The sequence below is a fragment of the Melitaea cinxia genome, chromosome 18, assembly GCF_905220565.1.
Source record: "Melitaea cinxia chromosome 18, ilMelCinx1.1, whole genome shotgun sequence".
Lineage (NCBI taxonomy): Eukaryota > Metazoa > Arthropoda > Insecta > Lepidoptera > Nymphalidae > Melitaea > Melitaea cinxia.
In genome coordinates, this window is record NC_059411.1 from 9,895,345 (window position 1) to 10,039,523 (window position 144,179).

At 33.4% G+C, this 144,179-nt stretch overlaps 8 protein-coding genes and 1 long non-coding RNA gene across 9 annotated transcripts in view; 4 read left to right on the top strand and 5 right to left on the bottom strand.

Moving 5' to 3' along the window:
* Positions 1-1,176: 1,176 nt before the first annotated feature.
* Positions 1,177-57,327, top strand: LOC123662253 (protein pellino). The gene is made up of 10 exons (XM_045597120.1): positions 1,177-1,567; positions 15,544-15,648; positions 28,346-28,577; positions 51,686-51,880; positions 51,965-52,144; positions 52,217-52,324; positions 52,405-52,561; positions 52,907-53,087; positions 55,717-55,864; positions 56,818-57,327. The coding sequence occupies exons 1-9, from the start codon at positions 1,554-1,556 to the stop codon at positions 55,841-55,843; spliced, it is 1,299 nt and encodes a 432-aa protein (XP_045453076.1). The 5' UTR covers positions 1,177-1,553; the 3' UTR covers positions 55,844-55,864; positions 56,818-57,327.
* A 3,308-nt stretch (positions 57,328-60,635) lies between these two features.
* Positions 60,636-65,349, bottom strand: LOC123662004 (dynein axonemal assembly factor 10). The gene is made up of 6 exons (XM_045596903.1): positions 64,953-65,349; positions 64,005-64,132; positions 62,982-63,199; positions 62,040-62,162; positions 61,367-61,479; positions 60,636-60,961 (listed from the first exon to the last, which is right to left on the bottom strand). The coding sequence occupies exons 1-6, from the start codon at positions 65,234-65,236 to the stop codon at positions 60,754-60,756; spliced, it is 1,074 nt and encodes a 357-aa protein (XP_045452859.1). The 5' UTR covers positions 65,237-65,349; the 3' UTR covers positions 60,636-60,753.
* A 2,194-nt stretch (positions 65,350-67,543) lies between these two features.
* Positions 67,544-74,731, top strand: LOC123662060 (CXXC-type zinc finger protein 1-like). The gene is made up of 10 exons (XM_045596948.1): positions 67,544-67,808; positions 67,896-68,017; positions 68,117-68,280; positions 68,960-69,083; positions 69,484-69,591; positions 71,186-71,378; positions 71,671-71,868; positions 72,600-72,806; positions 73,525-73,772; positions 74,557-74,731. The coding sequence occupies exons 1-10, from the start codon at positions 67,782-67,784 to the stop codon at positions 74,657-74,659; spliced, it is 1,494 nt and encodes a 497-aa protein (XP_045452904.1). The 5' UTR covers positions 67,544-67,781; the 3' UTR covers positions 74,660-74,731.
* A 6,686-nt stretch (positions 74,732-81,417) lies between these two features.
* LOC123662393 lies at positions 81,418-84,580 on the bottom strand. The gene is made up of 2 exons (XR_006744492.1): positions 84,517-84,580; positions 81,418-81,672 (listed from the first exon to the last, which is right to left on the bottom strand). It is a non-coding gene; the product is annotated as an uncharacterized LOC123662393 (long non-coding RNA).
* Positions 81,630-88,311, top strand: LOC123662392 (protein Fer3-like). The gene is made up of 4 exons (XM_045597236.1): positions 81,630-81,674; positions 83,738-83,831; positions 85,260-85,423; positions 87,746-88,311. The coding sequence occupies exons 1-4, from the start codon at positions 81,630-81,632 to the stop codon at positions 87,923-87,925; spliced, it is 483 nt and encodes a 160-aa protein (XP_045453192.1). The 3' UTR covers positions 87,926-88,311.
* A 2,518-nt stretch (positions 88,312-90,829) lies between these two features.
* On the bottom strand, positions 90,830-103,030 carry LOC123662391 (CLIP domain-containing serine protease 2-like). The gene is made up of 7 exons (XM_045597235.1): positions 102,874-103,030; positions 94,708-94,850; positions 94,168-94,378; positions 93,640-93,824; positions 93,291-93,396; positions 91,443-91,620; positions 90,830-91,177 (listed from the first exon to the last, which is right to left on the bottom strand). Exons 1-7 carry the CDS (start codon positions 102,935-102,937, stop codon positions 90,940-90,942), a joined length of 1,125 nt encoding a protein of 374 aa, XP_045453191.1. The 5' UTR covers positions 102,938-103,030; the 3' UTR covers positions 90,830-90,939.
* A 15,648-nt stretch (positions 103,031-118,678) lies between these two features.
* On the bottom strand, positions 118,679-125,420 carry LOC123662092 (melanization protease 1-like). The gene is made up of 7 exons (XM_045596980.1): positions 125,273-125,420; positions 122,349-122,488; positions 121,690-121,903; positions 119,631-119,812; positions 119,439-119,547; positions 119,175-119,352; positions 118,679-119,079 (listed from the first exon to the last, which is right to left on the bottom strand). The coding sequence occupies exons 1-7, from the start codon at positions 125,340-125,342 to the stop codon at positions 118,836-118,838; spliced, it is 1,137 nt and encodes a 378-aa protein (XP_045452936.1). The 5' UTR covers positions 125,343-125,420; the 3' UTR covers positions 118,679-118,835.
* Positions 125,421-131,292: 5,872 nt separating this feature from the next.
* LOC123662091 (CLIP domain-containing serine protease 2-like) lies at positions 131,293-138,531 on the top strand. Its single transcript, XM_045596979.1, has 7 exons — positions 131,293-131,457; positions 132,490-132,641; positions 134,343-134,568; positions 135,764-135,939; positions 136,014-136,119; positions 136,479-136,656; positions 138,097-138,531. Exons 1-7 carry the CDS (start codon positions 131,391-131,393, stop codon positions 138,332-138,334), a joined length of 1,143 nt encoding a protein of 380 aa, XP_045452935.1. The 5' UTR covers positions 131,293-131,390; the 3' UTR covers positions 138,335-138,531.
* Positions 138,532-141,515: 2,984 nt separating this feature from the next.
* The window catches only part of LOC123662178 (hemicentin-1-like), a 10,566-nt gene continuing 7,902 nt past the window's right edge, over positions 141,516-144,179 (bottom strand). The window contains exons 9-13 of the mRNA XM_045597062.1: positions 144,112-144,179; positions 143,679-144,017; positions 143,320-143,595; positions 142,278-142,454; positions 141,516-141,822 (exon numbers count right to left, since the gene is read on the bottom strand). The exon at positions 144,112-144,179 is cut by the window's right edge and continues 92 nt beyond it. Of these exons, the coding sequence (XP_045453018.1) occupies positions 141,656-141,822; positions 142,278-142,454; positions 143,320-143,595; positions 143,679-144,017; positions 144,112-144,179 (1,027 nt within the window). The 3' untranslated portion in view covers positions 141,516-141,655. The remainder of the gene's footprint in view (positions 141,823-142,277; positions 142,455-143,319; positions 143,596-143,678; positions 144,018-144,111) is intronic.

Sequence of the window (144,179 nt, forward strand, 5' to 3'; positions counted from 1 at the left end):
AAAAAATATTCAGATAAATACGCGTTATTAGAGATAACTCAAAAAATACTTGTCAGATCTCGATCAAATTTAAACGGGTTCACAGAGCAAGCACTAACTTTCAATTAAACCAAAGAGTCATCAATATCGGTAAACACAGTAAAAAATTATGAGGTAAAAAACGTAAAAAAAGAAAATCAGTCAAATTGAAAACCTCTTGAAGTCTGGTAATTACAAATGAAACGGCGACCGTGAAATCGTTATTTTATTTAAGGTAAAATTGCAATAAAGTATTAAATAAACGGGTAAAAATAATAAATTACTAATTTAAATTTTAATTTATTTTAATTATTAATAACTACTAAAGATATAGGTATTCATAAAGCGTAAATTGTTGACTGTGTGTAACATATTACGTACACAACATCTCTACCAGAATTGTATTAACAAGTAGTAAGTAATGATTTTAGATAACTTGCTGGTTAATTGATAACGACTAATCGACTAACACTATAAAAATTGCCTTAAGAATTACAACATGAATTAGCGCGTTTTTTTCATTTTATCAACAAAGGTGTGGTCAGTGTTAGTTACGTTTAGAGCGCTATTACGCTATATGATTTTTCTAAGCGTCACGTATCGCATTTAAGTTAATATTTTGGGATAAAATGTAAAATAAATGGCTGGCAAGGGGCTAGTACAATATTACATAACAGTTCTATAAACTTTTACATTATAACATCAAAACCATGTCATTCTGAAAAAAAAGTTACTAAAACTAAAAGTATTATAATTTTTTTATCGATTTACTCGTGCGATTTGTTCTTAAAAAAGAACAGTAAAAAATCATTGATGTAGTTTATAATTTATACTTAATAAAATGAAGCTGGTCCGAAGTGTAGTTATTTGCGATTTAGTGATACCACACCATTTTTTTTTAATTTTTGAACACTATTGCTGTTGAGTCAGATTATAGTTAAGATTGCCTGAAATGTGAATCCTGATAATTAAAAAAAAAAAATTAAAATTATTCCTAAAAATGATGCCGATATCAACAGTGGTTTGGTTGCACGCATACTCTTTGTTGTACGCTTCCACATTCACATTCACACAGCCACACTATGAATGTATTATTTTTATTTCTTATGTTGGTCAAATTGAAAGCCGCTAACTTAACAGCACTGGAAATGTATTATGCGAAGTTAGCGTCAATGTATTCTTCAACACAACTGCATTTTAGTTTGTGTTTACGGGTATAAGATTTCTAACATATTAAAAGAGTGTTGAACTTGCTTAATAATAATTATTACACGATTCATAGTAAAGTAGATGTGACTTAAACAAATACGAACCTCTAATATTATAATTCATGTCCTTAACAGTGAAGTGCGTGTTTTACAGGGTCGGTGGAATAATGAAGAGTTGTGTATTTATCGCCTTGTAGCGATGTGTGAATTGATTAAGTCGAATTGATGGTGTTTTTACATAATTCATGGTGTTTCCGATATTGCTAGTGTCGTTAGTAAAACAAAATTCGAAACATAGGGTCCACAAACGAGCAGACGGATTCTATCATGGTCGTAAAACGGTAAGTCGTTACAACGTGGTCTTCAATAAAAAAACAATATGTTTGCATGTTTACTAATTTTATTTCTTTGCTCTTGCTCATAAAAGTTTATTTAATTTCAAAATACGTCTTTCCTATCAGATTAAAACAACTTTATTCTTTAAATATTCGCCTTGTATTTTGACCGCACAGGAATTTGGCTGGAACTTAGAGGCTAGTAAAACATTTAATAATTTCGACCCGTTATTGTTTACAATCTATTTCAAATTAAATGTAATAATTTGTTATTATCTTCTTTGTTCTGTCAGTTCGTGTTAACTTCTTTAACAATAATTGTCAAATGTTTGGACAGATATGATTTTGTTTATGTTGTGTAGATTATCGATTTTGTGATAACCTAATTGAATTTTGTAACTTGGACATAATTAGTTCATAAAAATATTCTTTTCGGATATTATTTCATTGCTGAGTCAATTTCACAAAAGCTATGATATGAATTATATTAGTTGAAAAAAAAAAACAATATTAAGATTTATTCATTTTCGAACAAAAAATCATTTTCCTTAATTTTAACATGCATTTTTCATCATCTTTGTTAACTTCTTTATATCTAATGCCTTTGTATCTAAAGTTACAATATTTATATAGCTATAATCCACAATATATAGATATTTTTGACCAATGTAAGAACAACTCTATTTTTTTACTTTGTAAATATTTCATTATCAATCAAGGAAACAAAATGATGTATGGTTATGTTTTGTTATTTTTTATTCTTTACTGAAGTATGTTCTCAATAGTACCTATTAATTGAACAATTATAATTAACTCAGATAAGAAAATTAATGTAAATGTCTTTACTTGTTATTGTTATCTGTTTATAATAATATAAAAAAATAGGAATGATCATTCATTGTTTACATGTTAATATACATAGTAAACAGGTTTGGGGAAATACTGATTTATTTGTCAAATGTTTTTTTTAATGTTTTATTATAGTTGGAAATTCCATAACTTATAAAATAGTTATTTAAAAAAATATAAAATATTGCTTTTATTTATTTTTTAATAATTTAATTTATTTCAGTTATTTTTTGTAGTAGTTTCCTTTTTTACCTTGGGTGCATGAGTAAATTGATAGCTTCTTTCAGCAGAAAAATATTTAAGGGATGTTAGATTTGTGAAACAACAATATTTAAATTTCTAGTTAAGTTAATAATCTTATACTATTAAACGAGCAATTCTTGTATATATATATATATAATCTGAATCTCGGAAACGGCTCCAACGATTTCCATAAAATTTAGTATATAGGAGGTTTCGGGGGAGATAAATCCATCTAACTAGGATTCATTTTTAGAAAATGACGTTTTATCCCTGTTTTTAGGGAGTGAAAAAATAGCTACAATATCGTTAGAATACGAAGGTAAATTTCGCAACTGTCATTAAAGTTCTAATAGCTCGGTGGGAAATCGGCCAGTCGGGATCAATCGAGGAGATCATGGTTCAAATCCCAATGTCCCTGATCAATTATTTTTTTCCTTTTTTTTAATTGCACTCGTTATTTTAAAAAAAAATATTATTCATATTTTATAAATATGTAATTCGAATTTAAATATGAATTCCAAAAAACACGATTTACTAAAAATACCGAGCTAGGCTCGGTCACCCAGGTACTATTTATTTGTATGAAATAGATACATAGTCACATACTTACGTCAATACATGTATGTACTTGGTATACTATTTATAATTTGGTAAAATGGTTCATATTAAAGTGTGAGTAGGATATGCTCTATCTTAATTTTTTTGTAAATTGACACGAGTGAAAATTAAATTAGTACAGTTAGATTTAATTATATTAGGCCGCTGGACCGTCGATCTATGTAAGATTGCTAGTGTGGGCTGGATAAGGATTGTGGAAAACTGGTATGTTTGGAGCCAATTTTAGGAGGCCTATGTCCAGCACTGAACTGCAATAGGCTAAACTGAAATACCTTGAAGCACAATTTTTAGATTTATCTGTAATTTTAAAAAATTGCCTACAATAAACGAGTTTTCATTCAGCTGTGAAGAAATTTGGTCATCATATCAAATCAAAATACATAGGCTAAATTGTCGTTATAACTGTAAAATATGCATCAGTGGCAACTGTCACAGCATTCTAAGTTTGCTTTGTAGGCTTGATTTAGAGATACGGCTTACGATTTTAAGGGTAAGGATGATCCAATATTTTTATTATTCTGATTTCTGAACCCATTAACGTTAAAAGCCTAACAACCAAATTAAAAAGTGTTCAAGCGGTCCCAGCATTGCCACATGTTAGAAATTGAGTTAAACAACAGGTGTCAAAGGAAATATTATATTATAAAACTTAATAAGGGTTCGTAAAAAAAGATTTATTTGGTTATTTCGGTATATTAACACCCACACACATATTACACAGTATATAACAATTAAAGACGTACAAAATTTTGATAAAATTATTGTTACTTATAAAAAAGAATGACATTAACATTTTTTTATTTTCTGCTACTACTTCTACTACACACTAACTATACCATATCGTGGTTTACAGTGTAATTATGTCGACAGTAGTATTATATGTGTTACCTTTAGTAAAAATAAAATACTGATTTAATAAACCTTTCCATTAAAATTTATTTTAATAATGTGTTTATTTACAGTTTAATTAAGAAAAACATTATGTGAATTTTTCATTATTTAGAATATTAATCTATAATATTTGTAAGATTTTAAAAATTTTTCTTATTCATATTACTACATTTTGTAGAGACCTCTCTGTCAGCAACTACCAGCAATTCTTTTCGAGCGAGCGCGATCGGCCGATTTCCCCTGAGCTACTACATCTTTACCAGCAATTCTTGTATATATTATAATCTGAATATCGGAAATGGCTCCAACGATTTTCATGAAATTTAGAATGCAGAGAATGCAGGGCGCAATAAATCAATCAAGCTAGGATTCATTATTAAAAAAAATGTCTTTTTATAGGTGTTTTAAGGCAGTGAAAAACTGCTATAATATCATAAGAATACGATGATAAATTTCGCCAATATCTGTAAGGCTATAATAGCTCAGGTGGGAAATTGGACGTTCCAAAACCAGAAGACCCTGGTTCGAGTCTCGATGTCTCCAATTCGATAATTTTCTCCCCTTTTTTTCAAGTAAGAAACTTGATAGAAACTTTTGTGAGAAAAAATATTTTTGGGAACCATTTATTAACGCATCTTATTCATATCTAAGTATATTTAAAAAAAAACTACATTTTTTTATTATTATACCGGTAAGATCGTAAAATATTATTCATATTTCATCAGTATGTAATTCGTACTTAAATATAATTTCCAAGAATTAATAATATAAATAAATTTTCCAAAAAAAAAAAACTGAGCAAATTTTGGTCATCCAGGTACTGTTATTGAATCTTACATTGAAACTACAGTTGATGTTCAAAATAATATAACAGTCATTTTATATATTTACCAATGACCTAAATTTTAAAATAACTATTTCTCCCAGAGAATGATCCGAAATATTAGAAATATTAATTAGTTCCAAGCATATTAATGACTTGTTTACAGTAAGGTTCGTTAATAAACAACATTGTTAGCACTTAACGTGAGTGTACTATTTCTGGGTTACAGAAGTTCTATATTTAATTTAACCTTTACCATGAACAAAGGGCGTTGACGTTTGAGCAACCCTCTGGCTCTCTTTCATTTAACTTTCATAAGCGTTGGGATCCCCAACGTCTACAAAGCCAGTTCGCGAACTTTAGTAAACAAAAACTGAAGGTAAGTGAAATGATGTTCAAATCCAACGTATAATAAAAAAAAAACACTTTTCCATGCTTTATTTTTGTAATGGTTTGCGTTTCCACTGTAATCATAACGTCTATTAGGATTGGTTATTACATTTTTACGTATTAAGTAAATATCCGTTAAATTTGGTAATTTACATTAATATTATTTCGTAAGTAGTGGACTAATGGTATATTTTAGATACATAGGGATTATTAGCCAATGAACAATTACCTTTATTTTCTACTAGCTGCTAGATCACACCCCAAGTATGCTTTCAAAAAAATATTCAATGTACAGTTTTGACTTTCCTACCATTTTATTATAACTTATGCTATACTAAATGCTGATAAATTTACTAAAATAAAACTGCAATCAACATACGTTTTTGAAACGTATATACTGGGGTTACACCACTCGGCGTATTTTTGAATTGCTAGAAATTTTTCGGAATATGTTTCGATTTTATATACGTACTAGCTGTGCTCGCGACTTCGTCCGCGTGGAATTTAACAATAAAGTTATTGTGCAGTTCCCAGAGTTTAAATTTCTAAAATATAAGTAACCTAAGTTACTCCTTATTACATCAGCTATCTGCCAGTGAAAGTCCCGTCAAAATCGGTCCAGCCGTTTCAGAGATTAGCCAGAACAAACAGACATTAGCAGATAGCTGATGTAATAAGGAGTAACTTAGGCTACTTTTATTTTAGAAATTTGTTTATTTTGTAACTCTGGGAACTGAACAATATTTTTTTTTAATTCCCCGCGGACGAGGTCGCGGCCACAGCTCGTTTATATATAATGTACGAAGTGAAATTGTGATATAACCAACAAAATTTTACATTATAAGTTCTTTAACTTTATGTTAAACACATACGAACGCCTTTTAGTTATTGCTGCAACGTCATAATGCATTTAAAACACGTAAATACACGTAAAGGATAAAATAATGTGTGCTGTATTTAATTACTTCCCATACATTGTACACGAAAAGAAAAATTATTACTATTGTTTGACTAAGCAGATAATCACGACGGTTTTAAATATTATGACATACAGGGATACTACGGGCTTTTATAGAGGTTCGTGTTTTATGAGTAATCGTAAAACCCATGCGACTGTCTCGTCGAGATAATAAAAGGTGATTCAATATTAAACTGAAAAAAAAAATCTTATTTATGGCCGGTTTTAACTAATGTGGGTCACGTATATGTATGTATTAACGAATTGCGATGTCCGTAGATATATTTTTAACTTTCAACTGTTTGTTTAAAATAACTTTTATCTTTTCTTATTTTAGAATTTTAAATACGTCTTTTACTTTCGTATGCACTTGTATATGGAACGGCGTTTCTAAGCGAATTACTGTTAAAAAACTAAATATAAATCTTAGACGAATTTTGGCACAGTATATTAATAATATAAAAAAAATATATTTGAATCGAGCTCTTATTATCTATTAAAATCTTTATGGAAGTAAATGAAAAACTCGAGTAAATGCGACACCGGTTTTCGGGAAAGGAATGAGTGAGAAAGGGAAGTTATATTTTAAACCGTGTAGTATTATTTTATAATATTATTTAATGATCAAATTGAAAACGCTTATGAAATACAAACTTACACTATTAATTGAAACTACTTATGAGGTTTCCCTAATTTTAAATTTCTTAATTTTTATAGCGTCTTTATTAATGTATGCATACATTATAATGCATACGATAAAGACGCGATGTGATTAAGAAAGACAATATGTGATACAGTAAAGCTATTAATAAGCCTATAACGCTTACAACAGGCGAGACAGTCGGTAGGACATAAAGGCAGCGAAGTCATAATTTTAAAAATAAAATAACTTTGTCTAGATCCTAAGTGCCACTTTAGCGATAGATAAACAGACGTTCCTCCCTTTCCGTGTTATTCTGCACCTGCCTTTCCCGTGACACCACCTGCGCAGCAGATGTTCCGTCGACCGTACTGCTAAGCTATTATCCCTTTATTCGAGTCGGAACAAAGACATTCAGAGTTTTGTAAAGCGACGAAAGTACTTGTACATATAATTTTTAGAATTTACTGCCTCTTTAAAATTGATTTACTAATATAATTTTTAGAATTTACTACCTATACTAAAAATTAATTTACTAAATTTTAAAGAGTTAATGTTAAATTAGTAGAAAAAAAATTGAAATATTTATTTAAGAAATATGTAGAAAAAAACTGCTTTTTAAGTTTACAGATTTTTTTTAACTTCTCAACAACTGTACAAAACGCTTGACAGTAAGAAGTTGAAATAAATTATTCAAAATGATGAGCCGCCAAGTGTTCGAGCACGTGCTGCTATAACCCGACACAATGTAATGCCCAGTTTACGGAACGATTTGAGTAAAATCTTTGCGACATTTAACTTGGTAGATTAATCGAGTGGTCAACCCTGCGATGCAACGTACACGCACCGAATTACGAGTGACGGCAGTTTCAGGTTCGTTGAACTCTTTGGTTAACCTCATTGTGTTTAGAAAGAAATCCCTTATTTAGGTTACACAGTCATAATTTCTAAGTATATAATATAATAACCGGTAAACGGATAAAGTATATGTATTTTTATAATGGGAAAATTAATAACAGTCATTTACTAATTCTCCAAGGACTCAATATCAATATAACGACACAAATAAACTTAACAGTGTAAACATAAGGTAAATATTTAATCAAAATCGTGGTTTTGGGACTGGGGCATGGGGTTTTCGGATTTGAATAAAAAATAAAGGTAAGGTAAGGTAATAATTGAAAACAATAACAACCAAATGAGCCGAGTAGTAGATATCAACTAATTTGAAAAGTATCAAAAAAACGCGGGTATTTATTATAGATTAAAAATCATATTTACTGTGTTACCCTCTTTGTATGCCATGTATTAAGGACAAGGCTTCATATGCAATAGCGGTCGCGTGCAAAGGATGTGTTATATTAGATTCATACGAAATTACTTGTTCGTTGCAATGTATTCGTCATTGCACATGTAGAGCGTTAGATTATATAGATAAATGAAATTTTAAATATACATAAAATGTGTTTTCAATAGAAAAATATTAAAGAAAAAGGGCGGTTGTTTAAGAATGATTCCGTAAGTGTTTTTCCTACATTTTTTATGGTCTATGTCAATTAAGTATTCTCAGATTTTTTACTTAATAATAGTGTATATATATAACTGTTCGATTTAGATAAGGTATTATTTTGTTATCAGGTATTGTTTGGTTAAACACATGAGTTCACGTTATTTTTGGCGTAAACTTGTGGAGGCCTATGTCCAGCAGTGGACTGTATAGGCTGTAATGATGATTATTTTGTTATCATTTTAGTTTAGGTCAGTTTTAAATTTACTTTTTTAGTTTTTTTTTATTATTATTATTATAATGGCAGTCGTTCTCAACAACAATCTTATTAGTAATCCTAATTATGCCTATAGAAGCATAAAGTTAATGACGAGAGATTATTAACGTTTCTCGATAAGTTTAAAAGCAATAGTCGCTTCACATCAGATTCGCACTCATTCGGCGTTAATTTCCGGTATTCGAATAAAAAATTGGCTGTTCGAATAGTCATCGCCTCTTATCCGTTGTTGGCGCGTTTAACTAGCTTTTAAAAGGAGTAGATGATATTTCTTTTTGAATTATGATTAAAAATATATATTTTACAGAAGATTTAGTCGTTAGATTCATTAAGAAGTAAGTTAGATTTTTTCTAATAAAGAGGGTACGTAAAAGGTCATAAGAAGTCAACATGATATATTTTATTGTTAAAAATAATTCTGCGAATATGTGAACCCGTCTCGGTATTTTCATATGAAGCGTAAGTGTGGCTATGAGATAAGTTTATTTATAGCTTTAATTAAATAACACCAGTACCGGTACACAATCAATCTTAATAGCCGCAACGGATTTGATCGATTTAGCAGTTTCTAAATGGAGCAGAAATGAAAGTCCGTATTTAATGGAGGAGTTATAATAGCGTTGTAAAAAATATACCTAACGTTAAAACAAATAATATTGTTTATTCAGTACCTATGTATTATTTTGTATATATAAATAGAACAAAATTATAATTATATAATTGTTAAACATAATAATATTTGTAAAACCTATAATTACGTTTCATGATTTAATTATAAAAATGACAGCTCTTCAATATATAATTGTATTCCGTAATATATAGTTTTTGGGGGTAGTATTTTCAAATCCTCTTCTTATTGAGTGTATTGGTTCAAGCTTAGCGTGTACGTATGTTTAACATATTCACATGTTCGTTTTTTTCTTAGATTGCCTACCTTATGAAGAGACCCAATTCACCCATGAAATAAATATCATGATTATTAAAGCTTACCTTTGGGAGTATTTATTTAGTTAGTCGGTAAATCTAATATTGTTAAACGAGCAATTCTTGTATATAAACTGAATCTCTGAAATGGCTCCAACGATTTTCATGAAATTTAGTATGCAAGATATTTGAGACGCGATAAATCCATATTAGCTAGAATTCGTTTTTAGAAAATGTCGTTTTATCCCTATTTTTAGGCAAGGAAAAAATAGCTACAATATCTATAGAATACGAAGGTAAATTTCGTGATAGTCAATAAAGTTGTAATAGCTCAGGTGGGAAATAGGCTGGTCGGGGTCGACCGAAAAGACCACGGTTCAAATCCCACGTCTCCAGATCGATTATTTTTTCTTTTCCTTTCCTTTTTTTCTAATTGCACTCGTGATTTTTTATTTAAATAACCAGTTCATATTTTTTATTATTATGTCTGTAAAATCGGAAAATATTGTTCATATTTTGTCAATATGTAATGCGTATTTAAATATGATTTTCAAAAAACACGATTTACTAAAAATACCGAGCTAAGTTGGGTCATCCAGGTACTATTTTATAATTGAAACTAAAGTCTACCGACTTCTTTATTTTATTAAACACGATAAACAAATACAAACAATTAGTTCGATTTTGTTATCTTAATTGATGGAACATTAAATTGGTTTTAATAAATAACTAATGCTTAATGATGTTTGGAATTTTTATATAAATTTAATGTAATAATGTGTTTTTAATTATGTTGTATAATTTAATAGGTTTTTTTCTAAAATGGATTTTTCCGCAACCGCAACTATAATGTCCTTGGGCATCAATAGCTATCTAACATCAGTATATACTGTCCGTATTGTCCACTCGTTTACTCTCCTTATTATAAAAAAGTACGTCACTAAATTCGATTTCAAACATAAATATGCCACTGCGACGTAAAGGCTTGTACGTAAGGCTTCTATCCTATTCTATTTTTATTATACGTTTTATTTATTCATTATCTGCCTAAATACTCATTTTTTAATGCTAATATTTTTTTTTAAACTACATATCCTCAAAAATTCATTAAAACATTACACACACTACCATGTGTTTGACACACACACGCATATACACTATTTTGTTAATCTTTGTTGTCTTTGACAATAGAACCTTAATAATGTTCAAACTTATAATTTAAATTAATTATTGTCGAATTTCGACCACTAGGCTACCACTAGTTGTTATTAAGTTACGTAAATAAATCAATGAGCTTAAACTTCAGACGGGTTCGTGAACTTATCGCTTTTATTTAACCTGGATTTTAGAAATCCTAACCAATGGTTTGAAGCAAAGCGATTTAGATGGAAAGTGAGACCAGACCGACCGTCCAAGATCGTGACTGTGCGAGAGGAGAAAGTAAGAACAGGGGTTTAAGGTTATGCAACCGTTCATTGTTCGTCTTATATTTTTAACGTATTTATTAGTTCTTTACGTCACACTAATGTTTCATTCAATTTATAAGATACTCTTATTGCCTTGGCGTTCTACGTAAGTCGTACGAAATGATAAGCATTGTAATGTAAATTTTATCGACAATTTATTTGTGATCATTTTTAGCTTTATTACAGAGTATTGTATTTAAAGTGTCTTTAGGTTAAAAATTAATAAGATATCTAGAGTACAATGGACTTTATCAGTAATTGACAACGAAGCTTATATATATATATATATATATATATATATATATATATATATATATATAATAATAATAATAATAATATTTATTTAGATGAAGATTACATTATGAGAAAAATAAGTTATAAGTAATTTTTACACAAAGTTTTTTTACACAAAGTTTGACAACACGATTAGCGAAGGACTGGTGCTCAAAAAAGGTATAAAATACCTGTACTATAAGTCACCAGGTCCCCCCCCCCAAAGTTAAGAATACAGGATCATGTGTTCAACTTGTCCAAATGGAGGAATATCTTAAATTGTTATCTATAAACTGGACAATCTTCTTTGTATAGAGATTTAAGTTCAAAATAAATGCGTTGACTTTTGGAAAAAAGATAAAAATATGAGTTTATGATTTAAATGCTATTTATGTATCACATATTAAGAGAAGAACTTACCAAAGTTTCGTATCATAATTATAATTTATTAGGTTTTAATCATTGATCGGTCATTATCAACACTTTTACTTATACGTGACTTACCGCGATTGTTATTTTGAAAAACAGTTATAAATGTTTTAATTCTTGTTTTTCAAATAATAATAGCAAACTCGGTTCACATACCTCAAATTGAAATCATTTCATTGTGTGAGATTATGAGATGAGATTTTAAATTGAATTATGATGGACCGAAAGTAATCGAATTCTTTGAATGTTGTTAACATAAACAAAAATATCCCAATTACCAATGTTGACGTCGAAATTATTGTGCATCGAATAAAATTTTAATCGTATAATATGGTGGACCAAACAACCATTTTTTTTAAACATTAAACGACTGATGAGTCAAAGGAATTCCGCCGTGTAGGTGTGATGATACGTAAACTTCCGTTGTTCCCATAAAAGTTGGTAGGCTTTACGACAAACCGGATGTATGGTGTAGTATCGTCATGTGCTTAGTTTGATGATTGTACTATAAAAAGCGTCCTTATGACACGCTGATTCACACTTTTGAGTATACTTGGAAATATTACGTTGTAATAGTTTCTGGAAATCACTGTAGTACGTTTGAGATCAGATAGTTCATTCATGGATCGCATTATTTATTTAAAACTAGCGGACAGACTTCGTTCTGTCAAAAGTTAAGAGTATTTTTTTTAATTTTTTTTTTTTTATTAAAACCTTCCGTGGGCCTTAAGGAACATACAAAAAAAATTTTTAGCCGAATTGGTTGAGCCATTCTAGAGTTATGGCGCTTAACAACATCCATTTATATATATATATATATATATATATATATATATATATATATATATATATATATATATATATAGATGTACATGTTATATAGATGTATATCGACATTGATATATGAACGCGCAATTTATTCAACAGACAGTAAGCAATTTTGTTTATTCACTACAACTAGTGTTTTCCTTTACTTACAATTCGGTTATTACACCCGGAACATAGGTCTTGACTAGATTCCGTGATCTTTGTCTTAATATCTAGTAATCTAAATTAAATCGTAGCAGTAGACAAAGGCGAGACTAAAAGCGTAGCAATTAAGTCCAGACATGTAAATGCAGAAAATTGCTGTAGTCACGGCATACCTTGATCATAGGTTGCGTCATAGCTATTGTATAAACTATTAGATTAATTCGTATTACTATACTGAGGTCATTTTAACAATTCCAAAATAAATATATTAAAAAATGTCTTCGAAAATAAGGATTGGATCAGTACCTCGCTAGTAGATGTATTGTTTTTATTCCCTTCACATATTATGTCGTTAAAGTGATTCACTTTTCAAGTTAAAACTATTTGGAACGTCCCTGTAAAGGGCAACATCTCAAATGTACGAGAGCAATGAATATGAGTCGTAGCATCGTCGAGTTTTGACCCTCTGCCAAGATTCATGGCCGCTTGAATTACGCTTTTTATCCGACGCCGAGCTCGTTCTTAATCGAATTTCCAAGCTCTTACATTCTTTTGTTCTTTACAATAATAAAACATGCTAGCAAAGAGTAACATGGCCTAAGTTATTTGTGTCAATCTTCGCTTAAACGATGAGTAGATAAGTGGTAGTGTATGTATTTAGAGCCCAAGTGACCCAGTTAGGTATTGTGGACTGAGTGCATTCATAGACATACCGATAGCTTATCGTCTGCGATCGATAAACCGCTGAAAGTACGGCTATAAGTCGGTTTACCGCTCGACGACAAATTGCATTTGCGTATATTATAAGTTTTCTTGCAAGTGTTAATAGGTGTAAATTTAAATCCAATTTGTAAAGAGGGTGAACACACGACAGTAAATCATAGCGTAAAAGTTTATATGATTATACTAGCTGACCTGGCGAACTTCGTATCACCTTATTTTTTTCTGAAATATAATAATAACATAATATATCAAAATAAAATATAGCCTATCTTTTAAGTTGGATCGAACTGCACATGGTGTGCGAATTTTATTATAATCGGTTAAGTGGTTTAGGAGTCCATTGAGGACAAACATTGTGACACGAGATTTATATATATTAAGATTAATATTAGGAAATCGTTAATAGGAATAATCACGAATGACAAATTACATACTAATGTTAAGAATACTAAATCCACATGTGTAAATTTTAGCTTAATAGAACTTAAAAGTCACGATTATTGATCATTATATAGCCATGATAACTGGTTTTACAAATGATATCACAGTATGAGTGCGCAGTTTTAAACATAACATGTAAATTGTAATAATGTTTTGTACGGGCCATGACTGAAAGTATAGGAAGTAACATAAGACATCGTTAAGTAAAATTTATTATCTATATAAAGTCATTATAAAGCACCATAAAATAAAGCATTAAAAGTAGTGAAGTATAAATAATAATTATATCTAAGTAATGAACACAATGCCTGGTATGTGTAAAACTATCAAAATACCCAATGGACAAATTTTACAATAACATTAATAACGAAAGTTGACAACTTGGTCTCCAACATTTACCGTTTCCGAATAATACCGATTTTTTCCTATTAATAATATCATACTATTGTAATACTGAACTTCATATGTTTTATGATAAGTGTTTTTTTAAGTTACTATCTAACCAAACAATAACAACATTTTTGTCAGCAAAGCCTTTACATAAGCTACGCTACGGTGCATCTTCCGCGACCGGTTTCCCCGGCTAGTCATAATTTACCCCACTAATCTTGATACTTGACCCACAGCTGTCTTAAACCAGTTTTATGAAGATCATAGTTTGTCCGATCAAAATTTCTTTACAGCGGATGTCGGCATCGTGATAGTTGTGGGCGGTAAAAATTACCTTATCACTAATACGAGAACCTTTTACAGTGTACAATTTTAAGTTATTTAAATTCTTTTTTTGTTTGAATGAGTTTTGTTGCTTTTGTTTTGTGTCTATCGGATTTCTTAATTACTGTCTATTTTTTTTAATGCTTATTTTGGAACAGCTTTCTAATCTGTAAAAGTTGAGCTTTACATTTGCTGACATTTATTGTTATAATATACTTACTAGCTGACCCGGCAGACGTTGTCTTGCCGCTAATCGCTATTAAAAAATAGGGTTTGGTGGTAAACATCTCATTTTGAATGGTGAAAATTTAGGGTTGTATATATTTTTCAATGCCAAATCATAATAAACTAAAAATATAAAATTTTGTCAAAAATTAAAAAAAATATATATGGGGTGGCTGAGCCTTATCATTTAAGGGTATAAAAAATAGATATTGGCCAATTCTCAGATTTACCCAAAACGCACTCAAAATTTCATTAAAATCGGTCCAGCTCCAGCCGTTTCGGAGGAGTTTAGCAACAAACGCCGTGACACGAGAATTTTATATATTTGATTAGATGTTTTTAAACTGAGCCAAAAAGTAATAGTATTTTAAAACTTTTTTAATATGTAGGTTTACTTTACGTGGAATTAAATATGTTTATACAGAACTGAATACTTACTACAATAATAATACCGTAAAATTAGTTTATTTTCACGTTACCAGCTCGGATTTAAACTCTCAATCATCTATTGTTTAATCTACTGGGCCACTTTAATTTATTCTTATGGTTAGATATTTGAGCAGAAGTAATTTTTTTAAATATTGATGAAGTATTAAATAGTGATAATATTTTGTTGCAGTGCTGCGGACAGTGCGGATTCACCAATACTGGAGGAAGCCGGTGAGAGCGGCTCTGAACAAAAGCCGAAACCTCTCGTTAAATATGGCGAACTAGTTATTCTCGGGTGAGTAGAGCATAATATTATCCTGTTCGCTGTTTTTATTTAATTTGTATCCGTATGTATACATTTATAATTAGGTTTGTTATTTAAAAAAAACGACTAGAATTATGTCGATAAATAATAAATTGAGAACACATCATCAATTTATGGTAAGAAACATCAGGTTTTTTTGTGTATATCCCTCGTTCTTTATCACGGAAAATTCCAGATTCTATGGAAATATTATTTTTTGAAGATTTTGATCCAAATTTTATAGCACGATAAATATCTTTATTACTTGGGGTTACTCCCTATAATAAAAACTCACCGAGTTCAATTTATTACGTTGTTTATTTATTTTTTAATCAGTGCTTGTTATTTACATTGTAAAGATAAAAATATTTTTTGGAATTTTTGTATATTTGTATGTAATAATCGATGTGGCTAAATGGATACTTGTAGTTTATACACTCAGTCAAAACGTAGACTTATAAAACGTAGCTACGTTTCATATGAGTTGAAAATCAAATATCACAATAAAAATGTAGCCAAAACCGCGGGTGTTGGTGTATGTATAATTTTAGAATAATGTTTCGAAACATATCTGTAGAAATCTAATTAAACGTCGGACAGTGATTTAGGAGTATACTTGTTGCGAGGAACAAATGAACAGACAAACAAGTACTGAAACAATTTTTTTAAAACAATAAGACTCATTAATTTCAGTTATGTTCGTTTTACTTAAATATATTGTATGCTACGTACATTCGTCGATTATTTATTATAATCGTATGTATAACCTATGATTTATTACTGGTAAGTAACAACCTAACGCGTCTACTGGAGCTTTATATAGGTTCAGACAGTACACATATGATACAAAAAATTTATAATTATAAAATAATATCAAATATATTATACCAAAACTATCTGTAAATATTTAGTTCTTAAGTTGTGAATTGTAAATATATAAAAAAATTTGTATAAATAAAAATATCAAATTCTAGATATTATACTATTTTCAATTCGTTCTTTCTAGCATTATTTTGAGATCATACGAATAGATATGCGTAGTTAAAATGCTAATCACAACGTTTTAAATTTTTCATCGATATCGATCTTAGTGTTTTCAATCTCATGTCAGCGGTCGCTACCAAGGTTGCTAGCAGTTCGCATTCGCGTTAGTATTCAAACACGATGTTGTGTTTACGTTAACGTCACGTTTAGTACATATATGGTTTGGAAACAGTTAAGGAAGGACGAGATCGGAGAATTGTTTACAGTTCGCAGTACGTCCGTCCGACTTGACCTCGATTCGTTTTGACATATTATTTATGCGCGCATTAAACCCTGGTGCAATCACCTATTGATTGTAAAAAATACAAAAGTAAAAGAACATTCATTATACTTTTATATAAGGTCATCTATACATAAAATAATAATTAATATGTACTGTCTAAATGGATATAAATATACCTAAAATTATTAATAAGGTGAGACATTCTTGACTTGAATTTTGAATGATGTCAGTGTTGATTTGACATTTGTAAATTATTTTATAAAATTTTTGTTAATATAAGTATAATATAAATGGAAATAAATGTACAGATATTTTTAAGATTGTATAAATTAAGTTTTGGTTCTTATGGTTTCAGTTTATATAAATTTTGTTATAAGAAATAATATAATAAAGTCAATCGATCAATTCAAAAGATCGTAATATTTATTTCGCGTGACTTCGAGGTGTAAAATAATTTTAAAAGTAACGGTTTTAGAAATAGTTCTCAATATTTTTTATCACAATACCGTTATGTTTATGACGAAAATGTTTAGAGACGTCACCAGTCCGTATACATCATATAAACTGTTAAACGTTATCTATGTACTTAATACTACATAGATTAGTTTATTTAATCGAAATCACGTCGCTTATGTCAGTCGTAGTGAACCGATTTTTAACCAACATCCAGAAAAGGAGGAGTTCTCCATTCGACTATATTTTATTTTATGTATGTAACCTTAGAACTTTTTACTAGGTTACTGTGATTCATCATCATCATTTCAGCCTATACAGTCCACTGCTGGACATAGGCCTCCAAAAGTTGACGCCAAAAATGGCGTGAACTCATGTGTTTTGCCCATAGTCACCACGCTGGGCAGGCGGGTTGGTGACCGCAGGACTGGTTTTGTTGCAGCGAAGACGCTGCTGCCCTTCTTTGACCTGTGTATTTCAAAGACAGCAGTTGGATGGTTATCCCGCCATCGGTCGGCTTTGTAAGTTCCAAGGTGGTAGTGGAACTGTGTAATCCCTTAGTCGCCTCTTGCGACACCCACGGGAAGAGAGGGGGTGGCTATATTCTTTACTACCGTAGCCAAACAGCGTTGTGATTCCATTTGAATTTAATTGTGACATGACAAATACTTTTCAAGTTATATGTAATAATGCGTATTTACTTGTTATAATGAAACAGCCTTTTTCGGATTTTATTGCGGCTTATTAAGTTTTTTAGATGCTCGACGTTTCGCATACTTTACAACAACCATGGTTAAGGGAGGACTTAATAAACCGCGATATAATCTAAAAAAGTTATTTCATTACAATGAGTGAAATTCGCGTAAACATTAGAAAACAATAGGTATTTTTAACCGACTTCCAAAAAAGGAGGAGGTTCTCAATTCGACTGTATTTTTTTTTATGTATGTTACTTCAGAACTTTTGACTGGGTGGAGCGATTTCGACAAATTTTCTTGTAATCGAAAGGTGGTGTGTGTCATTTGGTCTCAATTAAATTTATTTGAGATCTAAAAATAACTTTTCGAGTTATATCTAACAATGCGTTTTTACTTGACGCTTTTTTCGTCGATTTACGTTGTATTATACCGCAAAACTTTCTACTGGATGTACCGATTTTGATAATTCTTTTTTTGTTGGAAAGGGGATATCCATAGTTTAGTACCATGATAAGGAAACTAGGATCTGATGATGGAATACCAGAAAAATCGAGGGAAACTCTCGAAAATCCGCAATAACTTTTTACTGGGTGTACCGATTTTGATAATTTTTAATTTAATCAAAAGCTGATGTTTATCATGTGGTCACATATAAATTTTATCGAGATCTGATAACTACTTTTTGAGTAACTCGTCGATGTAATTGAAGTCAGTTTTTTTTCGTTTGCGAGCAAACAATTATTGTACGTTTTCGTCGATCTACGTCAAATTAAACCGCATAACTTTTCAATGGGTGTACTTACTGATTTTGATGAATCTTTCTTTAATCAAAAGCTGATGCTTGTCATGTGGTTATATTTAAGATTGATCGAGATCTGATGACTACTTCTTGAGTAATCTTTGATAACGCGTATTTACTTGATTATTTTTTCGTCTACCTACGTTGTATTACTTGTCGATGTAGCTGAAGGGGTCTATTTCGTTTGCAAGCAAACACAAACGCAAACTGGTTGCTCCAAATTGTGAGCAGGGTATTTCCTGCTGTACCTAATTTCCATATATTGTGATACATGACAAAAAGTAAAAAAAAAGAAAAACAATAAAATTATTACAAATAGAGAAAGATGTACAAATAAGGCAGCCTAATCGCTAGAAGAGTAATCTCTTCAAGGCAACCTAACCGAAAATAATATAGGATAGGTAAAATAACAGTGCAGTACGAGATCAGCAACCATAAATAATAATTAAACCACGAGTAAGAAAGAGTATGTAAGTCATATGAAAACAGCTTTATGTAAATTTTTGTAGTCTGTATTTTACCATCCTTTTAAGTTATCGTCCTATCAAAGAGAGTCCTCGAAGAAGCAACGGCTTCTTTCATATTGAAGCATGAAAATGTTGTAATTTCACTGAATTGCTTCAAATTCTTCTGAAATACCCCTTATCTTGCATTTATATCTTCCTCCTCAAGTGCTCCCAAAGAGGTGAATTGTTTTTTTTTAAATATTTTAAATTATTAATGCTCCATTTATTTTGCATAATTAAACACATTTTTTTTTACTAGAGCCAGTTGATTTTTTTTTTTATTCATAATTTTAACGTGAATAGTAACATATATTTTTTAATTAACGGTAGAGTAAACTAATTGATTTTGAAATTTCTGAAATATCCTTCGTGACTATTTTAACTCGAAAATGATTTACAATGAAAGGCAATTGTGTAATTAACTACACAACCCTCACGAAACCAAGTTAAATTTAGAATTGTCATTAATTAGAGATAGTAAAAATATTATAATTATTATTTTGAACTTCAAACTGTAATACGTATATTAAAATTCTTTAATTTATTTTGCTCTTATCAGCCTTATTAAAATAATCTTAGGAAACCTGAAATAACGTAAACTTTACCCGTATCTACTTCGGTATTACCCAATATAAAATAAATTTATTTTACTGCTGCTGTTATTATTATTTTATTAATGAAATGATAAATAATCATAACTTATTTAAGATGAAAGAATTATCAATTATAATTATAAATATAATTAAAGAATTTTAGTAAATTATATAATATCAACGCGGATCACATAATTTTCTTCATAATAAATATTTTCAGCCTACGATAAGAACTTTCTTATTTATTGTCTACTAACCGTAGGGTACAGACCCTACGATTTCACCCGAGTAAAGTTGACACAGAAATATCCTATAGCCTTCCTCGGTAAATGAGCTAACACAAAAAAAAAAAAAAAAAAAAACAATTTTTCAATTGAATTTTGAAATTAGTGCGTTTAAACAAATTTTTCAGCATTATGATATTAAAATAGATGTTAAGAATAATATTACGTTAATTTATGTATAACATCTAAATTATCAATTATATAATTGATAATATTTTCTGAATTTAAAACGGAAATAGAATGTTAATTGTATAATTTTTTAAACGCGCTTAAAATACGTTATTGTTTTCGTGAGATGGAAAAAAGTATAAAATAGAAACAAAGCGCTATCATTAGTTATGTAATATGTAACACTAAAAGTACTCGCTGGCTAAAGAGGAAGTACAATGCTCCCGTTTCGTTCACCTAATATAAATACATTATCTAAAACTGGGGCAGTAAGATTTCTTACTCGTATACTAAAACTATTAACAATAACAAATGTTTTGATACATTATGAAATAATTTTAACACGCGGTTCACGCGACTCTATCCGTCTCCTTTCATTTACCGGTTTATTATTTATACATGTATCATCCCGTATTTTGTGCTGTGTGGCTACGGGTGCTGTGTGGCTACGGCACTAAATAATTTAGCCACCCCCTCTCTTCCCGTGGGTGTCGTAAGAGGCGACTAAGGGATAACAAGGTTCCACAACCACCTTGGAACTTAAGAAGCCGACCGATGGCGGGATAACCATCCAACTGCTGGCTTTGAAATACTTAGGCCGAAGACGGGCAGCAGCGTCTTCGGTGCGACAAAGCCAGTACTGCGGTCACCAACCCGCCTGGCCAGCGTGGTAACTATGGGCAAAACACATGAATGAGTTCACGTTATTTTTGGTGTGAACTTGTGGAGGCCTACGTCCAGCAGTGGACTGTATAGGCTGTAATGATGATCCCGTATTACATGCTCTTCCGGGTTTTAAATTACTTTCCTATTAAATATCATCATAATAAGCAGAACTGATTGTAATTAATATTTTATGTTAGTAGCTTTATAATAATATAATAGCACGTAATTATGTATTTGTTGTGAGAGACGAGAGAGTTAGTGTTTGACTGTTAGGAGCCTTTATTATCATGTTGAACTCGTCGACCAACATGTGTTCTAAAGTTAACAATCCGTAAGCAAAACTGATTGATTTACTCAATAAAGAAACCGGTTTTAACTCTCCAAGTATTGAGAAAAAATTTATGTGCAATAAGTTTAATGTGATTGTAACTAATTGTTTTATTAAGTACTTAGTAAATCAGATCGTAGCAGTAATTTTATTTCCCAAGTTCCGGTCTGCGCTATGTTAACCGTTCGTATACATACTGATTTTTGATATAACTTATTATCCTTACTTATACTTATTGTATTCGTGAGCATTCAACTATTTTACAGCAAACTGGATATTGGTTTGTAATGTTAAGAAAAAATTAAGTTAAAATTTATGAAGTATTTTACTAATACACGTTTTATATTATTTTATAGATCGATGTTTCCTATGCATAAAATCTAATCTAAATTAAGTTTTTTTTTTAGTAAAATGGTTTTGTGTTATTAAAACTATCTAACTATATTAAATAATACTGTTTTCAAGCAGTATTGTGTTCCTGTTGGTGAGTAAGGTGACCAGAGCTCCTGGGGGATTGGGGATTGGGTCGGCAACGCGCTTGCAATACTTCTGGTGTTGCAGGCGTCTATAAGCTACGGTAATCTCTTACCATCAGGTGAGCCGTACGCTTGTTTGCCGAACTAGTGATATATATAAAAAAAAAAAATAAGCTATAGTACTACGCCACACAATATATTTTTCAATTAAAAATATTGATATACCTTATTACTAAGTTCCGATTCTATGCATAGGTGCCATCGATAGATGTTGCTATAACTCTAAGCTAAGGACACTACGTTTGGACATAATTTTCTACTCAATTTTCAGAAAAGTGTATAACAAAGCTTATTATAGTATTTTATAAGGTAATTTCCTTACAATTAATGAAGTAATGAATTTAACTTCTCCGCGATGATGAACGTAATATCAATTTTCATTTAATTAAAGTTATTTGCATTTATCACAGTCTGATTTTTTTAACAAACGAGTACTGAGTATGCCTTTCGCACATTTCTGATATTGGCAGAGTGAGATGGGTCATTGTTAGGGGTGTGGCCAACGCCTATGTTCTTGTTTTGAATTTGTTAAGACCCGTTCATATTGAATATTTCAAAAATTTACTGCAGACAAATTTAAATTATTTTTACATATAAATAATTTTATAAATGAATAACAATAAAATAATGTTGGATATAATATAAATATATTATTCACAAGAACTTGTAAATAAAATAGAATTCTTGGATTCTTAAAAACTGTTGTCATCAATTCCTTCCGATGAACTTTCTGCAGACTGCAGATAAATTACTTCTACATAATTGTCGACTTCGTACATTTTTCGTTCGATTTCGGTTATCACACAATTGTCACATGACGACCATTTTTGCTATATGTACTCTTTAGCTACTCCTTATAACAAAAGAGTTCAAACTTCATCAATCTTATAACTTTTTGTTATTTGCTCCCACGTAGCCTTTCACTTGAGCCCAAACAAGCTCAATAGGGTTGAGCCCACAGTGGTAGGGAAGCAAACTATGAAGCAACGGTTTGTGGACTTGAGAACCTCCTCCTTTTTTGGAAGTCAGTTAAAAAATGCCATGTAATATTATACGTCTGTAACGTAGCTTATTATGGCACATTTCCTTTTCCTCCGGGCTTTGTTCTCTTATTTAATTCGCGTGCGTGACTACAACGTATTTTCCTCCAAAGATTTGTACCCTGATTAGAGTTTACTCTCTCTCGTTATATGGCTGAAATAATATCTCGTAATATCGTTTTATAACGTGAAATCTGTATTAAATTTGTTAAATCTTTGGTATTACTATGTTATTATTATTTTTATAAATAAATTTGAGAAAAATAATGGTGCATATATTTTAAACAGAAAGGAAACGGTTTCCGTGGAACGTAATTATCTTAAGCATTGTCTCTCCTATTTAAAAATTAAATTTTTATATTAGTCTATTATAGAGCAGTTAAAAAGTGTTTTTAAGGAAGGTTGTACTTTATACAACATCGCGATATGTATGGCTCAAAGAATTCGCAGAACAAGAGCAACCTACAAACGTATAATATGTCTACTAAATCATATCTTTATCAAGATATGAAAAATAAGTCTCGCTTAATCTTTCCATTACAACGAAACTGATTAATTATTAATTTGGAAAAGGGTCGTTGGCTCTTTTATATAATAAAGTATAAAGGAAGCTATGTTCGTTACGGAAGATATGCAAAGGAGTCAATGACATTTCATAACAATGCTACTTAAAATGATGATCGTAAGATAGTAAACTTTTCCTCATTGCATCTTTAAAAGATAACAACAAATAATTGGTTTTTGTTTTGTCACATACTAATAAAGCGAAGTGCTTTATTTATTAGTTTGTGTGGCAAAAGTAACGTGTGTTTGAGTAGTTGTGTTTTGACAAACTGTTATTTGTGGCCTGTATTTTTTTCATTGTAGGTCTTCCTAATAAACGTCGGAAAGTGTCCGTCGGCCTCGGTTGTGATCCTAGACACCTGATAGACATTGTTACTAATGGTAGGAAAATTTTATGCAAAATCCTGTGATTTTGATGTGATCGCTTTGCCCAGCAGTGGAACAGTAGTACATTTAAGCTTTATTTTGCACTAACCAGACTTGTGAATTTCTATTTAACCTCTGAAATTATAAAGTAATTTAGCGTTAAGTTCCGATAAACCGCAGCATATCCGAACAAAATTACTTAAAAGCAATGTAACCGTGACGGTAATATTGTGGTAAAAGCGTGAAATTGATTCTTCGTGGACTAGATTGATGAATCCTTTGCTTTTAATGATAACAGTATTGTCACCGCAGACGAAATATACACTGAAATACTGTAATAAAGGCTAGGTATACTATAAAATAAAAAATAAATTATGAGAGTTATTTGAACTGCAGTAAAAGTAAATGTCCAATCACTTCAGCCTATCGCAGTCCACTGCTGGACATAGGCTTCCATAAGTTCGCGCCAAAAATGGCGTGAACTCATGTGTGTTTCCTATAGTTACCACGCTGGGCAGGCGGGTTGGTGACCGCTGGGCTGGATTTGTCGCACCGAAGACACTGCTGCCCGTCATCAACCTGTGTATTTCAAAGCCAGCAGTTTGATGGTTATCTCGCCATCGGTCGGGTTTTTAAGTTCCAAGGTGGTGGTGTGAACTGTGTATCCCTTAGTCGCTTCTTACGACAGCCACGGGAAGAGAGGGGGTGGCTATATTCTTTACTACCGTAGCCACACAGCTAAATGTCCAAAATATACGTTGTTGAAGTGAGATCGGTCTGTAATTCTTCAACAGAGACTTATCGCATCTCTTAAAGAACAGCACCACCACATTCCTGGACTACGCCTCCGGCGTGGTACCTCGGTGGATGACGGCGTTCAAGAGTCTTGCCAGCGGCTTTAAGGAGCTCAGTGGTAACTCCGTCATCCCCCGGGGCCCTTCCGTTTTTAAGCTGCCCGAGCGCTGCACTAATCACATCCTCTTTGAAGTCCGGGATACACTCCGAATAATGGCGCAACAATAATGATCTACAATATATTAAAATTTATGGGCACTCATCAATCACGCTTGATTGAGTGAAAATGAACAATTTACAGTGAAACAACTTTTTCACATTTTATCGCGGCTTATTGAGTTTTTTAGATGCCCGACGTTTCGGATACTTTACAGCAACCATGGTCACGGGTCATGATCTTGGCTAATCAGGTAAACGCACGTACGCGTGTTTACCGTTCTAGTTATATTAAAAAAAAATCTCCCAGACCACTAAAAACGTCTGTATGGTCAATACAAGTGTATGTCATGTGCGTGGATCGAACCCGCAACAGCCGCCATCCAGCGTTGTGACCTTTGCCCTACCGCATCGTATGACCATGACAAGCACCACCTTTCGATCCCAAAAAGAATAATCAAAATCCCAGTAAGAAGTTATGAGGTAACACACTAAAACCCATAAAAAAATAGGTAGTGTGTTTTCTATATTTACTGTTGAGATTTTATTTGAACATAAATCTTAATTGCTTGCCTTTGATTATCCAATTAAATGCCTTGATTAAGATGACTGTTGTTTAATTGGAACTTTTACAATATCTAGGTTGTATAGACTAGAAACGGCAAAAATTTATATATATATAAAAATTTCGAATAGGGTAGTTTTTATCTCAATTGGACTTGGTAGGTGACGCTACTCGCTACTATCGGTATGTAAGCAATCAAATTTAGTAGCTGTTTTCCGGACAGGACAACGTCTGTCGGGACTGCTACTAATATATAATAATAGTACCTACAAAGATCGACTTTATTGCGTAATTCGCATAAAGCAATGTCTTTCAGGCAACCTTTGGCTGAAAATAATATAACGATTATATTAAACAGAATATAAAGATTATATTTCCGTTGTAGCAAACCTAGACGTAAATTTTGCACTGATTTGAAGAAGCGGTCGTATTTTTTTATTTTATTTGAATGAACTTGTTTTAACCCTATAAGTAATGTTGATCGATCGTAAGCTACTAGTGAGGTTTGCCGCGGGCCATGTACCTAATCCTTGCCACTGATTCAATTACACGAGAAAGATGTATATTAAGCCGCTAAAGGTGTATTTACCACTAAGACTAAAGTTAGTAGTTGTTGTTCTAATGACTAGTCGTTTACATATACATCACGATAAAGGAATGATAGAGTTTCTGTTGTTGATTTAAACGCTGTAGTCAACTCACTCGCAGATATTTATGTGAATAGTATATGTAGGTGAACATATGTGTGCATGTAATATTCTAAATTCATAATAAATAAAGGATTGCAATATAAATCGGAATTATCTCACTTTTTGGTTATATGTTTCATAAGAGGGTGTCTATATCAACTATATCTAATATATAAAATTCTTTTGTCGCCGTGTTTGTAGTTAAACTCCTTCAAAACGGCTTCACCCATTCTCATGAAATTTTGTGTGCATATTAATTAGGTCTGAGAATCGAACAACATCTATTTTTCATCCCCCCCTAGGTTATAAGGGAGGGGGGGATTAAAGGGGTTAATAACATATATGGCAAAACATCGTTTGCGGGGTCAGCTAGTATTGACATAATTTTTAATAATCGGATACGTTAATAATTGTTTACTTTTCAAGCTCACTAACTACGACAAATACTTAACGTGTGCTGATTTTAATTAAAGCAAAAACATGAGAAATTTCCTACATTTAACAGAACGTTCGGTTTTTTCCCATCGACAACGGATTCCTACAAAACGTGTTATGTCAACGGAGTTACGGCAGGTTACACAATAACGTGAAGGCTGCACTTGCTCGGCTTCTCATGCGACGAATAAATCGACATTGTACTATTTCTTTCGTAGCCAGTAACGTTTCGTTACGAAGATTGTTATAAAAACATATATACCAGACGGTACGGTGGGACCGTTGTTATGACAGTTAACCGAAATCGCGTGACATCGCTCGTCAATGAGCGTCTCGAATGCATTACACATCCGGTACATCAGATAATATCAATTTCGTTTCCAGGAAATATGTGAATTCGACGATAAGGTCCTGTTAAAGCATATGGGTAGATTGTCTCATTGAATTGTTTTCTCTTAAAATTTTGCTGCTTTATATTTTGTATGTAATTTGTTTTGTAATAGACATGAATATCGATAGTTGATTACAGGAAATGTATGACACGCTATACTTTTCATGAACTTGCTAATATCTTTGACGTTTCCTATGTACATTGATAATACATCTGTAATTTTCTGTAATTGTATAGCTTCCTACAATCGTATTAATTTTGACTATTATTAATATTATTATTATTATTATTATTACTATTATTATTTTTTTATGACACTAGGTCGGCAAACAAGCGTACGGCTCACCCGATGGTAAGCGATTACCGTAGCTTATAGACACCTGCAACACCAGAAGCATCGCAAGCGCGTTGCAGACCCAATCCCCAATTCCCCCAGGAGCTCTGGTCACCTTACTCACCAACAGGAAAACAATACTGCTTGAAAACAGTATTATTTTGCTGTGATCTTCTGTAAGGTCGAGGTACTACCCCAGTCGGGCTGCTCCATATTTTGAGCAGGAAATTCCTGCTGTGCCCTACCTCAGTATATGATTACGAATACAGTGTCATTGTTTGGATGAACCGGGCCGATGTTGTAGCTTTTTTATTTTTAAAAAAACAACTTTATTAATTATAATTGAATTTAATCCAGAATAAATGCTAATTATCTCGATAATTCCTCATTATCACAACTTACGCGGATGAAATTCCTAGGCGAAGCTAAGCAAATATTGTAATGAATTCTGAATTCCACTGGGGAAATGAGAACGTCACAAAATTTCATTTTAATGTAACAAATGGTAGAGCTATTTTAGTCCGTGTCATCGTTTAATGCATTAGTTTTCACGATTCGGTCCTTAATTAAATTACGTACGGTTTTGGGGGAGGTCGATAAAAGCATGCCCTTTACACGCACGATGGCGTTCGACTATTGATGGGATCGCATTAAGCTTATTTTATCCTATTTTGTATGGAGTAATTTGTTAATATAGTAATTTAGGTTATGCATATACTTTATAGGTGTCGATGTACGCTAGCTAGCTAGGATGAAAATAACATTTTGATGTAAATACAACATGATATTCACTCGTTATAAATGCTTTGTTTCTAGTCATTTTTGGTGTAAAAATAGCCTTAAAAATTCAACGATAATCTGACTATTGTTTTACATTTATCGAACTACAGAAGGATGTAAGTTCATTTTAAAGGGGTTCGAAAACACAACACACGCCCAAGCCCATACAAACATTTGATATGAGAATCGAACCCGCGACCGTTAGACCTCTGCGCAAACCTTTCACCGAGAAAATTTATTACAATGTTTTGTATAAATTAAATTTTCATTTCTAGGTACAATGGCTTTCTGCCAGCTGGGGAACGTGGACGTCGCCGGAGCAAGTTTGTGCTGTACCGGCGTCCCCAGGCGAACGGCGTACGTCGCTCGAAGCACTACGTAGTAAAGACACCCCACAGCAGCAAGGCGATACTCGATGCCAGCCAGCATTCTATTTCGTACACGCTTAGCAGAAGTCAAGCTGTCATCGTTGAATACACAGAAGACCCTGACACGGATATGTTCCAAGTAAGCCTTTAATATTAAAATATCAAAAAAGCGTGCGACTGGGGTTTACGCCTTAAGAAGTACGACTAACGTAATGTAAATACTGGTATACTGTTAAACCTATATCTTACATAAACAGCTAAAAGCGCTGTTACTCTCTTAGAGCCACTGAGTGTTAGTGTGGAATGTTTCACTCGATTTCACTCCTCAATTTTTTCATCACTTCTTAAGGAGTAAACGTCAAAACATGAAATTTTCTAATGTACTACGTTCAACATATATAATGCATGTGAAATCCCTCATGAAGTAGTGTGGAAATCTTGCAGTGTTTTTGAAATGTTATTCAAGCAAGCCGTTTAGATAAAGAGTGACATTACACGTATGTATTTTGAAACAGCAGAAGAGGTTCTTAAAGTCCCGTATTCCTTCGTATTCGACCGCTTATCTGCTAAACAGACGCCCCGTGTTTGCTCCATGGCGCGCTCAGACAATAGCTTGTGTGATCACAAACAATGGTTCTCTCGCAATAACTGGAGGGAGACCGCACTTTATTTGTGACACCTTTGCATACACATCGTACGACAACAGAAACGTACTATATAGTCTATTATTGTTGATATTTTTTTTGCTTAAATAAAAAGTTATTTTTATTTAACGTCGTAGTATCTACGACGTTTTATATACGTTGATTACGACATTAATTAATTTAAACATCGCTATCGTCTGACATTATTTTATCTCGGAAACTGTTTCGTAAATTGTTCTGTTTACGTTTACGAAACGCGGTGTTTATTCGTATCCCGGCGGCCATATCTAATCGGCGCACATGGGTTAGTGCCCCCCGGAGCGAGAACAATGCGTTGGTCCCCTGCACCGACGCGCCAGACAACGAACGTATCGAAACATCTCAAAGAGTAAACACACTATCAGCGATAACGATACAATTGACGTTTCGCCTTCTTTGTAATTATATTATATCAAATATATTGTCCAGATATAAATACTTATAGCGTTTTTGTTTTCACTGTTTATGAGAGCCCGTTGAATAGCCTGCAATTCCTATGGGATAGCGGAGTTCGTTGCCGCCGCGGTCGTCGCACCGCTCCACATCCTGTTCATTCGACGCCGTTTCATTGTTGTCGCGAACACGTTCACAAACCGCAATGGAAATACGTAAATTGATATTTCGTTGTTTCACGCCGTAGCTTACAGACGTTAATAGAACTACTGTATATTTTGTTTCATTCTGAATACAAAAAGCACATGTTTTAGCTTATCAAGATAAAAATATTTATGACTGAAATGTAGATCACAGCTACCACGCCCTATTTGAATCGTATCACTCATTCTGAAATTATATAAAATGCGACCGATTAGGGATTTCCCACTGTGAAGCGAGATGAGGTAAATATTTACGGCTATCTTCAGATAGGTACGTATCAAGTTAGAAAGAATCCGGTTTTACAACTATGTAAATATTTCATCGACATTGAGAGAATGTTTGTTGTCGGATGGCGTCCATCTGGTCGTGATGAATGGTTCGGCCCCGCCTCCGTATTTGCACGACACAGGAATATTTTAACAGTGACCCAGTGATTGTTTTTGATAAATGCACTACCATTGAGCTTATCTCTTCTAGGAATTATATTGATTTTGCTTAGTAGAGTATTATTCTTCTTTACCTTTACCTTTTTCAATTAACTCGTCAAACAAGTTAGCACATCTTCGCGAAGTTAGTGAGCTGTGACGTCACGAGCGATACGTTCCGCATGTCAGCTGGGGTGGGAGCGTGACGTCAAAGGGGAGAGACGCGAGACGGCCTGGCCAAGGACGTCGTCGTGCCGACCGCCGCGCAACAAGCCGACAATCGATACACTAACTCCATAACACTAAATGTATGCTGAGATCTTACAATCTATATAAATAAAAATTAATCACTAAATGTATCGCTAGCCTTGCTCGAGAACGGCGGGACCGATTATAGCTGATTTTTTTTTAAGTTTTCTAAATTTCTAAAGTTCTTATGGAATGATAAATTAAGAAAATTGTGCTGATAATTAGAAAATTTCGGAAAATATTTACGAATATTTTCAAGTTCAGTTGTTCACTGCGCTGGACAGAACGACTTCTGTCGGGTCAACTAGTATAGAATAGAATTGACAGTGTAATAGCTGACGTAAATATAATGACGATTTTATTTCGTCACAGTATACATGGCCATTACTAATTTTTTTACTTTTTTATTTGCACTGCGTGGAAATAAGTGATTCGAAACTCAGCATAAGCTCAGCCTAAATTCGAGAAACGAAATAAAATTAATATAAAACTTTTTTCATAATTTTTTTTTTTGTAACTGCGACTTTTAAATTATGTACATAATTGTGAATCTAAAAACTTTTAACTGTGGTTTCGTGCGCGTAGTTTTAGATTTGTCTAAAAAGGAAAGTAATATAAAATCTCGTATTAAAATAATACTACAAAGAATAAATTATTAATATTTTATTTACTTTAGTTTAAAGAAGTTCTATTGTTCACGTTACTAGCATTCGATCCTAATGTGCAAGAAATGAAATACTTTTCAAAAGTTTTACAGCGCGATATGTAATATGGTATTTTTAAATGTCAAGAGCACATATTATTCCAAGGCCGTCTGGTTGCAATATCGCTGATTTTCATGGGTTATGAGACCAAAGCCGTATAATCAGATGAATTTGTTTATCTCTTTTAAATAAGTAAAAAACATACGCTCGTCTATTCCTAAAGTAGTCCGACTTAGTTACTGTACCTTATAACACAGGCTGATATAGCTATTTTTTATGTGTACGTATAAATCTATACAAATAAATAAAATTGGAGGACACACACATTAAAAAACAGACGTTTGTAATATTAAAATTACCGCTTTTTACTAAATTCATATATATGTGTACACGGTACATATACCAAAATAATATTTTTTGTCTGTCTGTCTCTCTGTTTTTCCGGCTAGTCTCTGAAACGGCTGGGCCGATTTTGACGGAACTTTCATTGGCAGATAGCTGATGTAATAAGGAGTAACTTGGGCTACTTTTAGTTTAGATTTTTTTTTTATAACAATACAACAATAATGATTTTGTTAAATTTCACGCGGACGAAGTCGCGGGCACAGCTAGTGTATAAATGTTCGATCTTTTCTCCCAGTTTGTTTTGGATAATTTTACTCTATTGAAATAAAACAGCTGCTTAATGTATTAAGAGGAAGATTAGAGCCTAATCCCGTTCGTCGCTGGGTATTGGCGAATATATGGAAATATTTTCCAGAATTTCTTGCAAAACATACATATTCTTCAATGGCATCTTCATGCAGAGTAAATTTTTGGTTTAAACAAAAGTACTTGAATATTTAACGTTACTGTAAATCAAATACAAACATGTTTTGGTTTAAGTTATACATATCAAATCCGCTAGGCCAATTTCAGTTTGTTACGGCACGTGTTTTTTAATTTAGATAGTTAAAAATTGCTACGCTGCATGCATTGTTTAAAAGGCATCTGTTTTTTTTTGATACAGCCTTATTTATTACCAGAGTAAAACCTAAAATGTACGTTTTATAAAGTTTTACAGGATATGAAAAAATCTAGAACATGTTTTTTTTTATATGCTTTTCATACGATTTTATCGTTTATAAAATAACACAATATGTTAAACATGTTAGCGATGTAAATAATAAGACCTTTACATGCCATGATCGTTTCATATAAATTATTATAGTTAGGTATAGGATAAATTGAACAAACTGAGAACCTGTTTCACCTGTTACAAATAAAGCTATTTGACGGATGACGGTATCCGAAAGTTTGAAAGGTTTGATTAATTATTCTTTTTTACCATTATGTGATATTTATAAACGCCAAATAGGCCATAAACTAGAATATTCCAGCTGTCAAAGTCTATTTGTAACTTATTTGCATGATAAACTTTATCCGCAACTGGTTAAACCGGCCCTAAATGTAATAAAAAAATAGTTCAAAATTACGTGCATAAAGAAAATTCAACAATATTACAAGAAATGGCATTTAAAACAATAAAAACGCCAATAATATTTCTCCGTTGTATTTATTTTATGATCGACAAACGATTTATATCGATCATAAAAGTATATAGATAGACGTTTATGTATTTGCGATATGAAAAGATTGCGTAAAGACTTAGTTGTAGTCTGAGGTGTGCTTGGAGTAATTTATGTATATTAATTTCAATATTTTCAAAGTTTTAATTAATAGGTATCTACTGAAAAAAGCGCTGTTGAAGCGCTTTATGACGCTTACGCTGATACCAGGTACCATCGACGTATGGTGTTCGCTTTGGTTTTAGATAGAATTAAATATCTTTTTGCATACAAACATGGTTAGTCGCGTACTCGTTAGGCCACATAATGCTTTTGTTTTAAGGTAACAAACGACTATAGTTGTCGTCATTTTTTAAATAAATAAATAGTTATCTTGCTTCCAAACTCAAAGCGAAACCGAACCCATAACCTCGATATCAGAAAGCAAGATCACAGTCTAGTCAAAATTACCTTATATTTTCATACAAAAGCGCAGTCGTCACTACTCAGCATTCTGTGTGCAGTGTCTTAATTTAAGTCACTTTTTCTATTTAATAAAGTCGAAATGGTACTGGCGCACATCCAGAATTCTACTGGTGAAAGTAATTTTCGATATTTTGAAACATCGGACAGAAAAGCTAACATTGTGTCAATGTCGCTACTTACTTGATTCTATTGCGATCGGGTACAAGATTATGCGCATTTAAAACGGGGTCATTGTGCGGTTTATTTGACGTTTGCAGATAGCTGTCAATCAAGTGTTAGGCCCGATCCACATTACAGGGTCGATCTCAGTTCGATCTCGATTCGGTCAAACAAGAAACAATAGATTGATCGTTGTTAGGGTGTGATTTGATCGGAATTTAACTGTTAGGGATAGTATGACCACTCATTGTTTCTTGTTTAATAGTATTTTTCCGGATCGAGCTGATAGGACCGAGAACGAACCGAGATCAACACTAATGTGAATCGGGCCTTAGTGATGATATGAAGTTTGTATGGTATCGTTATTGGTGTATTTATTAGACACTTTATTGTTATAAAAATGTTTTTTTTTTTTAATATTATTTTAATTTTTGAAAATATATAATGTATTTGTATAAATATATAAATCGATTTATTTCTTCTTTTTTATATTATTTTCATGAAGATACACATACATTTTATTGATGAATTGATAGATTTCGTTTTTTATTTACACTATTATTCAATATAAAACAAAAAAACCGATATTTTATTGGCTTTAACAAAATGAAGTCAAATTTTAGGTTTCTATTTTCATGTTCCGACAAAGGAAATGGATCTATAAAAACTGTGACTAATTTACATGAAAAAGTATTGTGGTTGTAATATCAATAACGTGATTTTTGATATGTCCTTGAATTAAACTTGTATGTGTGATGGTGTCACGGTACACCCATACCGCAAGTATGACAGTCATACTATCCCACGGAAGAAGGCCTCATAACAGTTATTGCGAACGTTCACACGATATGTAATAATAGAATGTATTTAATTTTTTTACGATTTAAGTCCGGTTTCTATTTTCAAAAAGGATTCGTTTTGCTCACGATCTGTTTATTTTCGAACGTATCGTGAAGGTTTGTGAGCAATACAATTCGTTTTTTTAAAAGCATGGAACTTTTCATACTTCAAGAATAGCAAACAATCGTATGGGCCAATCGATGGTAAGCGGTTACTAGCCTTTAGCCTATGGACGTCTGCGACACCAGAAGCATCGCAAGCGAAATTCCGTCCCTACCCGCGACCCTCCTCGGGAGCTCTGGCGACCTTCATAGGAACACATAACTACTTGAGAGTGTATGTATTATATTTCTGCTATCTGTTATAAACTTAAACATTTCCCCAATCGGGCTGCTCCAAATTTCACCAAATCTCAGATCGGAACTTTCGATTTGATAATATTTGTCGAGTAACAAAACTGACTAGAAGCAATAACTACGACGAATTTTACTGAAGTCGAGCGATATTCCGTTTAGCGTACCTCCGCTGAATTGCTATTATTCCGCTATCTTTGATCTTGTCGTTTTCATCCTGTAAATTCTTATACATTTTAATATAACCGCCTGGTTGTTTTAGCTGTGAAAGAAACTCTTACATACATTTTTCATATCTGACTTTTCGTCATACATCTTAGATTGGATACGATGTTATGTTTGTATATGCATTTTATATTCCATTATTTGTTAATTTATCAAATATTATTGATTTAATTAACAACAATAATCACACCATAACGTTTCAACCCATCTCCTACATTGAAAAAATCTGGGATATTAATTATCTAACTAATTCAGTTTTATAATGTTTTATTCAGTTTGAGTAACACATGTCATCATTATTTATATACATCATATACATCATTTATTTTTCATTTTATACTTTCTATTATGATTGTAACTTAGAATATGTTTTCGTTCTTTGCTTTATAGAACAAAGCGCCACATACACCGCTATAGAACATCTTAATTAATGTTTCCTTTAAAGTAATATCAAGTTGACCTAATTAGTACAGCCTACAGCTAGAGAATTGATGACAGCTTTTTATATACACATGTTACATTATGTGTACGTTATATATTAATAAATATATAATATTTTTATATAAAATTGCTACTTTCTGGAAGTGCAAATAATTTTGATCATTTATTTTTCTGTTAAAAATGTTACGTAACTAATTATATGAGAACATTACTCATAGGCATGAAGCTGAGTGAGCTAATACCAATATTTAACGCTAGCGAAATCGGGAGCTTCACGTTTAGTATTTTATACGTACTTTAGAGAAAAATAGAACAGAAAAATGCAGTTGTATTAAACCCGCAATTAGATTTTTTCCACTGGATTCTGAATAGTCGATTTTCAGTCGTAGATATTCTAAATGCGTGCGATTATCTAACGACGAGATAAAATAGTGAGGGGTCGCAACTCGCAGTGTCGAGACGGTTCATCGGACCCCGAGTGTTGAAGGGGTGGAGTTCAGCTCGAGTGTTATTCCACGTCTAGACAAATTCAGCCATTAACTTTGCTAATAAAATATACAAATCGTAGATACATTTGTTAGGTTAGGCTTTATTACTTACTATGTATGTGTATATATTGTATATATTTATTTATATATTTATTTATATATTTATCTATATAGCGTTAATAGTCTATGTAGTTTATATGTAGTGTATGTATTTCCTAATATTCCTGCACTTGTTTGCCCCGCGTTCACATAATTTCTCACTACCATGGGTTGACTGGAAGAGATCTCTTGTAGAGATAAGTTCGCCCTTCCCAACTTCCTATATTATAATGACTATTGTAAAATTACTAAGTGCAATAAAGAATATACATTTTTTTGTGTACACGTGTATTTCTTGTCGTTTATTTTATGTGATATTATTGCTTTGTCTATGTTATTATCAATGCTTATTTTTGTGTAAGAAATTTGCATGATTTCTATAATAATTTGAAATAATATTTAAATTATAAACGTATTGAAATATAACAGCAATGAATAATCTCCGTTCGCAAGATTTTCCAACAAGGAAATCTACTATAAGCTATAACGTATTCTTAGCGCGGAGGCCATTATAACTGGACCGTTACCCGATGCATTTGACCTCTTTGTGACTTAACTCAATTTGCTACTCAATACCTCTTCACTCAGCTCTTTGTGATAAAGGAATTGATTAGTTTTAATCGACGTCATGATTGGCTGTACTATGTAGTCCCTATTGACCTTGTTGTAATGATATGCAAAGAATAGTCATTGTCTCGTCATAAAAGGCTATTTTCGCTGTTAAATTTTATTAAAAGAACCAAAATTTTATTGGATAGTAAGGTTATGGATACTTTATAACTATTACATAAATAATAAATACATATATTTAATATGATGATTAGTACTTATATTATGGTCTTCTTTTGCCTTTTTTACATATGTTCAGTTTCTGTTTTGCACGTCTAGAAATGTTCACTCTAGTATTTTACTACTACTACTAATAGGTTGGGTGGTAGAAAACGGTTTTAGCATTTTATGCTGCGCTATGCTAGACGTGCCTTGTCTATTACCGCGATGTTCGGCGACTGCGAGTCCTGGAAGGCGATGGTCTCCTTCTGCGAGACAGTAATGTCCCAGAAGGAGAATGACGAGCGGATAGAGGAGGCCGCCGACGAGGCCTCCGATCGCAGGCGACGAACGGGGATGCGTAGGAGGCGCTACTTAATGCGCCTCCAGTGACGCCCTTGTGTCCGTGTCGGGCCGGGATGGGAACCCGGTCCTGCTAGACACGGCGTCGTCGGGATTGCCATGCTGGATATCACCCATAAATGGGTTTCCCTGCGAGACCAAAAAAAAAAGGCGCGCCTTGTCTACAATTTAATAATGTTTTGTGCAATAGAGTATTAATAAATAAATATATTGGTTTTGTTAAAAAACATATTTAATAAATATAAAAATAAATTCGATAAAGTGTTCGAATATATTGCTCATTATGCTCTGTCTATCTCAAGCGATATATCTGAGAGACTCCAGATGATAAAAAAAATTATATTATGCATCAATTAAACAAACGTGTTTTATATAAACAATACACATTTACAAATATTGACACGCGATAATGGCTAATATTTAGTTTCTTATGTATCAAATAGTGATAACAATGGTATACAAATAAACCATAACAATTATCTGTTTGATATTCGCTTCATTCATCGGTTGAATAATAATGAACTTCAATAAGTTTATATACTAATACACAATTATATTTAACATATAAATACTCTTTTACGCCAAAACTAGTGAATTGATGTAATGAAACTTTATACGTAGATAGCTATACACAATAAAACGTAGGCTACTTTTTATCCCGACACTTTATATCGAAAATTACGCAGGTAAGACCGCGAGGCACAGCTAGTAATGAATAAATCAATAATACATTTTATTCCTTGAGATATTTTCGGCCACTGACAGTATAAAACAGATCGTTGAATTTGTTGACGATGCAATTTTGCGCCTCGGGAACTTCTCAAATTGGGTCGTTTTCACTTATCGGCCGTCATTATATCTACTGCTGGTATTAACATATTCTGATACTGTTTAGCAAAACTGGTACATGTAAAAAAAGTAACGGCTAAATTGCAGTTAATAAATTGGGTATCGCTATGAAATGTAATTATGAGTAATTTTATTAATAAATAACTATCCCGTAGCGTACAATATGTACAGGACTACGAGGTCCTTCAAGAACAAGAAAGAAATATTACACATGCACAACAAAAAAATCCCAACACACACATCGCAAAAGCACAAATGCTCACCTCTGCAGACATCTATATAGCTTACACAAATATTTAACATGTGTGCCTTTTGCCATGACCACTACGTCAACTTCATCTGAAGAATGTCAGCTTGTGGTTGACATTATATATTATGATTATTTAATATAATATTGTTGACTTTTATTTTGTGTCCTTGACTTATTACAATAAGTCTTTTCGAAACTAGTTATGTAAACATCAAACACGTACATTGTGTTTTGTTATTTACCAAAAATTAATATTTAAATTAAATAGCTTCAAGTTCGATATAATTCCCGTCCGCGGTTTCGACTGTAGTGACTACTATATGGTAATTCAGTGGTATTTCAGCATTCGTCTGGTGAAATTTTGGTGATGGTAATTTTTAAAATTTGTTTAGTAGTTTTTGAGTTTTCAAGCATGATGCAATACAAGTAAATTATTAAGTTTTTCTTGCATGTAATATTATTATATGCAATGCTGATACTAAATATACTACAGAATGTCTTTATTTATAGTGTGAAGCTAGCTTATAGCATGCTAATTAACATAATAACAACAACAGTCAAATATGTGTCGTTAGATTACACGTTGTTACAGAATATGTTGAAGAAATAAAGGTTCACTGCTCGTTCCCCGTAGGTGATAGCGTAATAATATGAATCCTTTATGTTGACTCGACTTCTTAATAATATTTGTGCCAAATTTGAAGTAAATCCATGCAGTACTTTTTGAGTTTATCCCGGACATACATACAGACAAACAGAGAAAAATTCTAAAAACCATATTTTTGGATTCGGTGTCGATTGTAGATTACACCCTAAGTATTCTTTTAAAAAAATATTCAATGTATAGTTTTGACTTTCCCACCATTACCATTTATTATTTCACAAAATAGCATCGAACGAGGAATTTGAATTAAACTCGTAAATATAAAGACGAGTTGGGACTTTCAATCGCCTATATTTATCTCGACATTTTTTTTAAGAAGTTTCGGGGCGATGTGCTATCTGCCTCCATCTTGTTCCTTTGTTACGCGGACAATGGACACGAGAATTGGGATAATGCTTCAAGGCGATGTACGTATACATGTGCATTCGGTAGTAAACAATCGGCTATTCATCAGAAGCGGCATTGATTGTAATCCTCATTTTTTACCCTCTAAGTAAAAAAAGACATTCACTAATGACTATATACTTACCATCTTCAAGGATTTTTCGTATTTCTTTTCTGTATTATATAAATTTGATAAGTTTTTATTATTTGTGTTGGAATTTTGTTAAGTTTGATTCAATTTAAGTGATTTATAACCAGTGTGCCACATAAGCGCCAAAACACCGTCGGTTTGAGGGCTAAATTCCCACTCGGGGTGGATTTGTAGAAATATATAAAGAAATATTTGTATATTTCTTTCCGGTTTGGATGTCTGTACTTGTGACTCTCCACACCGTGCCTCGGAGATCACGGTTAAGCTGTCGGTCCCGGTTGTTACCATATACACCTGATAGCGATAGTTACTTATAGTTATAGTAGGGAATATATTTGACAACCCTCAGTGGATCAGCGTTGTGGATTAAGCTCCAATCCTTTTCCTACATGGAATAAGAGGCCTATGCCCAGCAGTGGGATGTTACAGGCTAAATCTTAAGTGATTTACATTTCATTATGTAGGTAAGATAGCTCAATTAGAACCAGAAACTTTGGAAATTATAAAATTTTAAGAAAAAAGTCTAAAATTTAACCGTAAATCGTGACTGATTTCGACATATTTGATTTAGTCTGTATTATAAACTGTAATATTTCTTTGCATTATTTTTGTTGTATAGACATGTTATAATTTTCAAATTCTCGTTAAGTTACTATTAGAAGAAAATTATTCATTCTTATTATAGTTCAATTATTCATACAAGATTTAGCTTAGTACAGAAATTGTTGCGTTGGTTTTTCCCTTAATTTTTACTTTGTTGAACATAACGTTCATCGTTCAAACTAACATAACGGGAATTCCGATACTTATAATGATAGGTTAAGTACTGAAGACTGATGTGTGATTTTTTTAAATAAATTTTGTCATCGTTTTTTGAATTCATACCTACTAACTATTTTACAAAAAATGTGAGTAGTTTTGAGTGTCTAAATTTAATTTATATTAATTTAATAAAGAGGAAAAGTTTGCTTGTTTGTTAAATTGATTTTACGATAATCTAGTTCTAATTATTTTTTAATTTTTAACCGACTTCCAAAAAAGGAGGAGGTTCTCAATTCGACTGTATTTTTTTTTTTTTTTTTAATGTATGTTACATCAGAACTTTTGACTGGGTGGAGCGATTTCGACAAATTTTCTTTTAATCGAAAGGTGGTGTGTGCCAATTGGTCCCATTTAAATTTAATTGAGATCTAACAACTACTTTTCGAGCTATATCGAATAATGCGTTTTTACTTGACGCTTTTTTCGTCGACCTACGTTGTATTATACCGCATAACTTCCTACTGGATATATTGATTTTGATAATTCTTTTTTTGTTGGAAAGGAGATATCCCAAGTTTAGTACCGTGATAAGGAAACCAGGATCTGATGATGGGATCCCAGAGAAATTGATGGAAATTCTTGAAAATCCGCAATAACTTTTTAGTGGGTCTACCGATTTTGATAATTCTTTTTTTTTTTGGAAAGAAGATATCCCTAGTCTAGTACCCTGATAAGGAAACCAGGATCTGATGATGGGATCCCAGAGAAATCGAGGAAAACTCTTGAAAATCCGCAATAACTTTTTACTGGGTATACCAATTTTAATAATTTTTAATTTAATCGAAAGCTGATGTTTGTCCTGTGGTCACATATAAATTTTATTGAGATCTGATAACTACTTTTTGAGTAATCTTTGATAACGCGCAGTTACTTGAGTATTTTTTCGTCGATCTACGTTGTATTACTCGTCGGTGTAATTGAAGTCGGTTTTTTTTCGTTTGCGAGCAAACACAATTATATTTGAAATATTTTTTTTTTTATAAAACCCTTAAAAATATAATATGTAGATATAAAATAAAAAAATATTGTAATTTTATCAAGGAAAGTATGGTTTAAATTACGTCAAACAACGATTATTATATATACTCAACGATATAGTGGAATAACTATAATGGTAAATATTATTTTCTTCATAGGAGTAAGAAACCAGAGTAGTCTGCATGTATAACTTTTATCGTTTACAATCTGTGTGAGAGACATCTCAAAATTGTTGCATATAGTACTTTATTTTGTTGAATGACTCTTTGAAATGGGTAAGAACTTTAAAAGAATTTTTATAAAATGTTCTTCTAAAACACGTAAGTCTGAAAAGTATTATTTAGGCCATCATATATGGATTTTCCATCAGGTCAACAGTTATCTTAATAAATCCTATATGTATATCATTAATAGTCGTTGAAGAGGAATTTTCAATACGTATTTATCGTTTGAATAAAGTGGAATTCTGTTCAAAGTGCTTCTAGACTACGCGTCATATCTCACGTATGAACTCTTGCAACTATTATTTATCAGTAGACGCCACATTAATGTCATTAAATGTTGTCTGTGGAACAGAGAATGTTCTCGTTCAAATCGTATTTGTTGCATGCACCATATATAATACAAAATGCAGATTAAAATAATATTCTAATATGCATTATTTTTATCGTATCAATTTTTATCCTAAAAAAAAAAAACAATATGAAACGTGGTATAGCTGTGTGCTATTTAATTTGTAAGCTTCGGTATCAAAGAAAAAAAACATGTTTATTTTTTAATATTTGCATACGAATGTTCCACTTTTAAATTTTACAACAGCGCTATATTGTCCGATGTTGGGATTATTTGGATTATGTTGTAAAAGCGTATACATTGTCCCATAAAAGTCGACTATGACAATACTCTGATAAAACAGTTGAAATAACCTTATGTTTACTAGTGGCATATATTGTGTCTTGAAAAGTCCTCATTGTTGTTTCATTGTATGATGTATTCCTAAATTAAAATTTAGGTACTCATATTTACTATCTAGTAACGTCCTGTAAGTTTCCCACTGCTGGGCAAAGAGACCTTAATGTACAAATGAAAGTGCAACTGATGACACTACGAGTGCACCATATACCTCACAAAATTCTCCAGAGTAATGTAGGCTCCTCTCACACCCACTGGGATCAATTTTAAACAAATCTTTTCTTAATATAAAAAATGCACTTAGCAAATTTCATTATTTATTACACAATAATTTTATGGTGCAGTCCAAATTGCTTATTTATATTGCATGTCCCTAATATTTCTAGCGTTAATCGTGGAGTTATCAGCCAGTCACACATCCATCACATACCCTTAGTCACGTGCTGTATAAATTATTCGAAAGCAATCTTTCTATTCCCAACCGAGCCATTTCGACCCATCTCATTTTATCCCCGACTCATTAAGGGTTTAAAAGCTCTTGGTATTATGCAGAGCGGGATCAACAAAATAAGAGTATATTCACGCGTTCAACCTTTCGTTTAAATTATTGAATATTTATTCTCTGATTCGCTTAATTCATTACAGCCTATACAGTCCACTGCTGGACATAGGCCTCCACAAGTTTACGTCAAAAATAACGTGAACCCATGTGTTTTGCCCATAGTCACCACGCTGGGCAGGCGGGTTGGTGACCGCAGTACTGGCTTTGTCGCACCAAAGACGCTGCTGCCCGTCTTCGGCCTGTGTATTTCAAAGCCAGCAGTTGGATGGTTATGCCGCCATCGGTCGGCTTCTTAAGTTCCAAGATGGTTGTGGAACCTTGTTATCCCTTAGTCGCCTCTTACGACACCCACGGGAAGAGAGGGGGTGGCTAAATTCTTTAGTGCCGTAGCCACACAGCAACACACACTTAATTAACGTTGACCAAATTAGAAGTTTTCATTTTTGTAAGAAGTTTGTCTGATTTTTGGTTTCTGTATTTCTGTTGTGTGGTAAATATTTTTTTTGTGGTCGATTAATAATTAAAGAAAAAATGTTACAATGTAGTTTCTTCTCAGATTTTTTTTTAAATGTAAATCGGAAGATTAGTTATAGAAGCTCGAAATATATAATCTAGGTGCGCAGTGGTATGTACGCATCAACTTTGTAGATACAGTATTACTCGTAATATTAACTGCGTATGCATAGCAAATGGTACAGGTAAGTACGTTTTTTTTACTTACAAAAATACGAAATCTCTGCAATTGAACGAAGATTTTAATTTATATATATAATTGTATTCGAAGTCCTATAAAAGAGTTTTATGTCTCGTGTTGTTTGGATGATAACTGCCCCGTCACTGTCACACAAATCAATCTTACATGTTTAAAATTACTCATAGCCACGCGTAAGATGTTTTTGGCTTCATATCTGATGTGAAAATTAAAATATTTATTTAGACTTAGGCTCTGTTTCACAAGCTGTGGATAAAGCGTATCCTGTAAGCTACGAATAGACTTTAAAAGCAAGAGGTAGAATGGCCATAAACACCTGTTTCGCTACGATAAGGAAACAAGAACCTTTAGATTAACATTTACCAATAGTAATGTGTCACCAACCCGCCTGCCCAGCGTGGTGGCTATGGGCAAAACACATGAGTTTACGTTATTTTTGGCGTAAACTTGTGGAGGCCTATGTCCAGCAGTAGACTGTATAGGCTGTATAATGTGGCTGATATGGCTGATGAATGTGTAATAAATTCGTTTCTATAAACATAATATATCATAAACTTTTATCCGTTGGATACCGTCATCCGTCAAATAGCGTTATCCACAACCGGTGGTTTCACCGGTGACCTTTAATGCGTTACTCAAAACCCTAAGACGGTTTTCCGCACCCAAAGGATGCAAATTGTATTTTATGATTACGAATCCACTGTTTGTTCTTCTGTCACAGGACCTTCATATCATTTTTTTTAATACAAATTGTATTACTAAGCCCGCTATAACGATAGCTAAAATTTAGATCGAGTGATAGTAGGTATATGGAATATAGATAGATGCGGCTATCACTGAGCGTAAATGGAGGTATACTATTACTGAGCGTAACGCAATGAGTTCTCTTTTTTCGTGCATGCCGCCAGCATTCATCGATTCATAAGACGCTGTCACGTCAAAATAATAATGTAAAGCATGCAATAAAACTGTTTTTAGTGTTTTACCTCGATTTTAGAATAGGTATGTAGGTTTCGTGATAATTTGTAACAACCTCTAGCAGCCCTTGTCTGAGTTCGATTATTATTTCGATAGGCTTTTTTGTAAGATATTGTAGGGAATATATTATGTCTAAAAGTATATCTCGATCGATACTATTCGCTGCTGTTGGCTTGCGAAATATTTTGTTGTAATGGATACAAAGGATGTTCTATTTTGTAATTGTGTGGGACGAGCTACAAGGTATGATGAACACGTGTTAAATTGTAAATATTTGATTTATTGAACTCCTTTCTTGAGCGGTCTTCAAATTTTTCATGAAAATAAATTAATATAACTTAAGAAATAGATTTAAACAATCTTCCTATGTTACTCACATTTGTACATATTATTTTAATTTATGCCTGTAAAATAATTTACCATATTTATTTTTGAAATTATTTTTGAGTGAACCCAGTTCCAGAAACTAACAATTTGTTGATTTTTTATTATTTTTATAATAAAGCACTGTGAGCGTGAACGTGAGCTCTTCAATTTCCTTCAGGATATTCTATTTCAATTGAAATCGTTTTTAGGCCGGATAACGTAGGTACTGCCTGTCGTACCTTTTGGAGCCAGTAACCTTTCGGAGCTCGGTCTTTTCTAATAGTTTTATACATATATAATTATATATTTATATTGTTTTTATATAATTGGCTCGGAAATTTGAGTAGTCCAAAAAGTAATTCCTAGATGCGTATCGTTATTTCGTACTTCCGACATTAAACTTAGTAATATGCATGTGTGTATGAAATATGCGTGTATATACCTATATGGTATGCGTGAATATTATTATTGCCCCTCTTGTGTCCTGCGACGTACGTGTCTTGTGTCCTTACCGGTATTTACCGGTGTTTTACTTTTAAAAGTAGCTTGCTCTACCGTCGATTACTATCCATACATTATTTCTTGTTCGTCATGTCTGAAGGTCAGGCAGATTCAACAGTCTGGATCTAGTAAACACCGTGAGATAAACCGTGCAGAACCTTTGTAAACAAGTTTATTATCAAAAAGCAGCAGCTATAATCGAGAAATAAACGAAACAAAAAAAATGTTGCGCGTTCTATTATATATTAATTTTTTAAATATATTGTTTAATTGTATATTATTAATAGTCCAGTCAAGAAATAGGTAAAAAGACATTTATATAAAATGATATTTTTTATATTTTAAAACTACAGGTGATGACAAAACGGTATGAGAGTATAGTAAGGCGTCATGTAAGAGTTTCGTTAATAGATTAACGGACGTTTGAAGTAAGTACCGTTTTTATTCTTACTCAAAATGTCGTCGCCTACTACACCCACCCACGAGCATTGATTGGACAATTTGGCCTCTGAGGCTGAAATGTTTTTAAATTGTTACATTCTAATGAGCTATTTCTATTTTGAATTTTCTGTTCTCTCTTCACACGTGCAATTACGTTCAACGTTTGTATACAAAATAATAATTTTCGTTTTTAAAACATTACGAACTTCGTTTACTAATATTAGTATCAAAATAGACTCGTTATACAAGCAGCGCGCTTCATTGTTCTTAAAGATAACCATTCTAAACCTCTCGACCAATACAAACTCTTAATAGTTCAGTATTCTATTCAAAATTTTCTGCACGAAAGGTAACTTTAATAGCACGGGAGGTCCGCTTCGATTGGTCGAGCGTACAAAAAGAACCGTACCGTTATGTTCAGACGATTTTCGTGATTTCAACAGCATAGAGGAAGTTCGGTTAACTCAGTCCCAAGTTTTTGTAAACTGTAATGACTGTTACACGAACCGGCCGAATGGACGCAACAAACTGTAACCGAATTTATTAATCTATAGGTTTTTATATACTTCTACGAGTATGCTAATAATAGAGAAAAGATTGGATTTTATTTTGTTTGCAATGGATAAACTCAAAAACGAATTTTGAAAATTATTTTACCAGTAATGCTTCACATAGGCTATAGTTTAATACAACTAAAAAAAAATCATATAACCCTCGCAAGCGCAGCTGCAGCCCAAAAGTAAGTTATAAATGAGATAGGTAACCTAATATTTAATTTTCTTTCATGACTTTATTTTCATAAACATACATAGTTGCACTTCATGGTTTTACTTACATAAGTATTAATCATAAAAATATCACAGACCCTTACGTTTATAATATTTAACTTTATTGTACATATTTTTCTTGTAATATATTTCAAAGAAAATCGATCATTTGTATGACCGTTATAAAATGAAATAAACACCCAATAGTTATTTCGAGATATAGAATGTAAATAATATTCTACCATGTCGATGTTGTGTTCATTAAAAAATCAAAGCGTCTCAATATTTTTACGTACTAACTAACGATAAGACGGATTGTGTTCGTGAAACAAGATATCGCTCTAACAGAGACTGGAATGTGATATCGTTTAAAAGTAACGTCTGTCAAAGTTTACTTCGTTTTTAACAAAAGCAAATTAAAACTGTAACTTTATTTGTGTTATAACTTAAAGGTTCTTAGAAGAAACTAAAAATATAAACGTTTTTCATTGTTGTGTCCTTATTTTGAAATATCTCCTCAATAATTTTGGAAACAAATAGATGGAATTTTTAATGTTTTGGATTAGGAAAAGTCTTACTGATAAAGTTAATCTCCCTTACTATTCGGTATGTCAAACTTTAGATTTCCTAATTTGTAATATAGATATTATTACCAGGGGGTTTATAGGTTAAATTCGTATCGCATGCAAACTGACATTTTTTTACCATTAGATATAATGAATAATCAAGTATAATTTTTGTATACATAAGTATAGTTAAAAGGGTTTTGTCTAGAAAGTTTATGTAAGAAACATTGAATATATTGATCTGCGACTTGTATTGATTGGTCGGTAATCCCGATGAAGTCATGCTAACTGCCAACATGCGAAGTTACTTATGAGAAATACTCTTCAGTGGACGGTCTTTTACCCCTTTTTTTATAAATTCTTAATTAAACAAATTTGCTTCACTAACTATGGACTTGGTGCTACCACCATATCATCAACCACATAATCATCAAACATAATACTCAACCTTAAAACATTTTTTTAGAAATTAATATTATGTTATACTTTGTTTCCTTATTTTTAGTCAATTAATATCACCGGAAAAATTATAAACTTGATATTATATGTATGTCGTGGAAAACGATATTGTGTAAATTAAAAATATTCGATCACCTAACGAATATGATGACGGCTCTATCACTCTGCCATCGCTGACGCCGATATTAATTGCTGATATTTAAGTAAGAATTGATACTATAATAACTATTAAATGATTTTTTTTATTCAGTTTAATATTTATGCCATATAAGTTATAAAATATGTTAAATAAGTACGTCCATCAACAAGCCGACTTTCATTCAAAATAAAAGTAACGCTTAAAAAAGAAAGAAAGTTATTTTCTAAAACTATCACTAATTTCGGTTTTTTTTTTGCTTTGTGGACGCGAGCTCGTAATCTTTACACTTCTTAATCAATGTGAATTCTATAATGTTAATTGATTGTTTTTTTTAAGGTTTGCTCTGAGGAGTTCAGGAAACACACACTAGACCAGACTAATTATAAGACGACGATTCGTTTATTATATACATAATATATTTGTTGCTACTTTGGTCTCTTTCTCATTTCCGTTCAAGTTTATCAGGCTGAATAAATGCGTGTTTGTTATTCTTTCTCGCAAAAACTACTGAACTAACTGTCAAGAAACTCGGTACGTAAATAGCTAGTGATTCAGATGAACACTTAAGCAACTTATTCTCCGAATTTCTCAAGGGATTGGAAAAAAGTGCGGGTGAAACCGGCGGTGAAGCTAGTCTTATAATGCTGTGATGGTGGTAGGGCGGCGACCGTGACGCAAGCGTCGCGACGCCTCGTGTAGCCGTTACCCAATAACAGCAATGCGGCCTGGATCACGCTAATCTGCATTCTCATAATAGAATCAATTTATTCCCAAGACACCCTTCGAAAGGGCGGACATGTATTACATTCCTTGTATGGCTTTTCTTTGGTTTAGAATTTTTTTCTTGTATTGTTGGCCGTTAAACAATACATGTTGTGTCTTGTGGTTTTACCAGTGTTATTGCGGTAAATATTGGAATTTTGAGATAAAAATAAGACTGACTAAACTATTCATCCATATCCATATGGAGGTAGATGCAGTTTAATTTTCATCGCAGTCGGCTGAGTAGTTTTTGTCAAAAGCATATTTCGCTTTTGTTAATAGTAGGTAGTAGGTGACATAATTTTAGCAGAAACTTATAAATTTATTATTGTACCTATGTATGTTATATGATTTATGTCCAGAATTACACATTGAAAGAGAAACAATGAAAAAGTCTTCGTCAATTGTAATCCGCTTTTGAAGTTTAAATATCATCTGTAGAATCGGAACTATAACGAGATGAAGGATTATTGAACTAACTTTTTTATATAGTTATTCTTTATTACAAATAAATAAAAAAATAAAAGAAATAAAAATTATATTAGACTTTAATTTTTTTAACAATAATTAAATTTAATTTAATTAACAGATGAAAACAATTCTAGCTTGATCATCAACGGATGAGGTCGAATACTCTTGTCTCACAGACTATTTTCACTGAGAGCCGTCGTAGCACTAGAGTACGTTTTAACGACTGTTGCATTAAACTTAACTTTTTATGTAAAAAAAAAAAAAATAACATTAAAAACGAATTATTATAAAGTTCGTAGTTGTTTATGACCATTGTTTTTTGTTGTTTTTTTCCCTTGGATAGCCCGTGAGAGGCCATTACCCTTGTAATACTACTTTTTTATGAGAATTCCTAGAGTTGTATTTTAAGGCGCATTTTAATATATAGTCTAGTACAAATTTGGTTGTTTGATCATGCAAAATTTAAAATACTGTAATTTTATTATATTTATTTACTTAATACATACCTACATCATCGATACATCATAAAATCTGCTGCCCCACTTCTGGGGATAGAACTTTATTCGAGCTTCCTTGCCGAATATAGATCAACGATACCAACAGTTTTTTTTAATCATTTAATTAAATTTATTCTGTTTTTATCTCAGTATTTTACAAATGTACTATTTTATAATACTAAAGTTCTGACGTCTATATTGATTTGGCTTCCAATCAAGGAATTCGCTTTGTTGTTCTATTTTAGTATTACCGCGAGTAAAGAAAATATTTACGTTTAATAGCTGCTATCTTATGTTATTTTAATGGATTTTTATAGTTCTTAAATTACCTATCTTTAAAAATGTAATCCATACTAATAACCCAAATATCTGACTGTCTGTTACGCTTTAACATTTAAACCATTGAGTCAGTCCATTTAAGGTAAAATTGTAAAGTATGTGGATGAAGTTACATGAGAATAATGGTCGTAATTTTTTTTAATAATGTTTAGCATATACACATGCCTTTATATTGCGTGAAAAGCTAAAGCTCATTGAATAGAACATGTAAATCGATACCAGGCACTTGCAGGTACAAATTCGGATCGGTACTGCTGGGTTTGTTAAGTTTTATTTTTGAAATTCATCTCGTGCTCGGAAATGAACCGAAACTGAGGGAAAAAGTGGGCTAACTAATTATGAGCGGGTTAAGACTGACTTGGTCCTTGATGAGACTCATCTCCGCCATTAACAATACCGTACATTACCGTTAGATAATAATTAATCTACCATCATCTTTGACCATGTAGTTTTTTTCAAATATCACAAGTCACAATACGACATATCGTTACTCGTAATCACTACCACAAGGCTGGAGATCCTGTCCCATACCAAACAAAAGACTGTCACATCGCGGGAGTTGGAAATTGTTAATTTTGATAAGGACAAGCAAAAGAATTACGCAAGAACAATGATAATACGACCTCTAAGCCAGTTGGTGCGTTACGACCATGTTTCAAGGGTACCCTCGAGGTTACTTCCAAGTATTGAATGGAAACTATAAACCTTACTTTGTTCCCAATGATTGTCAAAATGATGTTAAAGTTTTTTAGACCCTTGTTTTTCTGTACGCTATGCGATACTGTCTTTAAATGTAGGGCGACTTCGATCTCTAGTTTTGTTGGTGATTCTGTTTTCTGCTAGACGTCCTCAATTTAATTTATGTTGAATTTTGTTATCTGTTCATAATTATAGAAAAAATATACGATGTCTATGTCAATCTGTAGTTATTTTAGAATTGTTAATTAGCTTTTACGATACAAGGGTATTTTTTTTTTTAAGTTTTAGATGTTCTTTTGTATAACTTACCAGATCGAAATTGTTTAATCACTTGAGTTTCAATAAATATCTCAATTGAGAGTGCAAGAGAAGTAAGAAACACCCAACCAACAGTTGAACCTTCTTTAATTGTATTTAACCTTTTTTAATGTTTGCGTGCCCTTGTAACTTTATAATGTTTGTTGTAATAACTGGAGCTATTTTTGTGTAATGAATATTTTGGATTTCATCATTCTGTGCTTGGTTATATCGATCACAATAAAAAGTCCAATTCACTTGGTTCAACCGTCCTTGAAATATGATCTTACAAAATTTAAGCAAATAACATTATTTTGTTTGATTTGATAATTTTAAATAACAGTCATAATATTTTTTGACGTAACAATGGTTGAACAGAGTTATTAAAAACATTTGACTGCCATCACAGATTTCATATAGGATAGAAAGGAGTTTCGAAAGTAGAAGTCCGACCGTAGCTCGAGTGTTTGTTTTTTTTTTTAATTTTCGTTTCTCGATTCAGACACTAGAGACAGAGATTTTGCTTTCAAAGGAGTTTATTAAAAATCTAATAAAGTGAACGAAGATTCGCATTTGAGTTCTGACGTTTTGGCCTAATTTAATAGATTAACGGATTGGTGGTAGGCACAGCTAGTATCTAATAAAAATCTTCCAGTTTAAAACTACTAGTTTTTCTTATATTAAAGTTTATTACGTGTAGTTGCTATTTTTTAAAAGCGATAAACAATGTAATTATATATCTATCAAATACTATAGCTTTATGTAAAACATTTACTTCGGAAAGAGTACCTTGAAAATTGTGGAAGAAATATAAAAATAAACGTTTCAACCTTGCAAGTTAATCAGAGCGATGCGGGCGTTCAGCAAATCTGCTATGATGTAATGTTAACATATACAATAATAACAAAAGACATTACGAATCAAAAACACATAAAAAGTGTAAAACTCTATATGTGAGTCTTGACAGGTTTCATTCTCTTGATCTTTGATTTTTTTTATCCCCCAGCCCCACTGATCAATCTCCTTCGTGTCTTCTCCATTCTACATTAAATGGTGGAATCAACCGTGCTAATTCTAGTAAGCGAAGTGGGCAATAAATAATGATATTGAAACCGGCCTCTTTCACTGGAGTTTCCTCGAAAGCTACACATTTAAAATAAAATTGAATTGTTACTAACCCTAGAATAAATTTATTTAGTAATATATTATTTTGAAATATTGTGACCATTCAGTATATGTTTTGCTTGTCCTCAGATTGGTAGATCGTCGGAGTCACCAATCGACTTCGTAGTCATGGACACGGTAGCAGGGGATAAAAGCGGAGACACAAAGGTCCTTCAAAGCACGATATCACGGTTCGCTTGCAGGATCATTGCTGATCGCAACGACGTGAACAACTGTCGCATTTACGCCGCTGGCTTTGACTCCTCTAGGAATATATTTTTAGGCGTAAGTTAATCATTAATAAGTATAAGACAATAAACTTTTGCTGAATTTTCATATCATAATTGGGTTCTTACACTTTTTTTGTAGGAGAAAGCAACAAAATGGACCGAGAATCACGAAATTGACGGTCTAACAACAAATGGTGTTCTCATAATGCATCCTAGAGGTGACTTTTGCGGCGGAAGCGCGACTTGCGGACCCTGGCGTGAAACTTCAGTTGGAGGCGCCGTGTTTTCATTACGAGAGAGCCGATCGGCACAACAGAAGGTATAAACAGACCTTCTGGAAAATTCTCTTTTGATTTCGAAAATATTTTTACTACTTCGCATTTTCCAATAGGGACTGCCATGTCAAGCGGAGACTAACGTGCTAAGTGATGGAACAATGATTGACTTATGCGGGGCGACACTCCTTTGGAGAAGCGCTGAAGGACTGAAGAATTCACCGGTACGATGGCCTCAACGAACTAAAATATTATATGCTATCGCCATTGAGGATCACTAACTAATCCAAAACTTTTTCCGTAGACGAAGCGTGACTTAGAAGCTTTAGTGGACGAATTAAATGCAGGACGGCCACAGTGTCCGGTAGGACTCAATACTCTCGTAATCCCACGGAAGCTGTCTTCCGCACATCAAGATCTAAACCAGCCCTACGTTTATCTTAACTGTGGTCACGTGCAAGGTGAGTTGTCAATCAGTTTTAAATTGCGCAGTAAGTTAATATATACATCATTAGCTAATTAAATATATATATTAATTGAATATGATTACATAAATATATTCATGATAAATACTTGAACAGAAAAAAAAACAAGTATTGTTAACATGACAATAACATTTCAAACTACTAGAAATTTCTTGTAAAAGTAATTAAAAAATTAGTTTGTAAACATACACATATGGTAGAATATATTTTTATTTATTTATAACGCCCTAATCTCGGGGCCAGCAACCGGGGGCACAGATAGATATTTATATGTATATTTAACTACAAAAAATATTAATGGGTAAATGATACGTTATCCAGGGGAGCACTCGTGGGGCGCGGAGGGTAGCGAGACGGGCGTCCGGCGCTGTCCCATGTGCCTGACGGCCGGCCCGGTGGTCCGCGTGTGCATGGGCATCGAACCCGCGTTCTACGTCGACTCCGGCCCGCCCACCTACGCGTTCAACCCGTGCGGACACATGGCTTCCGAACGCACTGTCAAGTTAGTACTACTGTGCCTTTTTCTTCTACTCTAGTATTACTTATAGATCTCTGTTCTATTTTTCCCCTTTTTAACCGACTTCAAAAAAGGAGGTGGTTACTCAATACGGCTAATATTATATATATATATATATATATATATATATATATATATATATATATATATATATATATATACGGACGCCGACGACAGCCGCCCCGCTGATGGCGCAACGGTTACAGCCATGGATTGTGCCTGTTGCGATGGCGGTTGTGGGTTCGATCCCCACACATGACAAACATTTGTATTGGCCATACAGGTGTTTGCCGTGGTCTGGGTGTTTGTGCAGTCCTTGTGGATCCGCACCGTGCCTCGGAGAGCACGTTAAGCCGTCGGTCCCGGTTGTTATCATGTACACCTGATAGCGATCGTTACTCATAGTAGCAAATATATCCGCCAACCGGCATTGGAGCAGCGTGGTGGATTAAGCTCTGATCCTTCTTCTACATGGGGAAAGAGGCCTATGCCCACTAGTGGGATATTACAGGCTGAAGCGTAATTTACAAAACATACGATCTTTATGTGTTTTAATCAGAAAAACGTTTTAAAGATTGAATATTTTGTTTCCTTTTTTTGGACTAATAACATTGGACCCAAAAATTGACAAGGCTATTTATTTTAAGTTATGTAAAAAATGCTAATGTTTCCTTAAACTACTTTCCTCTTTCTCCCGTGGTTTTAGATTTCCCCATACAGTACAGACTAAAAAAAACATGAATTTAAAAACGAGTTGATTGACTGATTCATCGCCGTAATGTCGGAACTGCTGATGCTCAACATATTTGTAGAATTGACTCTTTCAGTTACGTCGACACCTAAAGTATGGTCTTTATAAATTTGGCTCGTCATGGAGTGATCAGGATTTGGCGAAGTAATTAAAAAAAATTATCCAATTAAGTGCAAGTCGTTCAGAAGTTTAAGGTCTATGTCCAGCAGTGGACTGCAATAGGCTGAACTGAACTGAATAAATGAATTGTCAGAAGTTATGCTTGTACGCACATTTCGGTGATTTTTTAAAATATAGATTTATTATTATTATTCGCTTAAACCGAAAATAAAAATCATCATATCAAAAATTTCGCTCTAGCGGGTACATCGTTCCATAGCTTAATTGGCTAGAGCGTCGACACGGTCAGTCGGAGACGCGGGTTCGAATCCCGCTGGAGCGGTCAATTTTTGATATGATATTCAAAAATGTTTAGAATTCCTAATGTGTGGGTAACACAAAAATAAAATCGTACATATTATAGATTTATTATTTAACTGTTAAATTTATCACCAAGCGTGTAAAGTATGAGGACAAATTTTGTTTTTCATTAGCTAATTGCACTTGTGTGCAGACGGGGGTGTCGTTAGTTATTGTACAAGTATAATGGAGGATTATTCACGCAACGTAACTAAACAATTCTGTTGGTTTCACCAGCCTGCTTAGTTAATTTTTATACTAGTCTGATCATTTATTTGACATTTATTGCAACGATTCTACTACTGAGTTATAGCGCAACGCTTAAAGCAGTAAATTTTTCAGTAATAATTTGCAAGAACTATATAAAATGTGTCATTAGATTTTTTGTCTTTATTTGTGGAACAGACTTTGGTCGCTCGTTGACAGCCATCCCCATTGTATAACAAATCCATAACAAAATCGCTCTTTTCTTAATTTATTTAATTTTGTAACCATGTCATACATTTTAATCGCTTATTTAGATGTAGTATTAATTTTCAAATTTCAAAATCCCATGCATTAAAAAGTAACTCCAAATTTTTATTTTAATGCTTTGCTTTCAACTCTAACATTGTACTTAAACGCATTTAAGGCTTCATTCGAAGTCTCAAGTTAGTAACTGTTATTTGTCGATTATGAACTTATTGAAATCGGAGCAGCCGTTTAGGAGTAATACAGTAACAAACACACGTACAGAAATATTATATATATTAAGATTAATAATCTTAGCAGCCGATCCAGCAAACATTGTTCTGCCATTCGGATAGGTATAGTATTATCGCCTACAGCAGGGGTTCCCAAACTTGTTTTGCCTACTGCCCACTAAGAGAATAAATTATTTTATAGTGTCCCCTTTGAGCAATCTTTTAATGAATATTAGTTGATGTTCACAAGTTGTAGTCGAGAGTCCTTATATATTATATGTCAAATCGCCCCCCAAGCCTCTACACAACGCCACCATTTTTTTTCTAGGTCTCTTACCCCTTAGTAGTGCAGCGCCCACAAGGGGGCGTTATCGCCCACTTTGGGAAACACTGGCCTATGGGTATAAGAAATAGCCAAAACAAAAAAATCATAAAAATCCGGTCAAGATGTTCAAGGAGTTCGGTAACAAATACAATGACACGAGATTTATATATATAAGCAAAATAAACATGTCCTGTAGTTGAGACCGCGTCTTGGCAAACGCAGGGTGGGATGTCCTTCGGCCCGCCGGACCGACGATTAACGTAAGATTGCCGGTGTAGGCAGGATGAGGATTGCGGAAAACCGTGTAATATGACGCGAACTCGGGGAGGCCTATGTCCAGCGGTGGACTGCCATAGGCTTAACTATTAACTAATAAATACATGTACTACTCCACAGATACTGGGCGACGGTGGACATTCCGCACGGCACGAACGGCTTCCACGCCATCTGCCCGTTCTGCGCGGCGCCGCTGCAGGGCTCGCCCGGCTACGTGCGCCTCATATTCCAGGACAACCTCGACTGAATCCGTCGCGACCGCGCACTGGTGACTGCTTCATTTCTATACTGATGATGTCGTCCACACCGTATCCGGTGACGGCGACTCCTATAAATTACGCTGGTGGGCTCTAATATGGCTAGCGAAACCGAATTTAGATTTGAAGACTCGGTTGCAAGATGCACAGTATAGTTGGCCAGCCGAATCGTATGTGTAAATGTAGGAGGGTTTTGGCCTAGTCTTCCGTACTTGGCGTTTCGCATCAAGGTCTTCTAGACGCGCAGATTCAAAACGGTCGACACTTTTGTGAATGGTTCGACGCCATTCCGGTCTTTGACGTGCCAGACTCTCCCAACTCTCAGTTGGTATATGACAAGCCAACTTTCTATACTACAGAGGTGGTGAACGAGCGTACTGGCAGACTAACCTCAGATTAGACTTAGCCCTTTGGCGCAGTTTGTAGTGACCCTGCTTTCGGCTCCGATGGTTTTGGGTTCGATTCCCGCCCCGAGCCAGGGTGTGATATATCTATTTATATGTATGTTTATCAAAAAAAAAAGTAGCAATAACAGGTTTTAAAGGCGTACAAAATTGCTTCACGCTCGTACCCTCCAACCCTTCGAAATTGTCCAGCTACTGCGGAAATATTCTTAATAGCTACTCAAGTAACATATTGTATGAAACTTTTAACAAAATAAAAAAAAAATACGCTTTGAAAAATGACGGAAGTTAGTAGTCACTTTGTACACCTTTGCTACCTGGTATCTAGTGGTAGTGGGAATATAGTTACTAGGAGTCAAATTTTATATTTGGTCATTGCGTCTACCTGTGTTGAGAGCATGATCTGAGGAACGTTTTACTTTTATAAAATGGTGAAAGTCTGGCCCTCACGGACTCTTGAGCTATTAAAGCTTTGGGTTATCATATTAAAATATTAATGACTTAATTTTATTAACTCTTTCTGCATCGTCATAGTGGTAAATTTTTATTATATTTTTCAGGATCACAGATAAGCCGGAGCGTGGGGAAGCAGGAAACATCTACAACGTGATATAATTAACACATAACGTCGACACGTAGGCCTGTATAATGACATATTTTGTGTTAGTACGCTTTATTTAGCCTTCCTATAAAATTAATTCGATTTGAAAAATGCTCTTGCTTTGTTATAAAAACAAGCATAATGTGCCGTAAATATCAAATGAATAATTTATTTTTGCAGAAATACATAGCGTTGATTCAAAATGTTAAATAAGTTTTGATAAATGATTGCTAAGGGCGAGTTGCTTGTACACGTTACATTGTAAACCACGTTTATTTTAACATAAATTTAATCGTAACGAAAATTTTAAATAGAGGGTTTAATGCAATAGCTTTACACATAAGATATTTTATCGTTGAAATGGTTATAAATTAATGTCAGTTAATGGGAATGGTCCAAAAATTATTTTCTTCCTGGTCTTTCTAATTTTATCTGGGATTTTTTTTATTCATATTGCAGATTTTGTCAGTTTAAATTTAATTTATTTTAATTTTTTTTAAATTATTAAACTCGGAATAAAGTTAAACATAATAAATATAATATTAGAAATAAACGGTAAAATGTTACATATATAGCAAAGCATTCATTAGTCAATTTAAAAACTGGCTCTCGAGTATACATACACATTTATTATGTACTGTTTTCTACTTCTAACATTTATATTCATTTATTGACTCATAAAATAATTATAATATAAAAAATCACACATAGCTTAGTTAGCAACGCAATGAATAAAAATTGTTAGAAAATATGATTGAATTTTGTTACCTAATTGGCCTCATTTTATTTCTGTATTCTTCTCATTATTACAAAGTATCCAATCCCTGAGTTACGACGGCCATTACAAACATTTAAATCTTAGTAATATTGATAAAAATCATTTAGTAAATAGTATTTTTCATTGAGAAAAGTAACGTTAATGTGGCTGACCAACCTTTTCCATCGGTTACAATAATGGTTGTAGTTAAAAATTAACTAACAGTAACTTGAGTTAATTATGCTTGTATTTTCGGTTGAGTTTAACTAGAACCATTGTTTAACTATACTGTGTATCGAACAACTCGCCCGAAGTAAACAAAAAAAAAAAAAAATGTTGATTTCGAAGTCTTTTTTATTGTACGTTAAAATTGTGATTTATTATTAAGTACAGCACACGGTATGTTTCAATCATACATACATTTTGTATGTAAAAACATAGTCGTATTAATTTTTATAATGAAAGGCGTGTCTCCTATAGTAATTTAAGTCGAAATTGTATCAAATTTTAATAATTTCGGTCTACGAATAATATGTCTGATAAGTATTCAAATAGATTTGCTGTTTATGTTACTGAATATAAATACTTTTTAATAAAATAAGACAATGGATTGGCTATGTCTGCATATTTATTAAACGAATAAAGTGTTCGACTAATATTTGTTGGAGTCATGTAAAATAAATGAAAGGAATAAAATGACAAAAAAATATATTTACGCTTTGTAAATTGCTGCATTAATTTTATATTCGAATCGTTTCCATTAATGCTACCGATACTAAGTTTTATCGAATACAATGGATATATTTTCTATATCACAATTCATTTTCAAAGAAGATTTAATTGATTGTATAACATTTTGGGTCGATGTTACGAAGCAGCAATTTATATGTGTATAACATGATTTCGAATAAAATAATAATTGACTAAGGATAAATATAATGTGTAAATATTCGTCTGTTAATTAATTTATGTTGGGTTTTCGTAGCGTGTGGCTTCGTAGTTGTAAGCGAGCCTGTTAGTTGTAGCTGTTACGCCAGCTCGATTGTAATATGTTTCGATTTGTTGGCTTCATATCGATGTTACTGAGTACACGCGTATTATTAAGTTGTGTATCCACACTCATTTGCACTCATTACCTTATATGTGACGATAGTCAATGCGACTTTAACATTCAAATTTAGCAATTTAAATATATTATTTTTTCTCAACTGATACCTTTTTACCGTATAAAAGGAGTACTTAGTTGTTTCAAAACGATAAGTGATTTTAGCGAATTCCGTTCACTACGATCTCACAGTAGTTTCGACAGATAAGGTAAACTGTACGTTTGTTACTGTTCACGATCTATGCATCTATTCGCCTGTATCGGGAGAGTTGTAAAAATAATGTAAGTTTTATAGATGTAGTGAAATTAGCTTACGAAATTCGAGAAATTTAGTTTTTGTACAATTTGAATCCACTAGTTAGTGATTACACAACATGCCTTCGAGTCAAAGTAACGCAAGAAATGTATATGTCTGTTATAGTAAGAGTTCATATTATTAACTGTATGCAGAAATAAACGTAAACTTATTTAGAAGTAAAGAGTTTGAAATGAGATTTAATAACGTATTTGTAAAAAAATTGACCGACATACCTATTGATTTATTAGAGGGCTTTTAGAATTTATTGTAATATTTCTGCTTATGATTTTAGGAATACAAAAGTAATCTCTTTCTTTACTACAACATATATGAATATTTTTTTTCTCATTTGAGACAGTATAACCGTCAGACAAACGAAGGATTGTATGCTAAATTTCGAATACCCCGTAACTACAGATAATATATGCTTTGATATGTGTATTGTAAATTACGTTCCACTGCAGACGTGTTTCGGTATAATTAGCATTATTTTTTATTAGAATGACATGTTAAAGTATGCACTTCAAGATTGTAACACAAGTGTGTAATATGCCCATGCGGTGTATCGTTTCTTCAGAGCTATGTAAAGATACACTTTACGTTACAGTCTCGAGAGTCGTGCTAGAGTGTAGCGACGTTTGATCGATGATCTTGAGCAGTTTTAACTAATTTCGTCATAAAAGATTATACGAATCAAGTTAAGGAGCACGATGAATCAATTGTTCTAACGTTAGTCTAAATAAGAACTGAATGCTAGCCTTAATTTTATTTATAATAAGTGCTAGGTTAATAAAAACGCTCTTTTGAGTTAGAAAATTGACATGTTCTTTTATTTTTCAAATAAAAATATACACAAGACATTATCAGAAATTAAACCCTATTATCCTAATTTACTTTAAAATTTTCTTTTTCTCTTATTTCATATCTCAGGGAACATAAACCGATATAAATTAATCTAATTATTTTTTTTAAAGTTCATTTTAGTGTTTATTCTGTACAATCAACTTTAAAAATATCCTAAAGATGGCCTTAGCTCACATTTGTCTGTAGGACCGGTGACTAACAGATTTTTAACGAATCAATGCAAATACTCTGTAACTGACTTGGTGAAATTGCATTTTGGTTTATATTTAATTTGGTGTTTACAATCTTCACTTTTTTAATGACAGTTTGTATTTTTTTTTAACAACTTGTTGGTAACTCAACCCCACGGTCTTATATACAGGTAAGGAAGCTAAGCCCAATTTCAATGGTCAGAGATTAGTCACGATAATGTCATAACTTTTCGCTCGGGCCAAGACCGCTGTATGTCACTGCTATCGCTCAGTGGGGTCAACTGGTGGGGTGCGCACTGCTTACGCTGGTTGAGTGACGCTTCATTGTAATTGGTTATATTGAGTGACGTTTCATTATAATTGGTTATATTGAATGACGTTTCATTGTAATTGGTTATATTTTAAAACATAAATGCGTGACTTGTTGTAGAAAAAGAGACAGAATGCTATTTTGTCTTCGTTGCTCAGCACACCAAGCGATCGTCATGCCTCTGGAGGGCGTAAACCATTATGCCGACGTATCCCCACTGCTGTAGTTATACAACCTGTGTATAAGACCGTGCTCAATCCTCTATCTTTTTATATTGCTAATGACTACTTAAATTATGCATTGCTACAACGAAAAATAAATTCTTGCTTATTGACAGAACTTTGATTGCGTGTCTAAAAAATAAATAAATTCACTGTAAATTAAGTTTAGTTGTAACGAGGACCCTAACATATTGATCGTAGGCGGTGGCAATGGCAAGTCCCAGATGATCTCTGTTCCACTCTAGAGAGTTGATGGGTTGTGAACTAATCACCATACGTTGTAATCTCTTAAGCTTGCCGGGGACTCCTACTGCGACACCTTGGGAATCCACGTGACATCTCTGTTCTGGATATTCACTAAAATTTAAAATATGATTTAATATGTTTTGAGATAATTTGGGAATAGAAAAAACAATATATCTATCTAAGAAAAGTACATGGCAAGTTTAATTGCAATTAAATTTATAAATGTTTTTTTCCCTTATACCATACGACTAGGTCGGCAAAAAAGCTTCTACCATAGCTTAAAGATGCCTGCAACACTAGAAGCATCGCATCAGCCCGACTGGGGTAGACCTTACAGAAGATCACAGCTAAATAATACTGTTGTCAAGCATTGTTGTGTTCCTGTTGGTAACCAGAGCTCCTGGGCGGGATTGGCGATAGGGTCAGCAAGTGCCGCTACAAGGGCTCAACAAAGCATACCTTATAAAATATTCACATTTTTAATTTACACAATTGAATATTAATCTCATGACTTACTATTTCCATAATGAAACCTGTCCATTTCCTGCGCATGTTACAAATATATCACGATTTTGAGGAACATGGCGCGCAACCCAAATTGTACCACTTTTTGATGAATTCTCCAGCACCTGCGACGATGAAATAATTATAAATAAATAAATATGTTAAGAAAATATTTTTACCATACCTACAAACACAGTACCTAGATCTCGTCCTAAGGTATCTTATGGTTGTTTCAGGTAACAACCAACTGATAATATTTTTTTGTTATAAATAAGATATACAAATATGAATAAGTATATGTCAAACGCTCCATCACCCCCAGGTAGAGAGGATCACTGAGAACAGGCAACCTTTTGGCATTGTTTTGTATGTTTAATCCACTGGATCACTTTGTTTATATTAAATTAATTCATCAGTTCAGTCTAATACAGTCCACTGCTGGACATAGGCTTCCACAAGTTCGCACAAATGGAGCGAACTCATCTGTTTTGCCCATAGTCACCATGTTCGGCAGGCGGATTGGTGACCGCAGGGCTGGCTTTGTCGCACCAAAGACGCTGCTGCCCATCTTCAGGCTCAGTCGGTCTTTTTAGTTTCAAGGTGGTAGTGGAACTGTGTTATCCCTTAATGCCTTAACCACAAAGGATATAAATTTATTTAATAAAAGTAAAATATATTCTATTACCTGAGCAAATCCTTTTGAAGGATTTTGTGTTCTTAAATCAAAAACATGAAATTTGCCTTCTAATGTTGTTGCGACAAGTTTATTCATTGGTATATCCTTACGATCGAACTCGGTGGAACATACCTAGAACAACATATAATAAAAAATCAATTAGGAAGACATTTCGACACCTGATACGAAGAACATTGTATATTATTTTGTTAAGTTTTCAGGAGAGCGTATTACAATTTTATTACGTTAAAAATGTGGCCAGATGATGTATTATTTTCGTAACCTAAATTACGGTTTTTTTTAGCATAAATCTGAATTATCTTGAATTACAATGAAATTTTTTTCATATAAAAATTGTTCTAGTGGTTGAAAGTTTTTTTTTTATGTCACTAGGTCGGCAAACAAGCGTACGGCTTACCTGATGGTAAGCGATTACCGTAGCTTATAGACGCCTGCAACACCAGAAGCATCGCAAGCGCGTTGCCGACCCAATCCCCAATCCCCCCCAGGAGCTCTGGTCACCTTACTCACCAACAGGAACACAATACTGCTTGAAAACAGTATTATTTTGCTGTGATCTTACCTTACCTTTAGATACCTTTTTTCCCCTCAGTATTTTGATGGTATAATTAGAAAACATTGTTTCATTAGTTACAATGTTCTTCATTTCAGGTTTAACTTAATTTTAAAAATATATATGTAATCCTATCTTACAAAAATCTGCTATACGCTTTGGCGTAGCGGTTACAGCATTGGCTGTTCCGCTGACGGTCGCAAGTTCGATCCCTGGGTATTTGTGCTTGTATATTGTTTATTTCCAAACCACCAAAACACAACTAATTCTTACTGGGCACCGTTGAGTGTGAAACATCATAATTATTTACATGTAATCTTGAACAATGAATATTATATTTATTATTTAAAGGACATAAAGAAAAAATGTTTACGCACCCCATTTTTTAAATTACATTCCCATCTCAAAGACATAGTGCGTAGATCAAACATCTTCAGATCTCCATTATCATAGCCAGCCACTACTACTCTCTCGGCATCATTATAAGAGTTACCGAACGCTACAGACCAACAGTCACGTCTTGTTTCACCCTGGACTGGTTGCATATTAGCTACAGGTTTACCTTTCTGACGTGGATCCCATACTTTTACCGTACCTTTAACAAATTTTAAAATGTCTCAATAAATTTTAACAATAATATTTCTATTAACAATTGATAATATACATAACAAATGTTATTTACAGGATACTACATTTAAAGATATAATATATGTACAGAATAGTTATACACTAAAATACATATTTAAATTTTTTTAATATTATTGATAATATATAATTTATTTTATTGTATTAATTTAGCAATAATTGTCCTGTATAATTCAAGAAATAACAATTTTTTCTTTTAAATTCCATTTATTATCATTTCAATTTTGTTTAAATATTTTGTAATGTCCACTTTATAGCAAGTATTTCTTTTATATAATAAAGTAGCTCATTTTGTTATATTTTTCTACTACATATACTGCTTTATTTATTTTATGTTATGGTTGGTTGTTGTTTTAGTTACAATATTTTAGTATTATATGTACTATCGCATTAGGTAATAAGCCTGCAATATTTATGGAAATAAATAAATAAATACATGTATTCGAACTACAACATATATTTCAGACATTGGACAAAAAATAATCGAATATTCTACTAATATTAACTGAAGCTGTCACAGGATTGTTGATCTAAAGCAATTTGTTTAATTAATCTCCTTTAAGATAAGCATGATGCATGACTTTTAAACAAAAAGAATGGGTAATTTAGAGCCCATGGATGTTTTTTAATAACATTAGCACAACATGACTTTTAAGTCTAAATTATTTATTATTTATTTATCATTTAAAATATTTTAATATCATCACTAAAGAATATTAGTAATAAAAGCAAATGAAAATAGGCAAAGATTATACCATCTCTGCTTCCTGTGACTATTTCTGGTGCTCCACAGTTCAAGCTATTTCCCCCCATGCCATCAATGGAATTGATTATGTCTGTGTGTTCTTTTGTTATATAGACCTGGCAACTTTTTTCTAAATCCCTGAAAAGTTATATTATAATAAGGGTCGTTTATAAGCATATTTGAATAAGGATAAACATATAATTATGTCAATTTTCATGTAGATATAACTTGATTAAATGTTCGTTTACTGAGCATTATAAAGTATCGCGGAAAAGGACAGTATTCACCAGACATCAAGTAATATTCAGTGCAATGAAAATAAAACAGAATATGATAAGTCTACAGTTTAACGAAATAAATATAAGTTTAAATATACATTACTAGCTGTCCGGACAGACTTTGTTCTGTTAAAAGTTAATAGTAAAACATGTTTTTTTAATTTTTTTTTAGTATTAAAACCTTCCGTAGGCCGTGTGGAACATGCAAAAACATAAATTAGCCGAATTGATCAAGTCATTCTTGAGTTATGCGCTTAACAGCATTTATTTTTATTTATATAAGATTATAATAAACATCTTATAATATATGGACGTAAAAATATTTATGGATAAATTTTTTTATCTTATAATTTACACACACGGTCATCTGTTCCTATGTTAATCAACTTAATGCTTGTGTTACAGGTAACAGCCGACTATTATAGCTAAATATTTTTTTTTTTTATAAATATACATAGCACTAATACATATATAATTACACATATTACACCCAGACTCAGGCGGGAATCGAACCCACGACCCGTGGAACAGAAAGCACTACAACCTGCACCATCAGGCTAGTCACAAAGTGCGCCTCCGGGCTAGTCAATCAATACTAGAAGTAAAGTAAAATAGCTTGCAAGTTGTAATATGAAATATTAAATAAGTCATTATTTTAAAGAAGAGTTTAAAATACACACCATATTTCTAAAGTACCCTTAAAATCACCAGTAGAAAGCCTTCTCTCAATATCGCTACTGGCACCAAACGTACCACATTTAAATGAATTTGGTCTTTCAATATCCTTGACCTTATTCAGTTCTCCAGAGTTTATTTCGAAAATTTCTAACGTACCACTTCCTTTTGGCAGAGAGCCGATTACTACAAACTTAGCGGAACATGGAATCCATTTACAATCGAATAAGCAATGATTTATATTGTGTTCTATATGAGTTATAATTTGAGGAGTATCTTCACTATCCATCGTAGATATTGTAGTTTAGAAAATAGATACAATTGTATTTCTATTTCTAGCCTATAAGAACCTATAAGAAGTAAACAAGATTTGTTGTTATGGTAACAAGCAACTGTCAAGCAGACACTGCAGAGTATAATATATCCCACCAAAAACATTTTCATGTAAAATGTTGCCAAGACGAGATCATATGGCTCGCACTGTCAAAAAGTTATCAGATCTCATGTAGAGCCAAGCTTCTAACTCTACACGCCCTAACTCTACAAGCCCTAACTTCACAAACTCTACACCTTAGTCAAAATATGTGGCTTGGCCGTTTCGTTACTACCTGCTGCCGATGTTGTAGATGACGACTTTCCTGTCTCATTTATATAAATATATTTTCTCTTTTTATTTTTATTTGTATTATATGTATATCAATTATTCTTCTTCTTTTTATTTTTTCTTTAATAGAACTATTGTATGACAGAAAAGTAAAAAACAGTGAAAAAAATTTTCACCTTACGCCCACGTGACGGTAGCGAAACGGCCAAGCCACATATTTTGACTAAGGTGTAGAGTTTGTGAAGTTAGGGCTTGTAGAGTTAGGGCGTGTAGAGTTAGAAGCTTGGCTCTACATGAGATCTGATAACTTTTTGACAGTGCGAGCCATATGATCTCGTCTTGGCAACATTTTACATGAAAATGTTTTTGGTGGGATTTCACTTCTTTTTGTAAGTTGCTTATGACAATATTATAGCTGCATTTTACCTCCGACACATTTTATACCACAAATATCATCCAATCTACACCATATTCGGTTTAAGCACGCTGTTTTTGATTTTATGTTGAACTGATATGCAAACGGACCTCCGCCAAAACTTAAATACCAAAATTACACAATGTAAATTTTCGACCTAAACTAATAACCGATTTTTATTTTTTATGTATTTTATTATTATTATTTATAACAAGGAGTCCCTATATCAATTTTCAGACCTCTAGCATCAAAATTTGCGGAAGTCTCATACAAACTTCCATCCCCTAGTTTAAGGGGTTGGGGGGTAAAAGTTCCAAGTTTTAGAATTTTTTTCTTGTTTGTGTACTAATACTAGCTTACATACCAAATTTCAGCTTTCTGGGACTTCAGGAGTACTCTAAGAATTTTGATGATCATCAGTGAGTGACGAAATCGGGGTTTTTTAGATATCAATAAAATCTAAAGTATAAGAGCTATGTAATTGAAACATTATATGTTTAATAAGTCCACTATTGACATTATATTCCGAGAATTTTGTTTATCTAGTATAATCCAAACCCAAGTTATGGGGGTTCAAAAAAACGACGAAGCACTTCGAGAAAAGATAGGTAGTGCTTTTCGTTATTATTTTTTTTTTTGGCTCGTCTTGGCGGGGGCACTACCGTGCCCCCAGATAAGTACTGTCAAGTTGTCGAAAAGTCGAAAATTTCACTGTATGGAGCATAGTGCATTGGAGATAGCGCGGTTGCCGGTCTCATTGAGGTGAGAAATATTAATCATTGCACGGTCTTAATGGAAGAGAGTATAATAGATGGATAGAATTTAGAATTAATGTGGTGGCAACGGTAGAGGCAAGGTTGCCCCACCTTAATAAGACAATCGCGCCAAATATTTTGGCCCCAAAACAGCCAGAAATATTGGGGCTGCCGAGAACTAGGAGCCGAAATTTTTAGCACGTACATGATTATTGCCCCTAGTCACCACGCTGGGCAGGCGGGATGGCGACTGCAGTGCTGGCTTTATCGCACCGACGACGCTGCTGCTGATCTTCGGTCTGTGTATTTCAAAACCAGTAGTGGATGGCTATCCCGCCATCTGTCGACTGCACAAATTTCACGATGGTAAATTGGTAATGAAACTTTATTATCCCTTAGTCGCCTCTTACGTACCCACGGGAAGAGACGGGGTGGCTATATTCTAAACTGCTGTAGTCACACAGCTGCAATTTACGCATTCTTAGAATTATACAATTTAGCATTAAATAGCATATTAGCATAAAAAAATTAGATAAAAACAAAAATTGATAAAAATTGAAAGTTGACGATACTAGTTACATCAATGGAAATAATTCGAGGCTTTCTATATAATTGATAGCAGTAACCAATGTTTACCTAGTAATTAATGTACAGCGGCGTTGACGCGAATGAAAAGTTATGATATTAATCATTATCCATTATCGTACTAATCTCTCACAATTGAAATTGGACTTAGTTTCCTGACCTGTATATAAAATCGTGTCGATTAAGACCGTGGTTTATACACTGTTAAATCGGTGCGTTTCTTTTGTACTTGTCAGTTGTCAATCAGTTTGGCGTTGTATTCTATGATCGTACGTGTGATTACTGATTCGTATTTCGTGTGAAGATTTGTGTTTGGCAAATAGGAATTATAGGTTTAGATTTTGCGTTATAAGTATTAAGGACTGGGACTTGTATATTAAACATTTTTTTAGATGCACTATCATTATTTGTGCTATCGTAAAACGTTCGTATCGTAAACGTTCTATAAAACGTTCCTCATCACAACGCTATAAAAATGGGAGATAAAAAGTACAAACAGAGTGTAAGTATTAAGTAAATTAAAATTGTAAGGTACGTATTATACGTAAGTCCACAATACATTGTCGAATTTTTTTATTTAATGTTTTAGAAGGCAGATATTGCAAAGCAATTTGACCTCCCGGAAAGGCAGTCCAAAATTACAACATTATTGAATCAAGCAGGTCAGGCGTACTGTATTTGTCGTTCCTCAGACAGTTCCCGTTTTATGATGTAAGTTTTTATAAATTTAAGCTCTAATTTTACAAAAAGTTTTTAACATAGTAGTAACTTCTAAACATGCTTTCTAATATTTAAAATTATCTGTTGCAGAGCTTGTGATGCTTGTGAAGAGTGGTACCATGGAGATTGTATAAATATATCAGAAAGAGAGGCAAAGTATATCAAGAATTACTTTTGTGATAGATGCCGAGAAGAAGATCCCAGTCTTAAAACAAGATTTAGACCTCAAAAGAGAGAACATGATAATGATTCAGGTATCTGCTGTTAATAATTTATGAATTTTATGTTTTTTTTAAAGTATACATTGTATTTTATATTGTCCTTTGTACTGTGTACAAATACAAACAAACACAAATATTGTCTATTGTACACAAAAAATAAATAAATGAATAAAATGTATCTTTATTGCTAAAAGAGCTATCACTTCCCGACAACCTTTGGGAACGACAACAACAAAGGACACGAAAAGAAGGTGTACTACTGATATACAAATATTGAAAGTTGTGTATATAGCTATTCTTATAATGAGAGCAACTACTGTTAGGTACTTGGACATTCATAAGCTTATTCAGTTTGGTTAAAAAAAGTAATTTTTGTGGCATACTGGTATACCATATTTTCTTTTGCTCTTTTTTTTATATGAAGAAAGTAGGGTGGAAAACAAGTATACGACCCAACTGATAGTGAGTAGTTGTAGCTTATAGATGCAACACTATAAGCATCGAAGATGCATTGTTGACCCTTCCACTGACCCTATCCAGGAGTTCTGGTTCTCTCTATTGAAGTCCAGTTGGGATGACTATGTGCATGTTATGATAACATTGATATAATAAATCAAAAGTATCCATTTACCTACTTACTGAAGAAAGTGTTGATTTTTATTAAAACATTAACATGGTTAAAACTGTTTATAAATGCATGATATAATTTTAGGTCGCGATGATAGAAAGAAGAAACGTAAAGAAAAGGATCATTCAGAGAATAAGTCTTCTAAGAGGCCAGTTAAAGATGGTTGCGGTAATTGTTCTGGGTGCATGCAGACTAATGATTGTGGACAGTGAGTTACGAATTTGTTGATGTATTTATCAAGGCAATGTCCAAATATGTTAACATTTAGATTATATAATGAAGTTTGAAATTTTGACAGAATATTGATTTTATACTGTAATTGTCACTTAAGAAAAGAATTTTCATCACCTAAAGAGGCGAAAGTTTTTATAAAACCGTTGTTATTTGTTTGAAATAAACGCATATTTAGTTATTATTAAAATTAGTTATTATATGTTTTATTTGCCGAACTTATAGTTAAAATTCTTACAACTAACAAAATACATTATCAAGAAATAAATGTCATTGCCTTGCTCTCATTATTATAAAATTTTATTTGAAATATATCTATGTAGACAGATATAACTGGAAATTCTTTTTTTATATGAGTAATGTTTTATATTTTTTAGCTGTGAAGCCTGTGAAGATATGTTCAAATATGGTGGCAACAACAAGTTAAAGTTAAAATGTCGTCAGAGGTTATGTGTCAAAAATAAGAAGACGTCCAGGGTATCTAGGTAAAGAATAAATTAGGTTCTTTTCTTAAGTGCAGACATTATTATAATCTACACTTTATTGTATCTTCATAATACAGTTAAAAGGCATTAAATTAATCACAAATTATACTGAATACCAGCTTTAAGCTATGTGTATAAAAATATGTCAAATATAAGCTGTAGATGAGCTTATTCTACTGCCTTTTTTTTAGTTTTGTTTTTAGATATCTATGAGGGGTTTTATTTAAGAGCCATTTCACAAAAATCGGTAACAATCCGCGAAATTGTAATATTTTGACGACGTAAATCTCAGTGTTGGATGCAATAATGTAATTTATATTCTTGAAATATAGTAGAGCAACCTTTGTTGTAGTCGATAGTCAGATCAGAATTTTGATTTATATTATGTGTATAAAATTATTAACCTTTTCATCAGTCTCCTCCCCGGGTAAACGGTCGCAATGTATACTTTGAAGTCCTACTTTTCAATAACCTCTACGTTGAAACCATTTTAAAAAAATACGTAATATGTGGAATATAATTTTGTTGAATAATAGCACAGAGTTTTATTCCATTTGTATCTCTATTAATCGATAAAAAAAAAATTAAAGTTACGAATATTTTCCAAATAAGTATAATTTTAAAAGCGATATTTTTCTTAGTAAACTAAGAAATTTTAACGAACTATCTTCATCAAAGTAAACTTACATCATTAAGGAATACAAAAAAAAAAATAATTAAAAGATGTAATCATTTTTAATACATTTTATATTAAATAATAAAAAGATAGTATATATTGCCACGCATCAAGCCCGGTAAATCAGTCGAGCGCTAGCGCTCTTAGAGGTAAGGTCCACGCCAAATTCTGCGCAGCCGTCTCTTTCGCTCACACGCGCCAAGCGCCTGTTGTTATAGCGGATAAACCGCATTTGATACTTTCATAATAAAATATAACTAAAATAAAGATATTACGAAAATGACTGTAAAATAATATAATGATAATTTCTGTAAACAAATGTATAATTTAATTTTCTTTTCTTACATTATCAATACAAATAGGCATTTCAATCTGTTTGTCTTGTTATTTGTTAATTAATATGTTTGTCGGTGTCGATGTCATAAAATGCTATTTTATTCATATCGTAAATATTAGATTCAATCGTAAACTGAAAAAACTAAATCAATTAAAAAAAAAAAATGTTTCATAAAATTGATTTTTTATTTTTATTTTAAATTTATTTACTGTTGTTATATAACATACTTGAAATTTTTAACAAATTAACTATGTAAAAAACATTTTATACCATAGTTATTAATTTTTATTATACATTAGAATATGATCAAAATGGTCTTTTGGTTGTCACACTATACTTACTAGCACAAATATCGCGCGGCTCGTACGACTCGCGCGATGCGATCAAATTTACCTAAACTTGCAGAGCGTAAAATTGTGAAATGGCTCTTAATGCATCTTGTTGAATTTATCTTTTTCAATGTAATATTGTGAACTTTCTGCTGTTGTATTTTATACATTTAAACAGAAAATGTTTCTTACATGTAGAATTTATAACATATTTATATTTTGGAGACATTAATCAATTTTGTAACTATTTAGCAGTGGAAATAGAATCAAGAAAAAGCATCACGAACGTCAAAATGAGTATGAGCCGGAAGAGTCCATATCACACTTGCAAACAGCCGAGCCAAGGCAGTGCTATGGACCTCAATGTACTTTAGCTGCTCAATATGGTTCCAAATACTGTTCCACTCAGTGTGGTATGAGATTGGCAACTAATAGGATATATCAGGTACGGTTAAATAATCACACAAGTAAATAAAGTGCATGGCATGGCTCTAACACTTAGAATTAGCGCACTCTTGTGAAAAATAGATTAATTATATTTTAAAATATTATTTCGGATTACTCCAGTTGCATGTCAGAGCTGACCCACACTTTTTAATCAATTTTAAAAAAAGAGGAGGATCTCAATTCAACTGTTTTTTTTTTATTACGTGTTTCCTCATCACTTACTGGGTGATACCGATTTAAAGAGATAGATAGAGATTACGTCAACGTAACGTAAACCGTGTGTCGGTCAGGTGCTGCCGCAGCGTATCCAGGAGTGGTCACTGTCGGCATGTGTGGCGGAGCAGCGCAACCGCAAGGCGTTGGAGGTGGTGCGCGGGGGCCTGGCGCGTGCGCAGGCGGCGCTGCGGGCGCTCGACCGGCAGCACGCCGAGCTGGACGCGCTGCTGGCGCGCGCGCGAACCGCGACCATACTGCCCACGAACGAGAAGGTCAGTGACCCCACCGGCTTGTTCTGGTCTTGATAATTGATGACGCTGCGGGCGCTCGACCGGCAGCACGCCGAGCTGGACGCGCTGCTGGCGCGCGCGCGAACCGCGACCATACTGCCCACGAACGAGAAGGTCAGTGACCCCACCGGCTTGTTCTGGTCTTGATAATTGATGACGCTGCGGGCGCTCGACCGGCAGCACGCCGAGCTGGACGCGCTGCTGGCGCGCGCGCGAACCGCGACCATACTGCCCACGAACGAGAAGGTCAGTGACCCCACCGGCTTGTTCTGGTCTTGATAATTGATGACGCTGCGGGCGCTCGACCGGCAGCACGCCGAGCTGGACGCGCTGCTGGTGCGCGCGATAGTTGGCGTTACGAGAAACGTGACGAGATCATTCGTACAGTAGATTTTACTCCTCATATTTTTGTCATACCGGGGGCCTCATATGAAAATCGATTCTTAGGAGTAAACTCCTAAAATCAATTTTTATACAGTTTTGTCTATTATATTGAAATGTGATTAAACGTTTAATACATTTTTATTTTTATTAATTGAATAAATTAAATTTGAACAAAAGGAGACCTTTTAAATATATAAATCTCAACAGTGAAACAAAAGTAATATTTAAAAAAAAATCTTTTATTACATTAGCTGATTTTACAATAGATTTGTGATCTAAGCAATACAGTGTGCTTACGTATAACAATAACAAATCAATGTTATTACCAGGAAGCAGATGACGAAACATCAATGTACTGTATCACCTGCGGGCACGAGATCCACTCCCGAACAGCGGTTAAACACATGGAGAAGTGTTTCATAAAGTACGAGGCTCAAGCCTCCTTCGGAAGTAGACATCGCACACGTATCGACGGACAGAGCATGTTCTGTGACTATTACAATCCAGTTAATGGCACATATTGCAAGAGATTGCGGGTAAGGTTCAAATTAAATAAACTACAATACGTTATTAACGCATACTGATGTAGAAAGAGATGGCTAGCATCGTCTATAGATTGTTGTCACTGTTACTAATGCTATTTTGACATTTTGTCATTGCTGTGTAAATAGATCCACAGAGCTATTAAAACATTCAATATTAATAATAGTGGTTTTGTATTTACTACGAACATACTATATGTTAGTTTTAATAAAAAAGAAAAACTAAAATAAAATTAGATGCAAATTTTACAAGAGGCATTATAATTTTATAATAAAACATAAATATCTAATTTACGATAAACATATGTGGGACTTACATGTACAGCTGTAAGTGCAGGAGACACTCGATAGCAGGATAGCTCGCTTATTCTTTTCAAAGACACCTACTTATCGTCGCAAAGACCATTTTGGGTAGAGAAGATCTTAATATATATAAATCTCGTGTCACAATGTTTGTCCGCGATGAACTCTTGAACTAATTAACCGATTTTAATCAAATTTGCACACCGTGTGCAGTTTGATCCAACTTGAAAGATAGGGTATATTTTGTTTTGATATATGTAATTATTATATTTAAGAAAAAAAATAAGGCGATACGAAGTTTGCCAGGTCAGCTAGTAATATATAATTTTATAATACACTCCCTATGATCCTAGCCAAACTTTATATTTATACCATATTTATATTATAAAAAAATGTTTGAATTTCTCAGGTAATGTGCCCAGAACATTTCAAAGACCCAAAAGTTAGCGATACGGACGTCTGCGGGTGTCCTCTGGTGAGGAACGTGTTCGAACCCACAGGAGAGTTTTGCCGCGCTCCTAAGAAGTCCTGCCTCAAGCACTACCAGTGGGAGAAGCTGAGACGGGCCGAGATCGACATGGAGAGGGTCCGACAATGGCTGAGAGTAGACGAACTCGTCGAACAAGAAAGAAATATAAGACTGGCTATGGCTTCCAGGTATCTTAAAAAAATATGCTACGGCAGACCTATGTTATTATATAGCTATGTTATACCTATTTCTATACTATGTAGACCTATGTAATATATAAAGCTGTATATGTTTTATATAGAGCTAGCGGACCCAGCCACGCGTTGCTGTGGCTCAGTAATTAAAATTTATTTAAATATATGTAAATTCTATATTCGAACGCGCCATCCATAATTTAGAAATAGAAATACGGCGACATCTACCGGATATCTGTGCAACTTAGATGCCAAACCGACAACGAAATTTTGATATGATGATTTTATATTCGGTCTAAGAGACCGTGGCGCCACATTGTGATGCCACGCCGTGGTACATCGTTCCATAGCTTAATTGGCTAGAGCACCGACACGGTCAGTCGGCGGTCAATCCCCGCTGGAACAGTCCATTTTTGATATGATATTAAAAAATAAACATTTAATTTGCAATAACAAATATTGAGATAAAACTACCCTATCGTCCAAGTTGGACCAAATTACAGATGCTTACAAAATTTGATAAAAATTGGTTCAGTAGTTTCTGAGTATATAACTAACATAATCGTATTACGAATATACACGAAATATCTGTATGTATCTGCTGTAGCATATGAATCACGGAAAAGTTTTATTTTATACTACTAGGGTCCCAAACAAGCTTATGGCCCATCTGATGTTAAGCGATTACCGTCAGGCGGACCTTTACGCTTGTTTGACAACAACCACCTCACATTTTTGTATACTTTTTTTGAATTCTTTTATTTGTAATATTTTACAGAGCCGGTGTTCTCGGGTTGATGTTACATTCAACGTATAATCACGAAGTGATGGAACGCATCACGAAAGCCAACGAGAACGGCAAGTTGAAGGAAGGTTCATGACATAAAGCTAATCCACAAATTCCGATTACTGCTAATTCTGTGCATAATAAGAAGATTAAATAATAAAGTTTATATTTGGATGTTTTATTTATTACTAGCTGACTTGATAAAGGTTTTCTTGTCTCCAAACTGTCAAACACTTAATATTTGAAACAATTGTTACGTTTTATGAAATTTTGGTGACCAGAGCTCTCGGGGGGGATTGGGAATAGGGTCGGCAATGCGCTTGCGATGTTTGTAGTGTTGCAGGCGTCTTTAGGGCTACCGAAATCGCTTACCATCAGGTGAGCCGTACGCTTGTTTGCGAATCTAATCGTGTAAAAGCACAGTTACTATAGACATAGAGTATCGTATAATAAGGTACCGCAAGCAAACGTCTAGCTATTTTCTTCTCACAAACATACTAAATGTTTGTGAGAAGAAAATATCGAATTATTTGTGGACACTACTGGAACTGTACTTGTCTAAAAATAAACTAACTTACTTGACATAATAATTGTGTTTGCACGGAAACGAAAAAAAACCAACTTCAAATATATCGACAAGTAATACAACGTAGGGAGACGAAAAATTAGTCAAGTAAATACACATTATCAAAGATTACTCCAAAAGTTGTAATCAGACCTCGATGAAATTTAAATGTGACTACATGATAAACATCGGCTTTCGATTAAATTGAAAATTATCAAAATCGGTACACCCAGTAATAAGTTACGCGGATTTTCGAGTTTCCCTTGATTTTGCTGGGATGCCATCATCAGATCCTGGTTTCCTTATTATGGTACCATACCAGGGATATCTCGTTTTCAACAAAAAAAGAATTATCAAAATCGATTCATAAACGACAAGGTTATCTCTGAACATATATTAAAAAAATATATACGATCGAACTGAGTAACGTCCTTTTTTGAAGTCGGTTAAAAAAATAGGCAAGAATTGGTCCAGCTATTCTTAAGGTAAGTTTGTTTTTGTTTTGTTAAATTTGTAACATATTTAACGACACATTTCTATTTGTAAAGATAAGTATTTGGATGACCGAGCTTTGCTCGGTATTATTTTTTTTTTGGTAAATTCATCACTATCATCACTTCTAGGCCTCAACAATATCGCGCCAAAAATGGCGTGAACTAATGTGTGTTGCCCATAGTCACCACGCTGGGCAGGCGGGTTGGTGACTGCAGGGCTGTCTTTGTTGCACTGAAGACTTATCCCCATCCAGTCGGCTTTTAAGTTCCAAGGTGGAAGTGGAACCGTGTTGTCCCTTTCTTATGTATTTCAGTCAGTGCTCACTCTGTGGTTCTGCCGAAGTCTCTAGATTAATGTCATACCACAAACTATAAACTGTAGACAATATTTAACCATCGACTAGCATGTATATAACACCCTTAGTCGCCTCTTACGACACCCACGGGAAGAGGGGGTGGCTATATTCTTTACTGCCGTAACCACACACCAGATTAAATATAATTAACCTTCCTATACTCGCGCATTGGTCTGTGAGACCGACGAAACACATATTCGTAATTATTTTTATGCACAAATGTCCTAAGAAGTCGAATTCCTTGCTAGCTGCCGGATTTGTTCCTACCTTTATTTTAGTGCACGCCACGCGTTCGTGCGAAGCTCACATGTTGTAGCATTTGGCGCCAATTGGTCCGAGAGACCGACGCGAGTATAGGTGCAATTTTTTGTGTAAGTATTAATGTAATATATTTAGTGCATTTACATATTTTTTTACAAACTTTGAATACTTTATGACGTATATATACTAATATATATGTATGTTTGTTGCTCTGTATTATAATTTGACCATTTTTTATTCTTTTTAGATTATAATTTATATCAAAATGGACGATGATCGAATCAGATTGCTGCTGGATGAATTGAGTTCTGACTAAAACCTAACTTCACAAGAGAGAGACTGTACCGATAGAGACAACATTGAAATGGAAGCTTTTTTAGACATTTTAGTTACTGTTTGCTGTAGTCAAAAAACAAACGGTCGTCTAAATGCTAAAGTTTTTTTTTTAAACAGATGTGTCGTATAGATGGTCAATGGTGGTATTTTATAGTTTAATGAATGTAGCGGATATAAATACGTTTACAATATACCTAAACAACAACTTTATCAAGAAAATTAGCTGTAGGATCTTTCTTGAAGGCTTAGCATACGATCTGATCAATCCGAAACTCGTCGAGCTCTCACTACATCCTTGCCGAGAACCATAAGGCCAAGGCTCGCCGTAATATGTCAATTAGATGGACCCTGATTAAAGCCGACAGCGCTCCACTCCACGCTGGACAGTCCGCGCGCGTGTGCTCCGCCGTGTCCTCGGCGCCGACGTCGCAGTGATGACACTCCGTCGTTGGTTCCCGCCCCAATTAGATGGACCAGTTAACAATAATAAAATTGGTCGTTGTGGATACTGCTCATCCAAAACAAAACGCAAGGCCCGATACAACTACGCCAACTGCAAAAAATACTTTTGTTTGGAACATTCTCTAACTGTATGCCAAGATTGTTATGGTGAGGGTCAAAACTAAGTCAAACATAGATAAATATGTCCTTTGATATGTTGCTTACTACTATTTAGATGATTATTTTGTTTTTAAAAAGAAGTACAGATTTTATTTTTGTTTTCCTAGTACTTAAGAAAAATATCTCAAATTCGAAGACTGATTTGTGATAGACTGAAAGTCAGTAAAATAATGAATAAATTAAGTATTATTTATACTATTTTGTTTCATTATATCCTAAACTTTGAAATATTAATAGTACTTTTTTTAGCTCCATAATAAAAAAAAATGTTGTAGGCGTAGAACTATCGGTATGTGGCACCGTGTGCGAGTATGGGTGTTACAAAAATTGGCGCGAGTATAGGAAGGTTAAATAGGTATGACTAATTAACCCATGCGGGCTTGGTGTCAGGTCAAGTAACTATGTTTCTAAATTAAAATATTTTGACACAAACAGTGATTACAATCGTTATATAGTACTTTTTTTTTCAAATTCTCAGACCCCTGCAGCGGTTTATTGAAATAGGGTTGTCACAAAAGCGTATCATCGCATTAGTTACATTTCCGTACAATTAAAATCGTATTATCGCCTTTAGAGACGCTTAGGTACTTTTCGATTTTACACAATAAAATTAAATGATAAAATCCGCGATATAAGCAAAAGAAAGCAAGACCCACGCACCGTGTAATAGGAACTCTGCTTTTCAATCTCAATCTGAATAAAATATCTTTTTTTTAACATAAATCATGAACATTATAAAGTCTAAAATCTATATCTTGACAGTAATAAGTGAATGTAGTGTAAATTGTTCTTTTTGATAATATTTCATTGTTATTGTACAAAACTACTCTAAAGTACTCGTCAGTAAGAAGCACAATTTCAAAGTTAATTTAACAAACACCGTTGCTAATCGTAAAAAGGAAATTATGACAGCACCTAATAACCATAAAATATTCGCTAAAGATATAATAACGTTTTATTGATTACTTTATCACATTACAATGATACGCGTAACCAGGGGCAGATGGCGGACGCAATACGGATTTCCCGAATTATATTAAAGATATTCGTCACATATTTGTCGCATTTGACGCGAAATACTCTCGTATTAAGTAAATGTGATGAATCATGTAGGGTAAGACCGGGTGATATTAATATATTTTATTTTATTTATTATTATTTCTTCTAATAAGATCTCATTTATCGAATAATAACATATTTTGGTATACTTATTTTGGTTTTTATTTGCACATTTAATTGCAAATTAGGAATTAGGCTTACTGGAAGTTTTCTTAATAAAAATTAATAATACATAGATATTATTAAATTTTATTAAGAAAAATAAATTTGTAAATTGATGATTTCATAGTGCTTTTTAAGAATACTTACTCTCTTACTTAGTTACCTCTAGAAAAGATCTTTTCCCGCCAACCTATGATAGGGAGAACTTATGTAAAAAAGCAGGCTAAGATAGTGGAATTATGTAGATAATATACAGATACCTACTTGAAAATTTTAAGTACTTAGTACTTATATAAAACTAAATTCTTTATAAGATATTTTTAGGAATAAAGTAAAATTAATCCGAAGGGTTGTCCGTGTCAAATTATGAGATTTAGCAAAACATGTCATACGTATTATACGCTTCAATTACAAATGGGTCTTTTATTAAAATATGAGAGAGGGCGCAGCACGTGTGGCCTCAACTGTGGGGGACGCTCAAAATATGTTTTGATATGATAACTAACTGTAAAAATTGACATTGTTCTCTAATTGGGTTTAGACGTCACCCAAGAATAACAAGAATAAAATAATTATGACATGATAGGAATATTTGTATCGGCTTTTAACCAATTACAAAAAAAGGAGAAGGTTCTCAATTCGATAGAAGATTCTCAATTCGATCGTATTTAAAAAAAATGTATTTTACCTCAGAACTTTTGACCGGGAGGACCGATTTCGATGATTTTTGTTTTAATCGAATGTTGGTGCGTGTCATGTGGTCCTTTTTAGATTTAATTGCGATCTAACAAGTACTTTTCGATTTATATATAATAACGCGTTTTTACTTGACTATTTTTTCGTCGACCTACGTTGTATTATACCGTAAAACTTTTCACTGACTATACCGATTTTAATGATTCTTGTTTCATTCAAAAGCTGATACTTGTGTCGTCTGTTCGTCTGATATTCTTATTAAATTTTATTGAGATCTGCTCAGTACTTCTTAAGTAACTTTAGATAACGCGTATTTAGTTGACTATTTTTTCGGCTACTTACGTTGTATTACTTGTGGATGTAATTGAAGTCGGTTTTTTTTTCGTTTGCGAGCAAACATAACCTTTGCGCTTGGCAATGCAGCTTATCCTTGAAATATTTTTTATTTATTTTAACGTTACTCATATTTGAATATATTGTAGTATTTTTGAATATCACATCAAAAATTGACCGCTCCAGCGATATTTTGATATGATATTTAAAAATGTTTAGAATTCCTAATGTGTCGGTAACACAAAAATAAAATCGTAGATATATTGTAGTAATTTAAATATTATAACTAAGAAATAATACTTTTTAGCTTCTTAGTTACCCGTATTGCCGTAAAAGTAAAATCGTTGTTAGACCTATCGTGAAAATTTAAAAACTTATGCCTAAGCCTAGAGATAACTTAGAATCTTCGATATATTATGCATTGAATGTAACTAATAACCAAAGTTATATAAAAATATAAAACAAAAATAGTTTAAGCTTAGTCATAGGCTTAGTTACCTATATAGGTAACATAAATAAATAGGTACCTAAGCATAACAATATTATTGATTTTCCTTATGAGATTTAATTTTATGAAAACATAATAAAAAAAATATATATATATTTTAGTTTAACAGACATACTCAGATCGTCACTATTACTGTCGTAATAGAGCACCTGATTTTTATAATAGTTTATCTCGTGCGATTCTTATTTATATCAACCATATAATTTTATTGTACCAACTTTAAACATCCTGTCAATACATAATAAAATTAATTAAATGTGAATTCAAAATAAAATATCAAAATAGATGACCCTGTATCTAGAACATGGACTAACTCTTAATATGTGCAAAAAATAAAAATTCATTAACAAAAATAATAATAATAAAATTAAAATTAGGTAATATTGCCTAAAATAAGCTTTTAGTTAGGTAGGCGTTTTATAATTTAAGTGCAATTAAGGAATTGATAGTAAATAAATAAATATCTTTAACATTCACGCACGGTTGCCCGTTCCTACGGTAAACTTAGGAACAGGCTACCCTGCGTACCCTAAATTAAACTTAATGCATGTGAAATGTACATATGTTTATGTTTTAACTGAGGTAGGGCACAGCAGGAATTTCCTGCTCAAAATCTGGAGCAGCCCGACTGGGGTAGTACCTCGACCTTACAGAAGATCACAGCAAAATAATACTGTTTTCAAGCAGTATTGTGTTTCTGTTGGTAAGTAAGGAGACCAGAGCTCCTGGGGGGATTGGGGATTGGGTCGGCAGCACGCTTGCGATGCTTCTGGTGTTGCAGTCGTTTATAAGCTACGGTAATCGCTTACCATCAGATGAGCCGTATGCTTGTTTGCTGACCTAGTTACATTTAAAAAAAAACAAATATGTACGATCGTTGGTCGACTGATACCAGTCTGGAGTAAAGCCTGAAGATTTTATCACAAACTTCATATTACGAACGTATCAGCAATGAAATTTTCCGAACATTTTTTAAGTAAACCAAATATGGAATTTTTTATCAATGTAGGCAGATAATAATATTAAAAAAACTTTTGAAAAACAATAGGTATTAAGAATATAATAATTTTATTATAATGTATAATGGAAAAAATATGTCAAAAGATCATGCATTATACGTAATGACCAATTGTAATTATATTTATGTAGATACACTAGTACTTACATAGTTTGATTTCATTGTTATTATTAAAAATTATAGTTTTTAGAACGTCATAATGTTTAGGAAATTTTGTAATTATTTTTGTTTTATATCTGATATTACATTTGGATTATACTTTATAAGCACAAAGTCGATACTACCCGCCCTCTAAATATGTCTGACCAATAAGAGACTACCACCCTAAAACTACCCTTCCGTACACCAATCAGAACCGAGAAAACTGACGTTGCTTTGGTTTGGGGTACTTTTGACAGGTATTAGTCTACAATGAACCTTTGATCTATGCAATAAAAGTCATATTTGTTTGGCATTAAATTTTAATAATTCTGCATCTATATTCCGGGATGGTATGAAAATGTTATATTTTGATTTAGTACACTTTCATTCTTCGTCTGGACTAGGTAATAAAAGTCAAAAAATTTGGATTATCACATCTTTGTTAGTGCGCCGGTGGTGTGTGCGATTTTATTTTTAAGTGAGAATACCAGGACTCAAGATTCATTTCCCGCTGATGTCATACGGCAGCGAGACGCCGCACGTTTGGAGCAGCTCATCTGTAAGTTTTTTTTGCAATCACAAAAGATCAAACAGTTATACTTTCTTTCTTTGTAGGAATCAATATGTTGTCTTTTAGATATCACACCTATTACAAAGTTGTAAAAATGTACAAAAAGGAAGCTTTATTTTTTATATTTAGATAGGCTTGCCTTTGACCACTATTCCACCTGATGTTAAGTGAGAATGTGGTCTAGGATTGAACACGCTTACCTAGAAGTAGCCTAATCACTCGCGGCTTAAGGGGATCTTTACAGTGATTTTGCGATATATTTTTACAACTCAAATATGCTTTTTTGCTTATAAATAGGAAAACAATAATAATATTATGAAATTAATGTACTTGGCGGATTTATTTATTACAGTTTTCAGGTTTCTTTTAATTTGTCTGATCATCATTTTATCATTTATGAGATCAGATAATTTGATGGCGTCGTAAATATTTGGGAACAACGGTTGAATCAAATATATAATTTCATAAGAATTATAATTGAATAACAACTGAAAAAGGATCCTGAAATACCGGGATTTCATTGTAGGTATTATTTAGTTACGTCGGCTCTTAATTCTGTATCAGAAGTCTCGGAACCATGCCCACTCTCAAGTACCTACTATGATACAAATGTTAGCGTTTTCTTCGCTAACGTCGAAAAAAATGTCCTGAAAAATGTTTGAAAAATGTGGTAGTAATGATTTATATATTTATTTAGTACACCAAAGATTGTCACAATGTTATTTACATTTACAGTATAATACTTAATTTATTTGCGCTAATTCAACAATCAATTACAGATTTACACCACATGATTTGTATATACTTATAACAAAAGTTCTTATAAACTAAATTATGTGCTAAACACCAAGACTAATAAAAATTACTAATTCAGGTTATGGAAAATTGTTGTTTTAGATAGAGACATGCTGTGTACGTCAACCGATCCCTTATAGTTAGGTATTATAGAGCAAACAAATTTGTAAGATTGACGACTTTGCAACTAAAACTGTTTTATAAAATGGACGAAAGAGTGGCTCAACCGGTTCGCGAGGCACCCAAAGTGGGATTCTAAACATAAATATTTCCAGAAGTGTTACTTAGATAATTCCTCATAATCTTATAGAAAAAACAGAGATCAAGTAAGTCTCGTCGACTGTTTTAACTCTGCATTTTAAGTAATTATAAAATATTACTATACGAGAGTGACTTCTTGTCTCTGTAATGGTTGAAATCGATAATAACCTTGTTCATGAAACTACTTGCGGCACAAATAGATTAATATCAGACCCTATAAAAAAAGACAAAGAGAGAAAGAAAGAGATGTTGTAGAGGTCATTATAGGTCTTGTTCAGACCACTAGCTGTTATTATATTAGCTTATTGCTGATAGCTTATATAGCTAAAGAGATATTTATCTGGGCTAGTACTACTTACTGAGGGATATTAATCAGTTTAGCAGTTTCATATAGAGATCATGTAGAGATCAATGACTGATCTAGTACAATCAGGGTCAGTTAGTAAAATGAAGGGACAATGTTGCTGGAGGGTCTGCTGGCCGTGCCATCGTGGTATGAATTAAGCCAGACTTTTAAAGATTGTGGTCGACGTTTTATCTAACTGGTATATGTAGAAGTATGTCTGAGCTGATGTACGAATTGTTTTCGCTCTCTGATGATGAATAAGAGCGCACCCGAGGACGTGCGCACTCCAGTATAACCGTGACGGCGTCGTAAATATTTGGGAACAACAGGTGCAACGGACCTGACGTCATCAAGGAACTGGTCATCGAATGATATAATAAGAAGTATTGGCAAGATGAATGGTTGGCGGGCAAGCGTATATGTTTTACAAACGGTTAAAAAAAAAGTAAAATTTTATAAAAATTGTGATTGGATAGGTGACAATTGTAAAGAAACTCTGAAATAAAGGGATTGCATTTTGATTATTTATTAATGCCGGCTCTTGATTCTATATATTCATATCATATTATACAGTATAATGTCAATAGTATGTTAGCTTTTCTTACATAAAAGTCATTGTTATATAAATATAAAATCTTAAATTGTCTAGGGCAGTGAGGTGTCTCCATACGGATCGCTTTGGGACGCGCCACCAGCGCCGGTGGCCTACCCCGACATCCTGGCTTTTCCACCTGCTGATTTGGGTTAGTAAACATTTTTTTTAATTTCCCACTCGACAGACTTGGTCATTGAATTTCTATATTGTATAATTCTGTCATTTTACCAAGACACTAACACGAATAGGCACGTATTTTGAGCAAGTTTCTTATGTTAACGGAGATAATAGTCAAACGTGTACTAGTTAAGTTGTAATTCAATATAGTTATTTCCCTTCTGACTCATTATTTATATAAGAAAGGAGGTACCCATTTTAAAAGTTTCGCAAATATTTAAAAACCTTTCACTTGTGAGTTTAAAAATTACAGTAATACCTAAGTCCTTACTATAGATAATATCCAATATAACTTGAAAACCGGAATATATAGAACTCCTTGAAAATTTTAATCAACTTAAACTTTTACCTTACAGGCGTAATCAACTAAGTAGCAATTGTGAAAGAATTTGCGGATTTTGTAAATATAGTAAGATGAAACAAATTTGTAAATACTATTTGTATTAGGTAAAATATAGTGGCGCAATTGTCATCGTACTTACTTTTATGTTTTTGACCTTTTCTAATTTAAAATATTTCTTACAGACAAACGCCACTTGCTAGATACATAGTTACACATTCACCCCTCAGCTAAACATTATCTTAAAGTTAAATAAACAACTTTATGCAAATAACTAGGAAAGAATAAAATAAAATAAACTAAAGTGTATATTTACTTTGTCTATTGACACCTTTTAACTGAAGTGTATACTGTGTTCTTGCGTTTAACGAAAGAGAACCAAATCGCGGCTAGCTAGTGATAGCTAGTGATAGATATAATTCAATTGGTGGCGTTGATATTTAATAATTTTAGCTAAATGATTTTATATTTGGTTTTGCACTTTTCTAAAATAATTTATTTACAGAAAAAGAATGAAAAATAATTGAAGATGTAATAAAATTTTGCTATTAAGTATTAATTAATGTCAACTGTGATAACACTAGTTTTTCTATTACTCTCTTACTCGTACTTGCATCATGCGTAATTATCAATTAACAAACTAATGAGTATACTACTTGGAAAATTGAAATTATCGGTTGTAAAAATAACTTTGACTCTGACTTATAATAATAAATAATAACAGAAATGATCAGCGCGCCAAGCAATTATTGTTGACATTACAGCTCCCGGTCCCGGTTGTTATCATGTACACCTGATAACGATCGTTACTCATAGTAGGGAATATATTCGCCAACCTGCATTGGAGCAGCGTGGTGGATTAAGCTCCTACAAGGGGAAAGAGACCTATGCCCAGTAATACAGGCTGAAGCGATATTACAGTTCCACATTATTAAGTGTAGTCGTTTCCTTAACTGACATTTTTTTTTGAGAATACTATACCAGCATTTACTGCACCTTTACATATAGCAAAATTCTCAATAGAAATATAATGTTTAAGTTAAGTGATGTGTTCGTTAGTATGGTCGACGGCAGGATGTGGTCGGGGATCCTCTCGATCGACTCCAGGAGGTAAGAAGCCGAGGCGGCGCGTGGCGTCCGTCGCACAGCGTCGCGCGGCCAACATCCGCGAACGCCGTCGGATGTTCAATCTCAACGAGGCTTTCGACAAATTACGTCGAAAGGTACTGGTATTTCCTCATATTAGTTTTCAAAGTTTCACGGACACTAATAAAACTTTCGATTCTACGGGACTTGCGATTGTCATTATGAACCTCTTGATATTTATTATTATTTATCATATAAAACTATTTTAACTATTTTATGGCTTAATTTTTAATCTGTTTGTGAGATTACTATACGTAAACTGTTTACGTTGTTTTTGTTTGTTACATACACATATACTAGCCGACTCGGCAAACGTTGTCTTGCCCCTAAACGCTATTTAAAAATAGGAGTCGGTGGTAAAAGGTGAAAATTTATGGTTGTATGTATTTTTTAACGCCAAATCATAATGAAATGAAAAGTAAATAATCTATCTAAAAATTAAAAAAAAAAAATTTTTTTCTGGTTTGGACTACCCTTAACATTTAGGGGGATGAAAAATAAATGTTGTTCGATTCTCAGACCTACCCAATATGCACACAAAATTTCATGAGAATCGGTCAAGCCGTGTCGGAGGAGTTTAACTACAAACACCGCGACAGAGAATTTTATATGTTAGATATATATATATATATATATATATATTATATTTAAAATATTTACTATATTTAAATCCGGACTCCGTAATACCTAATTCTAGTTTTTAACCGACTTCCAAAAAAGGAGGAGGTTCTCAATTCGATTGTATTATTATTGTTTTTTTTTATGTATGTTACATCAGAACTTTTGACCGGGTGGACCGATTTCGACAAATTTTGTTTATCGAAAGGTGGTGTGTGTCAATTGGTCCCATTTAAATTTATTTGAGATCTAACAACTACTTTTCGAGTTATATTTAATAATGCGTTTTTACTTGACGCTTTTTTCGTCGACCTACGTTGTATTATACCGCATAACTTTCTACTAGATGCACCGATTTTGATAATTCTTTTTTTGTTGGAAAGAATATATCCCTAGTTTGGTACCATGATAAGGAAACCAGGATCTGATGATGGAATCCCAGAGAAATCAAGGGAAACTCTCGAAAATCCGCAATAACTTTTTACTGGGTGTACCGATTTTGATAATTTTTGATTTAATCGAAAGCTGATGTTTATCATGTGGTCACATATAAATTTTATCGAGACCTGATCACTACTTTTTGAGTAATCTTTGATAACGCGTAGTTACTTGACTATTTTTTCGTCGATCTACGTTGTATTACTCGTCGATGTAATTGAAGTCGGTTTTTTTTCGTTTGCGAGCAAACACAATTATTGATAGTTCTTTGAATATTATTATGCCAACAGAAAATTTTAATCGTTAATTTCACAGTGACATAAATTTGATTTTGAGCTGTAGGTACACAGACAACACCAGAGGAAATTTGGATTCTATAAATTATTATAAATTAACAATGAATTTAAGATTGTTGAGTAAAATTACTACTTGTTTATTACACAACGTCAATATACACGGCGCAACGTCGCTATAATAACGTTGAAGGAAATTAAAAAAAAAAAATCACTATACCAATATGTAAATGGTACAGTGAGATTTGTTACATACATAGATGTCAGATTAGGCTACGATTATCTTTACCAAGATAAAAGAAATCACATACGTAGCACTTATCCTGTTACATTATAAGTTAACAAATTTGTTAAATAGAGGAAGTTACTACTACTTTCTATTTATCTTAGGTCGCATATAGTCGTTAAATAGACGTTTTTATCAAAGTTACTTGGTGTATTTGGTAAATCAAGTGAATCGTTATTGCGTAACTCATTATAATGAGGTTGTACCACAATTTAAGAATTAGATTGGTCGACATCACCGCCTGGTTTAATTGTATATAAATTGATATAAACATATATATGTATGTATAACATATACATATATATATATATATATATATATATATATATATATATATATATATATATATATATATATATTATGTGTATTTTATATATGTAAATGTTTTGTATGTTTATTATTATATATTGTCTATTAGTACTTTGTTCTAGTATTCTAATTGCACACCAATCGTTTGTTTACTTCCTAACTGCAGTTTCTATTTCGTGTCCTATACCCAAAGGTTGTCTGGAAGAGATCGCTCTTTCAGCGATAAGACCGCCTTTGTACATCTTTCGTTTTATGTTTTTTTTTCTCTGTTGTTTCTTTTAATGGTGTACAATTAAGAGTATTATATATATATATTTGTTTGATATGATATAAATATATTACACGGATCGAGCCCATGACCGTAAGCGTAACATCCAGTGTGTGATTATTTCGATACTAATTATAAACATCGGTTATTTTGAAAAGTGTATTAAATGCTTTTCTTTGTTCTCCAGGTACCAACATTTGCATACGAAAAGCGACTCTCCCGCATTGAAACTTTGCGTTTAGCGATCACTTACATAAGTTTCATGTGCGAGTTGCTCCACGGGTCGCCGCAGCCCCATCATCCTTCACATTCGTCACTGCACCCCCCGCGCCACGTGTTCGATGCTGAAGTACCTTGGTGCTCTTAAATGTTACTTAAACTTTTAAGGTCACTATGAGTACTTTTGATTCTAAGGGACTTACCGCAATTGTTATCTTAACTCTCCCGACCACGAAGTATTTCCAGAGCTGTCAATAGCAACAAAACTTCCCGCGTAAGGATTTAAATGAGTACTTCTTGATAAATAGCGCGCTCTACCGGCAAAAATTCTATCCCCTAAATTTCAAAATTCGTTCAACATTACGTTCGGACTCCTTGTCTTGAGAGTTTCAAAATAACAATCCCGGAACAACAAAATAAAAGTCCCTTAGAATCAAAAATGTTACTTGGTTACAAATTATGTATACCAGTCTATTTATTTTTTATACTTCGCAGTACTTTTAATTTTTCTTTAGAAAACTAATCTTAAATAAATAAAAGAAAATCGTTTATAGGTTCAAAAAAAATTTTTTTTTGTTTAAATATTTGTTTGTTCTATGTTTTTTTGGGCTGTCGTAGTTATATTTAAAAAAATAGTTATATACCGAAATTAAAAAAAAAAAAACAATATTAATTTAATATATTTAAATGTCTTATATAGCATCCTGAGATGCACTACCCATGATAATGTAATATACTAGTCTTACATTTTACTGATACAAATAATAACTTGTATTTATATTCGTTTCTCGACATAGTCGTTAATTACTCATAGACCAAGAAGTCTTCCACTAGTTTTAAGGATTATTTATTTTATTTATAATATTACAAATGTACTTTATTATAGTATTGTAGTATCGAACTTTAATGATAGTAATTATTAATTAGGACACGAAACCAACTATCGGTTACTGTCGCTATATTTATTAATAAAAATAAATGAATATAAAAATAGATTTTATTTTTAAACGAAACAAATCCTAGTCAAATGAGTTGATTACCACATTAAGGTTGTTAAATTGTAAGTTATCTTAATTTGTTTATTTTATTTATTTATACTTTATTGTTACACCACAACTACATTTTAAACAATAAACACATTTAAAAAATATTTACAGACTGTGAAGTACAATGACTTATGGCTATTTAGCCATTTTTTCCAGACAACCCAATTTGTTGTAATATGGAAATGTACTTGTTTCTATAATAAATAAAAAATATTTAATTTTACATGTTTGAACTGTTCCATCGACCCCGTTACGTGTAATGACTCGTAACAATCGAAATAAAAAAATAATGACGTTGGTGTACGTAATTTTGGAACCGTAAAGTAACGGAATAAAGAAAAAAAAAATAAGTAAACGTCGATTATCATCAAAAATCACTTCGCTTCAGCCTGTAATATTCCATTGCTGGGCATAGGCCTCTTTCCCCATGTAGGAGAAGGATCAGAGCTTAATCCAACACGCTGCTCCAATGCGGGTTGACAACAAGGTTGAAGAAAAAATTATCAAGTACCTGCGCATTATTAAAGATTTCTCAAAACGAAGTCATCAAATCTCAACCAAATTTAAACGAGACTGCTTGAAAAGCATCAGCTTTCGATTGAAACAAGATCATCAAAATTGGTACACCCAGTAAAAAGTTATGCGGTAAATTACAATTTAGGTCGACAAAAAATAGCTAAGTAAATACGCATTATTCGATATACCTCGAAAAGTAGTCGTCGGATCGCAATTAAATTTAAATAGGAGCACATGATACGTACCAATTTTTTGTACTAAGTTTCGATCAAAAAAAATATTGAAATCGGTCCTGGGTAAACAAAAGTTCAGAGGTAACATACAAAATAAAATAAAATCGAATAAAGAGCCCCCTCCTCTTTTGGAAGTCGGTTAAAAACAGAAAAAATGCATTCAAAATATAATTTGGCAAGTTGAATGTTGTAATAGGCTTTGATTACGTCATTACAAGCGATACAAAGCTTTAAATATGTATTCAATTAACACGCGAGCATAAAGTAAATAAAACAATTTGTCATAAAATCTTATATCATAATATCTCTCTTTAGGAAATAAAATAAAAATTATTGTTAAGACATCATTTAAGGATTTTAGTAAATATACATCCGAATAAAATATCCTCGATTTTACAGCAAGACATTATTTTGTCGAATTTATAGAAGAAAATGTTTTTGACCAGGATCGTTGACAATGACATTAATACTGTCAATGTTGGACTGGTACCGTTAACTTTAATTAAACAAAAATCCTCAGATTAATAAACAAAAGGTTTTTATTACCTTTTGTTTATTAATCTGACCAAAAATCAGTAAAACCAATATCATCAAAATATTACCTGCTAATAAGCGTTCAACTTCCATTGAGAAATTTATTTACAACAACCACCATAGACGCAAAATTCCGTTCTAATAATAACTTACACTAGCTGTACCCCGCAGTTTCTAGCATACAGCCTATAGCCTATATTTTGCCTTCATCGATAAATGGGCTATCTAACACTGAAAGAATTTTTTAAATCGGACCAGTAGTTTCTGAGATTAGCGCGTTCAAACAAATAAACAAACCAAACAAAAAAACTCTTCAGCTTTATAATATTAGTATAGATGTATTTGATAGGGAATTAAACTTGATACAAAACTGGTGTTTCGTTAAAATAAATTACTGTTAATTACAGGCTTTATACTGTCGGTTGGTATTAAATTTATTCTTCAAACTCGTTGGTGTATTTTAAATTAAAAATAAATTTTCAATTATGAATTAAATATAGCCTGGCTAGGATTTTTCGGGGAACCCTTTCGCGATTATTTTTTCTAATACATATACTAAAATAAGTATTATATAATTTCCTTCATTAAGCAGTTGGGTGAAGTTCGTCTCTAGTTTGTATTTCCTGCTAATATATTTTTAGGTAACCTAAAATTAACGACAACGAGACTTTTGTCCAATATAAGAAAAATAAAAAGTAATAAAATATTTGAAATAAATAAAAATACGTCATTTTACCATTTTATTCTTTTGCATAATAAAAAGTTCACGAATGTTTGATGTAACTATTTCTTTTTTCTATGATTTGACGCACTATCTACAATTAAGAAGTTTTTTAGGGTTTTATATTGTCTAATATCCATTTAACATAACTTGATACATTAGTATATACTCCCGGGAATAAAGAACCGCATTGTAAAGGCCCGTAGGAAACGATACCATATTGCACGATTCTGTATACGTCATTAATTTCATCTTCCACCATGAGGGGTCCACCAGAATCACCACTACACGAGTCCTTCTTCATCTCACCGGCACAAATCTTGTTGATAGTCGTATCAGTGTTGCTGTTTCTGAAAAAAAATGAATAACTGAATTTCGGTTGTGTTATGTTGTTTGTAGGTGCATTTTGCAATTGTGTATAATTTAGCAACAGTAATTTTTTTTATTAAAACATTTTGGCAATAAAATTTTAACACAAAGATACAGATAAAATAACCACAGTGTAGTAACTATGTGCTGTATTAGGTTTTAGAATGTATATGAAAAAAAAAAACCTTAGAAAGAATAGGAATAGAAGTAAATTACAAAAATAGGAATCAAAAGTAATTTTCGTACTTATTATAAAGGTCACGACAAGCAGTGGTTGTAAACACAGGAACGTCAACTTTGAGAAGGACGTGGGATTCACTGCCGTTATCGGTTATTCCCCAGCCGGCGACCGTAGCTATCTTACTATCGAGTACGGCATTTCGAAGTCTTTGAGATACTGGCAAGCATATCGGTGCGGCATTTTCTGTAAACAAATATTAACATAGCATCTGTTTGAGGATAACTTTTCCCTAGTCTTTCATCCACTTAATTAACGTTGTCACGTTGTGAACTTTAGTAGGAGTTCCTAAGTTCTTAAGCTGAAAGCTACCAAAATAACACAGCCTATTACCTAACTTACCGTAGTTTACATTTATTTTACCACATATTTCCCCTAATTTACCTTAGTTAAAATCTACTTTACCACATATTTTCAGAATATAAAAAAAGTTTAAAACTACTTTAATACGTTTCCCCATTTTATACAACACCACTTACTTGATAATTTACTAAGGTAAATTTAGAAATTAAAAGACTAAACAATCTATACATATAACACTCTTAAAACTGGTTTACTAAACGCAAAGCTATGTCCTCCATATGTACTTATACTTATAGATTAGCTAGCTTTATTATCCTCGTGTTACAACAAGTCTATTAATAATATGCTTAACATATACAGATATCAAAGATTATTGATTATTACATTATCAAAGATTACTCCAAAATTTGCAATCAGATCTCGATTATTAAAATTCTAAATTTAAATGTGACCACATGATAAACATCGGCTTTCGATTAAATTAAAAATCATTAAAATCGGTACGACCAGTAAAAAGTTATGCGGATTTTCGAGAGTTTCCCTCGATTTCTCTAAGATCTCATCATCAGATACTGGTTTCCTTATCATGGTAACAATCCAAACTAGGGATATCTCCTTTCCAACATAAAAAGAATTATCAAAATCGGTTCATAAACGACGGAGTTATCCCCGAACATAAATAAAAAAAAAAAAAAAAAAAATATATATATATTATTTGTTCTTATTATGTATATATATATATATATATATATATATATATAGAGAGAGAGAGAGAGAGAGAGAAATAATAAGAACTGTTAGGGGTTATTGAATTAGCCAGTTGACGAAAACTACCAATAATTATAGTTTTACACTGAATACGATTGACATGGATTCTAAAAAGACGTTAGGACAGAGATAGGACGGTAACGATATGTCAGGGATGAGTTAGAAAGTATAGGTAAAGAACCGATTTAATTAGCGTATTCCATAGAGTTTACACGTAATTCTAAGACTATTGAATAAAAGCTGACTTGCATGAAGTCGAAGTTACAATTAAAATTGTTTTGAGTAATTCTCTAGTTAGGAGTCATCTAAAATTTGCAACTGTTATCTGGAGTCCTCACTTACATACGAGTATATTCACAGCGCATTGAAAGTATTCAACGTGCTTTTATTAGGATCTTTGCATTCCTTGCTACTGTGTTCTTCGGCAGATAATTTCCCCACAAAAAATCTAGTATTTTTACACAAAGTAATGCATAAAACAAACTTACTTATTAAGTTATACCTCGCATATATCTTGCCCTCGTTAAAAGAAACCCTGATCATCTGGTTAGTTCTCGCTTTCAGTAGCACTATATATTATTTTGAATTTATAGTTTTGTGTAGGTTATTGTGTACATGTTTTACGAAAGTTGGGTACACTTATTTTGCTGGTAAGCATTTATATATGAGTGTAATTGCTGTGTCATATAAAATAGTGATGATGATGATGCTGATAAAATAGTTATAAATGTATGGTAAGTGTACCTGTAAAATAAAATAAAATGAAGTACTATTAAGGTACTTACTGTATGAAAAATCGATTGGTTTCCTGAGCCGAAGTAGTGCGATATCATCTTTAACTGGCAAACGTTGATAGCCTTCGTGGGCAATAACCTCTTCAATGAGTATGTCCTGTTATAGATTATAAATAATATATAAATGTATTCTATATAACATTGTCTATTTAGACGATATGGTAGTAATTTTTTTAAATGACTAATTCTTAATTATCTATTAATCCGAATCTGAATTTTTATAGGTACATTTTTAACAGTATATTTTTAACGATACATAAAGGTTGACGTACTTAGCATATTTCGAAACACAGAGATGTAATTTGATTAGAAAACGCATTAATATTTTGTATTTTCAAACCTGTAAATGTCCTTCGCAGACAATATCAGGGTATTCTCCTTGACAGTCTTCCTTTGAATCGATATCAAGTTCGCCGATACGGACTCCAGCCAGTTTTTTGCCTACGACGCAGTGGGCCGCAGTCAGAATATACTTAGAATTGATGATGCTGCCACCACATTTAAATTTAAGGCTGTCTTTCGAACCTGACATATTACGAAGATATTTAAAATATATTACGTAAGCGGAAATTAACATAACATAACAATACACTTTATTGTACACCAAAACAGAAATAATACATATCAGATAGATTTTAACAGAGTACCGTAAGGTATAAAGAGCGCCCTTATCGCTGAAAAGCGATCTCTTCCAGTCAACCTAGCCGCAGAGCTAGAGCTAGAAGCAGCAAATTAATTATTGGTATAATAACATCCAACTTGTGCTTTGTGTTAGGGCTGCAACTACTATAATAGAATATATAATGTATACACTAAACAAAGAAATAAATAAAAGTGTTAAATAAAGTTATATATTTTAATTTCATACCTGGACCACCTCGGGTGCGGTGAGAGATTAGTGCCATCCATGGAAATTCATAAAGATCAGCTACTTTCCCGCCTATTATACGGTCGCCGTTAATTTTACCGCATTTCTCCGGCAGAAGTTTTAGATTCGGATGTGTCTCTATCGCATCATCTGGACTTTCGTTAGTAAATGCAGAACGATCGTCAGTAGTTCTAAAGTGTGAGCAATGTATCTGTAAGTGTTGTGAAATAACGACAATAAGTATGAAGAAAGTAAGTCACCTGCAGTACGCTTGCATCAAACTTTGATACTTGGCGTTATACATATTCTTTATTCAACTTAAAAATATATTATATTTATTTTGTGTTTATAGACGTGACTTCTTTTATAACTTAAAATAAGTTAAATATTTAATTTTTTCTGTATATCGTCTTTGTAGGTACTTCACTATGTGCATCTTCTCCTATCTTTCCCCTATATTGCAACGGTACAGATATTGCTTTCACAGCAAATGCTGTGGCGTTATTTTATATTTAAAATATAGTAGTTTTAACGTTTTACCTTTGGTAATTTCTTGCCATCTACAATTTCGATACCGCAAAAAGACGAAGTCAATTTTTTATTTTTCTCCTTGTCATTACCATTTCCGGCGAATCTTATAGCTTCGGGACAGGAACGTACTAGTATACAGTCACTGCTGTGATCTGTAAAATATCTTCAACATGTATTTGTTTTTTTAAGACAGATAACTACACTTCATTAGATACTAATAAATTACATAACCATTCATACACATAAGATATTTCAAATTCAAAATGTCGCGTAATTATAGATACGATAATAAAATTATAATAACAATTTCAACGCATGTACTGTAATAATGTTGCTGTGGTATTATTTAAAAACTACTAGCAGCTGCCCACAGATTTGCTCGCTTAGAAATTTATAATATTTACAGAGGGGCTAAAGCTGTGTAAAATTACATTACAACAATTATTACAACAATTACACCTACACGTTAGCGCAATGGTCACAGCGCTGGCGGTCGCGGGTTCGATGCCTGTACATGAATTTAAAATACCTACAGAAGCCTCCATTTGAAAGAACGCGTCAACGAACGAGTTAGGAGTCGAACAACCTTTATATAGAAGATAGTAATTAAAATTAAATATGACATGCTTAACTAAGGTAGGGCACAGCAGAAAATATCCTGCACAAAAATGGAGTAGCTCGACTGGGGTAGTGTTGTGTTTCTGTTGGTGAGTAAGGCGACCAGAGCACCTGGGGGGAATTGGGGGTAGGGTCGGTAACGCGCTTGCGATGCTTCTGATGTTGCAGACGTCTATAGACTACGGTAACCGCTTACCATCAGGTGAACCATACGCTTACTTAGTTATATATTAAAAAAAACAATGTGTGTGGTTGTACTTATTTACGCACGTTATAAGCTATACTTTATTGGCTACCAACTTCACGTTGCTAACTTCTTGTTCGTTGACTAGCTAACTTCAGGGTGACGGTTTTTTGTGATAGTGTGCACGTGCATCGTAAAAATTTACTTTTATCATTTTTCCCTAACGCGGCAAAAGAAGTATACCTTCAAAAAAAAAAAAACAACAACATGCGTCATGCAATGTTTTGCGTCTTAGTGAATTGGCTTAATCGTGTTTTTAAAATAAATGTTTCAACACTTTAAACAATTTAATTTAAAAAACCAGCCAATTGCGAGTCGGACTCGCGCACGAAGTGTAGGTACCATTGGCTATACAAACGACTAAAAAACACGTTTGTTGTATGGGAACCCCCGTTTAATATTTGTTTTCTTTAAATTAATTATTATTTTTAAAGTGAACATATATCTAAATATTCTGTGAATATTTTAAACGTGTACCTGTTACCATTATCAATATAGAACAAAAAAGAACAAAGAAATCACGTTTGTTGTATGGGAGCCCCCTTAGATATTTATTTTATACTATTATTTTAGTATTTGTTGTTATTGCAGTAACAGAAACACATCATCAGAGAAAAATTCAACTGTCAACCATCACGGTACATAAACTAAAGCCTGGTGATAGGCGGACGGACGGACTTACGGACAGCGGAGTCTTAGTAATAGGGTCCCGTTTTACCCTTTGGGTACGGAACTCTAAAAGCATGCAGCATGTCATCAATTTTCGGGACAAAAAGTTGTTATTGAATATGAGGTAATTTGTAAAATATATTCATTCGTCGTGCTTCGAAGAACATTCGTTTGTAGTATGTCGTCGTTTTTTATTATAACTTGGCTACGGTTGAAAATATGTTCGTCACATTATGTTGCCTCCTTACTGCCTACAAATAAGCTTTACAAGTTCAACATTTTGTAGTGTGTAAGTAAATGTTATATAGATGTTATATGTAGTAGTAGCGTAAGAGTGCCTTAATAAGTACTTATATAATAATGTGTAATGTTTGAGATGGAGCAGTAATAAATCAGATTAGAATAGATCAAGTCGTTTTCATATCTCCGATGACATAACCTTACATGGCGACCCTGCCATCCGAGACGGGCTGCCTAGTCCGGTCGCGAAATTTTAAATTCTTAAAAAATTAATAGTTTTATTAAATTTTCGCGATGTGCCGGTCAGATATTCAGAGAGAAGACGTTTTTATTACACAAAATAGTGGCGCTTCAAATTCGGCTTCGGCTATACCAAAGATGCCATTATTCCTGGATTCATAATGAGGTTTTAGCCCAAAACCTCAGAAGGTCATTCCGACGATTTACGCCGGAGGCTCGTGTCTGCTACGAGTGCCGCCAGCAACGCCAGGAGCCCGAGCACCACCGCCAGGAAGCCGGTATGAGACTCCCGAGCAGTAAGTGATTTGCTATCGTAAAAACCAAAAAGCATTTAGTGAAAAGTGCAGTGATGAGAGTTCTATCGTTAAATTAATTAATTAAGAGGGGACCTAATTTTAGCCTGCTTTTATTTTAATTTTATGTTTATAATTAAGTAATATTTTAATTTTATATAAATATTTTTTTTATATGATATGGCAAATGAACTTAAATATATATATGACAAGTTAAAAAATATTAAAGATAATTTAACAAAGCTAAGTTATGCTAAAAGAACGTTAAATATTTTAAAAAAGAAAGTTGGATGAAGCTAGTTTATTAAAATGTCAATTTGATGAATGTATGAACATTTTGTCAGAACAAATTGAAAATAAACAATTTAGTGGTAATATTTTACAAGAAATTCAATCATACTGTGATTTGATTCAAAATATTTTTATAGAGATAGAAACATTTTGTACAAAGTCATATAGTTCTCAGTCTTATAGTGCTGAGTGTACGGTCGAAATTCAAAACGAAGCAACTATGGAGTCTTTTGATTATCGAACTGCAATCGCTTTATTACCGATTATGAACGGGGATGAAAACGTCACCAAATCCTTGATAGATGCCATAGAGTTGTATAGCTCGTCACTCACTATAGAAAGTAAGCAAATGCTCATTAAATTTATTTTAAAGACGAGATTACACGAAAATGCAAAACTACGAATGTCTACTTCGTATGATAGTTGTGACTCGCTTATTAGAGACATGCGTCAGCATCTGCTCACCAAAAAGTCGAGTACAGCTATACATAAAGAATTGTCGTTTATAAGCCAAAATGGTTTGACTTTAGACAAGTATGGGTCTAAAGTTGAACAACTTTTTGTGGATTTGACGGTCGCACAAGCGGATGGCGATCAAAATACGTATAAAATACTACGTCCTCAAAATGAGAAAATCGCCATAAAAAGTTTTATAGACGGGTTACAAAACCGTGAAATCCGTACTATTCTATCGGCGCGTAATTATGACACATTGAAAGATACTATCAGAGCTGCGCAGGACGAGGAGTTGTCATACAATCGTCCTCAATCGCACGATATAGCTTTTATTGGTTACCAAGGTTATTCTTTTAAAAATCGCGGTAATTACCGTAAATTTGATAATGGACGCCCTAATCGTACGAACAATAGATATATACATGGGGGTAATAATAGAGTATCTTTTAATAGGCCACCACAAAATTATTTTCAGAATCAGTCTGGAAATTATCGTAAGACTAATATGCAGCGCGGATCGACTCGATCAAATCGCAGCAGGCCTGGACGTACATATACGCGTACTAATAATGTACACGTAATCGAAACAGGCATTAATAATATGAACTTTAACGACGAAAATCGTAACAAGGCTAATTCGGAAGAATGTAAAGATAATTCGTTGCAGTTTTTTCGATAATCATTTCATTTATGCGTGTAACAATAATAGCTCGGTAGAATTTTTAATACAAGGTGCCAAATATAGTTTGCTTATAGATTCCGGAGCATCATTATCCGTATTGAAATACAACACGGTAGCACAGTGGAACATTCCAATTCATAAGGAATGCATTTACATAAATGGCATAGGAGGCAAAGTGCAAACGTTAGGCTATGTTTTCATTACGTTGACCATAAATGATCAGGAATTCGTACACAAGTTTTATGTTATGAAAACTTTGCCTGGTATTAGAGATGGTATAATAGGTATAGATTTTATGAACAAGTATAACGCTATTTTAAATTTCGAAAATAATACGATTACTATTAGTAATAATAACAATATTATAACCTTACCTATGATAAATAATTGTATAGGAAATAAAAGCTTTTTTTTGAGCATTCCACCGAGATGCGAAAAGATATTTACATTGGAGACTAGTTTTAACAAGGATTGTGTAATTTTACCGTATCAATTATGCGATGGAGTTTTTATAGCCGGAAGCATTTGTAGGCCGAATAATGGACAAGTTTATATACAGATATTAAATACACGCGAAACACAAGTAGATATTAATTATTTTAGACCAGAGGTACATTTATTATCGGATTATAATATTTGTAACTTTGAACGAAATTGTAATATTGACGGAGACAGGGTGCGCATTTTATTGAACCTTATAAATTTTGACCATTTAAATAGCGAGGAAACGTCATCAATTCAAAACATATGTGCAAAGTTTTCAGATGTTTTTCACTTGCCTATGGATAAATTATCTACCACTAACCTTTACGATCAAAGCATACAGCTAAAGCCAGGTGCAGACCCAGTTTATACTAAGCAGTACAGGTTACCATTTTCTCAACGTGAGGAAATTGAAACACAAGTTAAGAAAATGCTTTCTGAAAATATAATTGAACCAGCAAAAAGCGAGTGGTCGAGTCCTGTCTTACTGGTTCCGAAAAAATCCGATGATAATTCAAAGAAGTGGAGATTTGTTATAGATTTTCGAAAATTAAATTCTAGAACTTTAGACGATAAATTTCCTCTGCCTAATATTAACGATATTTTAGATTCTTTGTCAGGTTCAATGTATTTTTCACAGTTAGATTTGTCACAAGCTTATTATCAGGTAAAATTAAAACCAGAAAGTAGAAAATACACAGCATTTACTACACCTTCTGGACAATATCAGATGACGCGCTTACCTATGGGTTTAAAAATTAGCCCTAGTGCTTTTTCCCGGTTAATGACAATTGCTATGTCAGGTCTTACTTACGACAAATTGTTTGTTTATTTAGATAATTTAATTTGTTTCGGACGTAATTTAGAAATGCATAACAAAAATTTGATAGATATTTTAATTAGACTGCGAAAAGTTAATTTAAAACTTAATCCGAGTAAATGCGATTTCTTAAGAAAAGAAATACAATTATTAGGTCACGTTGTTTCTTCTGAAGGAATAAAACCAGATTTAGAAAAAATAAATATAATAAAAAATTATCCCGTTCCAAAAAATGCTGAAGAAACAAAAAGATTTGTAGCGTTCGTTAATTTTTATAGAAAATTTATACCAAATTTTGCGGAAATATGTTTACCTCTTAATAGGTTGTGTCGAAAGTATGTTCATTTTGAATGGTCAGATGAATGTAAAAAATCTTTTGAATTTTTAAAAAAGTCATTAATGACTCCACCTATATTACAATATCCGAATTTTGATGACGACAACACGTTTATTTTACAAACAGATGCGTCTGGATATGCAATCGGATCCGTATTATGCAATAATGACAACAGACCCGTAGCGTTTGCTAGCCGTAGTCTCAATAAAGCGGAAATTAGGTATCCCACGATAGAAAAAGAGTTGCTCGCTATCGTGTGGTCCGTAAAGTATTTTAGGCCGTATCTGTTCGGAAGAAAATTTATTATAAGAACTGATCACAAACCGTTGATTTATTTATTCAATCAAACAAATCCATCTAGTCGTTTGACAAAATTTCGTTTACTCTTAGAGGAGTATGACTATATAATAGAATATGTTAAAGGTACTGACAATGTAGCTGCAGATGCGTTGTCACGTATCCGAATAACTAGTGAGGAATTGAAGGAAATAAATCAACATGTTGTGTCAGTGTTGACGAGAGCTCAAAGGAAGAAAATGAATGAAAAGAGTTTAGAGAATGCCAGTTACAACCCCGAGGTTTCCGAGCGAACTGCTAACGATTGGACTGATCACCCAAGAGTTATGGAGTTGCTTAAAAAACCAGAGGAGTGTACTGAGTTAAGATTTTTAAATGAAAAACAATGGAAAAGTTTAAAGTTCTTAAAAGGACAAAATAAAAATTTATTTAATTATGATGCATCGAATGGTATTTTAATAGTAAATCCATATTTCCGATTACAATACGCACGAGATGCCTTTGTAAGGAAGTTGGCGGATTACTGTAGAAAAATAAAAATTAATAATGTGTATGTAATACAAAATGACGAGAACAGCACATTAATAAAAGACTTAAGTCAGAGTATAGACATTGCACCTAACTGGTCCGGACCGCGTTTATATATTTTAAAAGGTGTAAAAGTGATAAGTGATCACGACACGAAACGTGTAATATTAAATGATTACCACTTACTACCGAGTAGTGGTCACGCCGGTATACGTCGTATGATAAGTAACATAAAACGTCGTTACTTTTGGCCGAAATTAGAAAAAGATATCGCGGATTTCGTAAATCGCTGCGATAAATGTAAACGTCAGAAACATTTTAAATATATAAAAGAGCCAATGGTCCTTACCGATACGGGACATTCGGCTTTCGATAGGATATACTTAGATTTAGTTGGGCCCTTAAGTAAGGATAGTGATAATTATAAATATATTCTCACATTACAGTGTGATCTTAGTAAGTACGTAGAAGCTTATCCGTTAAGAAATAAGGATACAATTTCAGTGGCAACAGCTTTTATTAATAATTTTATTTTACGCTATGGAATTCCGAAAAACATTATATCTGATCGGGGCACGGAGTTCATTTCGAATGTAATGAATGAAGTGTGTAAAATGCTTAAAATCAATCAAATATCTTCGACAGCGTATCATCATCAGTCAATAGGAAGCTTAGAAAATACCCATAAAAATTTAATGTCATTCCTTCGCATACAAACAGACAATGAACCACAAAATTGGAGTTCATGGTTACCATATTGGTGCTTCGCTTTTAACACGACCGTACACACATCAACTAAATATACTCCATACGAACTCGTTTTCGGAAAAATATGTAATTTACCAAGTAATTTAACATCAGATGTTGCGCCTCTGTATAATCCAGAAGACTATCCGCAACAACTCAGATATAGACTTCAAAAATCACAGTATGATGCAAGAAAAAATTTAATTAGCAGTAAACAAATTAGAAAATGTAAATATGATTCCTATACTAATCCTATAACATATAATACAGGTGATATGATACTACTTAAGAATGAACAAAATGTAAACAAATTGGATCCTTTGTACATTGGACCATACAGAGTAATAGAAGATTGTAATCCTAATGTAAAAATACAATATAAAGGTAAAGAATTAATAGTGCATAAAAATAGAACTAGACCATATTATACCAAATGATTTGTTTTATTGTATTTTTTTATTTTATTCTTTTGTCATTGAAAATGTACCTATGTAATTTAATATCTAAGTAAATTTGTTAAATTTATTTCAAATAAACTATGTTTAGAATGAAAAAAAATATGTAATCAATATTGTAATACTAATGTAATCCTATTAATATGTTTAATATCTTTTAATTATTAATTATTTTGTTTTAATTCATATACTTATATAAATTAATATACCTTTTTACTCAAATAAAAATAAATGTAATCCATTATTTTTATTTTTTTTGCCGGTGGGCGTGTAGTGTGTAAGTAAATGTTATATAGATGTTATATGTAGTAGTAGCGTAAGAGTGCCTTAATAAGTACTTATATAATAATGTGTAATGTTTGAGATGGAGCAGTAATAAATCAGATTAGAATAGATCAAGTCGTTTTCATATCTCCGATGACATAACCTTACAATTTATATAAACAAAAATGTCAATGACTCATGCTTTCGTTAATAGGAGGGCAAGCTCGTATGAATATTTAAAAAATATTTTGACAAATCAAAAGTAATGATTCGGTTATATACTCGTAATCATAATTAACAAGTATGGGTATCATACAATAGAATTGTAACTTAAAATCACTTTGCTTTTTATTGCTTGTTTTTTTATTGTGTTAAATACGAAATATATAAAATTTGATATGCAAATAATTTGGAGTCATTTATTTCACTCACAATACTCTTGTGTTTTACGAACAGACCAACCGCTTACTCTTCACTAATTATGATAACCACATAGGAAGTATCTACTCACTTGCATTATTATATGCGTTGCAGATGTGTAGAACTAAAACACTGATTAAAACTTTTGAAAGCATTTTTGTGATTCACAAAGCGTACGATCGAATCGAAGAGCGTTTACGTACTAACTAAACTTGTTTGCTTAGGATTATGTGGGAACAACACGATATCAACTATAGGCGTAATATATATCATGTAAATACCGAATGCATCATCACTGACTTGAGTTTTATTCGAATATACCAAGCCCAAGAGAAAAACCTAGCGTCAGTTTTAAGCGGAAAAAACGAGGAATTCTTTAGGTTGACCACCTTGAGATGACATTTTGAAATAATTAATATTATATTTGTAGTTGTATAAAAAATATGCTTATCTGCGATGTTATACTATTTGTGTTAAGTAAATAATAATGATTTGTAACTACATCTATACATATAAAAATGTATAAATCAAATATATAGTAGAATTATATGTCTGTCTGTGATTTTAAAATAACTGTGTTTTTTTAAGTACACATAGTTATTTATACGACACTAAAAGATATAAAAATGATTTAAAGTATTTTGTCTGTATATCTGTCTGTCTTTCTGTTTGTCCAGGCTAATCTCCGGAACGGCTGAACCGATTTCTGTGGGACTTAAGGATAGAGGAGGCTGTGAAGCAACATATAGGCTACTTTTTATCTTGGAATTCCGCGTAGTCGGCATTTACGTGGGAATACCACACCGTTGAGTGTGGTGCGTTTATATCGCGCGCAAGTACCTACCAACCAGATATAAAAATGAAATAATCGAACAATTTTTTATTAAATACGACAAATTTTGCGTGAAATATCAACTAGGATCTCAAAATAATTTAAAGGGTGTCACGTAGTAACATTTGAACATGCTTGAAGACCAAAAGTCTTCGAGCAATGCGTCTTGCCTGTGTTAACATACGTAGTCGAGACGTGGACATTGACGTAGGGACTGGTCCACAAGCTTAAGGTTGCTAACGTGCAATGGAACGAGCTATGCTTGGGATTTCTCTCAAAGGTAGGATTAGAAATGGGGTTATCCTCGAGTGAATGAAAGTAACCAACATTGCCCACAGTATTAGCAAGTTGAAGCGGCAGTGAGTTGGTCATCTGTGTCGCAGGACTGATGGCTGTCGGAGCAGACGTGTCCTGGGAGATCGTGTCTCAGCAAACGCAGTGTGGGATGTTCTCCGGCTCGTTAGACCGACGAGCTACGTAAGATTGTCGGTGTAGGCTGGATGAGGATTGAGAAAAACTGGGGTGTCTGACGCGAATTTACAAGAACAAGAATCATCAAAATCGGTACGCCCACTGAAAAGTTATGCGGTATAATACAATGTAAGTCGACGAAAAAGTTGTCAAGTAAATACGTAATATTAGCGGTAACTCAAAAAAGTACTTGTTAGATTTCAATTAAATTTATATGTGACCACATGTCAATCATCTTTCGATAAAAAAAATCATCAAAATCCGTCTGTTCCCTGCAAAATTTTGAGGTAAAATAAAAAAAAAAACATTCGAATCGAGAACCTCCTCCTTTTTTGAAGTCGGTTTAAAACCACGGCAGAAACGATCAACTAACGGCCGAACCCAATATTCAATCTATCTCTGGTTATGTCCTACTAGAGACAGAAATATCTATCTATCATTCATTTTACTGACCCAATAAACTTGTCGACGATAGGCAATCCTATCCTTCAAAGCTGTCTATCGACGAGAGGGAGGATAGCTTACCAGAGATAACAGTTCGTATGAAAATGACAGTGTAAGCGTCCCAATAATAATAGAGTTCTATCTGTCAGTAGCGTTGGTTATCTTTAGTAACAACAATATCCGATCTATAGTTTTCGGGGGATAACTAAGATTTATTAATTGAAAAAGTATTTTCTTTGTTTAAAATAAAATTAATTTCGAGTGAAAAATAATGGCAGACTCAAGTTCAAGTAGCAGTTCAAGTGATATTGCTCTTTTGCAACAATTAATTGAATAAAAATAATAAGTTTCTTGTGAAATAATACTTACTTTACTCATCTTGTGAATAAAACAAAAAATTTGGTGAATGATTGTATAATTTGCAATGATTTGTATAATTTGAATTTTGATTTGTAAAAAAAAAATACAAACGAAACGACGATTCAATAAAGCGTAATGGCGTCGTAGCGTCTTTTCGTGTCGTGTTAAAACGTTCCGTTACTAGATTTACCATGGATTCCATATTAAAATAATATCATTTATTTTAAATTAAAAAGTCTATGTAAAAATTAATTTGTCCATATTTTTATAAAACAAGATTACTTTAATATGAATAAAATTTGTATGACAAATTTAAATACTACAAAACATCTGTGTAACATAACTGAGGCCGTCTGTGACGCTGCGTATACTGGAATGTAAGGAAGAGCTCAGGTAGCCGGTCTATCTACAGCTAACTGGAGATAGTAGTCCCCTATGCGAATTATTGGGACAACTACAAAGGATAGATAGTTAGTTATTAGCAGTCGATGATAACTACCTATCTCTATCTTTAGATTGAATATTGGGTTCGGCCGTAAAAGTATTTCCAAAACCGCGTATCTACGTATCATGTCATATAAGATAAATAGATAAGACTGATCGTTTTTTTCGTTCCTCGTGAATATAAAGGATTTTTGTCTATAGTCGCTGTTATATATTGGCCTTGGCTGCTCTGCCATGCGCCATTTACTTTATCCCTACTCACGGTGACCGCGGTTACCGTGTCGTTTCGTGCGACATGCGATAGATGAAAGAAAAATTTTGAGGCTATAGAAAAAAAGATTTACTTTAAAACTAACAAGGTAAAGTTTACAAATTTAGTCAAATCTATTGTTAAGTAAAAAATTAATTTTGTATGTAATAAATTGTAGTAGTAGTTGTTGTATCTAAGTAAGATAGCTAAATTTAATTTAAGTTTATCATGTAAGGGAAAGGGGGCAAAAGTGAAACAATCGTTGAATATGAATGGAATGTATCTACGTTTATACTTATCCCAGTTGCTACGTAGCAATTTAGTAGTAGATATACATCATTAAAAATCGCCTACGGTGGTGCAAAAGAAAATGCTGCAATCATTTCTCTGAATTAACCCCCCCTCCACACACATTTGATTCACTGTTATCCCAAACGCTTTACGAAAAACTTTGTTCCATTATTCTTTTAATAAGTCTAAAAATTGGTGTCCTAAGCTTTATAGAACAGACTCAAACGTCTCTCTGTCGGACATAATAAACGCACGGAGAATGATTTGAATGGAGATGCAGTGAAAGATAACGAATGGCTAATCTAAAATATTTGTCAATCAAACAAGCAGTATACGATGCTAGAAAACACGTATATCGAGCTTAAGAAATTCGATAAGAGATGCTGTGAAATGGTACTTAAGCCTGAAAAAGCTATGGATTCTACATGTATATAACTGTTTTTTTTTTGTGCTCCTAGTAAAATTTTATTTTTCGACAACAAATTTTTAGACGTTTTTGGATCATCGTGGAACGAAGAAAAAAATCGCTGATATTTCTTTATTTTCAATTGAATTATGTAAAAAATACGTGACTTTCGTTTCCAAATTATTATTGTCCATTTAAGTTTCAAGCGATACGTAGAATTGGTAATAGAATCAAAGTTGCAATTGTTTTTTTAAAAAACGCCTCAATATTGAAATATGCATCGTTAGCTGAAAGTAAAAATAGCTTTTAGCATTTTATATAGGGGCTAGTAAAAGATATTTTTGTTTCAACCAGATTTTGCTAAACTTAAATTTATGGTTTAGAACTTTAGAAAGATTTTCAAGTCTCTCAGTTTTTTTTTTAACTATCGTTTATTTCTGAGCATATAAGCCAGGGTAGGCTGGCGTGAACCAGGCTGTTCAATCTTTATATAAACAGGCTGATAGAAGGGCTTAGCAGAGCAAATGTTGGTTGCTGGTAGATGGCGTTGTTATGAACAATTTTAGTTACACATGACATGGTTCTGTTGAGCCCCTCGGTCAATGGTCTACGCACTATACGTAAATAATAATAATGAGAGTCTGTGAGGAATATGCTAAGGAGAACAGACTCAAAAATAACGCTAAAAAGAATTAAATTTTAATCTCAATATACATCTGTGTGGAATTCCTCTAAAACAAATACATGAGTTCAAATACCTTGGCCCATAGGAAGTATATATTCACTTGCATATATGCGTTGCACATGTATAGAACTAAAACACAGATTAAAACTTTTGATAACATTTCTGTGATTTACAAAGCGTACGATTGAGTCGAAAATCATTTACGTACTAACTAAACTTGTTTACTTAAGATTATGTGGGAACAACAAGAGATCAAGTAAAGTCGTAATACAGTTCAGTCTACTGCTGGACATAGGCCTCCCCAAGTTCGCGTCTCTTCAATCCTCATCCAGCTTACACCGGCAATCTTACGTAGATCGTCGGTCAAACGGGCCGAAGGATGTCGCACACTGCGTTTGCCAAGACGCGGTCTCCACTCCAGGACCCGTCTTCTCCAACGGCCATCGGTCCCGCGACACAGATGACCAGCCCTCTGGCTATTTGTAATACATATCATGTAAATACTGAATGCATCATCATTGACTTGCTTTTTATTCGTATGAGAACATACTCAAGAGAAACCTACCGTCAGTAAACCTAGCGTCAGTGTGAAATGGAAAAAAACAATGTATATTTATAATATATATTTACGGAAACCCTAAACGCATCATCACGGCCCCTATACCTAGTTAGGCCACCTATTTATCAGTTTTTACAAAATTCTATGCGACTTTAATTAATCTTTACATTTTTTAAAACCTTTACGAAAACAAAAAAAAAAAAAAAAAATAATTAGAATGTTCAGTTTTCTTACAAAAAATTAGAAAGATAAAAATCTTAATTTAAAGACAATTTGTGCTTTAAATTATGGAATTATTAATGTCTACTTCCTCCTCTGGTTTTAATGATCTCTCGTAACCGATTTGGAAGTCTCCGATTTAGATCCAGAGATTTGTGCACTTGCGTGCCCTTCACTCAAACGCCGGCAATAACTGGACGAAAGCGCCAGGATGCACCATAACGACGTCACTAACATAGCATTGGTTTTGTATTTGTGTGCAAACGATTATATAGGCACCCCCTTTCTTCCCGTGGGTGTCGTAAGAGGCGACTAAGGGATAACACAGTTCCACTACCACCTTGGAACTTATAAAGCCGACCGATGGCGCGATAACCATCCAACTGCTGGCTTTAAAATACACAGGCCGAAGACGGGCAGCAGCGTCTTCGGTGCGACAAAGCCAGCCCTGCGGTCAGCAACCCGCCTGCCCAGCGTGGTGACTAGGGGCAAAACACATGAGTTCACGTTATTTTTGGCGTAAACTAGTGGAGGCCTATGTCCAGCAGTGGACTGTATAGGCTGTAATAATAAAATAATGATTATATAAATAAAGTAAAAAGTATTAATTATATCGGAATATATTAATATAATGGGAATGATTTTTACATAGTAATGTTTGAAAGAGAACACACTGAAATACTTTACATGTGCCTTTAAGTCACATCGCAAAATACATCTATCTTAATCTTAACATGTTATACAACACAGTACACGCAGCATCTGTCTGTCTTTTCGCGATAAACTCAAAAACCACCCGATAAATTTTCATTCGGTTTTCTCCAATAGACAGTGATTCTTGAGGAAGGGATAGGTGTATAATTCATTAAGGTTTTATGTAATTTGGTGGACTTATAATAATAATCTGTAAAAAATGAAAATCAATTGAGTCGCCTGAGAGCGTTCCTTGAAATATAAATAAACCCTTTTAAGATGTAACAATACTATGGATGGTGAAATTTTTTATTTCTCTTTCAAAGTCCGCGGCTTGCACTCATTATAAAAATATAAATTTTACCCCTCGTATAAAAATGCCAAAATATTATGTGAAGAGCTTAAAATTAAGTCGAATAAGCGAGTATCAATTTCATACTTCTTACAATATTTGTGACAACGCTTAATTATTCCGTCAAAAAAAAATGTCCGTCTTAAGGTCTTGGTTCCTGATCGAAAATGATTGAATACATGTTTCCGGTAAATAATAACAATCGTCAAGTCCGCGTCGGCGAAGCCGTTGGTTAAATGCTAGTATTGTATTATTAAAACTTAATTTGTGTTATCACTTAATTATGTACAAACATTGTAAATATTATTGCATATTTGTTATAAATTATTAGCAATAATTTATTTTACGTAAGAACTGGGTTTTCCTGTATTTTGTTTTGTATGAGAGACTAGCTGTGTCCGCGACTTCGTCCGCGTGGAATTTAACAGAAAAGTTATTTTTCAGTTCCCAGAGTTATAAAATAAATAAATTCCTAAAATAAAAATAGCCCGAGTTACTAATCATTATATCAGCTATCTGCCAGCGAAAGTCCCGTCAAAATCGATCCAGCCGCTTCAGAGATTAGCCGGAACAAACAGACAGACAGATAGACAAAAATTGTAAAAAATGTTATTTTGGTATGTTTACCGTGTATAGATCGATATGCATTTAGTAAAGTGTTTATTTTATTATTACAAACAGACACCGCAATTTTATTTATTTGTATAGATAAAACATAAATTAATAAAATATGATCGACATACGTGTAGAGAGACACGTTTAATTGAACGGATGTAGTGTGATTTCTATTTAGTTGTTTAGTTGATAATTAGTTTAGAATAGTATTTTTGACATCACAGACATTTATGGGTCAAACACAAAAACGTTAAAAAAAGGCTATATAAACTATAGATATTAATTATTAATATCTATAGTTTATATAGCCTTTTTTTAACGTGGAGGCATTTTTTAAATTCAAGGTTACAGCAAGGTCCAAGGTCGTCCAACACGATTTGATTTCTAAGGTTTTTCAGATCTGATGACTAAAATATTAATTTAAGGATCTCTTTTGAGCGAAAATGTCCCCTTCTGTGGACTGTTCGGATAAGACGTCCTTCAGTTTGACAGTGATTTAAAAATATTTAAGGATCGATTAGTATCTTATTTGAATTAAACAAACATTTGGAAACTAAGCAACAATTTAAATATGTGTTCTTTAAAAAATCGTCGTTCCTACATTACGAATACGACATATAAACATGTTGTTCTGGTATTTATAGTCTTCTTCTGTAGACACGTAAAAAAGACAATGTTTTAAAAATTTTGAACCCATCCGATATTTATTTTTTAATCGTATTGGCATTACTGTTTTCTCCATTAGTCATTTCTTCGTAATTCTAACGGTTTTGGTATCGATGAAGAATATTTCTTTAAGGAGTTACATGAGATTTTGGTCGAGTTCGGTGAGTCTTTCCTGTACTGGCTGTATGTTAGTAAGTAAACTCTTTAAAAATAAATGAGATCTAAGCTTCTATGCATATTAAATGACTGATTGCAAAAATCTAAATTGTTTTTATTCTAACTTTAATATGTAAACACGCCATCTTTAACATATTTACAATTGTCTTTCCTGAAGACATCTTACCTGTAGATGCCGGTGTCTACAGGAAATACTATTGTCTACAGGAAGGAAGTAAAATATTTTTTCCCGCGTAAGAAAACTGTTTCATGTCAATAATGCTACATAATTAAAAGGTGGATCACCAAAACAGATCCAGTGGTAATTAAAAACACTCCAAAGCAGTGTCGCAAAACCATTAAAGAAAGAGACTACAAAACTACAAAGAAAGCACTGTTTCAAAATTTAAATTTTAATTTGCCCACTTTAAGGAAGCATGTGGCAAACAGGATTCATTAAAGGAAAATCATACTTAACATCTTAAACAATATTTGTCGTCCAGTGAAGGATTACTTCATATCGATTTTTCCGAAAACTATAATTATAAGTATGGCCAGGAGGTTCAATTGGCGCATTTCGGTGGCTCCAAATCTCAACTATCCTCACATACATCCGTATATTAGACGGATATTACATACATCCGTATATTTATATTATTTACAATAGCTACGTAGATCCTCCAATTAATTATACAAACATTACGTCTTTCTGTACCGTATCGGAGAACCTGCGACACGATCCAACTGCTATATATGTTCACTTTAATTGCCCTAATAAAAAGAATCAACGAACTGTCTCTAGATTTACAAATTTTGCACATTTTAAGCGATGATCCCTTAACTCAATACCGCAACAAGTCATTGTTTTTTTTAACTTGCTACATTATTAAGTAAAGAGTTTTCCGTTACAACTATTAATTGGCATTTTACTAAGCGAGGTCATGGAAAAGGTGCACCTGATGGTGTTGGTGGGTGTATCAAGCGCATTTGTGACAGTCATGTTGCAAAGGGAAATGACGTACCGAATTAAGATGATTTGATGGCATGTTTAAGCTTAAATTTTAGAAAGAAAGAAAGAAAGAAACACGTTTATTCGGAGCATCACTCAAAAACGCAGACAGTTTTTACACAAAAAAAGACACACTTAAATAGACATTATTTTAGAGGTATAGAAACTTATAAGATCGACGAGTCGAAGTTTCCTAAAATCAATAAGGGTTTGAATGAGATTGCTACACGTTCTTTTCAAGGAACGCTCGAAATACATCAAGCTTTGTGGTATATTCAGAACTCAAATATTATCCGTGCTAGATGACTAAGCTGTTTAAACTGCACAGCCCATGAAGAATGTTCGCATTACGGATTAATTCAAATACAGTTTAAAGTCCCAAATTCCCTTACTAATTCTGCGTTATCTGATCCTCATTTGGCCAATTTTTCGCCTGTTTCTTCTCAAGCAGGGCCTTCTAATCATTACAATAGTCCTTCTGGAGCTCACTCTATTCAGTATTTTGGTAGCTCAGGAACAAGTGAGTCACTAACACCCGGTTACTTTGAAAGATTAACACCTGATAACTTAATTCAAAACTTAAATTTACCAAGCCAAAAACCCCTAAATAGAGTATGTCGCTTCGTTTCAGAGACTTCCGATTCTTCCGTAGAAATAACACCAAAGAAACGACGCCAGCCTATCATATCAGACGATTCTGACGATGAAAATATATATTTTTTCTTTAATTTTTACAGGAAAAATGTCCTTTGTGTGGACATGTGATGATTATTCATTATTTTCTAATATATACCAATTTTATATTATTATTTGCTTTACTATGGGCAATGACTTTTTTTTGAACATTTATTTTCAAGCGCATGATAACATTATGATTATGTAACGTTTATGGCTTAATAATTCTGTAGAAAACTAGATTTTTTTCTGTGTAATTTCGACAGGAAAGGTTTCCCTTCTGTGGTTAACTTTTGATTATTTTTTAGTATCTAAAATACACGTATTATCAAATTTTAATTATTTAGTGATGATAGCGAATATTGTTTTGAGCATATTAAATTAGGCTTTTCAAATGAATCGTAATAATTTAAGCGCTTAAATAAGGTTTATGTTATCAACTGTAGACAAGTAAGTTTTTTTTGTGGACAGATAAAATTGAAAACTGTGATTCTTAGCAAAAATATGTAAGACTAATCTGTATCCATATTATTAAGAATAGTCAAAGAGTACAATGTGAATAAGGGCTGATTTTCAAAATGAAATTTCATGTTTTAATTTTAGGTAATTATGAATTACGCAATATGGGTTTGATTTGTGTGTTGATTTTAGATATATATATCTAAATACATATTATACCTACCATAACAAGTAAATATATAAAAAATTAAAGTTAATTCCTGAATAAGTAAGTTTTTCCCACACAATACTATCAGTACAATTTAAATTAGTTTGATTGATTAATTAGTTAAGCCTGTAACTTACACTACTGGGTATAGGTCTCTTTTTCTATACAGAAGAAGGGTCTGAGGTTAGTCCACCACGCTACTTCACGACGGGTTGGCTGATAGATATATCTATATACAAATAAATAAAATTTTGAGTGTATGTTTGTAATATTAAAAAACTGCTTTTTACTAAATGAATATGTACCGATTATACCAAAATAACATTTTTTACAATTTTTGGCTGTCTGTCTGTCTGTCATTATATCAGCTCTCATTTGCATAAAAATTGTTGATTTAAACCCTTTATCAGCAGGAGTAACAATCCTTGTAGTGCATAAGAATACATAAAGTTCCAATAGAGTCCATACAAATTTCGATATTTTCTTCTCAACAACTAAACTAGACGTTTTCTTGCGGTACCTTCGTACTATTTACTCTATAGTGACCGTGTTTTAACACGATCAGGTCGGCAGACAAGTGTACGGTCCACCTGATAGTAAGCGGTTACGGTAGGCTACAGAAACCTGCAACACCAGAAGCGTCGTAAGCGTATTGCCGACCCTACCCTAGGTCCTCTCCAAAAGCTCGACTGACCCATGCAGTTGTGCGCCACGCCCACTCCGAAAACAAGATATCTCGCTGTCTCCAAACTTTGGCCATAATGGGTGCAAACTACGGAAACACTTTAGCCAAAAGTTATGCAATCAAGTCTTTTCTATTTGTTTCATTTATGAAAGTGAGCTCACCTTGCTTTTTTTTATGTCTCTAGGTCGGCAAACAAGCGTACGGCTCACCTGATGGTAAGCGATTACCGTAGCTTATAGACGCCTGCAACATCAGAAGCATCGCAAGCGCGTTGCCGACCCAATCCCCAATCCCCCCAGGAGCTCTGGTCACCTTACTCACCAACAGGAACACAATACTGCTTGAAAACAGTATTTTGGTGTGATCTTCTGTAAGGTCGAGGTACTACCCCAGTCGGGCTGCTCCATATTTTGAGCAGGAAATTCCTGTTGTGCCCTACCTCAGTTAGATAATATATGTTATATGATAATATTGTTAGTAAAAAGCGGTTATTTTAATATTACAAACAGACAATCCAATTTTATTTATTTGTATAGATTTTATAAACCGACAATAGTATACTGATAATGTGTATATACACACATTGACGTTATAAATATGCAATAAATTACCAGGCGATATCAATAATGTATACTGAAGTATATTATGTAGAACATAAAAATTATTAACCTTTGAAATTGAGATATGAACGGTATAAACAAGGTAAATCCAATTGTTGTGTTGATGTACTGGGCTTTCCAAATGTAACATATTTACATATTTTTATAATTAACTAGCTGACCTGGCGAACTTCGTATCACCTTATTTTTTTCTGAAATATAATAATAACATAATATATCAAAATAAAATATAGCCTATCTTTTAAGTTGGATCAAACTGCACACGGTGTGCAAATTTGACTAAAATCGGTTAAGTAGTTTAGGAGTCCATTGAGGACAAACATTGTGACACGAGATTTATATATATTAAGATAATTTCATATTTTAATAATTGTATCTATAATTTTTTTTTTTTTACTATTTGTATAATTTACTTTTAGTAAATTGTATTAATAATAAATTTTACTATGAGTAAAATTCAAAATTATCAACCAGCCCACTGCCACTTCAACTTGCTAATATCCGGTAGGATTCTCAAATCGGCCAACATCTATTTTTCATACCCCTAAGTATAAGGGGGGGGGGAGGATTAAGGGATTAATAACATATTTGGCAAAACAACGTTTGCGGGGTCAGCTGATTTCAGAATAAAAACAACTAATCAAGAAAATTGGTTGTCTGTAAAGTTGGTTTCCGCACGATAGTTTAACGTGACAACGTCACAAAACATCTCATCGGACGCATAGGCCAATCGAGTAATAGTATATGGAATATAGATAGATACGGCGCTAATATACTATCACTGAGCGACTATCACTGAGCGCAACGGGACAATCAGGGTAACGCATTCATCGATTTATCAGATGTTGTCTCGTCAAAATTTCACGGTCTTGTTAAATTGTTTCATTTGCGTAACATTAAAAGCACTGTTATTGACTAAGATTACACAAATTATGTTACACAACTAACTTTACACAAATTATAACATAAGATAATTGATAATAGCTAAAAGCTGTGTGTAATATTAATAACAGAGTTCGTCCCCAATACTAAGGAAAAAACTTAATCTATTGCATCAAAATATTGCTGTGGTATAAACATTTCATAAACGAGGCTCGAAACCAGATCTATACAAATAAATGAAATTGGAGTGTCCGATTTTTTCACGATACATATACCAAAATAATCACTATTACTTACAATTATTGTTTGTCTGTCTGTCTGTATGTTTGTTCTGGCAAATCTCTGAAACGACTGGACCATTTTTAATAGGACTTTCTCCGGCAGATAGCTAATGTAATAAGGAGTAACTTAGGCTACTATTTTGGTATTCTATTTATTTTATAACTCTGCGAACTGAACAACTTTTTTGTTAAATTCCACGCGGACAAAGTCGCAGGTACAGCTAGTCTAAAAATAAAAAACTACAAATCAGCTTCGTTCTTTTCACGAGAGAACAAGCGTAGGGGAGGTTAATGTGTATTACAGACAAACAAAACAATATACAATTAAAATATTATACAAAAAATACCTAATTAAGGAACAGGTACAGAACTTGTAAGAGCTGATTAATGATAAACGACTGTAGTACCGGTACCTACTTATTTTTAATAAAATAAAAGAACGACTGGAAGGGATGACTAGTGTGTAATGTATATGTGGGTGTACGTGATGTATCTATTTGTGTATCTATGCATAGATGTATATTTATTATATGTGTACTTGATGATATTTTGTATTGTTGGTTACTACGTATAGTCTTACTGAATTATTAGATACTATTTATTGGCTGCTGCCGCTGTCGTTCGCATGGTACCCGAGGTGTCCACTGAAAATCAGCGTGTGAAATTTAGGGATCTTACTATGGTCCCTGTATTTTCACAAGTGCTGAGTGGCCATCCTTTTTGTGACGGTACACTGCTGTACAGATAACTTTGGCAGATGAATTTTGTGTTACGTTTACGGTTATTTTTATTTTATTTTTACTCTTTTCTTTACATTTATGTTTAACCATATAAAGAGAGGCTGAATTTGTTATTTTTTCTATTATTACTCTTTTCTTTTTATTTTTTATTTTAATTTTTTATTAGATAAAATTTTACTTTTCATTTTTTAAATTAATTATTTAAGTTTTTACTTACATTTTTACTTAATTTTTACTTTTTTTATTTTTTTAATGTATTTGTGCTCTTGTGCTTTAAGTATAATAAGCATGTGTGTTTCAAATACCTGGGGTGTGTTATTTTTTTTTTATTGATTTAATGTACTTTTTATGCATAATAAAAAAAATGAGCATTCTGCACTTCTTCCTTATATAAACTATAAGTGTGCGAAATTTCATATTCCTCCGTCCACGTAATTTTCGTAAAAAGGGGTACAAAGTTTTTGCTTCGCGTATTAATATACAAAAAAAAAAATCCGCTAAGAAGAAAAGAAAAAAAAATCCTAAAGAAATTCCGCGATTTCTTCTCAGTCCTTTATTTTAGCAAACGTTTTGAAAGAATCGGATTTAGACACTATATTTATGGAATTTAACAAATTAGTCAAATTGTTCTTTAAACCGTGTTTCCTACTAGTATGTTACAAAATAACTCGTAAGCCGTTGAAAATAAATGATTAACTAAACGGATTAAAAGAGCTGTATAAGAAAAAAATGAGTGTGCTTTAGACCACACGACTGAAGTAAAACTTTTTTAGTTCCATCTAACTTATATCTCCCTCTCAATTTCCGTTCGCCTCTCCCGATCACACTTTTCGTAACGCTCTCGTTACACATTCAACGACTTACTCTCCAAGTCAAGCGTGCGTAAAGAAGTTTTACTTCAAAAAGACAAATGTATCTAAAATACCGCCATCTCATCAGAAAAGTCAGTTGTTGTCAATCAGTTGGTGGTTTCATGTATCCGCTAGCGCCGCTTCCTTGATGATCCCCATTCAGTCGACTCGGTACCCAACTCAACTGAGACGAGGAGACGTCGAACCGAATGTACGGTCGAAAAGAGTTTTGACGTATGTCACCAATTTTTTTATGACCCAGGGTAAATCCCTTACATAATCCACGGCCCGGGGGAACCGTGGGTTGTGTCCGAATCCCACGGACCAAAAACTCGTGGAGTGTTCCTTCGACACGTCATTTGTTTATTAAATTGCTAATACAATTTTATTATACCTAACGCTATTTTCCCTCAGTACACCACAATACAGTAATTAAGTGCAATTATAAAGTTTAGCTGTAAGGAAGGAAAACAGCAGGAAATGATAATAAATAATAATAATATTAGTACGTTAGGTATAGTCAAACTTTCCTATTAATAAAACGGGTTTCTAAAAAAAATATATTTAAAATTAAGAAATGAAACGAGAAACATGTTGCCTATTTGGAGACTGTTATATTTTTGACTCTAATAAAAATGTTTTGTCTCCGTACTTAATTCTATGAACTGCCCGGTAGCAATGCTAAGTCAGCGGAACAGTTACGTGCTAATCCAAGACGGTGGGCGGGGTGTATACGTAACCTATACCTATCTTATTTTTTACATTATTTACTTACAATTGTTATTATTTATTTATACAGAACGTTTTTAGAATCTGATAGTTCTATGTGTTCTGCTGGAATATTTCTTTCCAGCAAAACATAATTATAATAAGATCTTCTTCTACGCTTGGCTTATTAGAAGTACCAAGAAATATAAGGACTTTATGTGTGGAGGGAGTCCTCCCGTGACCATGGTTGCTGTAAAGTATCCGAAACGTCGAGCATCTAAAAATATAATAAACCGTGATAAAATCCGAAAAACTTGTTTCATTATTATTGTTCAACTTTAGAAAACAATAAATAATAAGAAAGTTGTAATAGAAAAGTTATTTATTATTTATTTAATAAGGTTGCAGCAGTTGTTACATTTAACACTAGCTGTGCCTGCGACTTCGTCCGCGTATAATTTAACAAAAAGTTATTATTCAGTTCTCAAAGTAATGAAAATAAATAAATTTCTAAAAAAAGTAGCCTAAGTTACTCCTTACTATATCAGTTATCTGCCAGTGAGAGTCTCGTCAAAATCGGTCCAGCCGTTCCAGAGATTAGCCGGAACAAACAGACAGACAGACAAAAATTGTAAAAAATGTTATTTTGGTATATGTACCGTGATTCATATGCATTTAGTGAAAAGCTGTTATTTTAATATTACAAACAGACACTCCAATTTTATTTATTTGTATATACATTCCTTAATGAGATCGAAGATATCGCATATTACGAAAAACTTTATAAATTTCATATAATTTTATTTATAAATTTCAAAGAACATTTTTTTAAAGAAAATCTGTCTAAAATATAGTAAGGTAAGGTATAATATAGTAAGGTATAAAATAAGTCTTTTTTATACTTACTTTTTGTATTAGTAAAATTTCACTTTAAAAACATAAGAAATTGTGATTTATATCATTGTACTAGAAATAAAACGAAACATGTTTTGTAAATTAATATATTTTTGTATATTTTATGTTTTAATAACAATAATAAACACTATTTATTATACACCATAAAGAAACGAAACAAAAATTGTTACATACAATGAAAGTTCGGAAGAGATGGTCTTATTGCTAAAGAGCGATTTCTTCTAGACAACATTTGCATGTAGGACAGGGCGAAGAAAATGAGAAGCGGTAGGGAAGTGTCCAAAGAGTTGATACATGGATTTTTTTTTTGATAAAAGTAAATATACTACATCATGCACTATATATATAAATACTATAAATATATATGCTCCATATATACATACATATACTCTTTATATTACATATACAAATACTACATAATAAACTGTTGGTTGTGTTTTATTTATTATTAAATCAGTTGCACAAATATAAAGTGTATTAAGCTTCTATAAATCAATATAATATCATCATCATCATCATCATTTCAGCCTATTGCAGTCCACTGCTGGACGTTGGCCTCATACATAGCCGTAAAACTTCACTCTCTTATATTGTCTAATATCCACTTGATGTATTTTCTGACGTCAGTATATACTCCAGGAGTTGTGGATCCGCACTGTTGTGGACCATAGGATACGATCCCGAATTGAATCATTCGGTCCTTGCCCTTGTATTTATTTTCTATCATTAGAGGGCTTCCAGAGTCCCCTCTGCAAGAATCCTTACCTTCGTCACCAGCGCAAAATTTCTTGTCCATTACATCTAAACTTCTCGTGTAGCTTCTGAAAAATTAACAATCAAATATTAGTGTCAAAAACGTTCGTTTAGAAACTTGATCATCAACTGGAATTGAAAAGTGTAAAATTTTGTATTTTACTTGTCGTAATATTCTCTGCATTTACTATCATTCTTGATCTCTATATCAACTTTCCGAAGAGTTTCAGGCACTAAATTGAGTTCCGTAACTCCCCAGCCAGCTACGCTTGCTCTCATACCAGCAATATCCTTGTTTCTTAGTTCATCATATATCGGCAGACAAATCGGTTTGATGTTTTCTAAAAGAAGATAATTTGTTAGCCTTAGTTTTAGTTTTTAAGTATGGTTTTTAAAAATATACATGAAAAATATGGCGAAAACTTACTTCGGGAAACATTAATTGCTTTCTTTACACGAAGCAGCGCGATGTCATTTTGAGCGTATGGAAAAGTGCTGTAGTTTTCATGAACAATAATTTCTTTCACACCGACGTCCTAAAAAAATTAACAGTTACATTATATGTATATGTATGTATACATATAAACTTTCTTACGATATGATAAAGTGTATTGTTTACCTGAATATAATGTTCGCAAAAATAAAATGGCTCTTCGCCTTGACAATCTTCTTTTGTGTTGACATTATAATCACCAACGCGAATTCCTGCTATTTCCTTATTTTTAACGCAGTGTGCAGCAGTCAAAATGTATCTAGGATGAATAATACTTCCACTACATTGAAATTGAAGATTTTTCTTTCCTAGAATTTATTAAAGAAAAATGAAAAAACCGTAAATTGTCGTAAGAACATCGAATATATACAGGGTTACTTGTAAAACACCAGCATCCTTGCAGGACAAGATAGCTAACATCATAAGTAACAACATTTGTTCTACGACTTTTCATAATTTGTTAGATTTTACTTTCATACAAAAAAAAATATTAATTTAATTTTCCGTTTGAATGTTATAAACTCTACGCGCATCCCAAATATTAGGTAAACAGTTACTACTTGTAGGTGTGAATGTGAGGGGGGAAGGAAGGGCCGCTAGCGCCCTTGAACTTGAACTATTTCGCTAGCCGAAGCAGTCGGCGCGGCGACTTTGATGCGCCCGCGTCATATGATTTTGTGTGCTACTCGTATTTATTTTACTCGTATCGATCGATGTAATGTATATGTACTAAAATAATTTTATAACCATGGCGTACTGCTATTCTAATGTCGAATACACGGAAATGGTGAGGATGATTATTATCAAATTAAAACGAATTCGGAAGTGTTAGCACGTGTTAGTGAACAGCTGATTTTTAGGTGTGGTGTGTGTGTTGATTGTGATGGTGACTATTTTGAACGCTATGTGCGCGGTGTAGAGGTAATAGAAATTTAGTTTGTAAATATAATTTTATTGTCAATTATTTTTTATTTTTTAATTATTGTAAATACGCTGATTCCACTTTTTTAATTCGCCTGCATTAAACAATGAAAAGTGAATAATACCCAGCTACCAATATTTAATATTAGTTTGGTTTAATTAAACTTTAGTAAACGTTAAAGACTAAAAATTAACTAAGTTAATAATTTTCACATATTTTGGATGTTCAGAATTCAGATAGCTAATCTACATACACATTTACCTAAGTGTAAGTGTAAGTCACTGCGACATACATACTGTGATACTGCCTACAAACCCACCAAGCAATTTATATTATTAATTTATTTATTTTATTAACTAGAATTATCGGGCAGAGAAAGTATTATTTATTATTATTATTAGCAGTGCAAAAGCGCGCGAGCGTCGCGTCGTCCTTTCGATAATGAATGAATCAATGAAACATAGACTTACAAATATTAGGACCGTACAATAAAAGCTTAAAAAATCATTTTTAATTAATGTATTGAGTTACGTCAAAAGTCGTAGAACAAATGTTGTTGTACATAATGTTAGCTATCTTCTCCTGCAAGGATGCTGGTGTTTTACAAATAACCCTGTATATTTGCATGTTCAGCGTTTAAAAAACTGTGTAGAACATTTTTTTTTTGGAAACTAATTGAACGGTACTCGAAAAAGAACACGCTAAAAGTAGAGAAGGCTTCATTTGCTTGATGCAATGAATGATGCTTCGTGAGTTAGCGTAACTTGTACTTATATTTCTAGGTAAGCGTGCTCCATCTTAGACCGCATTTTCACTTATCATCAGGTGAAATAGCGGTCAAACGCCAGCCTATCTATGTATAAAAAAATATATATATACTATATGTGTTTGTTTGTGTAAGGGTGTTAGTGATCTTTTACTGATGTTCATAAATACTTGTGAATCATTTTTCAAGTCACATATCGGTCTGGTGGGAAACCTTAAAAAGTAGGTAAAAAAGAGGTGGCGCACTTAGGTTCCTCTAGGGGTTGCAGATATAGACAAAGATAATCGCTTACCATCAGGAAGACCACACGCATGCCACCTTATATATAAATATGATGTTGTCTGGAAGAAATGGCTAATTAGCCATAAGTCCGCCCATTGTACTTCACTGTCTGTAACTATCTTTATGCTTTGTAATATATTTGTGGTGTACAATAAAGTATAAAATAAAAATGAATAAATAAATAAATGAAGTCCGAGAAATTATCAAGAAGTTACCCCCAAATACTTCTTTTGTGTAAGAGATCAGTGCCATCCACGGAAACTCATAGAGGTTGGCCACTTCACCTCCTATTATACGGTTTCCATCAATATTGCCGCATGTTTCCGGTAAAAGGTTAAAGTTTATATGACTTTCAATGTTTTCTTCTTCTGGTTCTTTGTCACTTTCAATTCTGGCAGCTATATTAACATTGAAGTCTGAACAGCAAATCTGTGTAAGATAAGCAAAAACTATGGACAAAAAGTTTTTATCATTTAATCATACGAAATACAAAGCCCACAATCCCTTTTAAAAAGGTCTCGTAGAAACAATATACAATATATAATGTACCGATGACTTCAAATACTGTAGGTATATCACAGGTCAACACATGCGACACCTATATCTATACTAATAAGAAAGAGAATGAAGAATTTTTTTGTTTGTTCGTAATGAATAATTTTTAAAAATCCTTTCACCAGGAGAATTTTACGTTGTTATATGAGAGAGAGAGAGAGAGAAAGAGTGAGAGAAAGAGAGAGAAAGAGAGAGAGAAAACGGAATGACCAAAACCGTGAAGTCTAAGCAGCCAAATCTGCGAGCGAAAGGTTAATCATTAAATAAAATAGAGTTTTAGAGTCTCAGAAAACTAGGGTGTATATAAATAAATACTTACTTTGGGTAATATTTTGCTGTCCACTAATTGATTACCACAATAACTTTTCTTGAACCACTCTATTGTTTCATGGTCTAGCTTTTGTAGTGTCTCCAACGCTTCGGGGCACTGCCGCAGCAAAACACAGCTACTGCAATTTTCTAAGAAAATTTAAAGCTTAAATAAATATTATTCTCTAAATATTACTTATAAATCCAAATGTTTATGGTATATATTATTTAGCGTTGTGATTTAAAATACATTATGTAGATATTATAAAACAAAACAGGTCCGATTCGGCTTATAAAAGATAGTAACTGTCTATTCTGCGCGGTTAAAATGTATCCTACATTTTGCATTAGTTACAATATTGTTCAACATTTATTCATTTAACAGCAATAAGCGATAAAATAAATACAAGAATGTATTCATTTTCACAATGACTTATCATACATACATATAATCACGCCTCTTTCCCGTAGGGGTAGGCAGAGACTACTACTTTCCACTTGCTACGATCCTTATATACTTCTTTTACTTCGCCCAATTTCATTATTCCCTTCATACATGCTCTTCCGTTTAGGGTACTCTTGACCTGGCCTTTTTTCAAGACGCCCCTTATTTGGGCTCAGAACGTCCGCCTTTTTTTTGCGTGGGGAAAATCCTCATGGACACCCTTTCATGTATTCAGACTCTTACTGAATAAAAACCGCCACGTGTGTCCGCCTAGGCGCCCATGTGGCGGGGTCACGGGGACGCTGTAGCATGCTTCCACAAACCCCACCAGCACTTGCCCTTGCGGGCCAACCGCGGTGCAAAGCATCTCGGAAGGCGCGCTCGAACACGAAGCGCGCCCTCCCCGACTTGGGACCGTGCAACGCGGACGATGAATCCCCGACCCATCACCCGCTTGGCCCCCGCGGTGGGGAGAAAACCCCCCGCCCGCCCACTGAGCCCTACGGCACCGCACCCCAAGAACGCCACCTCCTCGCGCCGCCCCAGCACCCCCGGCCTAGCCCGGGTGTACCAAGCCTAGCCCGGGGCGGACAGTGCCAACCGGAGTCGACAAAGGCCAGGGTGGCCACGGCCCCACATGGGCACATGGGCTGACCGCGGTCTCGGCGCGAGTGCGCGCTTTCGCACGCCTTAGGGCGGGCAAACCCACCCATCCCGTTCTCCGCGTGGGGGAAGGAAGAACCACCCCTACGTCACCGCGCCGTCTCAGCGCCACACACACCTCCGCACCTCCGTGCCAACACACCTGCGCCTACAGGTCTACACTGATGACCAGCGCGGTACCCGGAGCGCATTGTCTGGTTTTGATCCGCGGGGGTCCAAAGACCCCTACCACCCGCAGTCGTTAAACCGCAGGCGGCGTTCCCCTATGCGCCACCCGGGAGACGCGCCCAGTAGAAGTCCAGCAACTCCTCTCCTTGGAGCCTAGGTCCCAGACCTTAGTCTGAGGCCTAGGCTTCAAAGGCCTGGGTCAGAACGTTCCCCTAGGTCTACCCCTTCCAACCCTTTTATTCACAATCGCCTTATACACTTTTTCTTTAATCGCTCTTCACTCATTCTCTTGACATGGCCAAATCATCTGAGCATACCTTTCTCAATTTTTGTCACTACATCTTCTTTCAGACCACAACGTTTTCTTATCTCACTATTTCTTATCCTGTCACTCAGTTTAACTCATATCATACTTCTTAACGCTCTCATTTCAACTGCATTTATTTTGCTTTCATGTTTCTTCTGCCATACCCAAGTTTCACTTTCGCACATGAGTGTCGGAACCAACACCCATGCACAGCCAAACGAGCCTTGTTAGACACCCTCCGACTGCTCATAAAGGAGTGCAAAGCCCCATTCACCCTGTTTCCTGCATTCACTCTTCTTTCAATATCACTCTCACATTTTCCATCTCTTGTAAACTTTGAACCCAGATACACAAACTCATTCACCTGTTCAATTTGTTTATCTCCAATCACGATATTGCAGTTTGTCACTGCCTCAACTCAACTCTTTCAAACAACATCACTTTCGTCTTCTTTACATTCATCTTCATTCCCTTTCTTACAAAAGCTCCACTCATAGCAGTTACCATCTCCTGCGACTCCTCGGCCGAAGAAGCAAGTAATATTTGGTAATCAGCATAGAGAAGATATTTGACGACTTATCTACTTTGAAATTATTTTGCAATTCTTATTATATTTTTTAGATATATATATAGGGATTTTCGAAATGATAATTGCGGTAAGTGGCCTACAAGTATAAGTTTTGATTAATTCTTTCATTAAATTTAGTTAATTAATTTAGTTTTGTTGGTAACCGACTTAAAAAAAGGAGGAGCAAAAAGTAGTTTTCTTTTGTTTGGAAATTGACCTAACTAGGAATTTGAATTGGCTTTAAATATTTTGTTATATTACTTGGTTTCTTTTTTTGCATTTATTTACAGATATTCTTTATATAAAGGACACAGCACTGTTTACTATTTCGAGTAAAATTGAGAATTTAGTATACGCTTCAGCCTGTAATATCCCACAACTGGGCATAGGCCTCTTTCCCCATGTAGGAGAAGGATCAGAGCTTAATCCACCACGCTGCTCCAATGCGGGTTGGCGGATATATTCCCTACTACGAGTAACGATCGCTACCAGGTGTACATGATAACAACCGGGATCGAGGGCTTAACGTGCTCTCCGAGGCACGGTGGGGAGACCCACAAGAACGGCACAAACATCCAGACCACGGCAAACATCTGTATGGCCAATACAAATGTTCGTCATGTACGGGGATCGAACCCGCAACCGCCAAGCTCAACAGGTACAATCCACGGCTGTAACTGTTGCGCCAACGCGGCGTCATTCAAATTTAGTATAAGCGTCTGCGAAATTGATGAATTACATAAAAACTAAAAATTGAGAATTATTTAATTAGCTTGTACTCACCAGCAAATACATTTTCGCACTTGTAAAATAGTTGTAAACAAGTTATTAACACAAAATATCTTGAATCCATTTTTAAAAATATTATAATATCGTCTCCTGATGTCAGTTCTCTACAGATTCACTTTGTCAAGTGACAGTGATAACGTTTCTGCGTGTTTTATAAAACAACACTACTGTCATTATCAGTATGAGGTCAGGATGTAGAGACTTGTAAAGTGCGTATAAAAATTACCTACGATTATCGATTAAATTATAATAGAATTGAATATTTTAAGTATTAAAAATAAAAGTTACATATTTTAGTGTAGCAGTTAGCACGTTGCACTTGACTTTTTCTGCCGAAACGCAGCGGGGCGTGTTGCGAATCCTTTTTCTGTATTGAGATGAAGCTTTCGTGAGCGGTGTTCACACTCGGGATCGGGTATATATTAAAGGGATAGTTACAATCTGCCGATTTTAGTCAGTTCAATTTAATTAAAAAAAAAATACAACTGAATGAAGAAAACGTTCAATGATAATTGTTAAATTTATCTTTAGTAATGGTTTACTGTTGACCAATTAGTATAAAATTACAATAAAATAAAAATGTTTTTCTTATGTCATCACTAACGTTATTTCTTCTTCTTCTTATCGGTGCCTCTCCGACTAGCGAAGGTTGGCAGTCAGCTTCGCATACTTCGGTTTATTCTTCGCGAGGCGAAAGAGTTCGGTGCCGCTAGCGATGCCTGTCCACTCGGATGTTGCAAAGTCAGGACTTTTTTCTGCGACCTACACCTCGTTTTCCAGCAACTTTTCCCATCATGATGAGTTGTAACAGTTTGTATCTATCGTGCCTAAGTACGTGTTCCAGACATGCAACTTTTCTCATCTTGACGGTCTGCAAAAGTTCGCGTTTCTGATTGACGCGTCGCAACCCTTTCACGTTCGTGATCTTCTGAGTCCAGCTAATGGCTAGCATACGCCTATATGCCCACATCTCAAAAGCTTCTATTCTTTTCCTGAGGTCTTCTTTAATAGTCCATGCCTCACATCCGTATAGAAGTATGGGCCAGATGTAACAACGTAGAAGTCGAATACGCAAAGGGATCTTAGGTTTGCGGTTGCAGAGTACTTTCTTCATTTTATTAAAGTTGCTTCGAGCCCTTTCAATGAGAGTCTTAATTTCGAGATGGCTGTTCCAGTTTTCATAAAGCCACGTACCCAAGTATTTATATTTGCGCATTCTTTCTAGTTTTTGGCCACCTATTGTTAGGTCAAAGTCGATATTATTGTTCTTCGATATGACCATGACTTTTCTCTTTGAGATGTTCATCTTAAGGCCGGCTTTTTCACTACACTCATTCACTCTGGCGACTAGTCTTTGAATGTCTACAGGAAATGACGCGATAAGGACTGTGTCGTCGGCATATCTAATGCTGTTAATGATCTGGCCATTTACTTTAACTCCGCAGTGTAGGTCCTCAACTGCTTCCGCTATTATTGTTTCAGAGTACAAGTTAAATAGCGTAGGTGATAATATACAGCCCTGTCGAACTCCCATCTTAATTTCGACAGATTTCGTTTCCTCTTTGTCAACTCGAACAAAAGCTCGTAGATTCCAATACAAATTCTGGATGATTCGTAAATCCTTGCCATCTAAGCCGATATTATGTAGTATTTCAATTAAGCGATTAAGTAACACTCTATCGAAAGCTTTTTCGTAGTCGACAAAACAAAGAAAAACATCCTGCTGCATATCTCTGCATTTTTGTACCAGAACCTGCACCGGAAAAGTGCCTCTCTTGTGCCAACTCCTGATCTAAAACCGAATTGGCTGTCTGTGAGTTGTTCGTCACACTTAGCTCTTATACGTTCGTGAATGATGTTTAAAAATAGTTTCAGTACTTGACTCATTAGGCTAATTGTTCGGAACTCTTCGCACTTTTGTAACGAAAGTAGACACCAACCAGTCCTTGGGCAAGTAACCAGAATCATACACGGAATTCATAAAATTTACGAGGACATCAATGTTTTCTTCTTCTATAAGTTTAAGTAGTATGTGAAGATCATCTGGACCCGCTGCTTTTCCCGTTTTAGCTTTTTTTAGAGCCTTTGTGACTTCATCTCTTAGGATAGAATACCCGTCATTCAGATCACAAGGTACAGCTAAACTTCGTGAGTCATCAGCGAATATTGAAGAAATGTACTGTTCCCATAGGTGTTTTTTCTCTGTTATATTTAATATGGGGACATTATGTTCGTTTATGAGTTGGTGTGTGGTCTTTCTATATCCAATAAAGGATTTTATTTCTTTATGTAGGTTCAATGCATCATGTTTGGCATAAAGGTCCTCCATAAAATCACACTTGCGTTCATACCAAGTATTGCGGGCAAACCGGACTTCACGACGAATTTTCCTGTCTAACTCTTTATACTTAGTATGATTAGAATTTTTGTAGAGTCTCCTTTCTTCCATAAGGATCTTAAGGATCTTAAGGAAGGAACGTTATTTCTAATGATTGGTAAATGTACATAGAGCATAATTAACTTACAAAGATCACAGTGGATATTGAAAACACAGTACATGTGATACTCTATCTCACACGGTAGAAGTTATATTTAAGAATAAAAATTTAAAGTCGATTACTACTTAAGCTAATTTCTCCCATATAAACCCGTGACAAAATTTAAAGAATGAAATATAGCATGGTGTCGTCTCCTGTCAAAGATTTTCATTGTAATATGAAACTTTGAATAGTTACGGGTCTTTGTAAAGAACTCACTATAGACGGCGCCACGGTTCGCTTAAACCGAAAATAAAAATCATCATATCAAAAATTTCGCTCTAGCGGGTACATCGTTCCATAGCTTAATTGGCTAGAGCGCAGACACAGTCAGTCGGAGACGCGGGTTCGAACCCCGCTGGAGCGGTCAATTTTTGATATGAAATTCAAAAATGTTTAGAATTCCTAATGTGTGGGTAACACAAAAATAAAATCGTACATATTAAAATTTAAAGAATATTTTGAGCCTCAACAAAACTAACAAGCCTCATTTCCTTTGTGTACTTGCCGCTAAATTTATTTTGGCCTTTGGCCATTTTGGCCAGTCCTAAATATAGGTTATAGAGGCCAAAACTATGATTTTAGAACTTTATTTTCAGCCTACAGAACCTGCCGTCGATTTTACAAATAATATTCATTTTCACGATAGAAATATAGGTGCTGGACGCTGAATGTATGGTTTTAAAACAATAAATTCAGCCTCCAGGCTGATATGAGCGTGTTATTGAGCCAGACAGTCCCCATGGAGGAGAAGTCTGGTCTTTTCGCCGAGACCAGCCCGTTTGCTCGAGGGATCCTGTGCCTGCAGATCCGGGACCCTGCAATTAAAGCGGCTGCAAAAAAGAGCGTGTTATTATTTCACGATGGCAGTGTTGCTTTTTGAAAAACTGTAAATATATAATTAAGTTGTTTATAAATTTAGTTGTTCAGTGAGTTTAGTCATAGTATTTTAGTATAATAAATTAAAATGCCACGAAAAGGACAAATGTGGAATTATTTTAATGTGGTGGATGAAATTGCAAGATACTTTTAAAAATTAAACTAAAACAAAAGTTTGTGTAAATAAAATCAGTGTACAAGTGTATATACTTTATACTGTAAATAAAAATATTGTCTGTAATTATTTTGTAAATAACTATTTGTAAATAAAACCAATGAACTTCTAAGTACGCCTAACTTTTTTTAAAGAGTAACGTGGTAGTATATAATTTATATTGCATAAAATATGATAATCGATATATATTGTAACATCAATCAATACATCAATTAAATAATAGGAAGAAAGGAATATTATCAACATCATAAAATTTTTATTGATAAAACTTGAGTTACCCGAAGCTAAACAAGAGCGGGCCGCTAGTCTATCTATAAAAATATACTAATATTATAACGTAAAAAAAAAATAATAGGTGTTTTAAAAGTAGCGTAACGTTATAACGTGTTTTTAAAATATATCCGTTGCGGAAATCTCTACAGGACACAGATCAGACTGATGTGCTACTTCTACACAACTTTTCATGCAAATCATCGCTAATTCAAACATTGTTTGTTAAAAAAAGTAAAAGCCTAAAAATGTACAAGAAAAATCTTTACTATGATCTATAAAAGAACAAATTAAAAAATATCATTAGTTTCTTTCAATCACTGACTCTTGTGCAGTGCTGCCAACATCCGCCGTCCACATAAGGTCTTAGTACAAATTGGCTACGACGGCATTATAAGAAAGAAAAAAGAAACACACACTTACAAATCGCAGACACTTTTTACATAAAAAGAATAACAACAGTAATATAGACTACAAAAAAAAAAGAAGAAAAAAAGTCATATCTCATCTAATATCATAAAAAAACAAATCATAAAAAAATTTAAAATCTAAAATTCCCCAAAACTTAAGAATAACCAAAAATATAAAATAAGTAATTATATGTATACTACATATATTTTGTCAGTCTGCTATTGAAAAAAAAAAAAATTATCTATTTTAAAACAAACAAATAGAAAGAAATATCATCGATTCGATGTTTTATGAAAAAACATCGCTACATCGAGTATTTCGGTAGCTTTTTAAAACATCAGATCGATTCGATGTATCGCATTGTAAGCATCGATGTTTTCGATGCATCGATGTATATTGAATATACCTAGTCTCAGTATACGGCCACCCCACACGGTGATGCTGTAAAGGCCGATAGGGCCAATAGCACTTAACAATTCGAAAAGGTACTTGTTAACTTGTTTTTCAGTCATTACAAAGACTATTTCCTAACATAAACACTGGTCGTTTTATTAAGACACCAGAGGGAGCTGAACGTTCCCAGGGTGAACTAGCCTTGTTGCTATATGTGCTACAGTTTTGTACACGCTCTATTCGCCAGTTCGCCAATTTCACAACAACCAATAGGATTCATTTTTACGATAGGATTTTTTTTTACAAAATAATTTATTATTTTGAAAAAAAAAATATCAGCCTCCTTACCCTAATTGGCTATTGAGGCTCAAAATATTCTTTTAATTTTCTCTCGGTGTAGGCTTTGGAGGCTGAAGTAGCGTTGTTGTCTCCAGGAACTTATTATCAATTATCGACCTACATGTCTTTGGGTTTTCGAGGAACGGAATAATAATATAGGGATTCAGGACTGTGGCATGGGTCCCTTTAAATTCATCTTTATACAAACTTTAGCCTATCGCTGTCCACTGCTGTACGTATGCCTTCCAAAGTTTGCGTCAATTCATCTTTATAAGTACGGTTTAAAATAAGAAACACCTTTTTACTTGACACAACCCATCCTTCTACATCAAAACCAAATATTAATGGGAACAAAGGAAATCTAATATTTAGGTATCCACAAAAAATACACCGAAAATATGTTTGTGTTCACCAAGCTCTAGAATTTACAGATAAAATTTATGTATTTTTGACCTAATGATCTCCGTAGATTAAGGTTCACACATACTATACATACATGTATCATGTATCTATACAAATAAATAAAATTCAAGAGTCTGTTTGTAATGTTAAAATAAGCAAAATACATATAGCAAAATAACATTTTTTAGAATTTTTGTCTGTCTGTCTGTTTGTTCCGGCTAATCTCTGAAACGGCTGGACTGACTTTCACGGAACTTTCACTGAGCAGCTGATGTAGTAAGGAGTAACTTACGATACTTTTATTTTAGAAATGTTTTTATTTTATAACTCTGCAAAGTGAACAATAAATTTTTTGTTAAATTCCACTCGGACGAAGTCGCGGGTACAGCTAGTTAAACAATATGACACGTTCATTTTTCATAATTTGTAGGAACTAATAATGTTAATTTTTATTAATAAAAATTTTGACTTAAATTAAAACTTGCTTTACTGCAGATTTCTGTAATCTATTCGTGCATTTGTAAAATATCGACGTTATTGAAAAACAAACGAACCAATCTCTATTCAACGTCTGACTCTGGCTACGCCGAAGTACAGATATAAATAAGTAACTACATATACACGCAGAAATATATATAACTATTATTTAGTAAAGAGACTCTGTGAAGCACTGACGTTAATTTAGGCTTATAATAATTATAAAGTAATGACTTCAAGAACGTTATTTTTATTTTGCTTATTCGTGTTCTATGGGTGTGTTAACACAAATGCGAGTAAGTAGCATTTTTGTACTTTTTAAGACGATAATGAAATCATTTTTCTTCCAATTTTGTTATTACCATTTCTTTATCTAATAATTTTATTTTAAAATTATCTCACAAAAAAATAATGAGTGACATACTGCTATAAAAATGTTTATAAAAATCGATCCATTAATTAAAATTAAGATATAATGTAATGAATTGCTTTGTTTTGAAATTAATTGTATAATTTAATTGTATAATCTTCATATTGATAATATAGTAAAGTACAACGACACACATGCGACACTATGCAATTTTTTTTATTTATTTATTTGGTTTAGGAATTGAGTGTGACACTTAGTGGTTACACAATTTTATGACAAAATCTGACGATGTAATTGTTTTTCCATTTTAAATATACACTATGTATTGTAATTATAATGGAAACATGCATATATGAATAGTTAAGTCTCAGGATTTAGGTCCAGTGAGTAATTCTTATTAATGGTTTGAAATTCGATCAAACGTTAAAGAATTAAAGAAGATCTAAGCTGATACAAATAAAAATAATTTACTGTTCAAAGATTTATTGGACAGTTATTAGTTATTATGGAAATTAAGAAAGAAACACTAAAAAAGTTTTTTTAATGTATGACCATTGTCTAATTAACGTGAAGTTAAAATTATAAACTTTCCTTAATAACCGTTTCAAGCTTTAACAAACAAACAAACAAAAAAAAAAAAAACAAACAAAATAACGGTAAAAGTACTGTTGACGTTATGCTTAAAATACTGAAATATTATTTTGTAATTTAAAGAAGCGTAACATTCTTAGACTATTGACAATATAATTACATATATTCCTTTCGTGTTTCCGTACCTCCGACACAGGGTTAAATCCTAGTGGAGTCGTCGAGTGTAAAAATTGTTATTTTGGTATATGTATCGTGTATACAAATGAGTACCTATGAATTTAATTAAAAGCGGTTATTTTAATATTACAAACAGTCACTCCAATTTTATTTATTTGTATAGATTCTAACTTAATATATACATCCACAGGACGATGTGACAGTTGCATGACTATTCCTGAATGCCCAGAAGCAGTAAGTTTCGGAAGGAAAGAAAAGAATAATTTGAATTATGTGAAATCAATACTGGAAAACGCTAAGTGCGAGGGAGTCTCAATGAAACACGGAAGACCGTCACCTAAAGTAAGTAAATAATAACAGTGTGGAGCCTTACTCTCCTAGACACACAACACACATCAGCCTTTCGCAGTCCACTGCTGGACGTAGGCTCCACAGGTTCCAAAAATGGCGTGAACTCATGTGCTTTGCCCATAGTCACCACGCTTTGGCAGGCGGGTTGATGACCGCAGGGCTGGCTGTGTCGCCCCGAAGACGCTGCTGCCCGTCTTCGGTCTGTGTATTTCAAAGCCAGCAGTTGGATGGTTATCCCGCCATCGACCGGCTTTTTAAGTTCCAAGGTAGTATCCCGTAGTCGCCTCTTACGACACCCACGGGCAGAGAGGGGGTGGGCTATATTCTTTGCTGCCGTAACCACACAGCGAATAAAAAAAAGCTCATAGTCACGCAATACATGAATATATGAGGTCACTAGAATGTCTAATTATTATTCGGTTTATCCTAATAACCTCACATTTACTTGACTGTTACTCTGTGATATAATTTACGTACTCGTAAAAGATGTACTTAGTTTTATATGATCACTATATGAAGGAGATAATTATTAATAATAAGATTTAACGTGAAGATGAATTTAATTTAGAAAATATACGATATTACAATTAATATGAGAATGAAATAATTATAATTAAATTTAGATGCGCGGTTAGTTATAAGATTCTGCAGCAAATGCGGTGTGTGAGCGCCGTTCAGCTGAACACTTCACTTCATGATGATGTCATATTTCATTTGGCACATTGATTTTACCGTGTGGTCCAAGGTGTAAAAGATTGTAAGGAGCTGGTCCAAGTTGACAAAATAATATTGTGGCGTCAATTATCATCAGGAGTTCGCCACAAATACTTCAATATCGTTATGGTTATAAAAAGCAACTCTGACTTAGAGGGAAATTATTGACTTAAAGTTTATATAATTTTAATAAGAAATCTAAAACTTACTTTTAATTTAATTATTTAACGATATTACACTAAAACGAGACACATTTTGTTGTTATTTGTTACTGAAATAAATATAAATACTCTATAATCATTTTTCTTAATTTATTTTATTACAGTTGTAGCCTACAAATAAAAACAGCTTTTTTAATAAAACCAAGCATATTTCGCATAAGCACTTTTACGTATAGATAACGATTGAAGTTTTTATTCTTTGACATAATTCTACAATTAGAGAAACAGTTTTTAAATATAACAATGATTTTTGAAGTTTACTCGTTACTTTTACGTTCTACTTATTTAAAGTGCATCATCATCATCATCATCATCATCACTTCAGCCTATCGCAATCCACTGCTGGACATAGGCCTCCACAAGTTCGTGCCGAAAATGTCGTGAACTTATGTGTGTTGCCCATAGTCACCACCCGTTTTTTACCATTTTTTACCGTTTTTTAACATTTAAAATGCATCAAAGAATAATCCGTAGAAGTCATAAAGACATCTTAGATGTACAGCTGAAGGGAATTATTTAAATTACTGTATTTCCGCTTAATTGAGACGCTTGAAATATATCTGTTGAAAAAATAAGTCTGTTATTTGATTGTCTTTCATCATTCTTTTTCACTCAAAATTAAATATTTTTAAATGCATATTGATTAATATTAATGTATGCCTCAGCCCTTGCGCCTTGTTTGTATCTCTCATATAATAAAAAAAAGTATTTTGTATTTTTTTGTATTAGATTTTTTTCCTTTTTTGTAATTTAACAGATTTGTTGTGAAGATTTCACAAATCAGGTCTTATCAAGATTAAATGTATTAGATGAAGAAAAAAACATAACAAAAATAGAAGAAAATGTAAATATGGAAACACACGAGAATTTCAAACTATTACCGACAAAATGCGGCCGGTCTAATGGAGAACGTATCTTCGGGGGTGACTTTGCTAACCTCTATGAGCTTCCGTGGATGGTTATCATCGCTACAGAAGAAAATGGTAATAAAGACAAATTACTATTATGAAAAAAATATATTTAATATAGTGCTAGCTTTTCACCGTGGCTTCGACTACTTTCTCCCATTTTGCTTGTTCCATTTTCTCTCATTAAAACACAGCCTACGAGTATGTCACAGCTATAACGCAGCATTTGGTAAATTCGAAATCACTTATAGTCCATCCATTACAATCTACTAATAAAGTTAAATCTTTTCACTTTATAATATGTATTAGTGTAGAAGTTTAATTTAAAAAAAAAGATATAAGTACTTTGATATACTTGATATCTATACTAATTTTATAAGGAGGTAAAGTTTCTAACTTTGTTTGTTTGTAGGGGGTAATCTTCTCAAATATTGATCCAATCATGAAAATTCATTCACTTACAGAAAGTTACACTATTCAGGAGTGATACAGGCTATATTTTATTGTTATTGAACAAAAATTAAGTGAAAACTTATAATAGTATATGTAAATCAAGCCGGAGAAATGTGAGCGATATGAAAACTTGACTATATATATATTTTTTATTTTATTTTTTTTATAGGTTCTCAATTTGATTGTATTTTTTTGCATTGCAAAAATAATAATTAACGCCCAGCGAAGTGGGCACGGGTCGGCTAGTAATTTTATAATTATATATCTTTTTTTTTTTGGTAATGAGAAAATTCAGTATGAAAGATAAGAGTTCGTTAGTGTATAGTTTGCTTTCTGCTCCAGGTATTGTGGGCTAGATTTGCACATCCTAAGTCAGGGTGAATTGTATATTAGTTACTTATAAATATCTAAAACACGGACAGTTTACATTTTATTAGCTTTTGATTTACAATAATCAATTAGCTGACGTAACGAACTCCTTTATTAACCGACTCTAAAAAAGGAGGTTTTCAATTCGAATGTATTTTTTTGGCTGTTTTACCTCATAACTTTTTACCGAGCGGACCGACTTCCATATTTTTTTTTTAATCGAAAGGTGGCGCTTGTCATATACTTGTTTATCACTATGGTAATGTTTTTAATGACGCATTTACTTGACTATTCTTTCGTCTACCTACGTTGTATTGCTAGTCGATATATTTATGTGAAGTCGGTTTTTATCCTTTTCGAGCAAACACGATTATATTTAGTTTTTCATTTTTATCATCTATTTCTAACGCAACTTACACTCATTTTGATGATTTAACATTTATTTTAGGAAAAAGAAAATTCCATTGCGGTGGATCCATTATTAACGACAAATATGTTCTGACCGCTGCACACTGCTTGCAAAGACACAAAATTCTTGGAGTTCGTATTGGCGAGTATAATCTTAATACGAAAGAAGACTGCTCTGGATACGCATCTTTCCGCGTTTGTGAAAATCATATTCAGGTAATAAGTGACTTACATTTTTTCTTGTTTTCGATATATGTTCTTTTATTTAAATATTTTTTTTTCGTTTTTAGAACTGTCGTGTTGACGAAATTATTATACATGAAAATTTCACTTATAATCCGCCATCAAACGATATTGCTCTTATCCGGCTCAAGAAACGAATTGACTTAACATATAGTAAGTTTCATATATCTAAGGAAAAATTCAAAGTAGTGTTGATTGTGCTTCGAAAATTTCAAAAGTTTTCTATTCAACAATTGATATATTAAAAAAAATTGCAGTGCTTATACATTGGTCTCAGTAACTTGCAGATGCGATAGCTGTCGCGGGTCCGATCCCCGCAAATATTTGTACAGGCCATACAGATATTTCACTTGATCTAGGCATTTTTTGTTGCGTTGTGCTTGTCGTTGTCTTGTGCATGCTCAACATTTTTGATAAGTATTGATTGTTTTATTTTTGTAAGAATATTATAACCACTTGTCCAAACACGACAATTTTTTTCTAAATTGTACTTATTAATCTTATTATTTTAGAAAACACTGAGCCAATCTGTCTGCCAGTATTCAATGAACTAATAAAAATGGACCTTGCTAGAAAAAGAGCAACTGTAAGCGGCTGGGGACTGACAGAGTTTGCGAGAAAATCGCCCATTCTTCGGAAAGTTGAAATACCGATAAAGACGAGTTATGAATGTATACAAAGTTATTTGAGGTGAATTTTCATAATTTTATGCATCAAGAAAAATATGACACATCAAGTTTCATACAGAGATGGTTTAGTTATACTATTGTTTTCTTTTCATGCTATTATAAACTTACGTACAATACTTAAAAGCACCGCTATAGGCACACAAGGTCAGAAATTAATCAGTAATTATTATCTCGCTACTAAATAAATATATCATACATATATATCGTATACGCTACGCTTCAGCTTGTAATATGCCACTGCTCAGGCCTCTTTCCCCATGTAGGAAAATGATCAGAGCTTAACCACCACGCTTCTCCATATTATTCCCAACGATGAGTACAGATCGCTATCAGAAGAACACGATAACAACCGGGACCGACACCTTAATGTGCTCTCCGAGGCACGGTGGGGAGACCCGCAAGGACTAACAACCAGATCGGAAATAAATATTTGTATAAACATAATATCCACTCCGAGCGGGATCGAATCCACGACACGGCACACGCACCATTATACCAGAGCGGTCATCAGCCAGATATATCGTATAATAGTAACTAAAAGCGCGAAGTGTAAAAATTAACCGTTAGTGTTAAACTTCATCGAAGTTTGTTATAAACATTTTTGAATATCATATCAAAAATTGACCGCTCTTCGCGGGATTCGAACCCGCGTCTCCGACTGACCGTGTCGGCGCTCTAGCCAATTAAGCTATGGAACGATGTACCCGCCAGAGCGAAATTCTTGATATGATGATTTCTATTTTCGGTTTAAGCGAACCGTGGCGCCGTCTATAGTGAGTTCTTTACAGAGACCCGTAACTATTCAAAGTTTCATATTACAATGAAAATCTTTGACAGGAGACGACACCATGCTATTTTTAATATGTACGATTTTATTTTTGTGTACCCACACATTAGGAATTCTAAACATTTTTGAATATCATATCAAAAATTGACCGCTCTTCGCGGGATTCGAACCCGCGTCTCCGACTGACCGTGTCGGCGCTCTAGCCAATTAAGCTATGGAACGATGTACTCGCCAGAGCGAAATTCTTGATATGATGATTTCTATTTTCGGTTTAAGTGAACCGTGGCGCCGTCTATAGTGAGTTCTTTACAGAGACCCGTAACTATTCAAAGTTTCATATTACAATGAAAATCTTTGACAGGAGACGACACCATGCTATTTTTAATATGTACGATTTTATTTTTGTGTACCCACACATTAGGAATTCTAAACATTTTTGAATATCATATCAAAAATTGACCGCTCTTCGCGGGATTCGAACCCGCGTCTCCGACTGACCGTGTCGGCGCTCTAGCCAATTAAGCTATGGAACGATGTACCCGCCAGAGCGAAATTCTTGATATGATGATTTCTATTTTCGGTTTAAGCGAACCGTGGCGCGAAGTTTGTTATTTTAATTTTTAAACAAATAAAGTTCTCTTTTTTTTGTTTAAGTTATAATATTGATGAAACTGACATGAAGGTTATGTGCGCTGGTGAAGACGGGAAGGATAGTTGCAGCGGCGACTCAGGAGGCCCGCTAGTGATTGAAGATGTATACAACGGCACATTCCGAAACATTCAATTCGGGGTAGTCTCTTTGGGTCCTAGGACGTGTGGGTCAGGCGAACCCGGAATGTATACTGATGTTAGAAAGTATGTCAAGTGGATTTTGGACCATATAAGAGAATGAAATTTTCATCTTCATATCAAATGTTTACCCTCCGTTGACTTCAAATCAAATATATTTTTATAAAAGGTCAAGTGTTCTCTTTATGTCGTTTATGAATTCTCATATCAATAGTTTCAACAATTTTTAATAGAATAGAAAAATATACAATTATTTTTCTAAAACCGTATTATTAAAATAAAGTTTTTTTTTTAAACCAATTGTTTATTTTTTATTAGTACAAAATGTGTTAGTTTAAGCTTTTTCAATTCCAATTGACCAAGTAGAGCCGATTTATCTAGACATAATCTAACTTTCTTAAAAATATTAAAATTTTCATCAAGATAAGGTAAAAAGCGTGGGGTGCTTGATCTATTAAATGTAATAATTATTCTACTTGCAACTATGCACACCACGTTTTTTACTCTGAATTAAATTATTCTCTTAATAACTTGAATTTCATTATAATTTTATTTTGAAGTAATTAATTATGATTGATTGTTCGATTTTCTACTACTGTAATATAAACTCTTTGTAATTAAAAATTATTTTCTACTTTTTAGTTCATTTAGCTATAGAAGCGTGGTTTTTTAGTTTTTTTTTTTTTAATTGAGAATTCGGTCAGTAGAAGACTTTACTTTTATTAAGTTAAAATATATCGTCGGGTAGAGTTATAGTAAATAGTTATTGAGTTGTAACATGTGAATGAGTGATCATCTGACACCTTAGTCCTCCCGCGACCATGGTTGCTGTAAAGTAAACGTCGGGCGTCTAAAAAACTTAATAAACCGCGATATAATCCGAAAAAGTTGTTTCATTATAATGAGTGAAATTTGCGTAAACATCAGAAAAGCATAACATTAACATTTGCTAAGATTTCCTTATATATTCTTACCTATTTAAGTTACAGGATGTTTACATTAAAACTGTGGAATTTGCTTAAAAAATATTTAGTTTCTAGGTTGCGTCATTTGGTGATAAAATTGAAAATATTTATTAAACAAAAACAATTCATTATCAATACCTAGCGCTTTATTTTTCCTCAAAACACCACAATAATAGTTCGTACTTTAGTCGGTATTAAGGTCAATTTTTAAACCGCATTTATAGTAAGTAGGTACATTAGGTTGGATAGGATTCGACTAAAACCATAATTTATGAATTCAAGAGTAACCTCTAAAGAAAACATGTTTGTATTGTCTAATGACAAAAAAGCTGTGGACGTTGTATATAAAGACATTATATTTGTAGTACACCCGTGCGACGCCGGGGCGGATCGCTAGTCAATAATAATAATGGAAACACTTCTAAATCGATTTTCTATTTTGACAAGTATTCTAAACAAAATGCAATTTTACGTATATTGGTTTTCAGACTTTTTTAGTCTACTAAAGATGATTTTTTTAGTATATTACGTTAACGTAAGTAATCTAAATGTAAGCACACAAAGTGGCGCAGTAAGCTCTCTATCTACTTGTTTTACAAACGCATTCTTCTTTGTTATCGTAAAATTAATAAAGAATTTGATGCAAGGAATAATTCAGGTTTTTACTGGTGAAACAAATTTCATAATCGGTTCAGTAGCTCTAGAGATTACACTGCAAACTAAAGCTTTTCTTATCCATATAAATAAATAAAATTGGAGTGTCTGTTTACAATAATTGTAATAACAAATAACTTTTGCCCGTAACTAATCATAATATCAACGACATAAGTCTTAGTCGCGTAGACACTGTTAGAGATCTAGGTGTAATGATTGATTCCAAGCTAACTTTTGTTCCTCATATTGATAATATTGTGAAGAAAGCTTCTAAAATGTTGGGATTTCTTATTAGAAACCTAAAATCATTCCGGTCCCCAAATACTAAAATTTTATTGTATAATAGTCTTGTAAGAAGCTTACTTGAGTATTGCGTCGTAGCTTGGCGGCCTCATTATGCAACACATAGGCTAAGAATCGAGCGAATCCAAAAGTGATTTGTACATCATCTAGCGTACTCTACCGGTGTTGCTAAAAAACAATCTAGCTATTTGAAACGCCTGAAACATTTCAAAATGGATTCATTAGAGAAACGTAGAAATTCATCCGATTTAGTATTTTTGTTTAAATTGTTAATAACAATATTGACTGTTCTGAATTACTGTCAATATTTAATTTCACTATCCCTCGCAAATATTCTAGAAAACCACTTATGCTCCTGTATCCTCCTTTTCGAAGATCAGTTTTGGGCACTAACTCGCCAGTTTGACGGCTAAGTAAGATATACAATCACTACAGCAAACAGATTGATATATTTGGCACAAAATTTCCGCATTCTAGGAGCCAAGTCCATAATCTTGCTTTTGATTTGCCATCTGCTTGTCGCTGTGCTTTTTGGAGATATACTTGATGTTAGTTTTGTAGCATTAGTTTAATCACTATTTAAGGTAACTGATTTTATGTTTATTGATTTTATGTACATCGTCTAGCAGGCCGCATGTGTCATAATAAGGGGATTAAGCTTTTTTCATTAAAAAAGCAAATTTTTTGGATGGAAAATGGCCTGAACGTAATTTGAATGCTGTAGTGATGTACTTCCTACCAATCCTTGCTTTTATAAACCAAGGTAAACGAGGGGGCTGATTTTGAATAATTTTGTACCATATACCCTTTTCTTTACTTCTTTTGTCGAAATATTCTTTAAACCTACACGAGTTGTGCACTTAGATTAAGTATAATTTATGTTCCGTTTTGTAATGAATGTTTTAGTGTAATAACTGCTGGTAAACCAATAAATAAATAAATAAATATCTGCTTTTTACTAAGTGCATATGGATGTATATACAGTAGATACATATACTAGAATAACATGTTATGTAATTTTTGTCTGTCTTCTGTCTGTCTGTCTGTTTGTTTGTTCCGGCTAATCTCTGAAACGGTTGGACCGATTTTGACAGGACTTTCACTGACAGATCGCTAGTATTATAATAAAATAATAAATTACGAATTTAAAACTCAAATTGGTATAAAACCTTGATGAAACCAATAAACACGCAAAATTACCGCCGATTTTAATCAAAAAAGATTGGGGATTGATGTTTTGAGGGGGAAAATACGGTGTCCTGGTTTTTTTGTCTTAAAAAGTATTTCGGTATAATTCTAGAACCACATTCAATCTAAAAGCAGAGCGTGGGAAGGAAAAATGAACAACAAAAACACATGTTATTCGTCATTTCGATAACGTTCAACGTTAAATTTATTTAGCTTAAAATAATTTAATTATAACCTTTTCAATGACCTACATTCAAACTTTACATCTTTCAAATTAAAATATTATATTCTGTACATGTTAATTAAGCACTAAATTATACAGCGCTTTCTCTGTGCACTGTGAGAGTAACGTCTGGAGGTGGTTCCCAGTCCCATAGGCGTGGTTTACGTCTTCTGTCCACTGTTGGAGCGGACTCTGCTGAACCATCAGAGTACCCGCTGCTGCAAGATCTGAGGCTGCATGAAGCGTGTACTTTACGATCTGCGAAATGAAAAACGAGCGTTTTACATCACACTGAGGTAGGCTGCGTGATAGGCATCTATATATATGGGCTAATTACTTTATTAATTTGTTATCCAATTACTTGTTAATATATCTGTACGACTTACCAATTTTTTTTCTTCAAACTAAACCAAGTTAACGAATAAGGTCTAAATTAACATTAATTTTGGTTGACGCATTAATACACAGTGACGTATTAAAAGGATCATCATTCATCATCATTTCAGCCTATCACAGTCCACTGCTGGACACAGGCCTCAACAAGTTCGTGCCAAAAATGGCGTAAAACTGTTTTGCCCATAGTCACCACGCTGGGCAGGCGGGTCGGTAACCGCTAAAATGATATATAGATTGATATTAAAAGGATAGACCAGGCAAATTAGAAAAGGAAACGCATGCAAAGATTTTGAGCATTGACCATGATCCTTACCTACCTCCAATGGTTTCCAGATAGTCTCGGGCCACTTCGTCCAGCTGCAGTACTTGTATGACCGGCGTCGGCTTGGAACGGGCGCGTCGCGCGATACGCACGGCGAGCACGGTGGACAGCACGAACACTGTGACCAGCACCACGGCTCCCACTGATATTCCCACGTCTCTCTCTAACAGAACTGCAATAGGAAAAAGGATTTGTTGGAAAACGCCTTGTAATCACAAGTAAGGTCTGATTTTGTAGCTCCGGTAATTGGGTCGATAATAATTACTAATACTACCAGTTAATACTAACAAACTTAAAGTAACAAAGACATCATTACAGCCCATCACAGTCCACTGCTGGACTTAGGCCTCCACCAGTTTACGCCAAAAATAGCGTGAACTCATGTGTTTTGCCTATAGTCACCACGCTGGGCAGGCGGGTTGGTGACCGCAGTAACAAAGACAGTACACGTCAAAAATAATATTTCTTCTGAAAATATATTTTCAATAAGGTGAAATTTTTTATATATTGATTGATCCCACTGCTGGGAATAGGTCTCTTTCTTAGTTTAGGAGAAAGTTCGAAGCTTAATCTACCACGCTGCTCCATTGCGGGTTGGCGAATATATTCCCTACTATGAGTAGGTATCGAATGCTATTATTAGGTGTCTATGATTACAACTAGGACCTATAGCTTAACGTGCTCTCCGAGGCACAGTAGGGAGACCCACAAAGACAGATACCCAGACCGGATGGAAATATTTGCCCAAATAAAATTTCTATTCCTAGCGGGAATCGAACCCGGAATCACCGGTGTTTGAACGCATACACGGCACATGCACCACTACACCAGAGTGATGTTAGTTGAACAAGATGTAACATAATATTTTAGTTTGAAGATACTTAAAGACAGCTAAATATGTGTCATAATAAAAAAAAGAAGCAAAACAACATTGAAAACAACTCAGAGATTTTATATTTAAGAATCTAAAGGCGAACAAATATAGAAGACCGTTTAATATTAAGCTATTTAAATGAGAAATGACAGTAAGAACTTACATTTCCACCAAGGATTAACGGTAGCTTGTAACAAGTTCTCCGTCGGTCGTAGTAACAGTGCGGTAGAACACCCGTATCTGTTGCAAGCTGAGGCGCCCGCTTCGTCTCCTACCCTCAAATTTCCGAGAGGGCCTCTAACAAGCCACGGTACACCCTCGCCTTGCGCGAGAGCCTGACTCATTCCGTACCCCATCGATCCTCTTCTTTCAAGCACCAATGAAGTATTTGACGTTGACATTCGCCATACAGATACTTCATAGTATGTTGCGTTTTCCACTGGAAAAAAAAGGCATTGACTGTAACATAAAATTTACCGCTGTTAGGAAAATTAATTATTATGACCAGGTAGCGCATAATACCTGGAATGCATCTCATTTGGAATTCTTCATATTCAAATGCGAGGTCACATTGCTGCGGTTGTGGGGGTCGCAATTGTTCAAAACTAAATATCTTTTTGCATGGTTTCTCTTGAGATGCAATGCCATTTCCAGCTTCACAGCTTGCATCTAAGGTCCTCGATAGAGATCCGGTTAATTGTGAAAGAGGCAAGATTGCTGAGCCCGTTGTTAGTTGTTGAACATCCTCGTCCGCAGGTTGGATATGCCAAAAGAAAGTATCCGGAGGAGGAAGTGCTTTCACGTTACATTTCAACGCTTCTTTAACTAAAGTTATGCCATGCTCATGACATGCAGGTGGATCTGAAAATAATATATGACAAAAGTAGTTAGTTCTGGAAGGAATCAACAGTGAATGGTATTGTTTTGTAACAGGAAAGTCAGTGGAATTACTCACATAACACGGTTATATTGACCGGTTCCGCTCTAGTCTCGCCGACATTATTTCGAGCGCCACAGGAGTAT

What these genes read in the sequence shown, in the direction of transcription:
- LOC123662253 (XM_045597120.1), top strand. An exon ending in TAACTGTGGTCACGTGCAAG is followed by an intron (nt 52,562 to 52,906) that starts GTGAGTTGTCAA and finishes TACGTTATCCAG; the next exon opens with GGGAGCACTCGTGGGGCGCG. An exon ending in GCTTCCGAACGCACTGTCAA is followed by an intron (nt 53,088 to 55,716) that starts GTTAGTACTACT and finishes ACTACTCCACAG; the next exon opens with ATACTGGGCGACGGTGGACA.
- LOC123662004 (XM_045596903.1), bottom strand. Translation starts at nt 65,236, where the DNA reads ATGGATAGTGAAGATACTCCTCAAATTATAACTCATATAGAACACAAT. An exon ending in AATGTAATTTAAAAAATGGG is followed by an intron (nt 62,163 to 62,981) that starts GTGCGTAAACAT and finishes ATGTTGTTCTAG; the next exon opens with GTATGTTCCACCGAGTTCGA. An exon ending in CAGGTTTCATTATGGAAATA is followed by an intron (nt 60,962 to 61,366) that starts GTAAGTCATGAG and finishes TTTAAATTTTAG; the next exon opens with TGAATATCCAGAACAGAGAT.
- LOC123662060 (XM_045596948.1), top strand. Translation starts at nt 67,782, where the DNA reads ATGGGAGATAAAAAGTACAAACAGAGT. An exon ending in GACAGTTCCCGTTTTATGAT is followed by an intron (nt 68,018 to 68,116) that starts GTAAGTTTTTAT and finishes TATCTGTTGCAG; the next exon opens with AGCTTGTGATGCTTGTGAAG. An exon ending in CAACTAATAGGATATATCAG is followed by an intron (nt 71,379 to 71,670) that starts GTACGGTTAAAT and finishes TGTGTCGGTCAG; the next exon opens with GTGCTGCCGCAGCGTATCCA.
- LOC123662392 (XM_045597236.1), top strand. Translation starts at nt 81,630, where the DNA reads ATGTCATACGGCAGCGAGACGCCGCACGTTTGGAGCAGCTCATCT. An exon ending in ACGTTTGGAGCAGCTCATCT is followed by an intron (nt 81,675 to 83,737) that starts GTAAGTTTTTTT and finishes TAAATTGTCTAG; the next exon opens with GGCAGTGAGGTGTCTCCATA. An exon ending in TTTTCCACCTGCTGATTTGG is followed by an intron (nt 83,832 to 85,259) that starts GTTAGTAAACAT and finishes TGTGTTCGTTAG; the next exon opens with TATGGTCGACGGCAGGATGT.
- LOC123662391 (XM_045597235.1), bottom strand. Translation starts at nt 102,937, where the DNA reads ATGCTTTCAAAAGTTTTAATCAGTGTTTTAGTTCTACACATCTGCAAC. An exon ending in CAACGCATATAATAATGCAA is followed by an intron (nt 94,851 to 102,873) that starts GTGAGTAGATAC and finishes GATATTTTACAG; the next exon opens with ATCACAGCAGTGACTGTATA. An exon ending in CCGCACCCGAGGTGGTCCAG is followed by an intron (nt 93,825 to 94,167) that starts GTATGAAATTAA and finishes GTAATATGTCAG; the next exon opens with GTTCGAAAGACAGCCTTAAA.
- LOC123662092 (XM_045596980.1), bottom strand. Translation starts at nt 125,342, where the DNA reads ATGGATTCAAGATATTTTGTGTTAATAACTTGTTTACAACTATTTTAC. An exon ending in CACAAAAGAAGTATTTGGGG is followed by an intron (nt 119,813 to 121,689) that starts GTAACTTCTTGA and finishes AATAAATTCTAG; the next exon opens with GAAAGAAAAATCTTCAATTT. An exon ending in AGCAATTAATGTTTCCCGAA is followed by an intron (nt 119,353 to 119,438) that starts GTAAGTTTTCGC and finishes ATCTTCTTTTAG; the next exon opens with AAAACATCAAACCGATTTGT.
- LOC123662091 (XM_045596979.1), top strand. Translation starts at nt 131,391, where the DNA reads ATGACTTCAAGAACGTTATTTTTATTTTGCTTATTCGTGTTCTATGGG. An exon ending in CATCGCTACAGAAGAAAATG is followed by an intron (nt 134,569 to 135,763) that starts GTAATAAAGACA and finishes CATTTATTTTAG; the next exon opens with GAAAAAGAAAATTCCATTGC. An exon ending in ACGAATTGACTTAACATATA is followed by an intron (nt 136,120 to 136,478) that starts GTAAGTTTCATA and finishes TTATTATTTTAG; the next exon opens with AAAACACTGAGCCAATCTGT.